General features: G+C 46.3%; 6 protein-coding genes across 11 annotated transcripts; 3 read left to right on the forward strand and 3 right to left on the reverse strand.

Moving 5' to 3' along the window:
- Positions 1–2,153: 2,153 nt before the first annotated feature.
- Positions 2,154–34,713, forward strand: RAB7A (RAB7A, member RAS oncogene family). Of its 3 annotated transcripts, XM_024104979.3 has the most exons (7): positions 2,284–2,444; positions 14,252–14,332; positions 26,808–26,868; positions 28,663–28,789; positions 31,765–31,983; positions 32,933–33,061; positions 33,404–34,713. In XM_024104979.3, the coding sequence occupies exons 3-7, from the start codon at positions 26,816–26,818 to the stop codon at positions 33,497–33,499; spliced, it is 624 nt and encodes a 207-aa protein (XP_023960747.1). In that variant the 5' UTR covers positions 2,284–2,444; positions 14,252–14,332; positions 26,808–26,815; the 3' UTR covers positions 33,500–34,713. The 3 variants fall into 3 exon arrangements, with proteins under 3 accessions (XP_008166229.1, XP_023960747.1, XP_065406993.1); XM_008168007.4 differs by lacking the exon at positions 14,252–14,332 and having other exon boundaries at positions 2,154–2,444; XM_065550921.1 differs by lacking the exons at positions 2,284–2,444; positions 14,252–14,332 and adding an exon at positions 7,221–7,324.
- Positions 34,714–48,687: 13,974 nt separating this feature from the next.
- Positions 48,688–50,414, forward strand: LOC101935791 (histone H1.10). Its single transcript, XM_005288380.4, has one exon. It carries the CDS (start codon positions 48,890–48,892, stop codon positions 49,541–49,543), a length of 654 nt encoding a protein of 217 aa, XP_005288437.1. The 5' UTR covers positions 48,688–48,889; the 3' UTR covers positions 49,544–50,414.
- A 2,448-nt stretch (positions 50,415–52,862) lies between these two features.
- On the reverse strand, positions 52,863–61,874 carry LOC101935518 (histone H2A type 2-B). Its single transcript, XM_065550924.1, has 2 exons — positions 61,718–61,874; positions 52,863–61,429 (listed from the first exon to the last, which is right to left on the reverse strand). Exon 2 carries the CDS (start codon positions 61,348–61,350, stop codon positions 60,970–60,972), a length of 381 nt encoding a protein of 126 aa, XP_065406996.1. The 5' UTR covers positions 61,351–61,429; positions 61,718–61,874; the 3' UTR covers positions 52,863–60,969.
- A 3,324-nt stretch (positions 61,875–65,198) lies between these two features.
- HMCES (5-hydroxymethylcytosine binding, ES cell specific) lies at positions 65,199–75,956 on the reverse strand. Of its 2 annotated transcripts, none has more exons than XM_008168005.3 (7): positions 75,797–75,956; positions 73,875–74,071; positions 71,754–71,897; positions 70,449–70,568; positions 69,352–69,512; positions 68,515–68,707; positions 65,199–67,086 (listed from the first exon to the last, which is right to left on the reverse strand). In XM_008168005.3, exons 2-7 carry the CDS (start codon positions 74,055–74,057, stop codon positions 66,883–66,885), a joined length of 1,005 nt encoding a protein of 334 aa, XP_008166227.1. In that variant the 5' UTR covers positions 74,058–74,071; positions 75,797–75,956; the 3' UTR covers positions 65,199–66,882. The 2 variants fall into 2 exon arrangements, with proteins under 2 accessions (XP_008166227.1, XP_008166228.1); XM_008168006.4 differs by having other exon boundaries at positions 75,735–75,933.
- A 1,182-nt stretch (positions 75,957–77,138) lies between these two features.
- On the reverse strand, positions 77,139–114,104 carry COPG1 (COPI coat complex subunit gamma 1). Of its 3 annotated transcripts, XM_065550922.1 has the most exons (25): positions 113,943–114,104; positions 112,763–112,844; positions 109,152–109,204; positions 108,179–108,259; positions 101,386–101,457; positions 99,612–99,691; positions 98,560–98,635; positions 98,260–98,352; positions 97,175–97,261; positions 96,853–97,010; positions 96,030–96,163; positions 95,025–95,092; positions 94,226–94,414; positions 93,646–93,741; positions 91,660–91,903; positions 90,140–90,215; positions 88,363–88,466; positions 87,665–87,790; positions 87,117–87,185; positions 86,247–86,389; positions 84,722–84,893; positions 83,184–83,281; positions 81,086–81,224; positions 79,158–79,256; positions 77,139–78,380 (listed from the first exon to the last, which is right to left on the reverse strand). In XM_065550922.1, the coding sequence occupies exons 2-25, from the start codon at positions 112,806–112,808 to the stop codon at positions 78,250–78,252; spliced, it is 2,634 nt and encodes an 877-aa protein (XP_065406994.1). In that variant the 5' UTR covers positions 112,809–112,844; positions 113,943–114,104; the 3' UTR covers positions 77,139–78,249. The 3 variants fall into 3 exon arrangements, with proteins under 3 accessions (XP_065406994.1, XP_005288432.1, XP_005288431.1); XM_005288375.4 differs by lacking the exon at positions 112,763–112,844 and having other exon boundaries at positions 113,943–114,081; XM_005288374.4 differs by lacking the exons at positions 112,763–112,844; positions 113,943–114,104 and adding an exon at positions 111,572–111,770.
- On the forward strand, positions 102,634–104,275 carry LOC135972556 (uncharacterized). The gene is made up of 2 exons (XM_065550923.1): positions 102,634–103,177; positions 103,773–104,275. Exons 1-2 carry the CDS (start codon positions 102,634–102,636, stop codon positions 104,273–104,275), a joined length of 1,047 nt encoding a protein of 348 aa, XP_065406995.1.
- Positions 114,105–117,750: the final 3,646 nt, after the last annotated feature.

Below are 117,750 nucleotides of genomic sequence, written 5' to 3' on the forward strand. Positions count from 1 at the left end.
GACTGGGTCCATTAAATCGAAATAAGATTAGATATAGATGGACTTTTCTGCTGATTCTTCTATTAAAACGTTGAATATGTTCTAATATGCTATGACATTCCAGGATGAATCCAGACCAGTGAGGGGCTATCACCATCTCCCCTGCAACCTGCAGTGCCTCACAATGCTTTACTGCTGTAGATCCCACCTGGATAGCTCATAAACAGCCTGCCAGCAGGCAGGTAACACCCTGAGTGTCTGTCTATAGCTGCAGCCTGTCAACACGTGTCAGTCACACTCTGGCTTCCACCAGTCTTGGTTACCACCTGCAGGATAACCCCAACACACACCCAGTCCTGGATTTTTCCCAAAAAACATATGTTCTGTACTGTCCAGACCTGTAATGGACAGATGATATATATTCTGTCTCTTGCCCCTCTATAGGGATCAAGATACAACTTGCTCCTTTTAAATGAACTTACCCACACCGTTCACAACACTGGGATTGTTTTGATTAAAGAATAAAATAAGTGTATTTAACAAAACAAGAAAAGCTTTTAAGGGAGTACAAGTAATGAGGCTTTGTTGTCAGAAATGGTTAAAAGAAAAATAAAGATAAAATACTTCCTATTACTGAACTTAACAAACTAGACTTGGGTCAGGGTGGAATTCTTACCACAAGGTTTTCAGTAGCATTCATGACCAAATTTTAGGTCTGGATCTACTCCCAAGGTCCAACGGCTGTTTCTTTTGTCGTCTTAGTTGCAAAAAGAGAAATGGAAAGGGAGAGATAACTCGGGGTTTTTTTGCCCCTCACTTTTATAGTTCAGTCACCCTTTGAAATGCATTTTCCTGAGAGTGACCCCCTAGATAGAATTCTTTTCAGCTGAGAATAAGGAGATATGGAGTCTGGTGGGAGAAGAGATGTTATGCTGTTGCTGTTCACCTCTGTTTGCTAAGCTGCAGATCTGTTTGTCTCTTGCCTTACCCCCCTTCAATGCCAAAGAATGGCCACTTGATAGGTGACTGCCCATAAGCTTTGATGACACCTGACTAGACAAACTTGTCCTTTGTCTTTGAGAAACAGGTTTACCTACTTCCCAGACTTGTCTGGTAAACACACTTCAGTTGCAATTTCATCTTATGTTCATAATTTTACATATAATGTTGTTACATACATTTTGCCATATTATTGACCAGCAAGTTATCGGTTTTCAAATGATACTTTACAAGGCATATTTTGTACAAAGATTAGTGTGCAGGGTATGAATACAGGGGTGCATTTCATCACACATGCGTTCATCCAAGAAAAAAATAGCACATTGTCTGGTTTACATAAATAGGATTGTATTGATAAATTTACTCTTATTTGCACTGATACAATAGAGAGAATGAACTATCTTGTATAGCAGGAAAAAGGAGGGGCCACGTTGAACCTATATAGAGAACTACATACAAATTATGAGAGATGGGATGTAATGAAAAGCAAGTGATCAAATTAATTAACACTGGTGTGGATTTATCTATTTAATCCATCATATCTGTCCTTATCCATCTTTTCTATCCCACTTATCTGCCTGGTCACTCATCTATCTATGGTAGGGTGACCAGACAGCCAGTGTGAAAAAATCAGGATTGGGGTGGTGGGTAATAGGAACCTATATAAGAAAAAGACCCAAACATCGAGACTGTCCCTATAAAATCAGGATATCTGGTCATCCTAACATGGTATTTCTAGTTAGCCCTTAACCATAATGACTAAAAGTGTGGCTACATGGGGAAATTCACCAGCGTGCTGGTACCCCCCCAAGTTATGACGTGCAACTCCCCCCGGACGGACACATTTCGGGGTACATCCACGTGGGCAGGGATACCACTATAGCTATGGTGGTGTGACTACACCCCTGTAGCCGAGCCCTCAATTTCCCCCAGGCCCTTGCAAAAGCTGCACTTTCTGCTCTTCCAGGAGGGCCAAATCCACTGCCGGCCCAAAAGGGACGAGGAACCCTGTGCCGTGCGGGGCTGCCCACAGCGGGCTGAGCCGTGCGGGCCACTGGGCCGGGACCATGCCCCTCGGGCGGGCTGCTCCAGGCCACCGTCGGAATGCACGTGCCTCACGCCGAGGGCCCAGGGCCCAGGCCCCAGGATGTGCACGTGACACAGCAACGGGGCGAGGGCGGGGCTGACTCGGACGATCCACACCAGGGCCTGGAATCCAAGATGGCCACCCAGGTGACGCCAAGGCGAGCGTGCTTGTACATGTGACGCGGGTCCAGCTGGAGACTGCCCCACGGCCTATCCCGTGCGTGCTGACGTCGCAGCGCCGGATGGTCCCGTGACCGGAAGCTGGCGAGGGAGAGGCGGAAGTGAAAGCGGGGAGGCTGTTTGGCCCCATTAAAGCGGAGCCGAAGGGAGCAGAGGAGGTAGCGAGGCTTGGAGCAGGTGTCGTGGGGATACTGAGCGCGGTGAGTGGCCGAGCTGGCGGGGTCGGCGCCGTGGGTCTCTCTTCTTTCCGGGGAGGGAGGTGGGCCTAGGGCCGTGGCCTACTCTCTGCTTCCTCTCTCTCCCCTTGGGGCTTTGTGGGGGGGATGGAGGCGGGGGGGGTTCTCCTCTTGGGAGCGGTCCACGGGGGGGGAGGCTCCCCGGCGGGGCGGCTGTGGCTGGGCAGAGGTAGCGGGCTGTCGCCGGGGTTTGTGTTGCGGGTAGTGTTTCGCTCGGGCCGGGAACGTAGGCCCGGCGCTGCGAGCGAAGGAGGTAGCGGAGCTCGCTCTCCCGAATCGGAGTGCGGGGGGGGCAGCTGCTTTCCCCCCCCCCCCCCACACACACACACACACACGCACAAATCTTCTGAGGCTGGGGGAAGGCAGACGGCTCCACCCTACCCTCTCTGAGGAGCGGGAGGCAGTAGGTCCCGATATCTAGGACTAAAGCGAGAGGAGGGGCTCTGGGAGGAGGCGGCAGCGGGGCTCCTCCCTTGTTGGAGTAGGAGGGGGAGCGGGCCTGTGAGGGGGCCTTCTCTTCCCAGCTGCAGGCACTAAGGGGGGAGTTGATGGACCCGGAAGCTTGTTCCTTTGTGTGTCGTGCTGTGCTAGAGAAAGGGACTCTTCCCTAATAGTGGGATTTGCATGATTGAGAGCTCATTGAGCTAGGCGTTGTGGGGCTGACAGAAGTGGAGTGTATAAGGACTGAGACAGGCTTAGGGATTTCTTTTTCTCTCAGCCCTCCTGTGTAACAATGAAGCTTTCTTAATGCTTCAGAATCATTAATAAGAGAACTGATTGTTTTGAATGTAAACCACCTGTGATCAATGTGGATGCTGTAGCTAAATTTAGTTCTTTTTGTTGGGGAAGAGGCTATCCCTTCAGCCTTTCTAGCTGTCTGTATTGTTCAGGTGCATTGTGGTCTACATGAAAATCAGTAAGAGCTGAAGTAGGATTGAGGATGACATTTATGATAGGAATGAGTTTCTTTTTTTCTTTTTTTTTTGTCACCCATAGCTACCATATTTTGTGCTCAGATTCCTGTGAAGACTCTGGATAAAGGAGGGGGGGCAGCTAGAGGCTAGGAATATCCCTAAGTGTTCTTCAGAAAGAAATACTATAATCATTTGCTTGAAATCTTACTCCATGTAATCAGTGGACATAATTATCTTACTAGCAGACTGCCCTTAATAAATTAATAACAGGACAACACAGGCAGCTGAAAAGACTGGCAGTTATTGTGCAAGTAACTTCTTTGCATGCGTAAGTACTGAGTCAATGATGGAAAGAATCTAACTAGATGTTAGAGTGCTGTAGGCTGTGATAGTATCTTATGGGGTAAATTAAGCATGATAGCAATATTTAACTTTTTCAAATGTATAGAAGCTAAGTTAATGAGGGACTTAAGTACTTGATATTCATATTTAACTACTAGTATAGATAATGTATTGGTTTACTTGTATCTTAAAACAAGTTCTGATCATACTTACTTTTGTTACAAGCTTTTTAGCTCCAGGCTAGTTAGTTGGGGGGTGTGGGGGTGTGTATGTATGTATTCTAAAAGTCTTTAAGTCTTAAAGAGTCTTGGTAAGACATAAACATGCTGACCTTTGTTTTAACTTTTTTCCCTTGCATAATTTTTCAAAAACTCTTCCTGGTAGAACTAAGCTGCTATAACATATAAGGGACTGTGTGCAAACACATAAACTGAAAACACAGGGTGGCATAAACTTCTCCCAAACACGAAGGACATTTACTTTTGTACAAGAATTATAAGGGCTAAAGACTTAAAGACTAAAATAGTTTTTGTCACTAGCAATGCTACTGCAATAACATGTTTAGTAGTGAACTGTTACCAGACACTACCCACCTCTTCTGTGCTATGCAAATTGCAAGTCAACATCTTGCACCTGATAAACATAGATGGGATAATAAAAATATGTACATAATCCAGCCCACTCTACTAGAGTATCTGAATTCATTTGTCAGGTTATGGCTTTAAATAACTAACTTAGAACTCTTGTTTACAGCCAAGACAGCTAGTATTTGATAAATGCTTTACATCTCAGCTTGGCCTCTGCACTTAATAAGCATGGCTGTCTGGAGTGTACTAAGTCTTGTTTATAATAATCTGTTGGAGTGAAGTTTGGTTAAATAGACGAGTATGTATTCACTGTTTAAATCAGTAGTTCTATGCCATGCCCTCATAGTCAGAAAGAACGCATATTCTGTCTTTTCCTTGTGACTTCAGCAGCTGACAAAACACATGACTTGTTATCCACAAACTAATACTTTGTCTCCATTTGATGGATCAAGTTCAGAATATGAAGTATCTTGTTTTCCAAGTGTAAGAATGTAAAATGCTTAGGCACTTAAAATGTAATCCCAAACTACATGTGCTGTTATATTCTAATGCGATTCCAGACTTCTATTGCAGAAAAGTACAAGATTGGGTTAAGCTATAAAGCCATACAACAGTCTTTGACTTTGTCAACAAGTAATCTACTGCAACTGCAGAATCTAATATATGAAGATCTTCAGAAATTGTAATCAATTTAGTAAGGTCAAGAAACACTTCTCAGACTCTTAAAGTACAGTATAACAAATTGTTCTTTGTAGAGTACTAATCTACAAAGATGTTAAGGCAGAACACTAGATATTGTGAAGCATGGCTTAAAACACTCAAACTCTAATGTAATTGGTCACACTGGAACAGCTCTGAAATAAAAATCTTAACTAGCTTCTCCATAGCTGTTTGTGTGGTGTGTAGTTTTCTTTTTTTGTTGTTGTTAAGTCAAAGTGGCTTCTAGCTTAATGCCTATTTGCTTTTGGACCACACTCAATGTCCAAGGACAAGATTGCCTTTGGACTCTGAACTTCAGTAGCAGGTTCTATTAAGAGTTTCATGCTGTAAGATTACATCTTCTGTGTGGGCATTTTATGTGACTTACCTGTCAGGAACAAATTTATGGGCAAAACTTGTCTTTGGGGAGAGCCCATTGTTGTGTGAAATTTTATAGATAGCTTTCAATTTCTAACTTGTATTAGACTCTATCTCTCTCCTAGGGAAGAGGAGAATGGCTCTTCCTAAAAAATTAACAGTTGCTGCAGAATATTTGCAAGTGTTCGTAATGTCATGCTGTGAAACTTTAGTGTCTTACCTTTGGACTGGTATAAAATGCCATTATGTAGGGTGTACACAACTGCCTACTTCACTGCTGTTAGAGGCAGTTGTGACAGACCCAAATTATTTTGATGTAGGTGGTCTACAAAGCCTGGTCTAAAACTAAAGATTAAGGAATAGGGCAAAGGATGCCACCATACTACTAAGGTGCATGAAGAAACTACTGATCCTCTAGAATGGTGGTGGATTGCTGTGTAGCAGGATGCCAAAAAACTTTGGGCTTTCTGACTATAGGCTACTCTATACAAAATGTGCACCAGTTTAGTTATTCCATTTTGGAATCCATTTTGTTTAAAATGGTGCTGTTTTTGTAGACAAACCTAGAGAAAACAGGACTAGTCTACGCTTAATTTTGAAGTCAACATAGCTATGCTGGTCATGATTGGGTTGGGGGTGAATATACCTCTGGCTGATAGAGCTATGCTGATGTAACCTCCAGGGTAGACCAGATAAGAATGCCTCCACTTGCCTAACTACTTTTGCTCAAGGATGGTGGTTTTACACCAACTGGGAGAAACCCCTTCAGTCAGCATAGATAAACTGTGTCTATATTATGGCAGTGTCGCTATGCTGGCGTAGACTCTGTGGTGCAGACATATCTTTATACTATAAACATACAATATAGACTCTTTTTCTAGCCAAGGCTGTCTACTTCAGGCTTTTCTGCGAAAACTTGGTGTCTTATCACTGGGTCACATTACCAGTGGTAGAATTGTCTTTCCTAGTGTCAAAAAAATCTCAGGGCTGTGACTTGCAGAAAGTAACACTCTTCCCACCACTCCCTAAAAAGCTTGCTTTCATTATGCAGCCAGAGTAGGAAACGTCAAGTGCCGCTTAAGTTCAGTATTCTGTACTGAGGAAAACATGGTGCAGACAAACGCAGGAGCAGTTGCAGTTTAGGTAAAAGACTCTGAATTGGCATGACAACATAGCAAGCATTTCAGTGGTAATATTAGTCTTCAAATGCTGACTTTACAGTTAAAAACTGTGCCCTATTCTAGCTGTCTGAAGGCAAAGTTTCACATATGAAGAATATGCTACTTCTGTTCAAACACAACATTGTATTGGTAATCACTGTTAACTATTAATATCAGCTTGCTTTTCATCTATGTGGTCTTCTAAAACAATGATCTCTTAGCAACCGCCTCTATCAAGGCTAAACTTAATTTTTCCCTCTCTAGAGAATAGAGCTCACAAATTTTAAATTAGCCTGGTCAAATTGAAGACCATGTCCCTGTCTGGTCCTGTTTACTGTGTAGTTAAAAGACATAGTTGATAAAATTACTGTCCTGCAGCTAAATACTGGAATAGGGCATCTTTAAACAGTTGGAAGCATGACTTATTAGAAGCACAGAAGATCAAGTAAATTTCTAAACTTTGTCTTGACTAGGTTTTCTTAGCCAATGTACAAGCACAGTAACCCAATGTTTCTTAGAAAATACAGACAGCATGGTTTTTGTCACATGTTGGATTTTCTTCCCTGATGTTCCCTAATTCATATGTCCTTGCTGATCTTGTGCTCCTTTCTTGAGCAAGCAGCTCTTAAGGTTCAGTTTGCTGTTACATTTTCTGCTCAGTACAGATCTGCCTCAGTGATGTCATTGTTGCTGTTTTAGCCCAGTGTTCCTGTGAGACTGCTCCATTGCTTCTACAGCCAGGAATGAGAAATTCCATGCATGAGGCAAGTTGTTTCTCAAACAGTGCTTTTGCTAATGCATACTTGCAGTGATGGTGAGGAAAGCAAGACTTGTCAAGGCCACAGATACCTCAGTTTATAGCTAATCTCATGACCTTGGGTTTTGTCCCTGGGGAACCTTTTCTTAGGCAGCACTAGCTATTCTCTTAGTATAATAAACTTCATATGTTCAGCTTTCAGTGAGACAAGGTTAAAGTAAATATTGTACAAAACTACAACATAAATCCCTCCTACAAACTATTTGGGGATGAGTCTGTTTTTTGCCTGTACACTTACAACAAAGGCTGTCTTTTACATCAATTACCTCTTTATGGCATCAGTTTGCCCCAAAGACAATGGTGTAAGCATCAAAGCAGTGGAGTTGCTGTCACACTGCAGCATTGTGAGTAGCTTAAAAAGTCCAATTTTTTAAGTAACAGACCTCACCACAGATAATGGAGGCACAGGGCCAGAAGATGAAACTGGCATACTACTAGCACTTCACTTTGCTCGTGCATGCTCACACATACTACCTATCTTCGGTCTCTTGGACTCCCTGATGCAATGTAGCCCTCCATGTAGCCTGTTAGTGGCGTCTGCCCATTATGGTATTGCTGTTTGACAGTTTTCAATTTCTTTTTGCAAATGTTTTTCAACCAGAGCTTAGTCAGCTCAGTGGCCTTAGAGCAGTGGTTTCCAAACTGGGGTTTGTGAAATGTTACAGAGGTTTTTTTTGGGGGGGGGGAAATTCCCTAATGGCAGACAGAGCTGTCCCTAGGGACTCCAGGCAGCATGGGGTCAACAGCCCGGAGCCCCTAGACTTCCAAGAGCTAAGCAGATTAAAGCAAGCATATCTAGCACACTGGGGAGACTTCACCTCCCTTTCCATTTCTTATAAGGAGTCTTGAAGGTTGATATTTTTTTTGCTGGTTTTTAAAATTAAATAGGCAGCTAGTGTTTTTAAAATTATTATAAAGAACAAGTTTAAGCTTTGTTGTAACGTGCGTTGTTTGCCTGGACTGCTCAAGACCTGAATGCTTGTGTAGGAGGAACTCTTTGAGTTGACTTCTTCTTCTTAAATACCTTCATGTTGTTTCACATCCCATACTCCTTGATGAAACATAGGACCCTTGTCTTATAACAGGCTTTTTCAAAGTGATACAAGCTACGAAAGTGAGATCTTGGAAGAGTGTTGCTGTTTTCCTAATGCAATAAAAATACTGTAATGATTGATTATACATAGTGTGTAATCATGTCACAAAAACAAATATTATATTTCCAAGATTTGCCTTTTATAATTTATACTTGGGTAAAGGAGAAAAGCCCTGGAAATATTCATTTTTAAGAGGGGGTTCACAAGACTTAACATTTTTTGTGAAAGGGGTTCACAGGTTGTTAAAGTTTGGGAACCACTGCCTTAGAGTATCCACAAGTCTCCATGCAGAAGATCCTTTGTGACTAATTCAACATTTTATGTAGCTACACTTCTAGCTTTCTCTAGGATTTGGATTGTACACCCCATACTTAAATTGGGTATTAGTAGTAATAGCTGAAATATTCCTCTTCTGATCTGAGATAGGCATACATGTTGGCTTTTTGTGGGGGGGTGGGTTTTTTCCCCCCACTACTGACAAATGGTGGCCATGTTTTCCTAGGAAAACATTACAAATTCCCAGTAGTACCAGATTTGAGTGAATAAACTTAAGAGGGGGCTGATTTGAGCCTGTAAATATAAGCCGCAAGAAACTAAACTGACCAACAATGAGGTTTAATTTGGTTAATTAAAATAGCATTCCTGGTATTCTGTAACAGACGCTTCATTAAACACTTTCTGCTGTATAACACAGACTATCTTATAAAATGTACTGCTTTAAAATTGTACTTGTGTTCTAGGTTTTAGACAGGTTGGTTTATTTGGCTTTGGAGTGGACCAGATGATACTATTTCTGTTATCTGTATTATCTATTGCACAAGTTCTTAGATACAGTTAAATAGGATAGGATATCTTTGTACTGTTTAAGAGTGACTTTTAAAGAAAAAATCAAATATGAAGAGGAAATGGGTAGCTGCTAGTTCTCATCTAAGAACAAGATGTCTTCTGTTATGGTTGGGTCTCAATCACTGTTTCATTTAGCTAAATAGAATGCTTGATTTAGGCTTTTTGCCACAAGTTGTCTTGTGTTGGCGCACACTACTATTGCACCTGAGCTAGTAGGGTGAGACTAGTAAAGCTGCATAGAATTGAACTGATGTACCAAGTAAATGACTCTGCAGCTAAAGATGTCTCTTCAGTAAGAAGTTACAATTGTCCTTGTTTTGAGCTGTTAATCTTGTGTCACAGGACCATTTCACATTAAGTTGTCTTGGCTTGCTCCAAACCTAAAAGCTTTCAGGAAAAATATTGACAAATAACCTTAACTGTCAACATAGCAACTGGTCCTGAAACAATGTTCTGCTCCATGAACTCTTCTGGTGCAGCTGCAGGTTCAGTCTTGTATAGCTGGCCTCCAGAGCCCTTGAAGGATGCAAGTTTACTCTTCTGGAATAAATAGTCTCCTAGTGTTCCTCTGTGGCTTCATACTGCAGTTACTCCCCTGGTTCAAGTGACCCAGAGCAGGACTTCCCTAGAACATGCACATAATGCAGCAAGGGCAGATAATTTAATATCAGGATGTGGTACCTCCGATTCTACCAGTCTGTGGAGTAAGACACCCAAGTAAAGGGAAAAGAACCACTACTTGTTTCCCAGACAAACTTCTTCCTCCTGTAAATAAGGGGTTAGAGAGAAGGGAGAAGAACTGTGAGTAACTTAAAGGTGATGAGGAGTCAGTGCCCTCACTTCTGTGTAGGTGTACTATGTTCATCACTGGATCTGAGCACCTTATTTGCTTTGGAAACAATGTTAAGATCTTCTTGATGTCTAGTTTCTACCATTAGAAACCTCAGTGTCTCATAATACTATTTTTAAGGCTTTCTTGGAAAACTCAGATGTATTTGTAGCTCTCTCTCTCTCAGCCCTCGAAGACTCATTGGATATGCCTTTGCTAACAATAGCTTGCTTAGCTCAAGGGCCTGAGTCAAACTGAAAGAAAATCACTTCTCCTTCTCCTTTCTCTTCACTTGCGCATACCCCCGCCCCAAGCCCTCAGTCAGGTTTCACTACTTTAGTTCTCCAGCCATCCATAGTTGGATTTTAGCCTTTAAGATGGGGTAGACAACCCATGCATGTCATTTGGTAGTCTTAAAACTGTGCCGGCTTGCCTATCTAGGGCCTCCTTTGTAGCATAGAGTTTAAATAGAAAATTCTTCTGTCATACAGTCTTAAGGTACTATGCAGTGTTAGAAACTCAGGAAATCTAGAGTCTAAACTTTAAAGAAATCCAATTCCTTTGCGATAGATAAGCACATGTTAAACATCTAAGCAACTTTAATTCTGTCTCTGGAGTCCGCCTTCAACTCCATAAAACTTTCCCACTGTTACTACCAGTTAATCTCTTCTAGTGGGGAAACTAGTGTTGATATGGCTAAAAATGACAGGCGGTGTTGAGCACTCTATTGGCTAACCCTACCTAAACAGACATGAGGGTTAAAACCTGGTGCATTCCTGCAGCCTTGTCTAATCTAGAAAGGGATAGGGGATATCCTATTTTCCATGGTAGTAATACCTACTGGTATAGGCAAGACCCTAGTGATGCTCTGAGGACAATTCTTATCCAGCTGGATAAGGGCTCAATCTCAGTCATTTTTAGTGTTTGGTCCTGATTCAGCCTTCCTTAGGGCTTGTCCATCTGAGCAAGTGATACTAGAATAAGCTAAGGTGTGAATTTAAACCGATATAGCTTTACCTGCATAATTCTCCTGTAAGCACTTATTCCTGTATGAGTGACTTTGTCTCTGGGGAATGGGCTTAAGCTGAACCAAAAAAGGCTACTCTTGTACTGGAATAAGTGCCCACGTGGGAGTTATGCTGGTAAATTTTCCTGCATAGAGCACACCATTAACAGTAAACTTGGCTCATTGCTTGGTCTCCCAAGATCCAGAAATGCATTCAAGAAACGCTTTTCTTTCACATCTTGTAAGACTTCTGGGAAGTTGTCACCTTAGGTACTAGGGTGAGGGGTTTTGTAGAATACCTGTTGAAGCAAAAAGCAGGTATTGGATGCATGGTGAATGGAAGATTTCACTGGTACCTGATCTCTTTAAGCCGGTGGTTCTCCAACTTTTGTACTAGTGACCCGTTTCAAATAGCAAGCCTCCGAGTGTGACACACACCCTTATAAATTAAAGACAAAAATATATTTAACACCATTATAAATGCTGTAGGCAAAGTGGGGTTTGGGATGGAGGCTGACAGCTCGCAAACCCCCATGTAATAACCTCATGACCCTCTGAGGGGTCTCAACCCCCAGTTTGAGAACCCCTCCTTTAACATTCTGTGGGGGGAGGAGGAGAAAATGCCACCTGCTGGTGGCACAGCAGAGTACTGGGCAAGAACACTGTTGGTGAGGATGACACCAACATTTAAACTGCTAGGAAGTTTTAGGGTTTTTTATTTTGGGGAACAAGGATACGGATGGACATTTATTCATTTTAAATAAATTAGCTCCCCACTAGTTGTTCAAGGTTCTGGAGAGTGGGGAAGATAACTTTCTCCCAGAAAGTGTTTAGGACTTCTTACTAGAGTTTATCCAGGAGAAGGAGCTAGCAAGGACTAGGAATAACATTGGGGGAGAAGGGGTGGAAACCCAGGACCTTTTCTTTCTAAGCAGCTAGGGGCTAGGCTTCTCATTGGGTGTTCCTCATAGGGTGGGGTATGGCAACCCTTATCTAATATTGGAGTAGTATGTGTAGCCTTGCTAAAATTGCTCATTCTGTGAATCCATTCTAAAATTGCAAGGACTTCCCCTCTCCCTGGTGGGAGAAGAATCTTACAAGGGTATGTCTATGCTGCAATTAAACCCACAGCACTGAGGCTTGGAGCCCAGATCAGCTGGCTTGGGCTAAGGCTGCAGGGCTAAAAATTGCAGTGTGAACATCTGGGCTCAGGCTGGAGCCAGGCTTGAGGCCCTTCCCCTTGTGGGGTCTTAAGGTCTGGGTTCCAGACCAAGTCCAAACCTCTACACTGCAATGTTTAGCCCTGGAAGTTTGAGTCAGCTGACTTGGGCAATGGGTCTCTTACTGCAGTGTAGAAGTACTCATCTTTTTGCCTCTGCCGTATTCCATCTCACTGACTGAGACCTTTGAAATCTTACTTGAAAACACCCTGTAAAAGTTGTGTTGATCTGATAGACATCCCTTGCTAATGCTGAAGAAAATCTTATATGGTGTTTGAAGAAAAAACAGAGTGATTTTATTGGTATTAAAAACAAACCTAAGGACAGCAGTTGTGAATTTTTTGGTTATCAGGCAAGGCTGACTTTTACTGCACTTGCTTCCATAGTGAGGGAGTTTTCAGGTGATTAAACATGCTGAGCCCACACATGATGCTGTAATCTCAGGCTGTGCAACAGAGTGAGCCAAGTACTGTTCCTATGGACACCAAAGGGAGGGAGCAATGGCAGTAGGGGAAAACACAAGGCCAGGAGGAAATCTGATTCAACCTGTACAGAAACAAATCTCCTGACAAAGGGACACCAACCTACATTATCCTGTAAACCAGCAAATTTGCCTGTTTTTAACTCAGCAGTTTTTTAAATCTAATGTCTCACTATTTCGTTTTTTGGGTTGGACAAATCTATCTAGACAATTTCACTTCCAGGTTCAATGTTGCAATGTTTACAATATCTCCAGTTGATTCTCTCCCCCCCCGCCCCGTCTTTCTGGATTGCAAACACTCTTATTGGACTTGAACCTTTAGGCTCAGTTTCAGATTTGATGTCCCTCAAACTGCCAAATGCTTAATTCAAGTTTTGACTTTTACACTTGTCCATAATCCATAAGGTTACGATTTTGTCAGTTGCTTTTAGTAAAAGTCAGACAGGTCAGTCAATAACCAAAGGCTTACAGAAGCCCATGATCTGTCTGACTTTATTACTAAAAATAATTGGGGGAGGGGGGGCATGGCTGATTTTGGGGGAATGACTAAAGCCCAAGCAGAAGGAGGGGGGGGAGTGAGAACATGAGCCCCATCAAGGGGGGTGGGGGGAGGGAGGGTGTTCCAGCACCTATGGCCCACTGTGGCTGGGCATGCAAAATGTCGTGGAGGTCTCTGAAAGACACAATCCATGACCTCTGACATAATCTTATCCGTAATCCACAATTTTAACAAACTTGTTGCTCTATGGTGCAGCTTTATATTTGACTCTAAAATAACTTAGCTGTGCACAAAAGTGTCTAATGTTGACTCCCACCCACATTTGGAGGGCAGCAGAAGGTATAATTGAGCCGTGGTATAATTTTGATTCTAAATCTTTCACAACTTTGAGACAGACTAATCACAGGTGCTGTGTCCTCAAGAATTCTGTAAACTTCAAATCCTGGGTGTCAGTTACAGGGTTAACTGCACCTCTGATTCCCTTCTGGTTTCTTCAAGTTCATCCCCCTTGGGCCTCACACGCTGAAGTCTCTCTTGATATGCAGTCACCTGACTTCAGCACCAGGCTGCTGCTGCAGTCCCCTCCTGTGCATCAATGATTTTTATCTTGGCAGGTCTGACTTGTGTTCAGGACCTAGGATTCTATTCCCCCGTTACAGTGGTGTGTAGTAACAAAACTGCTTCTAAATACTATGCGTTAAGAAGTCCAAGTATTTTGGAGAAAGTGGATCTTAAAGTAGCCCTGCATACAGGCAACTTGTCTACTTACTGCTTACCATCTCCTTGATGTTCGTCTGATAAGCAGTCAGTCTAAAGTCGGCTGTCTCTCTCTCGACAACCTATGGCATCTGCCGCCTCCTGAGATGGCTTTTTAACTGCTTTGTCCTCTTGATCTCTAGTCTCCCAGCCTGGCAAAGCAGCCTTGCAACTTCTGACTGGAGCTTGGAAGTAAGCCATTGTCCTGTAGTTTCCCCCAGTGTGTAAGTTGCTTTTCTATCACTATTGTGTTGTCGTGCTTGCTTTTTCCTATCAGTCCCCTGTCCCACCCCCTTAGGGTGACCAGATAGCAAGTGTGAAAAACCAGGACAGGGGGTGGGGTGTAATGGGAGCCAATATAAGAGACCTAAAAATTGGGACTGTCCCTATAAAATCGGGACATCTGGTCACCCTACACCCCCTTCCCCATTAAGCTAGTTTAATGTTTGTATGGGAAAGTCTAAATATGTAATTTTATGAATACTATTTCTATATTGGTATTAGATGGAACTGCTATGTATCTCTAACTTAATTGTATGCCAACATCAGTACTTGCTGTTTGGCATACACCAACTAACTATCAAAACAGAATAGCAAATCAAGTCTCTTCCTAGTAAAGCAGGAAATTTAAAGTTAAATGTGTTGAGTACTAGATAAGACTCTGCCTCAAGGAACTTACTAGATATTTGCAAGTAATTCTTTTGGGACCCTTGAAAAAGCTACTCTTTAGCATGCCTTATCCATGATGTACAGATAAACTGAGTCACAAGAAGTTGTCCAAAGTGAAAATCCTAGTCCTGGCTCCCATCCTGTCCTCTAACTACTGGACTCCATGTCTTCTTCAGCATATAACATCTTAAAGTAATGTTGTAGCCATGTTTGAAAACTTTTCCCTTCCACCCACAGAAGTATGAGTTCACCCACCTTGTCTAAGATGACATTCCTTTAAATGTCCACAAGAAACTGGCCACTGGATTGTCTTCAGGCATCATTTAAGACAATGTGGCTGAATCTTAAGTTACAATGGCTGCCTTGTTGCATCTTTTCTGAGTATTGGCTTCTGAAACCTGGTTGGTTGGAACCCTGCAGGATGTAGTACCCTCTGTAAAACAAAGCACTCCAGCAGCATGTCTTGCTAGCAGCATTTCAAAAGTTGACTGGAAACTGAGGCTCTAGCCCAGGGGTCCCCAATGCAGCACCCAGGGGTGCATCTGTGTGCCCACCTACTGGCCGCCAGACAAGCAGCCACCAAAATGCCACTGATAAGCGGCAAGGCCAAGAAGCGTTGCCACCGAAATGCTGCCAAATTTCGGCAGCGACGCCTCTTGATGCTGCCGCTTTTCAGCGGCTGCTTGTCCGGCGGCCTCAGGCCAGCACCCACCACATGGAAAAGGTTGGGGACCACTGCTCTAGATTAACTGAAAATTGCAGTAATTAGTTTTAACATTTCTCCTAAAACAAATCTTCTGATCACTTGTTGACCCATGAGGCACTAACTGGTCTCATGGTGCTAGCTGCTCATTTTCAGCTGTATCTATGGGTGTCTAATCTGCAAAGAGAATGGAAACAAGGAGCAGCCAGCCTATCTGTTCCTTAGGGTGGCTGCTACTTCTTCGTTTGGGACTGGAGCTGCCAGCTACCACTGTGGTGGGGGGGGGAGAGCACAGTAAAGGGAACAAAACAGGTGGGTAGTAATATGATTTGAGAGGGGAAGTAGTCTATGAAACACTGAATTAAAACGTTGCCCATATCAAATCTTAAACCCAACTTGGTGAAGCTTCTCAAATTATCAACTTTCTCAAAACCTGCTTGATTCATATTTTTGAGCTACTGCTCATCAAGAGGTCTATCTTTAGTATCCTCTTGCCAATTAGGATATCAAATTCTACAGAAACACCCAGTCCACTTAAAATACCATTAACACTTCCTGTAATTTGGGAGATTTAATTATTCTCATACATCTGACAGGAAGTTGCCATCTCCTGTTGCTACTATACAGATGCATCTGAATGTACAGGCACCATCTGAGGTGCTGGACAAGCATAGTGAGTTCCTCAAGGATGGTACTAGATACTTAAGTGTTTGGAGAAAAGCTTAAAGTGAGGTTGTTTTTGTGTAACTATAACACAGCACACATACAATTTGCCTGTAATAATTATTATATTTGAGTTTAAGGAGCATTTCATCATCCAAACAGTAGTTGTTAACTGACTTCAATGTAAATAACTCAGGAGCCTCCTAAAGAAATCTTCATATTTTGGCTTTAGTTACAGTAGTTGTGTAATTCTAATGGCATTGTTTCCCTTATGGAACAAATTAAGTCTAACTGTTGTAAATGATGCCTGAAGGGTACTTACAGATGAACAGAAGGCATTTTCTTAACATGCCAGCAAGAAGTATTCTGCTCTGTGGACCTCTGGACAATGTTCTCAAGGTAGTTTATAATCCATTTAAAAGTACTCTGTATGCACAGTGACTCAATAGGGTCAAGGAATGTTTGCCTGGCCAGAGCTCTCTAATATCTGAGTCATAACAGAATAAGCAAGGCTGTACCTAATGCTTAACTGTGACATGCCATTCTGGGTTGCCACTCAACTGCATCACTTACTGCATCAAATCATGTCACATGGATCTGCTCATTCAGTTAGGTTTCTTGTATTGGGCTCTCTACTTAATGGCATCAAAACTGGATTGGTTATAATGGATATCACATCCTGCCCAAAACCTCTAAATGCATGGGTCAGACTAGCTGTTAACAAAGCTGTTTTAACAAGCAGCCAGTTAATTAGTTCAATCACTCAATTTGCTTCATCTCTAAACCACCTCTGGATTAGGTCACACTAACTGCCTAATGTGGCTGCATCCTGCTGCAACAATGTGTGCTGTTCAAGATTGTCCTTTGACTGAACAGCTACCATCAACTGTAGTTCTGATATCCGGTGTCAAATGAGCATCTAAACTTCAAATGTAACTTTATTCACCAAAAGGTCACAATTTGCACTGGTGGTATATGTTGAACCTATGGTAGACTTTATTTCTGACAGCACAAGTCGGAATAGAAAAAGGCACTTCAGTTAACCCATCAAGTTGAAGTATTAAATTCCTGAGAAATTGCTTTCTCGGCTGCCCAGTTAGCAAAGTTATGCTGCTCTCTTGCGAAGTATTGTAAATAGACCTCTTTCATGGGAGGTGACCAGGCCTCCGGGTATCTTGCCACTTATAGGATGGAGTAATGGGAAATTCAGTCACATTGCAAGCTGGAAGAATGATTCAGGACCATAAGTGTCCACTTAGCTTAGTATACCTTTTATTCTGTATTATTTGTCAAAAAATCCACACATACTCTTTCCACTTTAATGTCTCTTAAACTACTTTCCCTATGCAGAATGTCTTGACTACTGAGTAATAGAAAGATCTAGAAGCAGACACCATCCTCTGAATGTTTAGCTCAACTTATGGGTAACTTAGCATGATAGGGAAATGTCTTAGTATTCCCTACACTAGCCCTGGAGTGGAAGAGTCACAGTATAAGCCTTGACTGTAAGCAGTTGCATGTGAGGTTTTGTTGCATCACTTACTGAAATACTATCTTCAAATAACCTGGCATGATTTTCAGTTACTCTGCTACTGGGACGCCTGCTTGGTCAAAGATCCCATAGTATTCCTCAGGCAGGATGAATACCTGTACCACTCTGTTTCCTACATTTTAAAGACCTAACAGAGCACTGATTAGTGTAATGGATACTACCTGTTTAGTTTCCTCTTCCTTAACTCCGTCCATCCTCTGCCTCACATGGAGGCACCAAAGAACACTTGTACTGTATTGTTCCATCTGCCCCACACATTCAGTGACGGTCCTTTTTCCTTTCTGCTGTTTAACACTTGCTCACCCACGATTTTGTGCATCATAGCCACTCACCTAGAACTTAAAATTTACCAGAAGATTCATAGTCAGATGGCTTAAACGCACTTTGCCACCACTGAAGATACAGGTGGGAAGCAACTGTCTTCCCTCTTTCTGTTGGCTGGCAAGGGGAGGAGGTAAGGGTTCAAATTGCTCTGGTTCTAACCCTTGTATGAATCTCTACTAGTAATACCCAAGGCTATCTTTTCCACACTCTGCAGAAGGGAAAACACTGTTCCACTTCCAACCTCAGAGCTTCCTAGCTATTGTCATGAATGTCCCTGCTACTCTGCCCTCCATTTTTGGGCTGTTCTTGGCAGTATTTTCAGTTTCTCCATGCTTCCACTGCTTGGAGTGGAAAACTGGTAACCTGGCAGCTTGGCAATGCTACAAGCAATCACTGAGACTCTCTTCAGACCTTAAGACAACAGCAATGCATTACTTACACAGGTCCCAATTGAAAGCTTAGACTTGGCAGGAGCTGATGGCTTTCTCAGGAGAGTGCTCTTTCCATGCCCTGAAAACTAACTTTTCAAGCCCCCTTCATGTTCTAGGGCCAAGGCTCCCAACCTTTCCAGACTACTGTACCTCTTTCAGGAGTCTGTCTTGCATACCCCAAGTTTCACCTCACTTAAAAACTAGTTGCTTACAAAAGTTACAGCACACTATTAATGAGAAATTGCTTTCTCATTTTTATCACAGAATCAACTTGAATATAAATTGTGTGTGTGCGCAAGTCAGTGTCTCAGGAAATTGTAGTTTCCACTGCCTTCACTAATGCTTTAAAACTAGGCAAATACCTAGATGAGTTGATGTACCATCTGGAAGACCCCTGCTTGCCCCCAAGTGTATGCATATCTCTGGGTAAGTACCACTGTTCTAGGAAACGGATTCCGCACAGTAGTACAAGGCAGAGTCATCAAACATCAGTGTGCACTACACCCATTAGACAGAGTACTGTAAAGGTAACAGATACAGATGTTTTGGGGGAACTGGCCTGTCATCTTGTGCATCAATCCAGTTGATTATCAAATAACTTAGCCTCAAACTTTCACTTAACATTCTTATGTGAGCATCTCTAGGGCATCCTTTTGTCTTGATGTAGAGATGCATGTTTAAACAGCTGTTCCTGTCCCCAGGGACAGGAAACAAAAGGGCACAATCACAATGGTATCATCTCATGCTGCCTCTTGACAATTGCAGAGGAATTTCTAATAAATTGCACTTTACATAAGCATTTATATTTTTCTCTAATGACCATTACACCATTCTGTAGTATACTGAGTGGAGTTGGGGGAACACAACTTCCTAGGTAACTTCTGACTCTTCTTGGGAATTATCCAACAGTTTTAGCTATGAAGCTTATCTGAAATCAGAACTAGTAAAGACACAGCTCTGCTCCTTGCCTGGCTAGGAGATTTGAGCTATGGGGTTTTATCTTTTGAGAATGTAGATATCTGAATTAGGCACATTTCAGTATGGCTTTTAGATTTAGCCTCCAAGGCTGCTGGATCAACCTGTGCACTTGGGAGGGAGAACTTCCTAAGTCATGAATACAGCAAAGGACTCTTCTTTAGAGACTACCTAGTTCCCCTAGCAATGATTAAGCCAGCAGAAAGGAATGCTGCTGACTGGTTTAGTGACTGACAGGAGTTTTCAGGTGGTCTCCAAGAATGGCTAGCTGGAGCCAGTAGTGCAAGAAATGTGAATATGCTCTCCTACAAGATAGTAACACTATCAGAGCTGAATGACTCTTATTAGAACAGGTTTCAGAGTAGCAGCCGTGTTAGTCTGTATCCGCAATAAGAACAAGAGTACTTGTGGCACCTTAGAGACTAACAAATTTATTAGAGCATAAGCTTTCGTGGACTACAGCCCACTTCTTCGGATGCATCCGAAGAAGTGGGCTGTAGTCCACGAAAGCTTATGCTCTAATAAATTTGTTAGTCTCTAAGGTGCCACAAGTACTCTTGTTCTTATTAGAACAAAGTCTAATTCCACACTAGGAGGGTCTACACACTTGGTATCCCAATTTTGTTTTATTTCAGCTCAACATTTCTAGTTTGATAGTTGTCAAAAGTTATCTAGACTGGGCAATTGGACTACTATTTATCCAATGTAAATCTCTTCTTTGGGCCTGCATAGCTATTCTGATAACTAACTTGCTTATCCAGGCCAGCACAGTCTTCTTAGAGAACAAGACTTGCAAACAAAGGAAGCTGCTTTGGAATAGCAATTGATAGTGTCCATTTATTCTTTTGCATTTATAGTAGAAATGGAAGAACTATCTGACATCAGGAATCATAACATTCAAAAAACCAGTAGGAGAACACTTCAACCTCTCTGGCCATTCAGTAACAGATTTAAAGGTGGCAATTTTGCAATAGAAAAGCTTCAGAAACAGACTCCAAAGAGAAACTGCCAAACACAAATTGATAGTATCTAATTTGCATATCAATTTAGGCTTAAATAGTGACTGGGAATGGCTGAGCCATTACACACATTGAATCTATTTCCCCCATATTAAGTATCCTCACAGCTTCTTGTCAAACTGTCTTCAATCGGCTATCTTGATTATCACTAAAGTTTTTTTTTCTCCTGCTGATAACAGTTCATCTTAATTAGCCTCTTAGAGTTGGTTGGGCAACTCCCACCTTTTCATAGTGTGTGTGTGTGTGTGTGTGTGTGTTTGCATAGAATGGAACATATAGTGAGGAGAGCTTCCAATGAAGTGGGCTGTAACCCCCAAAAGCTTATGCTCCAATTTTAGTCTCTAAGGTGCCACAAGTACTCCTGTTTTCATAAACCTACAGCAAACTGTCTTGTATGCTCTTGTTCTCTAAAGTAATAGGTTCCGGGAACCTATTACTACTGACTTGTTTGTGATTATGTAAACTTGGTAAAACTTGAACCAGTTCAGATTAGGTGTAACAGGTTTACTTCAGTAAAGGGACCAGGTCATACCATGCTTACCATTGCTTTGACTAAACTGACAAACATGGAGCACAGGCTGTGATATTCTGGAGAGGAAGAGAATCACTAAGGATTTGCCACTGTAGCTGAACTGGCACTCCCTCCTTGTGCAGATGCAGTTTATGCTGACTTTCGGTGGTGTAGATTACACCAGTTCCCTGAACAACAAAAGCTTATACCAGCAAGAGTGCTTATGCTAGTATAACTGCATCTCCATCGGGGCTCTTCCCAGCAGAGCTATATCAGTGAGGGGTGGCTCTTCACTAGTATGTGCACTTTCTCCTTCTCTTTCCCTCACCACACCACACATGCTAGACCAGCAAAACTAAGCCTAGACCAGGCCTCAACTAGAGCAGTTTTGCAAAACTACTCCATATGGGCATGCTCTTGACAATACCCTCAGGTTTTTGTCTTCCAAAATGCATGAACACTATCCATCTCTGAGCCTATGTCTATATATTGCCAATTGAACAACACCGCTTCTGTCTAAGAGGTATTAAACCTCTTCTCTTTCTCTTCCCCCCCCCCCCAAACATTTTGGCAACAAGTGCCACTGTGAACAGCGCATTGTTGGCAAACACCACTTGTTGGGTGTGGAAGCTTTTTGTCAGCAGGAGAGCAGACAGCAGCTACACTACCCGATTTTTAGCGGCACAGCTGTAGCAACACAGCTGTGTTGCTAAAAGCTGTGTAGTGTAGACATAGCTGGGGGCCAGGGAGGAGATACCACATTCTTCTCTCGCGCTGCTCCCCCCACCCCCCAACAAAGGGTGGGGGGGAGTGGCACTTTGCTGCTTGAAGTGCTTTAACAAAGCTTTGGTTCTGAGGCTGTCTTCACTAACCGCCTGAATTGGCATGTAGAAATCTATCTCAGGGATCAAATTATCGTGTCTCGTTGGGACGCAACAATCGATCCCCAAATCGACGCTTGTACTCCACCAGCGCAGATAGGAGTAAGCGCCATCGACGTAGGAGCTGCGGAGGTCGACTTTGCCGCCGTCCTCACAGCGGGGTAAGTCGGCTTGGATACGTCGAATTCAGCTCTGCTATTCGCATAGCTGAACTTGCGTATCTTAAATCGACCTCTTCCTCCCCTTCCCCCCCATACTGAGGACGTAGCCTTAGAGTAGATTCATGACTGACAGTGAATCTATTCAAATGCAAGTTTCACTAAAGGGGAGTTAGTTTAAGAAGCTGCACCTTCACAATCCTCCACCACTGATTTAAAAGAACGCAAATATCCTAAATCCTTTTATGTTGATACTAAAGACACAATATCAAACTTAGCCTTTATAAAATCTCTCAAACCTATTGGAAGAATGAATGTCCCATAGAAGGCTTTCCATAACACACACTACAGCACTGGTGTATGAGAACCTGCTTAAGTGTGCAACTCCTTCCATATGAGGATGTCTTGCCATGAGACTGAAACTCAGTAAATCACACAGGTATCCCCAAAGACAAGAGAACCACCTACTAAGGTGCAGAAAGGTGAAGTTTCTAGAAGTTATCCCCCTTTGGTCTTGGGCATAGACAGGTGCATGTTCCAAGTGACTTGTATTCCCATCAGGCTGTGGCCCAAGCAAGGGGAGAAACAGACTAAGGAAGAAAGCACAGTTGGAGGGGATGTCAGGCTCATCTGTACTCTTGTTTAAAATCTCCTGTTGTACAGGGCAGCTCCACCTCTCATTCTGTAGAGACTGCAAAGCAAATCTGGTGTAACCCAAATAAGTAACAGATGGCTGTACCTGCCATGAACAACAAATGGAGAACAGGAATTTTGATGTAATAAAGCCACACTTCCGTACCCTCTTCATGCTCTCCTGGCCTGCTTGTGGTGATGGCAGTAATGCACTGATCCAACACCAAACCTGGCCAGAAAGGCTTCAGTGCACAGGTCACTGACTACGTTTCAACTCAGATGGGTTCCGTATGGCTTAGCTATAGCTTTTAAAGCTGTCAGTTCATGCACAAGCAGCAGTGAATACAGTCTTCAAAGAATGGACACTGGCTTAATGTCCTGGTCAGAATGTAGTAGGACTGTCCATGCACAGGGTGCTCAGTAAATAAGACATGGTTCTTAAAGATGAGGCACATCTTAATTTCTTTCAAGCAAGAGGGATCTGTCAGCTGCAGAACTCAGTGCTCCAGATCTCTACACTCGCTGTTCCATAGCGCTTGCTACCTTCCTGGGCACTAGAGCCGTAATACTCAACAGTTACTTCAGATGGGCGTCGATGGAACAGAATATGCAACTAAACTTGGTACCCTATTTGGTCTATAGAATTCTAGATGGGTCAGTCCCTTAAAATGCCATAATTTCAGTTTGGCAGTTGCATCAAAGTGTTTTAATATCATCAGAACTTCACATTGACACTTTGAGCAGTACAGCCAGCCTCCTGAAAGGCTGTAATGCCAATGACTGGTACTTAATTTCTAAGAGTGAGGTGTCCGCCTAGCAATTCACATGTTGTCTAAAGTGATTCATAACCTCTTAATTTCCCTCTAATCTTCAGTATCAGAACTGCAGGGCTCCCAATGGAGCAGTAAGTCAAGTTGCTGTACAGCCAGAGTATATGTAACTTTCTAAGATACTGGGAGCTCCACAAACACCACTTCAATTTACTTGACACAATACATCTGAAGTGACAAACACTGCCTCTAAATGCCAGGAAAAAGTGTATTGGCAGCGGTACTGAACTCTTTCCGGTAGGAGTAAAACAGAAACTGTAGTAACTTGTTTACATGTAGAATTTACTTTCAGTTTTTTTGAAAACTCTTTACTTTTTCCTAGAGAAGTGACTCCTCAGTAATTGAGGGCACACCAGTAAGACTAATCTCTGTAAAGATTCATGATGTACAAAGTAAAGTGGTTTTATAAACTAAAGTTAGTCTAAACTGTGCCATACAATTAGTTGTCTGCAAGCTGCTACTTCAGGGTACCGTATCACCCTTCTGCGGTGAAGAAGGTAGGGTGGACTGTAAGGCTTGGAAAATCATAGTAGTAGCATGAGTGAAAGCTCAGATTTCACATGGCTGCCAACTACTGCAGTTTTTCCAACACAGGGAGGTGGAAGCCAGCATCCCAGCTTCCACCTTCTGGCTGTGGCTGCTTGAGGGGGCACAGCAGCTACTGAGCTGGTCCTATCCTTGAGGTGGAGCAATGCTGTTTATTCTCACAGCTCTCCCTTGGGGAAGGGATCAAGGCCTGGCCCACTCCATGTTCATCTCCAGCCCAGGCTGCTGCTGTTTGTCAAGCCAGCAGGGGGAGTGGGATGGGAATGGTGCACCCGTCCCAGCACCCATCAGACCCAAAGGAGGCACCACAGGAGCTGAGACTGAGCTCCATTGTTACTAGTCAGCACAATAGCAAGCACCACTACCATTTGTAACCTGAGTAGGTGTTATGGGGGTCCTTGCCCCTGTGATGGGATCAAAGTGGGGGGATGGATCCTGGTGGGGAAGTCTTAGCTCCTTGTCAGCTGTTGTAGCAGTGTCTTCCTGCGTGTGACCAGGGGTGGGAGGTAGCAACTCCTAACAGTCAGATTGTCAGGGCTGCTGGACAGTACTACATGGTGAGATGCCCCCTGGCCTGCTGTCCCTTTCTCCCCCAGGATTGGACTGGCCAACTACATGACTGGCCCACTTCTTCGCTTCTCCCCCTGCCCACAAGTAGCTGGGGCCTCAGTGGGGAGGTGGAATCAGTGATGCCTGCTTCAGTCTCCTTGCTGTTGGGAGGGAAAATGACAGTATTGGGGCTAACAATTTTCTTGCAGTCCATGAAATTTACTCTCACAGGCTTGATTATAAGGCATAAAAGTCTGTGTTTACATTGACACCACTCAGCAGTGCTATGAGAGTAAACCTCTGTGTACCCTTCTCTTGCTAAGAGTATTCAGCAGTTGACTGTGCTGGTCAATGGCAAATGGTATCAGTGAATGCTCTTCAAACTCTTCTTCCAAATAAGAAACTCTAAAAATCACTCCTGACACATTCCTATCAGTTGTCAGGAGTGAGTCCAAATCTCAGGTCCATCCCACTTCTGTCTGTCTCTAATGAATTATACCATGACGGTTTCCTACACTGAACTGTGTGATTACTTCTGATTGGATCAGAATCTGCTGTGACACTAGAATGATTAATTCAATGCAAGCAGTTAACCCCAACAGAGCCTCCTTGCCCTGAAAAGGGGGTAGTTGGATGGGGGAGAGAAGCTCTGTAAAACTGGATGAAACATGAAGATGAGTAACTTTTTTAAAATTTAGCTTAATATACTAGTGCATTCAACTGCAAAATACTCCTTTTCTCTCTAGAAAACAGATTGAGAAATGTGCAGGCCTCAGCAGAATGCTAAACTGGTGAATTATGGGGCACCCTCTGGCTTTATGGGACCAATAAACATGTGAGATTGTTCTGCAGCAGTCACTTGTTTTTATAAACACAAAGCAGTACTGAATCTACTTTAACTGGTTTAAGTGTTCCTAAAGGGTTTTACACTGGTTTAACCCAGACTTATTTATATTGTGCTAGTGCCTATGGGTCTTAGATGAGGGCTGGTGCTCCTTTGTACTAGGCCCTACTAAGTCTATAATCTAAGACAACAGATGGATGTAGACCGATAGGGAGCACAAGGAAACTATGGTATGTAGATAAGCTCAAAATGGCAACAGAGTATACCCCCATCTGTGCTGAGAGCAACATTAAAAATGCCATTAAGGGCCCTAAACTAAATCTAGTATAATCCCATCTATGCTGGCCAACCACGTGCTTTAGAAAGCAGTGGAGCTAGAGTAGTATCTAAACTTGGGTCCTCAAACTTCTAGCCTAGTGAAGAGGACCTCAGAAGCAGAAATTCTATCAACTGTTCAGCTCCAATCAGTTACTCCAAGTACACTATAGTGTCTTCAAAACCTCCTGATGCCACAGCTGACTCTTCTAAGAAGCTTACCGTGGGGGAAGTGCCTTTCAGAAAATTGACAGACCCTTAGCACCATTTTTGCTAAAACTTTTAAACATTTAAAATGAAATTGAGACTCCTTGCATGCAATGATTTTGGTTTTATTTGCATTGGAGTCTCATTGGGGTGAGGGGATGTTTTTTTGCTGAGCAGTCGAGAACCACTTTTTCTAGCCTTAGCATAGGCTGCTCTATAGAGTGCCATTACTCAGTGCCCCTGCACATATCATAGTGATCTAGACTCCAGTTGAAAACACGAGAAATGGTACTAGTAAAGCTCCCCATCCTGGTTCCCTTGCTATTGCATGTATCCTCTAACCTTACTCTAGAACACCTAATACTTCCCTCTTAGCATGACTTACCTAGCAATAGAACTCTACTCTGTACTGTCTGTGGCCTCACAAAGAGACTTAGAGGTGGGCTGCTTGTCCCTGCCAACTGGTGCCATTAGGCTACGCTAGTTAAGCTCAGCACTACCAGGTGAGTCAGTTTGGGCCAAACTGGACAGCCTTAAAATGTAGTGGGGGCTGTAGTTCAGTCTACAGTAGCAGACAATCTGCACCTCTATGCCATAAACTTGGTATAAATGGTGTGAGGCAATCAAAGCAGCATAAACCAATGAGCAACCACTAATTAGTAATTTGGTGAGCCAAGTACTAATTGTACTCTAAAGCTCCAGAAGTCTCTGGTTGCACTTAAAACTTTCAGGCATACAGGATGGCTTTCCCTCTAACATGTTTTAGCTAGGAGAGCCATAGGATTTCTATGAGCGGTTTCAATTCCATGTTAACTGCCTCACTTTTTGTGATAACTATGTGCAGTCACTTCCTCATCTGAGTGATGGAAACTCATCTCTTTCCTTTTAGTTTGAAAGATGACTTCTAGGAAGAAAGTGTTACTGAAAGTCATCATCCTTGGAGACTCTGGGTAAGTGGAGCCTTTATGAAATTAATGTAAATAACTTGTCCAGCTGAAGTGTCCCGTAATGTGGCTTGCAAATGCTTGTGTTCTGTCCTAGGTAGGGCCAGTGAAGTATTGGAGTGAGATGGATATTTGGGTTGTGGAAAGCAGCTGACTACTATGCTGCCTTTATGGCTTTAAGGACACTTGATTGCCCCTTGTTCCCAGTGTTTGCCCCCAATTCAGTACTTAAAAGTACTGGCAATCTACAGTAATGCCAAAATTTCTATGGTAACTCAACTTGGTAAAAATAATAATCTTCTAAATCTCCCAGGAATAAGACTTCAGATCTCATAAAGCTTTTACCTTCTCATTGGACAATGAGGAATGGGGTCCTAAAACAACTAATACGAAATATACTGTGCTAGCCACTCGGTTTGGCTTAAATGTTGTGATCTGGGAGTATTGAACAATACACTTCAGTGATACCTTGAGCAAAGGTGTAAAACTTCAGGTTCCTGTTAATCAGTGAAGCAGACACTTGCTTTTTGTTCCTGGATTTACTGCACAAACAGTAATTTGACCCTGAATCTCATCAGATAAACAAATCTGTCCCACCACCACATCCAGCAAGCTGCTGAACAGAGAACACTTGGCAATCTTGAGGGAGTGGATATAACCTGGTTATCTCTAGGAGAATCTCCACTCCCTAGGCTACTTCACTAAACAAGTATGTTAAGGTCTGATGTTACCACTGGACATGAAGGAGTTGCTTGGCTACTGTAGCAATATCATTGAAACTGCCTTATTCATAATGTTAGATTCCATTAGCTGTTTTCACTACCTGGGGCAAGGGTCACTTCATAACCTGAAGCAACTTGAGGTGAGCAGTATAGCTAATTTCTATGGGAAGCCAGTCCCTGCCCCTTGTCTGAAGGCCTAAAATCATGTTGGGGGTGGGGGGGAGGAGGAAGGGGGTCTCCTTTGCACTCGGTACTACCTCAACATCCTTTCTGAGGACTAGAATCTTCTGAAGCAGCATCTTCAAACTGGCACATACTTCCAGGCCAGGGGAGAGGTGCAACAAGCCTATGGTGGGGGAGGGGTGGCATGGGGCTGTCTGGGCCAGGGCAGCAGAGTGCACAGGAGTCCCCAGTGGTCAGGGATGGGGGAGAGCTGCCCTGCTCCAATTGCAGTCTGCTAGACTCCACTCCCTGTTGCTGCCCTAGCCCAGACACCTGACTGGCCACAGCTCTGAATATTTCCCTCCAGAGCTTGGCCCTATGCCAGGGGAGAGAGGGCAAAGAGCCCTGGTCTGCACCAAGTAGTTCTTTGGGGATGGGTGCCAGCCAAGCCCTGCTGCTGCTCTAGGCATGAGCTACCCACTCCCCCAGTGGGTCTTTCTGTCCCTGGGAAAGCCTTCCCCATAGAGGGAGGAGATGGTGCAGCAAAAGTTTTGGAAGTGTTGCTTTAGGACAGACGTTCCTAAAGTGCTTGCAATTACTCCCTTTCCTGGTCAGAACCAAATGGGCTGGTTGAGCTTACACAGCCCCCAAAACTAACTGTATTATGCAGCCTGAACATCTCTCTAGCTCAAGGAGCTTCATAGTCACTTCTCCTGTCTAGGATAATGCAAGTGTCTTCAAATGCCTGATCAGTGAGCTGGACATGTAGGTCAGCACACTTAAGAGTGAAAGTCTTGGTGCCTCCATGATATTAAATAAAGCAAAAACACTTGGACTGAATCTGCCATATATCAAAATGCTGTCTGCGGAAACTACTTCTTGATTAGTCTTGGCTTTTTTTTTCTCCTTCCTACAGGGTGGGGAAGACATCACTCATGAACCAGTATGTGAACAAGAAATTCAGTAACCAATACAAAGCAACAATAGGAGCAGACTTCCTGACAAAGGAGGTGATGGTGGATGATAGATTAGTCACAATGCAGGTAAGGGTAGTGACTGGGCTGCTAGCTCCTCATCTCTTGTTTACTTGCCTATTTTTAAGAGGCTTTCACAGCTCCTATATAGAGTGCTGAGGATTGTGCAGAAGTACACATTCATGCCAAATGTAGTCAGCTGAGGTCAGCATTTCTGTGCTCAACTTCATAGTAATGCAATTCCCTGCATGTTGGCTCAGGATTGGATTAACTGCAGGTGACCCGTAGCCATAATGATTTTACAAATATCTATGCTGGCTCCTTGGATCTTTTGCGTTTCTTAGCTAATCTTCACCATTTGGCCATCAGTTTCTAACCACCTCAGATATTAAATGCAGCTCCTCAGAGTTCCATTTAAGGGAAGGAGGGAGAAGCCTTTCTCAAGGGGCAAGAAATAGAGATCAGAGGAAGGCCTCAAGGTGAAGCCATCACATGGTGGGGAGTTCTGAGGTTTGACTGTAACCAGTCAAAACAGAAGGCCTTTTAGTGACCAAGCAGAGTACAAGGGTGTCATAAGGAAGACTGTATCCTGGACTAAGATCAAAGAACTTTAGTTCAGATACAGTCCCAACTTTCTTAAATGGGAAGTATCCTCGACTTATCCAGTTATCAAATGAATAAATCTTCCTCACATGGGAGGGAGGAGAAGGCAGAGTACTTTGAGCCAGGCACCCATGAAAGGCCCTTTACGGGAATTGCCCCTTTCTCTAGCAGACTGTACATAAGTCTAACCTTCTTTTGCTTGTAAGACTCTGTATTCAGTGGCCTAGACAGTAAGTTGGGGAGACTTGTTTACCAACCGTTCCAGCCAAAATAGCTTCCCATCCTGTGTGGAGGAGCAATGTAAACAGGACTCTCTATGCAGCCTAATAACACCGGATGTTCTAACACTACTTTCTTTGCGTATGGGACACTTATAGAGCTGTTGGGGTAGTATTCCCACTAGGTCCCAGGCTGGAACACTATTGGACTTGATTCCTTAAACACACTAATACATACGATAGCATGTCTAGACTTTTAATGTATGCATACCCTTAATGTTCTAGGCTAGAACACTACTGCCGTTAGAGTGGCTAACCATGGCCAGTTTGGATTGGAGATTGCTTTTTTTTTCATAACTTTTCCACTTCTCTCTTCCCTCCCCCTCCTTAACAGAATCTCTGTACCCCTCCTCTACTACTGCACAGCCAAGGCTTCCTCAGCAGCGGAGCTGGGGATTGAAGAGGAGCTGGGGCTACAGGGGGAGTGGAGCAGGATTGGGGGCAGAATGGGGCTGGAAGTGTGGTGCTCCCTCTCTGCCCCATGGGACCGGGCAAGGGGAGGAGCAAGGCTAGGGGCAAAGCAGGACTAGAAGCCTGGCACTCCCTCCCCACCCCCTGTGGAAGCTGGCCCAGGCCCTGCTCCCTTCCTCCCAAACATTCCTCTGCACCTCCCTAAGGAGGCTGACCCCCACCGTTTGTGGATCACTGCCCTAGGCCTCTGGCAGGGGGTGGAGGCTAAGAGGGAGTGTGCAGTAGATTCAAACCAATCAGTGATGGATGGACTATCTTCTAAAATAGAACACAACTGGCTTAACTCTTCCCATACCAAATGGCAATATTCCTGATGAGTGGGTAACAACTGCCAGGTCACTAGTCCAGTCTCTAGTACTGGTAATTAAACCGGATCCTCTGTAGGAAGAGTCAATAAATCCCCCATTGAAAGGTTATGAAATAGGCAGCTGAGGGAAGCTCTTCCCCCAACATCGTCAACTAATGGTTGGCTTACCCTCTGAAGCATGAAGACTTGTATCCCTCAACTTCTTATTCTGATGCTCTCATTAGCCAAAGTCAGTCTTCTCAAATCCTAATCTCTTCTTCAAATATAAAAAGCTATAGACAGGACATATCTACTGGAAACTCGTGTTCCATTGAAGTATTTCAGGGGGTAGCCCTCTAGTATGGATGCTCTGCTGTGGACAACCTGTCCACCCAACTTCAAATGGGCTAAAACACAACTGCCATCATACTTTACTTTTCCCAACTTTGCTGCAGATTTTGCTCTGTTCCTTAAATGGGAGTGAGACAAGGCAGGGAAGAGATTTCCCAGGACTCACTTTAACAGAACCTGCTGTTGAACTTCCAGCTTGCAATTGAACTCAAACCAGCTGCAGGCAGGAATTCTAAATAAGAACTTCTAGCTGTGTTGTGGAAACAAGATATGGATTGAGTCTGACTGGAAATCACTCTGGGAGCAGGGGAAGGAATTGCATGGTAGAATATTAGTGCATAGAATTCCTGACCAAGTCACATTGGCTTGTAGGGAAGCAACTAGCTTGTAGGGTTGTCTTAGCTTGTTTCTGCTGGTTGCTTGGATATTGGTGGGGTTGAGGTACCTGGTGAAACTTGTACAAGAGATACATGAACATATGAAAGCACTACTGAATTCTCAAATCTAACAACAAATTTGTCTGAAAAGCTCAAGGGGAAAACTTAGCTTCCAAATATGACTCAATGCTGCTCAGATCTAGACTCCCTGTGGCTGCCTACTCCTGTACCTCTTGTAACAGTGCAATACACTTTTTAGGATTTGATAGTTGAGAGATTATACATAAATTGGCTTTCAAAAGCAAAGTCACTTATTTTAAAAACCCCTTTTTAGAGCAGTTTATCAAGATTGAGACAGGATTCTGAAATTTGATACAATTCTGAAACTACAGTAGTCTTGCCTCATACAAGGAGCCAGAGGTCTTTAGAAAAGGCCCTTTTTGCTCAGCTTATAGTGACTTCTTGGACGCTATATATGTGCAGGAGATGTAAGGAAAAGTTCCTAATTTCTCTCAACACTGCTATGAGGCTGGTTGAGGACTGCAGAATTCCAAGGAGCATTCAATGAGCAAACATGCTAGATCCCTCCATTTGAACAATGGCACTAGAGCTGCCCCAAGACCCACATCTGGGCTAGTAAGTAACGTCTACTAACTTGTCCCTCTGCTTTTTCTGTAGATATGGGATACAGCAGGACAGGAACGGTTTCAGTCTCTGGGTGTGGCCTTCTACAGAGGAGCAGACTGCTGCGTGCTGGTATTCGATGTGACGGCTCCTAATACATTTAAAACCCTAGACAGCTGGAGGGACGAGTTTCTCATTCAGGCCAGTCCAAGAGATCCTGAGAACTTCCCTTTTGTTGTATTGGGCAACAAGATTGACCTAGAAAACAGACAAGTAAGTCACAGCCTTTCTTTAAAGCTACTGAATTGGAGAGCTTGTCAGGACAATTCTAAGCTGCTGCTTAGAAGTCTTTCCCAAAGCATCAGGGCGGCTTATAGAGTCACAGCTAACACTGTTTAACCTGGGTCCTTGGGAAGAGAGCTACCCATCTGGCCTCTACAGAGGCATACGTTCCCTTGGAGAGAAAGGGAATAATATATTAAAGGAAATATGAGGCAGTGGTTCAGGATGTGCAGCACAGATGCTAGTTCAGTCTTATTTAGCTGCTCCAAGCCATCTAAAAGATTGTCTTACTCCATGCAGTTCCTGGTCACCTCTGACTTGGAGAAAATGTTGCTGGTCTGTCTTGCATGCTGTGTGGAGGAGAGGGGTGTCCAACATACATAAAGAGGAGGCTTCCTCTCAGGAATCGGGGCAGGAGGGGATGGGTGAACATCCTTCAGAATACCCTCAAGCAAAGGTTTAATCTCTGCCCTAAAATCCCAGCCATTCTCAATGACTGACTGGGTTTGCTAAAGCAGTTCTCTCGCATGTTGTCCATGCAGTGAAAGTTAGGAAGTACATTGTAACATCCAGCATATACCTGACCCTTTGTATCCCCCAAGGGCTAGGGAGAGTTTGACCATGCAGGTGACTCCACAGTTCTTGGAACTGATACCAAAATGCTAGGCAGTGGAGTTTCTTTGTCTAGAATGCAGCTAGATTATCTAACACTTACTACAGCTATAGCAAAATCTTACTGCAATTAGGATTTAAACCATACCATGTTGGCCTTCTACCTAAGGCAGCAGCTTTGGCTGATCAAATTGGATGCTAGCTTTCTGTCCATAGGTGTGGTAGGTGTTTTCTTAATTTAAAAAAATCTCCACTTGGCAACCAACACTGGCACTGAGTGCCCTTTGCATAGATGAAGGTGGTGATTTCTTCCCTGTTCCTCATACAGGTTACCACAAAACGAGCACAGGCCTGGTGCTACAGCAAAAATAACATCCCTTACTTCGAAACCAGTGCCAAGGAGGCCATTAATGTGGAACAAGCTTTCCAGACGATTGCACGAAATGCACTTAAACAGGTATGATATGAAGAAATACCTAGTGCCCTCTAGTGGCTGTCCAGTCACAATGCTGCATGTAGAAGCTAAGCAATTGATTTTGCATTTAAGCTAATGCCACTAGCAGGAGACATGCTGAATTTGCCTTCCCTGAGTCAAGTGCTGACTTGGCATACTCCAAGTCTGGAAGACACCAAAGATAGCATTCCCTACTCCCTCTTCAGGCAATCCTCTTCCCAGCAGAAAGCCTCCTTCCCCAACAGCTGTCTGTAACACTCCACATTACCCCCTTCCCTTCAGTGGTGTGGACCTAGATGAGAATAAGGAGTAAAATCTATAACTGGTGACTTTCTTCTCTCTTAGGAAACGGAGGTGGAGCTTTACAACGAATTCCCTGAACCCATCAAACTAGACAAGAATGACCGAGCAAAGGCCACTGCAGAGTCCTGCAGCTGCTGAGATGGAGATGGAGGGGTTGAGCACAGTCCTTCACAAACAGATCACACTTAGGCCTTCAAACACAAAGCCCCTCTTCTGTGTAAAAACAAAAAATAAAACTCCCATCTCCAGCTGCCAAAATCCTCCCCATCTACCGTGAGCAACTGTAAGCCCATTACTCTACACAGAACTCCTCCATGTCCCTACATCCTTCCACATCACTTCATGGTAACAGGCCTTTCTCTTAGTTTAAAATGGAAATTCTTATGTATGTTTGGAACGTAAGCTAATTTCAGGTGTCCAATGGAAAGAAACTGTTTACAGGTAATCTGTGTAACAAGTGACATACATTTTTAACTGTCTTGTGTTCCCCTGTGAAGGCTGCAACTGGAAAGGCTGATTACCCATAGTTCATCGCAAGCTCAGCACTCAGTCCAATTAGGTTGAGTTTTGTATGTATCTCTGTTAATGCTTGTTACTTTTAACTAATCAGATCTTTTTACAGTATCCATGTATTATGTAATGCTTCTTTAGGAAAAATCTTATAGTACATGTTAATATATGCAACCAATTAAAAATGTATAAATTAGTGTAAAATTCTTGAATTACATGTTTAAGTACTGAAACACAGATTCACTAGAAAGTGAGGAGGACGCTGAAATGCAGTGTGCTAGCAATGAAGTCCAGATAGAGGCAGTATTCTGTACAGTAGAAGCAAGAATTATGTAAGCCTTTTTATTGACTTTGAGAGCTGAAAACTTCATCTCCTGGAAAATCTGTCTGGCTTCCTTGTAGTTAAATTTTCAGAGGATGATATGCATACTGGATTATTGGATTCAAAAAATTAAATGCAACTATCAAATGCTCACCTTGTTTGTTCACCTTCCCTGCCCACTTAACTTTTTTTAATGTTCTGTAAAGAATGCAAAAAGGAGTCTGAGGTGTTCCAGTCACTCCCACCTTTGAGGAAGGAGCTCATCTTTCCTTTTACTGGGTTGAGGTAGTCATAAATCTTTCCTCCCTTCTGGCTGACCACTAATCGGGGAATTTTTGGTATGGAAAAACTTGGTTGTCCCCTCCCTTTCCTCCTCTCTTCCCTAGTCCTTGTTCTTGCATTTGTAGCTTGCTTCAATGGAACACTTCTACCTGTTTTCCAGAGGTCTACATTCTAGTACGTAGGCTGAGCGGTTCTGTAAAGAGACAAACATGATGCCAATAAACTTAATGAGAACAAACTTCTTGGTGGTTTTCCTCCCTGTTTCTGATTATCTTCCCTATTACTACACTGTCCCCCATCCTCTGTAATGGGAATTCTTGGAACTTAAATTAAAGGGAGCCCTTCCTAAATGAAAGGCCTTGTCTGCCATGCTTTATATTAGATTTTTCTCTATAGAAAACAGCAGTGATCTCTGTAGCTTTAAACTTTTGAATAATGGAAATGAGCAAGCCTTTTAACTGCTTGATAAAACTCCTAGAAACAGTTTAAGTGGAGCTGTCTTCTAGAGACTCCAGCAGATGATGGAACAGGTTATGGGGAAGCTAGGGCTCTAATTGCATCATCTGCTGGTACAGCAAGTGGACAGTCAGCTTCATTGTACCCCTGATGTCTGATCCTCTTGGGGAGCCCTAGGCAGTTCCTGGAAGATCATGTTTGCATTAACATAATGCAATTGGCTGGTGTGCAATCCCTGCAGCGTAGTGGTGCTCTGCAGAACAAGTGGTGTCTAAATGCTACACCCAGGCACTCTTCTGTCTGCAGGAAGAAGTGGGCACTACACTTGAGTGCTGTGGAATCTCCTTGACACTCCCCTCTCCTGCCATCTTTGCATGAACTGTTAACCACAGTATTAGCCTACTGCTACACCAAGACAGATACACCAAGTCAAGGTCTTGGGAGGGGTGGGGGGAGAAGAGGCAGAGAAAAGTCAGTTGGAGCTGGGTTGTCCTTCCCTCAATATCTACAAGGCCTCAAATTCCAACACTAGCTTTTTACACTAAGAACCCACACTAGGGTTAAAGTGAATAGTCTAAGCTTTGGCAGCCAGTCACACTATTTAAGCTGCAGAGGCAGGACCATGGCTTAATACAGCAAGCAAATGTAGTGGGGTAGAACTTTTCTGAGGAGGGAAGGATATATCCCTTTTCCCCTGCTTTACAGATAGTCTGGACTGAGTAAAACTCAGTTTGTGTTGTGGGGAGGGAGACTAGTGCCAAGGCACTATCTTAGTTAATCATAAACAGACCAGAGCAGACCCCTGTCTCCTATGGCTATCAGCATTTAAAGCAAAGCTGCTGGTTGGAGCTTATTTCTAGTGTAGGAAGCCTCTTGCCTCTACAACCAACTCCTCTCCACAGTGAGGAGAGCATCCTCTTCTCCTCTCTGTCTCTTCCCCTCCCCCCCCCCCATTGGAGACAGGACTCCTTCAGAACTCTGTCTTCTTTCTGTGATGGCTCTATAGTGCTACAGGCCACTCCACAGTTCCTTTTAATCCATTAAAGCAGTACTTAAATCCCTGAGGGCTGTGCTGGTGCAGTGTGTTTGCTCCTGCTGCTCTTTCCCATAGTGGTGTGTGGTGCCATTGTAGCACTGTGAGCCCCTTATTTGGTAGAACAATGAGGAGTCCAGTTGCACCTTAGACTAACCGATTTATTTAGGTATAAGCTTTCATGGGTAAAAAAGCCACTTCAGAGGCATGGAGTGAAAATTACAGATGCAGGTGGAAATATACTGGCACATTTAGGAAGGCAGGTTAACAGCTACCCCTCTGATATTTTACTTGATATATGTAGCCAGTGCGGTCTACACTAAGGGCCATCTGTTCTTTCCCCTACACCAGGCACCTTTTGTGCTAAAGGCATAACATGGAATGCAAGATGGCTTGCAGAGCCTTCAGGTGGACTTAGACCAAGGTATCCTGGGCTCAGGATGTAACTTCTTGTTCCATAGCAGAGTCAAAAGGCATAAGAATGAAGTTTGAGACTCTCATCTCAGTACCTTATGGCCTGGCTGATGGCAGTAGCCCAGTGTTCCATAACAAAAACACGTGTTGCAAAGGCTTTAGACTGGTCTGATGGCTTTCAAAACACAGGCCCTTCCTGGGCAAGAGCTGCTGCTGTTAATAAGTCAAAGTAACTATTAAATAGTCCTTATGTCTGTCTGCCACATGTTCTTTTCTAAAATCTTCTCTAGTCTCAGGCATATTCTGCTGCTAGGCCCATCTCTCCAAATCCCACTTCAAGCCATCTCTTAATTTCTTTCCTCTCAGTACCACCTTTGCTTTAATTTAGTGTCTCCTCTTTACACTGCTTTGCGTAATCTAGACTCACAGTGGGTGCTAGGTAAATCAGCTCCTGTCTAGGCTAATTAATTTCTCTGCCCCAAAAAAGCAAGACTTTTTGCCCAATGAGTGGGAGTGTAACTGATGTGCTCAGTAAGTTATGTAGCCCAGCAAATAAAATGTTTTTGAATACTCATGGGGTTGCCGGCTGCCTGCAATACAGTGTTAGAGACTTACCGAGTCCATTGAAATGCAATTGCTGATCAGCAAAGGGAAGGTCACGTGCAGCCGTTCATGCCCACCAGTAGCAGAATTGCTGTTGGGCCATGACCTCCAACCCTGGGCTGGGCCTGGAGAAAAGGGCAACTTTGCTGTTTCAAATTTAAAACAACTCTAGGATGCAAGTGGTAAGGCTGGCTTGGAATGGGCAGCAGCACGTCCTTTCAGTTACTAATAGATTACACTGAAGTTAAAACTACCTCGATCAAGTTCTTTTTCAAATAACTCAGGAGCCCCCTTATGTGGGTCTCTCCTTAGTCTCAAATTATATTCTATTGTCTCATTTAAAGGCCAAGGGAATTTCAACCTCCCTGAACCTCATTGTACACTCTGGTTGGTCATAGATTTTAAGTCCAGAAGGCACCAAAGAGAGCTTTCAATAATGCTTCCCTGTTTGATTTATTATCTGTATTGTAACAGCATCTGCCAGCCTCTTAGGATCAGGGTTTCGTTGTGCTAGGTGCTGTACAAATATAGGAAGACTTAATCCCTGTCCTGAGCAGTATGGGAGCAAGCTCATTCAGCCCCTCTCATGCACTTGAATAGTATTTGATATTGCTTCTAGTCTAAAGAAACAAGCCTCTTCTGCAGTTCAGCTAGTGTGGAGAAAAGGGCAGCAACTGACACACCCAAACCACCACCTGCCTCTATTCTGTTTCCTGATGCCTCAGTCCCTAGTAAACCAAGTTCAGGTCTGCACTCAGGACACCTATTTCACCATGTGCAGTTTAACGTTTGATTTAGTACCTTGTTGTTTGGATGGGGATGCACTCTTAAATGTTGGATTATGGGTGGGGGAGTTGATCAATAGCCAGACCTCCCAGACCTGCTTCATTTGTGAGCAACTGGCGCAACAGTGACATACGTTAGGTGAAGTGAATGATTTATAGATCTGGAGCAAAAATCTCTACTTTATTTGCCCAATGCTGCTGAGATTTGCTGTTGGCCTTGAGTTAGAAACCAACACTGAAAAGAATCAGACTATGTGGAAAGCTCCAACGTCCAACAAATGTATGAGAGAATTTCTAGGGATCATCACCCATGTGTGTCAGCCTAGAAAGAAGGGATGCTTTTGAGTTTGGGGAGGGGGGCAAGTTTGGTTTGAGTACAGGTACACGTAATTAGGTTTTCTGAAGAAGAGGATTGGTGAGGAGGGAAATGATTCTGATCTCAGCTCTAATATGGGGAACAAAGTTACTAACTCTCCATTAAGCTGCTGTCCACACTAGGGTTGTCTCTGGGCTAGCCCCAGTGTTTTGTAAGAACAGCTGCTGTTAGCAGCCATCTAGCACTGTTTCTGTAGTATAGCTGTGTTGTGCTTTAAACCCCATTCAGGACACAAAGGTCAGTGAAGCTGTGCCTGCTAACTGTTACTAAGAGATTTTCAGCTCTAGTGTGAATCCTAAAGTGCCGATCTACAAACGGCCGACAAAATAGGATGTGGAACTGACTAGCAATACAGTTTTAATCCACAAAAACAACAAGGAGTCCGGTGGCACCTTAAAGACTAACAGATTTATTTGGGCATAAGCTTTTGTGGGTAAAAAACCCACTTCTTCAGATTCTTCTCCTTGTTGTTTTTGTGGATACAGACTAACACGGCTACCCCCTGATACGTGACACCATGCAAGGCACTGAGTTTTAATCCAGTTTGCCTGGCTGCTGAGGACAGGGCCTATAAGGGTATGTTTACACTGCAGCTGGAAGTGAGCCTCCCAGCCCATGTCAACAGGCTTGAGCTGGCACACTAATAATAGCCGTGTGTGGACATTGTAGCTCCAGCAGAGACTTGGGTTAGCCACCTGAGTTTCAACCGATGGGCTCAGGTGGGCCAGCAAACCTGAGCTGCTTCCTTCACCACAACATCCATCGTGCTCTTTCTAGTGTGATAACTCGAGCTGAGCTAGTGCAAGTCTGTGTACCTGGGCTCACTTCCCACTGCAGTGTAGGCCTAGCCTGAGGGTTTGTGTACGCCAGACTTTGTACTATTCACTGCCCATGAGTATGCCAGCTGGAGAATGTGACCAGCTGATGGGTTGAATGGGCTGCATTGGGTCCCTAGCTCTATGAGCATCCTTTGCTTATAAAAGAGCAACTCTGTAAATCTTACTGTGTTGGCGTTTGCTGCCAGGGCTGCCATTGTGATTTTCACGAAAGTCTTGCAATAGAGTTTTTCTTAAAGCCTTAGGTCCGGAGTGATGCAGTTAATGTGAGAATCTCTTACATTGAAACACCACGTTTCTAACCCTCGTGGTGGTGAGGGCAAGCCTGGAAATGTGGCTCAAGTGTAGCCCAGTGGCTGGGTGAGCTGGTGATGGCACTATGGGGGTAGGCATTCCTGCCCTTTCAGCACCCTCAGCCCACTGTGGTGAGCATCACACCCGTGGGAGTGCCGGTGTGTTTGCCACACTGGTGTTAAGGGAGGTTTTCAGTAGAGTTAAGCTAGCTCAGTTGAGCTAACTCTATTGGAAAACAAAAACACACAATTTTTTCCCTAGTCCAGACAGGGCTGTGGAAGGTGGTCATTAGACTGAGCTGGATAACAGGATCTAGCACCACACCTTTAAATCTGTGTGTGTGGCTGGGCAGTGGTGGTCCTTCACTATCGTATTGTGGTGTCTCCTAAGGTGGCTGAACACGCCCTGTCCTAGCCCTCTAAAGACACGAACACTGAGGCCAGGTCTACACTAACCCCCTAATTCGAACTAAGGTACGCAACTTCAGCTACGTGAATAACGTAGCTGAAGTTCGAAGTACCTTAGTTCGAACTTACCTCGGTCCACACGCGGCAGGCAGGCTCCCCCGTCGACTCCGCGGTACTCCTCTCGCCAAGCTGGAGTACCGCAGTCGACGGCGAGCACTTCCGGGTTCGACTTATCGCGTCCAGACAAGACGCGATAAGTCGAACCCAGAAGTTCGATCGCTCGCCGCCGAACCACCGGGTAAGTGTAGCCAAGGCCTAAGTCAGCTCTGGAGGAGGGAATTGCTGGTCGCTGTAGGGGTGGGAAGTGGGCCTAAGTGCTGCTCCTGGGCCCAAGGGGGAAAGGGTGGGCAGGAATTGCAGCTTGACCCTTTAACTATAAAACTCCACCGCACCCCCCAGGTGAATTCACTCCCCTGAGGGGATGAGGGCAGGGCTCCGGGCTGCTCTGGAGATAGATGGGTGACCCAATGCCGGATCATAGTCCTGGCATGGGCCCTGTCTGCCCTTCACAGCTCCAGAGAAGAGTCTCTCCAGCATCCCACTGCTCCCTCCCTGAGCCAGCTGGGTCCCTGCGTGGTGGAGGAGCAGGGTGCTCTGGTGCCATGGGAGTAGGCATTCCTGCCCTTTATGCACCCTCAGCCCACTGTGATGAGCTGACATGTTCCCATTGCTGCTGCTGCCGCTCCCCTCCGTTCTCTGCGCTGAGGCTTCCCAGCTCGCGCACCGCCTCATGCATAGTCATGAGTAAAGTGCCCTACCTCCATGGAGACGGTGACGTCACAATGCCTGGGGCCCCAGGTGGCCAATGCACAACATTCCAGCCTCATCGGGGGTTTCAGTGTCAGCGGAGGGACATGGGAACCAGGGCCGTCTCTAACTTTTTTGCCGCCCCAAGCAAAAAAAAAGAGTGCTGCCCTGCCGAAACACCCCCCGAGCGCCACCACGCCGAAACACCGCCCCCCCGTGCACCGCGCCGCTGAAACACTCCCCTGAGCGCCGAACCACCAAAACACCCCCCCAGTGCTGTGCCGTGCCGCCGAAACACCCCCCAAGCGCCGCCGAAACACCCCCCCAGCGCCTCGCCGCCGAAACACACCCCCGCCAGCGCCGCGCCACGCTGCCGAAACAAAAACAACCCATCCCCCTCAAGCACTGCCTTTGAGCAAAAACCCGAGCACCCCTTGCCACCCCAAGATTGGCTGCCCTTTACAAGGTGCCGCCCCAAGCACGTGCTTGGTCGGCTGGTGCCTGGAGCCGGCCCTGACAGGAACCCCCTGATGGGCCTGGGCACAGCCACAAGGCTATTCCCCAGCTCAGCACTGAGTGACTGACTCAGAGCAGCTGGGTATCTGGAGAAGGGAATGTTTCGGCTCTCCCAGGGCGGAAGGGAGACTCCTGCCTGAGACAAATAGCTTTTGCCGGTTATGTTAAGCTGTAGGGAGCGCACTAGATGATATTTATACCGGCTCAAAGGGATTTTCAAATGGCTATTTAAGTCTCTTGGCCTCCTGGGAGGTGGGTAGATATCATAGCCCCATTTTACAGATGGGGAACTTGAGGCACAGAGAAGTTAAGTGACTTGCCCACGCAGAGTTAGTCAACAGCAGAGCTCAGAAATACACTGAGCAGGCCTGCCTCCCAGGCCTCTGCTCTAACTAGACCATTGACATCTGATCATGGCTGCACCTTTTCCTCTGGGTGCTACCATTTGATACTTTGGGTGGGTGAAGCCCAAGAAATTCACAGTGAACTCAACTCGCACCCTGCATCACAACATCCATGGTGCAGGGATTGGAAGCTAGTGCTCCTGAACTCCATCACCTGAGTAACAGTAACAGGAAGGGGTCAGCCACCTGGTGAAGTAGCTGGCTCAAAAGAGCCCTTGGCTCTGGGAACCCGTTCCTAGAGTGCAGGGCTGAGAGAGATTCACATATTTCCATCCTTTGCACCAGGACTGCAGGCTTTTCTTGCAGGCAGCATCCTATTGCCCTGTCTGTGGGACTCAAACTCCATGCCTGGGTTCAGTCTGATGGAATCCAGTGTGACTCTTTCAGGCTGGGACTTTGATGTAAACCTTCCAGCCAGTCCCTCTCAATTAGCTTATCTCCTCTATCTTTTTCTTTGGCATGAAGCAGACGCTTGAGCTGCCGCCACACTGATATTGTTTAGGGTACTGTCCCACTAGCCAGCCAATTATTTGTATTCCGATAGTGCCTAGATGCCCCAGCTGAGATCAGGGCTCTATTGTGTTAGGCACTGCACACACACACACACACACAAATACAATCCCTGTCCCAAAGAGCTATCAGCAGACAAGCTGGAAAAAGGAAGGCTTATGCTTGCGCGGAAGGGGGGACTGAAGTATAGAGAAGTTAAGGTCCAGATCTACAAAATGACATACTTAGGCACCTAGCAAATCACTGGTACAACAATGGGATCCCCAAACCCTGAGTTAGGCACCTGGGCTCCCTATACAATGAAAGGGAAGAGACAAGCTGCTTAGAAGATGAGCCACACAACCAGCATGCTAGGTGGGGGCTGCCTAAATTAGCCACTGGGACATGCTGACAAGAGGGGTGTGTCCTAAACTCTGTCCCTCACAGAGTCTTCTCCTGCTCTTAAGTCAAGTCCAGGCTGAAGGAGGAGTCTGTTTTTGCTTGTGAATCACAGCCAGAACCGCTCTCCTGGCATGAGAGGGCTTCAGTACCTTAGCCATTTGTTGAGAGGCACCTCTCTCATTCATAGGTGCTGGACCTGGGGTGCTGGGGATACTGCTGCACCCGCTGGCTTGAAGTGGTTTCTATCATACACAGGGTTTACAGTTTGGTTCAATGGTTCTCAGCCAGGGCCAGCTCCCGGCACCAGCCGACCAAGCACATGCTTGGGGCGGCACCTTGTAAGGGGTGGCCAATCTTGGAGGGGCGGGGGGAGGCGCTCGGGGTGGTTGTTGTTGTTTGGTGGCGCGGCGCTGGGGGAGGGGAGGGTGTTTCGGTGGTGCGGCGCTCGGGGTGGTGTTTCGGCGGCTCGGCGCTCTTTTTTTTTTTTGCTTGGAGGCGGCAAAAAAGTTAGAGCCGGCCCTGTTCTCAGCACCCCTACTGTACATGTTATTCCAGCACCCTTGGTCTCGCTCCACACAAAGTCGCAGGGGGAGGAAGATCATTCTTATAACTTTTATCTCAGTGATTAGGGTACTCACATGCGATGTGGGAAACCCTCAGTTCAGATCCCCCTGCTGCCTGATGTGAATGGATCTCCCACCTCTCAGGTGAGTGCACTGGACTATGGAGGGATTCTCATGCTTTCTCTGGCGCAATTAATTTTTAATTATTAAATTAATTTATTTAATTAGAGTGGAACAACTTCAATTGTAGAGATAGAGGGAGACAAACATCAGACTATTCCATAGCCCAGGGGCTAGGGTACTCACCTGAAATCTGGCGTAGCCCCATTCAAATTTCTTCTCATCTGGCAGAGTGGGACTTGAACTGGGGGGGGGGGGGAGGGGGGAGTCTCTTACAAACTGGGTGAGTGCCCAAACCACTGGTGCACAAGTTATAAGGGAGGTCATTGCCTTGTCTCCCCACACTTATGGCTGTGTGGAGTGAGGTGGCCTCTTAGCATGCCTACTGGTGGCTCAGGCCCCACAAGCAAGTTAGGTGCACCTCTGACAGTCTTTCCTGGTTTGTGGCCGCTAGGTATCCAGATGCCTGGAGGGAGGCAGCAGCGCACATCCCCAGATGCAGCAAGATACCTGCCAAGAGACCATTTACAGTGGAAAGGTAGGTGCCTCTAGGGGTGGGTGTCGGCCATGTGGGGGTTTGTGGAGTGCAGTAGTGTCTAAAATGGGGACTTAGGCACCTATGTCTCTTTGTGGATCTGGACCTAAGTAACTTGCATTCAGCAGGTCGGTGGCAGAGTCAGGAACTGAACCCAGATCTGAGTCCCAGTCTAAAGCCTTAACTGCAAAACCATCATTCTTCTCTTGAGGCCATTGATCATTTATTATTGTTGATGCAACATGGACAGCGTAAGCGAGGTTCTGCTAATTTCAGTTCTGGCTCCCATCTCAGGTTACTAGTGCCCGTACAGAATGACTGCTTAGCAAAACATAGCAGTACTGGCTTGTCCCCTTTTTCTTCTCTGTCCCTACTGCTACTGCCATGAACAGTGGGCAGTGTTAGCAGAGACCAGCCTCTGGCAGTTTTACTTCCATGTCCTCTAACCGGCACAGGGTATAGCTAGATAACAGGATGATAAATGCTTTCAGCCAAGCCCTGTGGGCCACAGGTGCCTGGGGCTGGCTCTTCACTTGGATAACCCCATAATTAAGGACAAATCTAAATCTAAATCGACTTGCTAAGATTCCCCATAGTCAATTCCATTGTTATTGAGAGTCTGTGCTAACTGCTGTTTGGGAGCATTGAAGTGGGAGCTGGATTTACTGATTGATAAAGCATTTCTTTCCCACTTTCTAGCTGGGCTCAAAGGGTAGTTGAGGGGCCTGGTGTGGTGTGGCTTGGGAGCCGAGGTCTGGGTGTGTATACAGGATACAGCTGCGCTGCCTTCAGCTGATAATTGTGGTTTTGGCACATGCCCATTTTTAAGTGTCTCCATCTCTGCTGGGCTGTGGTGGAGGAGAGCTTATTAAATGCACAGTTTCCCCATACATGAAAGAAACGGATTGACAGCTCAGGAGGTTGAGTCAGCGGTAGCACTAGAATCTGGGAACGGACATTGCAGTGTCTTGGTACTTCACGACCCATTTTCCTGGTCTCTCTCTGAAAGAAGGGATCTTCATACATGCAAGGCATGGCGACAGAGATGCTGTCTGCTGTAGAACCCTGGTTTCTGCCACAGTCAGCGATAATGCACCCAATCCTGCAAGATGCATAACCCATTTATTTCAATGCAGGCAGGACTGGGGGACAGTGACTAATAAGAGCTGAGTGCTGTCACACAGGATGCATTTGAAAATAGCCATTACAAATGTCGGAACAATCGGATGTGATCTCCCCCGGGATTGTCAGGAGTTGAAGGTTGGGCCCTAGATCACGGGAAATGTCATTTCTCCCAGATTTGCAGTGAGGTCTGAGATTTGTTCTGTGATTGTAATGTAAGAACATTCTGACAAGCTATGTTAGTTATTGGAGCTGAGTTATTAGTAATACTTTGCTTTTCTTTAATGGCCCCGCCACTAGAAACTGTCAAAGTATGTCATGGATATGTAGTAATAATATTTAACTCCTACATAGCAGTTTTCAAGAGGCGATCTCCAAGTGCTTTACATCCTTATCCCTATTTTACAGATAGGGAAACTAAGGCAAAAGGAGGTGAAATGGCTTGACCAAGGTCACCCAACAAACCAGTGGCAGAGGTGTTCTGAATCGCAGCTCCATGTGCTAGCCACGCTGCCTCCCTTGTATGTATGACTTCAATCACCAATGAACTATTTTTAATCCTTAGTGTACAAACAGGGAAACTGAGGCATGGAGGGTAAGGATCAGATTTTCAGAGACGGTGAGCACCATAGCTAGATGGAGTCAATGGGAGCTGCAGCTTCTTAGATGCAAGTTGAGTACCTAGAAATCAAGGCACTCAAAGGCTGCTTTGAAATGTTGGCCTGTATGTGTTGACCCCGTAATTTTCAGAGGGATATGACTCAGCTAGATAAACTCTGTCAGGGATGGAACTTGATATACAAGAGCTTTATTGATGCTCACCAGTTCCCAGGGCTGCCACCAGGCTTAATTCATTAGTGTTTGTAAAGGAAGAGATCCTGCACTGATTGGCTAGAGATGTATTTAGCATTATTAGCCCAGTAACAGATTGCTTAGGGACATTTCCCACTAGCTTACTTTTGCCTTTTCTTCCCTGTATTTCTTCAGCCATGTCTGAGAGGGGGACCTAAGAAGACCTGGTGCCAAGGGGCACAGGCTGTGAGGTGGCCCTTCTCTAATGCCTCTGCCCAGAGGGCATACACATCTCCGACATAAAGGGGGGCGGGGGAGAAAGGGACCTCAGCTCTCACACAGAAACTCACAGGCTGTCCCCCACAAGCTCTGTCAGATTAAGCACAGATTACCCCTAAACTGTTGTGGGATGCAGGGCTCAACAAAACTTTGATTTATCCGGAGACGAGTAAGGGGAGGAGGTAGGGAGGCCAGCAAGGGCTGGGCCTGACTGCTCTCCTGCTTCACTTTGGGACACTACCATTCTGTGTATGATGGGGCATCAGCTGAGACCCAATGCATCATACAGTAGTGTGCTACATTCAGTCACAGAGAGAACAAAGGCAGGACGGCAGCACATACAGCAGACCAAGCCCTGAGATAGCTGAGTCCATCAGAGAATTATCATTTGCTATGGAAAGAGAGCGAGGGAAAGTGCAATGGGAACTACGGGAAAGAAGGGTGGGTGTAACGGAAAAGATGGAGGAGGGGGTGTTTCTGTGCACAGAGGGGAGTAGAGCAGAGGTGAGGCAGGTGGTGGGTGGCTGTCCCCCGACAGCAGAGAAGGGAGCAGAGATCGGTGGTGGGGCAGAGGGTGAGGGAAGGTGTGGGGGGTTAGATGGGAAGACGGTAGAAGGGAGTGGGGAAGGCGGTGGGACAGATGGGAATGGTTGGGGGGGCAAACATGACGGAGGTATAAGGGAGTGGGGGAGGCAGTGTGAGGAGCTGACAGGAAGGGGGGTTAAAGGAAGAGGATGTGGGGGCAGAGGGGCAAGGGAGTGGAGGAGATAGTGGCGCAGATGGAGGCGATGTGGGGGGCAGATGGGAAGGGAATGGAGGAGGCAGTGGGGCAGATGGGAAGTGGGGTGAAAGGGAGATGGGGTAGAAGAGAGTGGGGGAGGCAGTGGGGCAGACAGGAAGAGGGACTGGAATGTGAAAATGTGAAAAATCGGGACAGGGGGTTGGGGGTAATAGGAGCCTATATAAGAAAAAGACCCCAAAATTGGTACTGGCCCTATAAAATCGGGACGTCTGGTCACTGTGAGGGGGCAGACAGGAAGAGGGAGTGAAAAGGAGAGGGTGTCGGGGCAGATTGGGGGGGCAGCCGGGAATGAGACATGGGGGAGGCGGCAGTACAGGGGTAGACGGGAAGGGCGTGGGGCGGTACTGTGGGGGATAGACAGGAAGGTGGAAGGGAGTGGGGAGAGGGGCTGCAGGGATTCTCAGGATTTGTCCCGCCGCCGGAGTGAGTGGCGGACTTTGGGGGACGGGACGCTGCTCCTCTCATGTACAGGGGATCTGGGGGTGCAGCTGAGGAGCGAGGGAAGCAGGTTTCCCTTGGCCCCGAAGGGGGGGCTGACAGGACGGGCGTTCCGGCGGGCCTTCCCCCCAGTTTGGCGGCGGCCGAGGGGAATCGCCGCTTTCCCCACACACTGCTCTGTGCCGCTGCAAGTCCGCAGCGCCCCTCCCCCGCGCTGCCCCCGAACACGCACCGACGCCCACCTGTAGGGGCGGCGGGCGGGGAACCCAGCGGCAGCCTCCCACTGCGCTCCCCTCGTGGCATGGGGGCATCGCTCAGCGGCGCGCTCCGGTCACCGCATCGTCCCCTGCCCAGGTGGCTCGGGGGCGGGCTTGGGCGGCGGGGGCAGCCTGCAAAGAGCCGCCCGCCGCGCTGCAGACGCGCCCCTTTCTGCGGGGGAGGCGGCGGCCAGTGCCAGTGATGTTCTGCCCTCCCACGGCCCTAGCCCTCTACATCACCCCGGCCCTGCGCCCCCGCCCGGCCCTAGGCGGAGAGAGGCGGAGGTGCACCAGGGCCTGATGCCCCCGGCGGGGGACTGGCTCTGGCTGGAGACTCAGGGTCAGTGCCCCGCTCCCCAGCACAGAAGAGGAGGCGTGGCCCCCTCCCAAGGTGACCCAGGCAGCAGCGATCTGGCGAGGAGATTTGGATATATTTGGGGGGGGGGGGCGATCTTTCGTGCGGTATCCCCCTTGCCACTGCAGCGCCATAGGGGAGCCCGCAGCCACGCTCTGTGCCGGGAAGGGAGCTGGGGGGGGGGGCGGGGGGGGCGGACATGTACGTCGCACCTTCCAGTGGGCACGGGGCAGCAGTGCACAGATACCCGTGCGAGGGGCACGATGTGTGTATGGGGAGGGGTTAACCCCTCTTTCCTGAGCGACACGCCTGAGAGCTCCCCCTCTTTCCGCAAGCCCCCAACGATACAACCCCCTCGCTGTACACCCCCCCCCCGAGATTATCTGGGACGCAGCCCGCAGCCATGCACACGCACCCCACCCTATAGCGATGATCGAGGGCTCCTGTCCCCTCGAACCCCTGTATTTTAATATAGGTACAAGCAGCGCCTGGGGGGGGGGAGACGGAAATCTAACCACCCCAGACACAAACTGGGTGACTCCGCTCAACCGCCCGGTGGGGTCCTTCTAGCAGCGGGGTACCTGCCACGGAGACCCCGGCTTCGCAGAGCCTCGGCCCCTCCATATCGGGCGGGGACCCCCCTGGAAGCGTCTTGCTTGCTCCGTGCTGCTGCTGCCGACCACGTGAGGGCGTCCAGTGTGTTAGTTACAACAAATTATCCCCGGGACAGCAAAGCCGCCGGGGACCGCCGCCACCCGCAGAGGGGACCCAGCCCAAGAACCCCCTCTTTGCTGCCCGGCCTGTGGGATTGTGCGGCCAGATAAGTCCGCCTAGGAGGCCTAGACCCCCCTATTCGGGGCGCCCCCCTCCTCTGTCTCTCCCCAGCATAGGGTGTGCTCTTTAAATCGCTTCTCTGGGACCTTTCTCGGACCCAGAGAGCCCCAGCTGCAGGGTAGCGGGGTCAGGCACCGTCAGGAGCAGGGTTTTGTGGGGCCGTCTCAGCGCTGGGGTGTCGGACCAGGGAGCTAGGGCCCCGCAAAGGGGCTCCAAGAAGCACAAGTTGGAGCTGGCCCTGGCCCAGGCTGTTGTTGTTCTCAACGTGGTCCGCTCATTGTGCATATAAAGGGCTGCCTCGGAGCCCGCCCAGGCAGGCAGGCGGATTGCATCTCTGAGTGAGAGCGGAGCGAGCAGCCCCTGGTGCTTCCCCCCCTGAAGCCGGCGCCGGCGAGCAGACAGCCAGCTAGCTCGGGGCAGCCGCAAGTCCGTGTACCGATTTGCTGCGACATCGATCGGCTTCTTATCCCTGCAGTTTGCGCAGTCCCGGCCAGCATGTCGGTGGAGTTGGAAGAAGCCGACCTGCCTTTGACTGAAGCGGAGGAAGCGCCCCTAGCCCCGGAGAAGAAAGGTGGCGCCAAAAAAGCTAAGGGCGGGGGCTCGTCCCTGTCTCCCTCCAAAAAGAAGAAAAACAACAAGAAGAAGAACCAGCCGGGCAAGTACAGCCAGCTGGTGGTGGAGACGATCCGGAAGCTGGGCGAGCGCAACGGCTCCTCGCTAGCCAAGATCTACAATGAGGCCAAGAAGGTGTCGTGGTTCGACCAGCAGAACGGGCGGACCTACCTGAAATACTCCATCAAGGCGCTGGTGCAGAACGACACCCTGCTCCAGGTCAAGGGCACCGGCGCCAACGGCTCCTTCAAGCTCAACAGGAAGAAGCTGGAAGGGGGCAGCGAGGGGAGCGCTGGCAGCAGCGCCCCGAAGTCCCACAAGAAGGCTGCAGCCTCCACCTCCCGGAGGGCGGACAAGAAACCGGCCTCCAAGAGCAAGAAGCCCGAGAAGAAATCTCACAAGAAAGGCGCCAGCAGCGCAGCCGCCAGGAAAGACAAGGGCAAAGCCAAGAAGGCTACCAAGAAAGCCGCCTCCCCGGGGGGCAAAAAGGTCAAGAAGTCTGCAAAGCCCAAGGCGCTGAAGAGCAGGAAGGCATGAGGGAGGGGGCAGGGCGCCCCCATCGCCCCACCACGCTGGGGCGGGGAGAGAGAACATTTCCCCCCACCCTTCACCCCCTCTCCAGCTCCCCAGCCATCCGGGGCTTTGAGCCCTAAGACAGACTCTGCTCTGAGGACAGACCCAGGTTATCCGCGTTGTATTTGTATTGCTGGCCTCGCTCTGTAGCCGTCGCCGCGGGCAGGGAAACGGGGGTCAGGGCTGCCCCAGCCTCGCAGCCCATCACCCTTGTTTTCTTACTTGGCAGCGCCCAACCCCCACCCGCGAAGGTTTCTGTTCGCCCCCGCCGCAGCCCCATATTTACAGGGCTAGGTCCCGCCCCCCTTAGTTTCCATAGTAGCTATTTTTCATAAGCCTCTTCGCTTTTATGTTCCCTGCTCCACCCCCGGTAGGGAGCGATGCCACGTGGGTCCCACAGGTCCCGGCACTGGTGCATTGTAGCGGGGGATGGTGTTTTTTTGGCCTACTTTAGAATTTTTCGAACAGTGACCACGCCCTCTATTGGTTCTCGCCCTGGCGCCATGGAAACGGCCAGTTAGGCGCCAGTTCGTTCTAATGGCGCCTGGGTACCTCTTAAAGGGCACCTCCCCCCCGTTTGGTGAGCCGCAGCCTGGCATGCGGGCAGTGCCTGGGGTGCTGTGTGCGGGACCAAGCGTCGTTAGCAGCAGCGGGGCTGCCGCAGCCTTGCGAGTCTTGTACCCTGTTGCGGGGTGACGCTGGTTGTGCGCGTCCTGGGGAAGGTGGGGCGGCCCTGCCCGTGGCTGCCCTCCGCCCTCAGGCGCTTGTACCACGTGTTCAGGATTCAGAGTCAATGGCCTTTTTTTGTTGTTGGTCAATAAATTGTTTAAACCTTTGACTTGTTTTCTCCGTGTGTGCGGGGGTGGGATGGGCTGGGGGAGTGGATCGGCGCTTAGCGGGGGCGGGAATGTGCTCGGGAGTGGATGGGCGCTTAGCGGGGGTGTCGGTGAATGGGCTCGTAGAGTGGATCGGCGCTTAGCGTGGGGGGGATGGCGGTGAATGGGCTCGGGGACTGGACCGGCGCTTAGCGTGGGGGGGGATGGGCTCGGGGAGTGGAGACGGGCTTAGGGACTGGACCGGCGCTTAGCGGGGCGGGGGGAGATGGGCTCAGGACCGGCGCTTAGCGGGGGGATGGGCTCTGGGAAATTTGGCGGGGGCGGGTTGATGCGCTTGGCGCTGCAGCGGAGACGGTGGGTGAGGGGTGGGGAGAACCACCAGCCCCCCTCTCCGCGTCAGTCCGTCCCCCTGTCCCTGGGGGGGGGAAGGCGGGGCTGGGTCTGTGTGTGTCGCGGCTCAAATTCGACCTTTTCCCCCTTTCGTGCCCCCCTCTCCTTGGGTGCGAGCTTGTTCCCCCCACAGCTCATGCCTGAGTGTCCCGTCCCGGCTAGCTCGAGGCTGGTGTGAACCGGTTTAAACCTCTGCCCTGCCTGCGGGAGCCGGCGTGGCGGGGGCTGGCGCATCAACGCAGCTCAGGGCTAGAGAGCCAGAGGGGGCATTTCTTCCCCTGGGTCTGGTCCCGTCCGCTCCTCTCCCGCACAGGGCCAAGCCCCCTCCGCATTATGATAGAAACGGGTGACCCTGCTCTCGCCCCCTATCATGTCCAGCTGCTAGGCTGGGAGCAAGCTGTCTGGTGCCAGGGGCCTTTGGAGGGGCGGGGGGCAGCCCTTGTCAGAAACCCAGCTGGGCTGTGAGCACCTTGCAGTGGCTGTGGGCTCAGCTTTCCACCCACACCTCTGTCATTTGAGCTGTTTGCTCGTAGAGAGGGTAAAAGCAGGGCCCTGGCCTAGATTATGCTCTTCTAACTGTCCAGACGGGAGCAGGGGCAACAGCAGCACACCAGCCATGGGCCTACCTGTGCAATAATATAAACGTTTTAAAAGCAGCTGTCTCATACCTGATCCGAGAAGAAAAATAACACATACCCTTCTCCCCCCCCCCCAACTACTACTGCAGCTTTAGACCCCTCATCTACCCCCCAGCCTCATCTGCATTCTGTAAAGCAGCAGCAGTTCTCAAACTTTAACAACCCAATGACTCCCATTTTGAATTAAAATTTTTCACAGACCCTGCTACACATCTTCTCATTTTCCCTAGGGTTACAGTTGCCAACACTCCCCTGGTGCACGGGGAGGATCTCGACATCAGCCCCTACTGCCCGGAGGATACTGAGGCCAAACCAGATTTTAGTCTGCTAAAAATCCAGTGGCACAGCAGGGTTAAGACAGGCTCCCTGCCTGCCCTGGCCCCAAGCCGCTCCCAGAAGCGGCCAGTACATCTCTGCAGCCCTGGGGTGGGTAGGGGGCGGAGAAGGGGTCAGGAGTTCAATATGCAATGCCCTCACCCTGCGCATCAACTCCACGACTCCCATTGGCTGGGAACTGCAGCCAATGGGCGCTCTGAGGGTGGTGCCTGCTGGCAGAGGCAGCACACAGAGGCCCCTCCCCCCAGGGCAGGCAGGGAGCCTGCCTTAGCCCTGCTGCATCACCAACAAGGAGCCACCCAAGGTAAGCACTGTCCAGCCAGAGCCTGCCCCCCAATCCCCTACCCCAGCCATGAGTCCCCTCCCAGAGCTTGCCCCACACCCTCCTCCTGCATCAGGCTCAGCCCAGAGCCCCCTCCCATACGGCCCAGCCCACTGCCTGCACCTCCTCCCATACCCCTGCCTCAGCCGAGGGAGGGAGGCAGGGCACACGTGTTTGCCAGCTCTCTAAAGCGAACCCTTTGCCCCTTTTCTTTCTGCCCACTCCCTGAGTACGGTACACCCCATGCCTGCTCCTCCCCCTCCCTCCGGCACACAGCTCAACAACTGTTCCAAGGCTGCAGGAGGAGGGGGAGGAGTTGAGCAGCAATGCTAGAGGTCCCTGGCATGACTCTCAGACTGGAGTACCCTCACAGACTCTAGTTTGAGAACTGCTGCTATAAAGCCTCAGAAGGATGGCTGGGTCTGAGACAGAGCTGCTCTTTAGCATAGGTGCCTGTACAGTACCAAGCATTATGCCCTTACTTGCTCCACATTTATGTCAACTACAAGCTATTGAAAAGAGGTCCTAGGCCAATGGTTGGAAAGAGTGCACATGCTTCCAGCCCTTCACTCACTGTAAAGTAGGATGACACCACTGCTTGAAAGGGGATTAGGTCAAGTTTAATGACAGTTTAGAGTAGTTCGTGCAGCACTGCTGCCAGGTAGGACAGTGAGGAGAGACTATCCTCCCCCATTGCCAATCCCATCAGATTTCTTCTCTCCCCCCCACCCCCCCAAAAAAACAAAGTATACTACACATACTGTTGTTCACATTCACCTTTAATTCAATTAAAAAGAGATAAGCTGACTTGACTGCTGGATAATGCAGCAGCCCCACTACTGCCATCTTCAGCTTGCTCTACTGGGCATGCTTTCTTGGGGGGTGGTAGTTAGTAAATTGTATGCCCTCACATTCTAAGCACAGCTTTGTAGACCTGGGAATAATCTTTAAGAAACTAGGGCTTAGATTCACTCCCATGCTCCCTTCCCCCAACAGCATCATAGCCTGCCCCTGGGCTTAGCAAAGGTCACAGTAATAACTTATTGTAAAGAGTTCAGCTAGCAGTAAGGTGAGGACTGATGCCCTTTCCTCATTACTTTTAAGCAGGACTTTACAACTGTAACACAGCCGATATGGCAACATTTGGATTTGTCCTCTATACTACCTTACACACCCACCCACACTGAGCACAGTATTTGCCTACAACGCCCCATCAAACTGAGTGGAATTGATTGTAGCTCGACTTCACTCGCTGTAGAGTTTTGTCTAGGTTTTAAGCCTTTGCCCATGCATCTTACACTCCGCATTTTTGCACTTCACTGATTCGTGGTTCAGTGTAATAGACTCATCATTCCCCATAAAACATCAAGGACATCCAGGCAGAGTTTTCCTTAGTTTGGAGCCCAGGAATAACACAGAATGTTTTTTCTGTGCGTTGTTTTTTTGGAAAGGTACAGGCAGCATGACAGTTAGTCTACGGCTGCTCCTTTACAGCCAACACAACGCGTAAGGTTGCTAAAATGTGAAGTTTTCAGAGAGATGAGCCAATTGCTTCAACCTCACCCTTCAGGAGCAGAGCCAGAGCACCTAAAAAAGGGAAAGCTAGAGCATAAGCAGCAAGCTTTAAACATCTCCCTTCCTATACTATAACAAGGCAGAGGAATTGATGCACAGGAAGAACTGCACTCATCTCTGGCTAGAGCACGGCCTTCTCCTCCTATCTACTTGGGTTTTTAATCATGGCACCTGGCAAGATTTCATTCCAGCCCTTTTATCCCAGATCCTTTCTGAGCAGCAGTCTACAGAATCTGTAATAAAATGCAGAAAAAAAAAAAAAACCCAACGAGTGGGTGGGAGATATCTAGGATATAGAAAAGATGAGTGCAGTTCTCAAATCTTATGTCCAACTCATAAAATGGGGGATTACATGACCTCTGCCACATCAAGAGTATATTGCAACAAGCAACCACCTTGCATGCTGTAAGACGGACAGCTGTGGACTATTACAGTAGAATATACTTTTGTATCTAAAGTAGGCTCTAGTCAGGACAGATTCAGCTAGGAAAGGAGTGTGAGAAAGCAAAAATGAAGAGGCCTAGTAGTGTGTCTGGCAGAAGGAAAGTCTCTTACTCATTTGAAGTGCTATAGGTATCTATGGTCTCCTGAAAATAAGTGTTTTCTTTTGCTATAAGCTCCAGGCAAAGAGAGAACCCATAATCATTAGGTGAAGGGAAGTACAGTATTCGTGTCAGTAGTCAGAACTTGTTTGAGAGGAACAAGCTTTCAGGATCTAAGAGTCCTACTAGAATCTGGTTTAGGAAGGACTGTGGGATAAAAACTTCAGAGACCAGCTCCTGCAGCCAAATGTTCCTGGGAATTAGTAGCACACCCTTCTTTTGCTTATGAGTGATAAAGGCAGAATTTTCTCATTAGAAATTCATCTCCTTTCTAACCTAGAAGACTATAGTGACCAGAGGCCTAGCAACATTACAAGAGGGATTTTTAGGCAGGCCATTGAAAGTTCTGTGATTGGAGTTCGCTTTTTTATTTAAGCCTGTTTAACTCTTACGTTTTCTCCAAAGTGTTGATCAAATGTTAAAGATTGAACAACCCTATTCCTGGTCATGAAAGAGGTAGGGAGCTCACAATATCCATCCAAGATGTTTTTCCTCAAAACCAGGGGAACCAGATGAGATATTCCTGATATTTAAGGGCTAGTCTACAGGGGAAAGTTGCACCAGTTTAAACATTTTTAACCGGTGTAGTTAAGCCAATGCAAACCTCTACATGTTCACTTAGTTTGGTTTGAGAGTGGCTTATTGCACTTTAAACTTAACTCCGTTCCCAACAGACTTTTGCTAAAAATCAAAAGGAGCCACTCGTACACCAAAATAAGCATGGCCACAGAGGAGTTTGCACTGGTTTAAATTCACATATTGGTTATGCTGCTACAGCTTCCCCATATACACCTAGAAAACCACACAAAACCCCCCCAGCAATAATTTAAAAACAAGCCACTCCAACTGCCCTCCCAGCCCACCTGTCAGGCCTTTCCTGTATAATATATAGAAGCAAGAAGACCAAGAGGCAATACAAACCCAATTTAAAAAACAAAAATAAAACCTGTGTGATTCATCTTTAAGTGAACTTAGTCATCACTCTTTTCTGCCCAAAAGCCCGAGCCCTAGAAGGCAAGTGTGTCATAAAAAGGACTGGATGGCTTCCTGACTAGGCGCTCATCTCATCTCTACATCATTGCTTTAAATCTAGCCCAGGTTAGTAGTAGTTGTAGGGAAAAAAAAAAAAAAAAAAGTCATCTGATAGACTGATGAGCCCTTGGAAATAAGCTCAGATAGTCCAGTTCATAGTTTTATTATTTGCATTCCTGACTGGAACCCCACAGTTCTAGGCAATGTTTGTGTGTGTGTGTGTGCGCGTGTGCACACAGCCCTTGCTCCAAAGAACTTATAATCTAAAAAGACTTGAAGATCTGGGCAGCCAACAGAAAAGCAGAGCTCGCTGGACATAAAGCATGATTCCTTCCCAGTTTCTCCTTCACTTAACGACCCTGCCAGTTTCCCTAGTGTCATAATGAATAAGGGCCCCTGATTAAATGTATGCGGAAATCAGTAGAAACAACCCCCCCCCCCCCGGCACCAGCAAGCTTTGGGTAAAGCCCTAGGAGCTTACCTCACAAGAGCAATCCCCACACATTAGCAGTCTCAGCAGAGACTCCACTCCCCCCTCACCTGCAGCACTGGTTCCTGCAGGCAAGGGCAGGCCCATTGATAGGACAGCACGGAGAAGACAATTACTGCAGTTACACATGGAAACCCAAGTCATGGACCAGGACTCCATTGTGCTAGGCCCTGTACCAAGAGAACAAAGACTTTACTGTATAAAAACAAGAGACAGCAGTTGGAGACAGACAGGGAGCACAAAGAAACAATACAAAACTTGCACTGTCACTGTCCACGGTGTATACAATCTGTGGGCAGACAGGACTGCAGTCTACTACACTATCACAGCACAGAGGCCAAGTAAATGACTAGATGAAAATGGCCCTTTCTAACTCAGTGTAGCTACTCCCTTTACGTCAGAGCCCTCTGATTTACTGCCACAACTTGTGCTCCTTGTGGAACAACTATACAGAATGGGGAGGGGTGAATTCTATTCTATCAACAAAGCCATCAACTAAATTCGGATTACAGAATCTTTGTAATTGACATGCAGAACAACATAGCTTGATTTTCAAATCCCAGGTGGAGTTGCAGGGCTGGTGGATATAAACCTGCAATCACGGAGAAGCTAAAATACAAGAGATTTCCTAGGTTAAGTCAGTCACTTCAGTCCATTCTCCTAATGCAGTTTTCACTTTTATTACCCTCTGCCAAGGTTATTTGTGGCACTATAAAAGCAGGCCTGGGGTAGTTTCCTTAATCACTAGGGCACAAATCCTCAAAGGATTACAGTGGCAGTTGGGTTCCCGAACACAATGGGAGCTATGCATCTACATACCTTTGAGGAGCTCAACCAAGTAGTCAATAGAACACCAATTATTTGACTATGGTAAAATATGGTCAAGTATTCCAGCAAGAATGCCCTGATGTAGGTAGCAGCCTACCTTTTTGACTGTTTTGCATTTTTCTGAGTTAAAGTAACTCAGTTAACTTACTAGGCATAACTATTTAAGGATAAGTCTATCAGAGACCATAAAAATGTTAATCTTAGTTACGGTTTTAATAAATTAGTGCTTTCAAATATTTGATTTGCCCAATCCTAATCTGGGCCTAGACACCACAAGTTTTTGCAGAATTAAAAGGACACTATTAATTTGAAATCTAATGAGTTTTAGAAGAGTTAGAAGCAGTTTCAGTTGCCAGACCTGTCCAATTCTCTTCTGATAATTGGTGTTTTTCCTATTAATGGAACTTTTCTTCTCCCATGTTGCTATGCAAAATAGCTTCCTGCATGTATTTGTGGGTAACTGTGCATAAAATGCTGCCAAATGCACAAGGTAGACTAAAGGAAATTGAGGAAAACATTTTCTTCCCTCTTTGAGCAATAATAATAATAATAAAAAAAATCTCATGGCAGGCTACCAGTTGAAGTCACAATACTATTAAAATCTGACAGTTTAAAAAAAAAAATAGAAGTTTTTAAAGTGGGTTTGGAATCCAAAATTGCACAGTATTGTTATTTGACTAGTGCGGACTGGGATGGAGCTTAAATACGCACAAATAAAGTGTACCTACCTATGCTAAAGCCAAACCCCAGCTAATAAAAAAATAAATAAATCACCTGCTTTTATCAACTATAATAAATATATCTGTTAAGAACACATCAGCCTGCCTTCCACTGGATGCAGCGCACAAGAGAAACCAAAACTCTGGCTCTTTCAATTTAGGAAAAATAGGTGGCTAGTCAGGCACTTCTGACACTTACCTAGAATTTAACAGACAGAAGACCCAGTAGTGGGTAATGTTTTCATTATTGCCCCCCCTTCCTCCATTGCCAGGTTTCCAACCCCCATTCCTTCAATTGTTTGTCTCTCTCTCACACACACAGCATCCTGTCCTAAACTGTAAGCTCTTCACAACAGGGACAGCCTTGTGTGTTTGTCTAGTGCCCAGAGCAAAGGGGCCCCAATCCTTACTTAGTGGCATACAAATAATTAAGTTGCTCAATATCTTCTATTTACAGGTTCTTTAAAAAACAACCAGCATTTTCTTCCCCCCCCCCCCCCCCCAAGCTTGCCTGCATGCTCTCCAGGGGTGCTGGAACAGTTTGTTCAGTGGGGGTGCTGAGAGCCATTGAACCAAACTGTCAACCCGGCATATGATGGAAACCACTTCAAGCCAGGGGGTGCAGCACCTATGGTCCTCTCCCCTGCACCCTTCTCCATCCCACCCTGTTTTCTTTCAATTGGCTGCCCACCCATGGAAGAGAAAGTCAGGATTACAAGTTTTGCCTTTCCTGGCTTTGCAGAATGACATCCTAGATGTCTCCTGGCATATCTATTGTGAGCTCTCCACCTAAGTACAAGTGGAAAAGGGTATATGAAACTTAAGTCTGCACAGGAGCTGAACTGCTAGTGTAGAGTCTCAAGCTTCTTATCAGCCAGCTGAGTAAGTGTTCCAGTCCATCTCTGCTTTTCCTTGCAGGTCACACCTTCTGAGGGAGATTCAAAATTTCTTTGCATCTGCCTCACTGGCTGGGTCATCGAGTAACTCTACATTGCCAGCAGCGGGGAGAAAAATTTGGAGGATGACTATTATGTTTGTTCACACAGATAGGCGAGGGGGATCAATTTGGAGTGAAAAAATAAATATAACGCCCATGGCAACTGGGATTGCTGGTCTAAGTCAGTTATCTCCCCCCCATCCCTCCCAGGAAGACTGAATCCAAATACAAAGTTATTGACATAAAAATATAAGCCTGTTTCCTCAGATATGACTATTCCAATGCAAGCAAGAGTTAGGTGATGTGGTGATAACAGACAGCAAGTTTGACATACATTCAATACTGAACCAGTTTAATCAGATTTTGGGTTTGCATTGTTCTTTTTTCAGTATCACAAGTTCTGCATTTTCTAAGAAATACAAAACAATCTCCTTTGAGTTGTATAGAATGCTGGTCCTAGAGAAACAAAAGAACACAAGACACTAAGATACAGAGACATTTTACAATCTCCATTCTCTAAACAGTGGTTTGTATATAAAGAAAAATTCCTAATTGCCTCCCGCATCCACCCCAGTATGACGTGATGCTCAGTTTACAGAAGGAAAAACCCAAATGGGTCCCGTGCAACAGCAGTAAGATACAGCTGCCCAGAAACAAGACGGTTTCCCCCAGGCCTGCACTGAGGAGGGGTGAAACCACAGAATTCCCCAGATAGCCAGCGCCATATCAAGTTTACTTCTCCATTATTACTAATCAGTACTCTAGTAACATACCTTTTCCACATTCTACAATGGAGTGAAAAACCCCTTCATAAAATCACTTACAGGCATCCAAATTCATCTACTCTAGATAATAACATAATTGAATCAGAGCAAGTTACTTCATCTACAAAATTAAGAGCTGATTTGATAGGTGGAACACATGCTACTTACAGCACAGACACAGTTGTCCATTGCACTTTAAGAAGATTATGAAGTTCTACTGTCCAACAGCCTGGACACTGCTGCATGCACATGATTCTATCAACCTTCCACATAAACAAGCTGCCCTCACAATAAGGAACAAGGTTGCTCTTTATACCAATTTCTATAAGATCACAGCTACTATGTGTCACAGGGACTGCTAGGCTGACTTTCATGCTCATACATTATCCAAATAGCCATTTAATAACCACCACATTAACTATATATTTGCTTTATGTAAATTATAGGTTTTTTAAAAAAGAAACATTAATCCATTAAGGAGGATTACTATTAACAGATGTATAATTAGCACTTCATTTTAAGACCCAGAAGTAGTGAGGAACAAAAACACTGCATGTCATTATAAAGTGCAATTAGGGTACAAGTGCTAAGTTCTCAATAAAAGTAAGAGGTTCTGCAACATAAGGCTATTAATCTGACCAAAAAAAAAGGGAAAGAAACCAATGGCAGCTTCCATTCCCTACCAATGGTAAACTCATGACCTTGTAATGCTCTTTTAGAGTATTTTCAAGTGCACCCTTTCCCCCAAATCATACAGGACCCACACTAATGAGAAATAACTAAATCCTACTAGTCCACTGAGTGCATGAACTCAGCCAAACAGCTACAGTAAGGTGACTTTGCAAGAAGGGATTCAAAACGTAACAGGAGACCCAAGTTAGGGCTCTTTTACAGTTGATGACATCTTAGCTTATATACCACTGGACAAAACAAGACTTGGTAACTGAATGACTAGTTCCTCCCAGAAACAGATACTTCTTTTCCACATTTGGAAAGTCTTCTGGCCTCCCCTCCCCACCCTCCTTGTACTTACTAAGTCCATTTGTGATCACATTTATGGGGATGTGCAGCAACAGCAGGTAAAATTATCACCCTCCTGAACTTCCCTACCTCCTGCATGGAGCAAGGTGAGAAAGTAAAGTAGATCATTTGTGCAAAAGTTAAGCAATAGGGAGAGATCACCCTTCATGATTCTCCCACCCCCCAAATAATATCCAGGTACAATACAAAGGAAAGGCATGGTATCTTCAGTTACATCCACAAACACAACATAAATAAAAAGAGCATTGACTGAGCCAGTCTTTTCCTGCTCCAGGCTGGAGCTTTCACTGCGCAAAATATTTTCCCTTGCAGTTAGTTACACCCTCCGGGGGGCGGGGGGAGGAGGGGGAAAAGGGGGAGAGAGAAAAAAAAAAAAAAAGAGAACCAACCAATTCTTCCTTCTCCCAAACGCTTCTTCCAACCGAATGTGAGCAGGTCCAGAAAACCAAGCGACCGACCCTACAGATGCTGCTCTGAGAACAGAGTTGTTGACCAGCAACCCTGGAAGGATAGCTTTGCAGCCAAACAGTCCAGAAAGCAACCTAAGAGCACCAGGCAGGGTGCTGGTACCCGGGTAAGGGATTTTTATTATTTCAAATTCAGACTGCTTGCTTCCTTCCTTCCTTCCTTCCATGCCTCCCCCCTTGCTGGGGGCTGGAGAGGAAGGGAAAGAATCACAGGCTCATAATCATTCTGTAATAAGACCTACAACCTCCCCTGCTGCAGGACTGCAAAGCTAGCACATGGGGGTCAGGAGGGCAGCAATGGAGGGAACGTGGGGGCGGAGTGGGCACACGGAGAGGATACAAGGGGAACGCCAATGTTGGCTACACCGCATCGCGGACCGATTGACCTCCTGGGAATGCGGATGGCTCGGGGCTCATTTCTTGGAGCTCTGGGTTTTCTTGGGCAGCAGCACGGCCTGGATGTTGGGCAAGACGCCGCCCTGGGCGATGGTCACCCCGCCCAGCAGCTTGTTGAGCTCCTCGTCGTTGCGGATGGCGAGCTGCAGGTGCCGGGGGATGATCCGCGTCTTCTTGTTGTCCCGAGCGGCGTTACCGGCCAGCTCCAGGATTTCCGCCGACAGGTACTCGAGCACGGCGGCCAGGTAGACGGGTGCCCCGGCCCCGACCCGCTCCGCGTAGTTGCCCTTCCGTAGGAGCCGGTGCACGCGGCCCACCGGGAACTGCAGGCCGGCCCGGGAGGAGCGAGACTTGGCTTTGGCTCGCGCTTTGCCGCCGGATTTCCCTCGGCCGGACATGGCGGGGGTGACGCGGGGAGTAGGGGCCGATGCCGGCAGCTGCCGGCCGGGAGGAGAGGCGCTGAGCCGGTCCCGGGGCCTAGGGAGGGGGACACAACACCGTTATAACGCGCAGCGGGCAGCCCGAGGGGCACAACCCGCTCCTAGGGACCGCGCCGGGAGCCGCCCGCCAGGGCTACAACGTGCCCGCGGGCTGCAGCGCCGAGAGGCCCGGCGAGGCCGGTGACCTGCACCCAGCCCAGCGGGTTACATGCCCTCGCCTGCAGCCTCCAGCGAGCCACACTCGAGGCGCCCCGTGCAGTGATGCACATGCAATTAAAATAAACCCTCCAGGGACTAAAACCCAAGGCACAGCCCTGGCCCTCACCACCGCACTGAGCCCGATCCGCCCTGCCAGACGCCCGCAGCTGCAATGACAATAATACTCGCAGCCGCTAGCGGATATAAATCAAAGCCCAGGCCGCCGGCCGCTTCCCATTGGCGGCAGTGCGAGCCGACCAAGCTTCCATTGGCGGGTATTCCGATCCCTGATTTGCATAGGGCTCGCAACGCCCTATGCTCGGCTTCGGATGGGGCTGGAGTGGCAGTCGAGACGCTGGCTGGGCCGCCTGCAAAGGGAGCTGGTGGTGAAGCATATTAATGTGCAGCAACAGCAGCTGTAACGAGACGGGATCTTTGGCTGCCTCACAAAGCGATGCACTAGGGAAAGGAGATTTCTTCCCCTGCTTCGGCTATAGTGATTCAAGTAGTCACGCTAGGCTTCTTTGGCGTCTGATCTGCTTCATATCAGGCTCGGAGAAAACCCTCTACACTTGAGTTCACCTTTCAGTCCCGCTGTAAACACCAGTCCCTTGCACTGCACTGTGCCCCAATAGCTCTGTGGCTGACGGCTGCGCCTCTATCTTTTGGTGTACAATATTCTCCTCTCTTCTTGCCCATATATGGGCCAAGTCACTTTGGTATTGGATGGGGGGGGGGGGGGGGGGGGAGTCGTCACAGGCAAGAAAAATATACCCCCCCCTATTGTTATGAACAATGTGGGCAGGTAGATTTTGTGCCAAGGCAAATGACTACTGCTCCTGTCTTTCAGAACAGGGCACCCTAGCTGTGTAAACAGGGAACTAAGAAGGAGGAAGCCTCCAATTCTAATTGCAAATCTAATACTGCCTCACTCTAGCCTTTGGCACCACTTTACCTCTCTCAAGCATCAGCTTCCACAGCTTTAAGACTTTCCCCAGGGCTGCTATGAAGTATTTATGTACATAAGGACCACATATAGATGTGGACCACTTAAACTTGAATAAATGTTTATAAAACATTTGGAAGGGCTGTATCAGTGTTAAATGCTCCAGTAGGAATAAACATCAGACACAAACCTGGCTGTATGATCCAGACTCTGCCCCTCCTGTTCAACTGTGCTATTTTGAGCCATCATGAATTTTGGGTAGCTCCAAACTCCAGGTATTGCTCACGAGCAATACAAGTGCTAACGTGGGTTGAAGCACACCCAATGGAAGGGGGAGCAACTGGCCATCAGGCTCCTATATTAAAGTAAAAAGAGGAATGTGTAGATTATCAGTTTTAACAGCTGTAAGTACCACCACTATTGGTACCTGCCCTGGTCATGCTGGGAAGATGGAGAGCTTCTGTCTGCAAAGCAGCAGGACTCTGAAATTAAGAGAGTTTTTTTAAAGGTGTGCCAACATAATGACACTGTAGACCACAAACAGAAGGGCAGCCAGTAGATCACTCTCTCCCTACTTGAGCAAGCTGTATTTCCCCTAGGGGAGTGCCACGGAAGAGCAAGCAGTCTCTCACCTTCTCAAATATTCTCAGTAAAATGAAGGACAATCAGCAAAATACAGAGGATCCCGCTCTCTTGTTGTAGATCCCAATTTTGGTAGGGCAGATCTGCTATCCAATAATCCTTAGGTTGTGTTTACATTAGCCCTTTTTCAGCAAATAAATCCCACCATTTCTAATATTGGAGTAATTCCATCACTGGGAGCCCTAGTGTACAGCAGCTGCATCATCATATAAATCTACATGACACAGTGGTTAAAACCCTAGTTGCTGCTGCTTCCACCAACTTTTTCTATATTAAGGCTTCCATTTTGCTACCACCAGTGAGGGAATGTGAAACTTTTCAGAAAAAAGGCTAATGTAGACCTGGCCACATTGTCCGTCTTTGATCAAACCGATAATGCCAATAGCTGCCCTTCTAGAAAAAGGCCTATTGTCTCACTGTGCAAACACCTAAAGAAAATCTCATTTAATTTCAGTCTCCTGCTACCTTAACAGGATGGGCTTTTTCCTTTCCCAAAACTAATAAACTTCCCTGGCTATTGGCAATGGGTTTGCAGGCCCCTGGTTTTAGTGCTAGGTTTTATACTCACATGTAAAAGAAAAATTCCTCATTCCTGAGAGATCAACACTAAAAAAACCCAATACATTTGTTTTCTAAGGTTACTGACACAGTTGTTGGCATAACTGGAAGTGGGGAAATTAGGCCCTGCAGAACTGGCATTTGGCTTTCAACAGAAGGGCTTCATTTGAAGCAAGTATCTGAGCTTCAGGATGAGATTATGGCACCAAGTATGTTCATTTAAAAAAAAATTAAGAGTTTCTGAATGGAGACACATTTGATTTGGAAATAGATGTAAGTTTAAAGGTGTTATTTAGAGATAACAGTATATAAATATAAATATAGTTATTTAGTGATAACATTTCCAGGGCTTTCTACCTGCAAAATGCTCTACACATAATCAGCCCTTATGAGTGTTAGGGGAAGGATTATTCCCCATTTTACAGATGGGAAAATTGAGGCAGAGAGGGATTATGAGTGGTCCAAGGCAATAAAGGAGTGAGTATTAGGAGGAGGATTAGAATTCAGGTATTCACCTCATGCCTCCCTCCATTAGTAGCAGCAGGGAGTTTTAAAACAATTATTAAATGCACACTTGTGACTTTTTGTAGTCTGTTCTCTAATGGTTGCTGTTTACAGCCAATGCACTGAAGAAGGACAGCAAAATCATTCTGTCTAGAGAAGAAATTACTTGGCAGAGGAAGAAATCTATTTCTCACTTTCTGCATGTTGCTTGCTGAAGCACATAGATGGTGTTGAGGCAACAGATTTGTGGTCCCTGAAACAAGCCCTCTGATTCTTCCAGTCTGGAATGGGACTGAAATTAGATAATAAATTATTTTGTCTTGAGAGATTAATGATGGCAATGATAGGGAAATAGACTGCAAACCTGTTTCTGGCTAGTTTACATTAAGCATAGACAAGGGGAAACACTAAATCCACCCAAACTACTGATCAGCTAGCAGGAGACATTCCCTAGCTCCTCAAAGGTGTCAGAAATGGGGCTCAATGGAGCATTTCCCAATGAATGTAATGTAACGGGTTACCGTAAGATTCTCATATATCTTGGATACAGTTTGATACTTTTAAAATAACTCACTTCCTTGCAGCCTGGATTTGGTTCTCCCTGTTTTAATGGTACTGTATCTCACCACACTCCTATTCGAAACTCCAAGGGCTGCTGCTCAACTGCCCATCCCCCAAGACTCTCCACAGCGGCTAAGAAGCATCTGTGGAGCTCCCTTAGAACAAAGCAATTCTGAGTGGAGCCATCAATCTGCCTTCTGAGAATATTTTAATTTGTAAATAAACTCTTACCTCTTCAGGAACTTTATCCAGCCAAAAGTCTTACAGCTCACTATACTCTGTGAAGTCGCTCTTTTCCCCAGGGTGAGGAAGACACATTATTCACATTGCTTGTGGAGTGGATGAGTATAGATTGATAACAAGTACAGAGAGACAGACTCACACAAGGACACATCACAACAAGCCAACTGATCGCTTTTTATTTTCTACAAACTACTACTTCAAATACAAACAAGTGATGCTCTCCAGAGAGCTCCCACATGCTAAGGGCTTTGCTCTAACATTTGACTCTCACTGTTTGTTCAAGTCCCAGCCCAAAGACAAAAAATATATACTTTAGTGACAATCCAGTGATCTACCTACTCAAAAGAGTGATTGTTCCCTCTCTGGATCAAGAATTCAGAAAATACTCTCTAAATCTTAAAATCCTATTAATAAAAAGATTGCACAAACATTATGGCCAAGACAAGTTTTCCCACACAACTCCCCACAAAAAACAATAAAGCTAGGAGTTATGGCTGCCACAGGAGACAGATTAAACCCAGTAATTCCCAGGAACCTGCTCTCTAAGGTCATGCTAACACATTAAAGCTTGTTTTTCAGTGATACTGAGTACCTGCATCTTCTATTGACTTCATTTGGAGCTGTGGGCACTCAGTACTTCTGAACATCAGGACTTTTTTCTCTAAATTTACCAGTGTTGCTACTGTCAGCGTGAGGTCTGGTGTAGACAATATGCTGCCATTTTACCATTGTGTCATGGTTAAAATATTGATTCATGCCTACATTATAATTTCCACTGCTACCACCAGTGGTAGCAACAGTGGGAAATTTGAGGGGATATTTCTAGAGTCTTCCATATTAATACCACTGGAGAATGGTTTTCAAAGCAGACCTTGACAATAGCGCACAGACTCCTTAAAGGCAGGTCAGCCTGTCAGAAATGGGACAATGAGCATGGAAAAGGATTTAAAGGTAAGGCCACTTTTTACTTTCACCAGCAAAACTGACTTAACAAGGCATTTCTCTCTTATTTACACACACACACACACACACACACACACACACACACACACACACCCCTCCCCATTTCCACAGTAGAATGCTTCCTCAGTTTTAAAAGGCACCTGTACCCATGGCACTTGCTTCCAGGATGCTGAACATTCTCCTTTCCACATATGACATCAGGATCCCACTGTTCTGGAACCCGTATGCAGAGGCCCATACATGTTGCTGAGCTGACACAAAGCAAGGCAGTGTTAGCCCAGAATTTCCTGGCCTTGGAAAATGGGGCTCTGTCTCTGATTTAAATACCAGTTTAACATAGGTTCTTTTGTTCATTTTTTCAGCTGCAGAAGTTCTCAAGCATCAAAACATCAAAAGTCCAAAATAATCTGTATAGAACAGACACTATATAGGAGAATTAACACAAAGGAGAACCAGCTTAATACCACTGCAGGAAAGAATTCCATGCAGTTTTTCTGTTCCTCATCCAATGGGAAGAGCATGGATTGGGTTTTAGTGCCTCTCACACATGTATCTGATTCATAAATGTTCCCAAGGCAAGTCAGTGCCAACCACTAGGCTGCAGTGAAAAAGTTGATGGGAGGTGAGCATTGCACATTAAATCTATGTCCCTGCTAATGGAAGACAAGAAAGAAAGTTTTAAAAAACAAACACTGCTCTCCTGAATCAGTAAATCATCAGCACAAGAAGGGCAACAAGCTACAAAATCACATCAGTGCTAGAGATCATGTTTAAACGCTCAATGCAACAAAGTCACAGAAGTCTCACTACCAGTCTGCAGGATCTAACAAGCTAACACGCTGCATCTGCTTAGGAACTCAGAACTGAAAGTCAGTTCATTGAGTTTTGGGCTTCTTTGCACAAGGATCCCCTTCTTCCTTCTTCAGCCACTGGTGCATTAAGCCTGCACTGGTTCTCTTGGGTGCAGTGATTTGGATGAACTGGCTGGACCATCTGGGCAAATCATCTTCCTCTTTCTTGGGAGACTTGTTTTTCACCCAGTCCAACATCATTTTGCTGCTAGTGCTGACTTTGGTTTCCTGGGAGGACAAATTACAATAAGAAAAACAAGAACCGCAGAAATAGCTGGTCATATATTCAAGGCACATCGGAAAATGCCCACATGGGTACCAAGTCAATGAGCTGGGTCCAGTTTCAGAATGGGGAAGGTGCAGCAGCAGCATCACTCCCTACAGTTACACAGCCTTGCAGAAGGTCCCCATGGAAGTCCCAGTCAGATTAATCCTAAATGCCATTCAGGAAAGAATATACCATATTAAGCAGAGTGATCCTGAGACTTTACAACATGATTTATTTCTGGAAGAGCAGGAAAAGGAATGGGAATCCTTGAGGGGCCTTCACTGCAGTGACCCTCTCTCCAACTGGGGATGGATGGCTGCCTTTGGGAACATAAAAACAGCCATACTGGGTCAGACCAAAGGTCCATCTAGCCCAATATCCTGTCTTCCGACAGTGGCCAATGCCAGGTGCCCCAGAGGGAATGAACAGAACAGGTAATCACCAAGTGATCCATCCTGTCACCCATTCCCAGCTTCTAACGAACAGAGGCTAAGGACACCATCCCTATCCATCCTGGCTAATAGCCATTGATGGACCTATCCCCCATGAACTTATCTAGTTTTTTTTTTAACCCTGTTATAGACTTGGCCTTCACAACATCCTCTGACAAGGAGTTCCACAGGTTGACTGTGTGTTGTGTGGAAAAAATACTTCCTTTTGTTTGTTCTAAACTGCTGCCTGTTAATTTCATTTGGTGACCCCTAGTTCTTGTGTTATGAGAAGGAGTAAATAACACTCCCTGATTTGGGAGTTTCTCAGAGCCATCCTGAATCAGTTAGAAGGGGTAGCTCAAGCATCTTATATGGCATAATCTACCTCTCATCCTCAGGCGCTGAGTGAGCTGCCAGCCCCTAATGAACAGCTAACAAAACATGTGATTTATTCTCTTATATTCTATGGAGTGGCCTCCCCCCATTTGTTAAACTTTTGAGTATCTTGTTTTTATTGCATTTGTAGCCCATTTCACAACTTTGATGCATCATTTATCCAGTCATATAAGATGATAAATTTGCATGCCTAGGATCTGCAATCTGTATTTATATTTTACTTCAAACATTCTATTTTTCCTTTTATCGTTATTAACAAAAACAGCACCCCCCGAGCCTGCTGCCCCCTAAGCCCAGCACCCCAGGCGGTCACCTGAGTCACCTGCCCCTAAATCTGGCCCTCCATTTTCTCCTCTGCAAAAGGCACTTCCAGCCTGAACAATCTATGCATCTATGAAAATGGGTATAAATTATCTACCTCACAGGCAGGATTAATTCATTAATGTTTGGAAAGAGCAGCGGAACCCCCAGTTAGACAGAGGACAAAGTACAATTCTATTTATTATTATTAAACAGTATTATCGTAGGGAAGTCTGATTTGTGTCAACCATCAGATCTCACCGTCTTTGGTCCCAACCCAATGGGAACGAGGCATTCTGGTGTATTGTTTCTGGAGTTGTTTACTATAGTGGAAACCGGGTGGAAAGCAATGTTCTCTGTGGAGTGGATGAGCCTAAGGGCTTCCTGTGTTGATACCTCTGTAAAGTCCAACCATTTCCTGATGGCCTCATCCCCATCCAGGATAGCTGGCATCCTAAACATGGGAGGAGATGCAGAAATCTTAAGACCACATACAGAGACACAACTTATCCGCCATGTCGCAGGACTGAGTGATTTGGGTGAAAGCCAAACAAAGATCCAGAATTAACATAATCCAGATTCCAGCTATCTGGGGATTAACTGTGTTGGCAATAACTATTATCATGTTAAGAAATGGCTAGAAGGCACACAGACCTCATTTCTGAAGCCGTGGGGAAAGAACTAAGCAATACAATGTTTTTCTGTGAGGCAAACAGTGTGCTAACTTCACCAAAGCAGCCTGCTTCCCCAGAGGAGGCAAAGGGTCTGTCAATCACTAGGCAGCCCTATGAGCAATTTAATTCTTATTGCTACCAGCAAGGGGCCAAACACAGTGATTTATGGCAAGAGCAAGATTCAGTGACCTGAAACAAGTCAGTAATGTTCTAATGTACTTCTCTAAGGGGATCAGGTAGACAAAGCATGGAAGAATTTCTGGCCTGTGTGTTCTTGGCCACCAAGGCTATGTATGTAGGGGAATACAGTCACACTACCTGCTCCACACAGCACAGAAGTAAAGGGAAGGTTTTCTGCCACACACTCCCCACTAATCTCTGCCATCCTGAACTCTACCAGCCACAGCCAGTCATTCTCACTTGCCTGTTATGGATATCACTTAAGCCTTTAGAAGCATCTACTGTGATGATGGTGTAGGTGTACAATGCATCCCCTCCATCAGGGGGCTCCCAGCAATCAAAAATCCCAGCCATGGTGAGTAACCTCCAGCCTTTCCACTCTTCATCATCATCTTTCCCATCTGCCTGGAAAAGAAAGATACAGAATGATCACAATCTTTCCTAACCTCCTTCCTATGCTAGGTAATTTCAATACAAAGATATTTAAAGGCTATCTGATACCTCACAGAAAACACTGAAAACCAGTGTAGTTCAGCTACCCATGCCTCATTTGCTATTTTAATTAATATTCTCTATTTCTAGGGATGTTTACCCAAAAACTTTATTAGGAGCGTCATCTTACATTGATACTTTTCCCCCCTCAAAGTCAATATCCTCCACCTGTGCATTGTAAACTGTTACGTTGAAAATTATTGTGAGGTCACAGGAGAGAAAGGATAAGCAACAGTAGCAGATAAGATATTTCATATAACAGATTACATTTCCATGAAAAAATAAATAACAAGGGGAGAAAGCACAACAGGCCGAGAAGAGTGTCTGAGATTATTCAGAACTCTGTTCAGTGAAATTTTAGCAAGGGCCATTGACTTCAATGGGAGCACTTTGTGCTCAGCACTTCTCAGGATCAAGCCCTATATTAGAACAGTGATGGGAAGCACACTGTAGATCCAAAGGCCATGCACAGACTGCAGCTTTGGGTGTACAAACACACATTACAGCAACAGTTCCAAACACAAGAGAAGTTAATCTTTCTGCATTTCAGGACTTCAATATATAGGGGATGACTACGTGACTGCGGGACATCTTCCATCACCGCCAAAGCCCTCTTTCCACCTGCCTGGAAGTTAGGCCTCACCACACATTCAAGCTGCACTGTCTCCAATATCCTATGCCTGAACCTCAATCACGAACACAGCTGGAGTGAGCAGGAATTTACAAAATAAATAGTTTTTCTTCAGGAGAAGTGACAACTAATTAATATTTCTAAAGCCTTTTCCAACCAAAAAGTGCTATATTGCACTGCTGAGTATTAGAACAACATTGTTGCTGAGAATCCAGTACCATTTCTTGCTTGGGCTGTGGGAAGTAAATGAAATAGGGCTGCTTCTTTCCATTGTGCTGCTGCCATTCATAGAATCCATCTGCCAGCACTACACAGCGCCTGCCCTTTATCAGAGGTCCCTTTGGGAAGAGAAGATTTGACCATGTCACAAATCAAAGAAGATGGCAGCTTGGGAGGTATTAAAATAAAAGAAACATGTTTGTTGGGGTGGGAGAAGGAGGGGAGGACAAGGCCATGGCTGAAGTATAGGGAACACATTTCTTTATAACCCTTTTCGTATTCTATAACTGATCCTAAAAAGCATAGACATAAAAGCTGTAGATCCACACTGGGGTTCTGCTCACATAAAACTATGCTCTGCTATCAGGGTTTATGCCACCACTAAAGGCTCTTGAGGAAGTTAGAGCCTTATTATGTAGTTAATTACTGTATATGTGTCTTATACATAGTAATCTAGTAGTGTCCCCTAACCACCTAAGAATTAAAATGCATTAATACATGGTGGTGGCAGCATGAATACTCCACACTAGCACAAGATGGAAATCTAGTCATTCTATTCCGACTCATTTAGGAAGTTTAATTTAGTTTAAAATATGTCACTGTAGTAATGGGCACTCCGTCTACTCCCTTTTATTAATATCAATGGGAGATAGGCACCTAAGTCCCCACCCCACACCAAAATTAAGTTGTAGGTGTTCTGCAAGTAATACTCAGGGTAATTCTGAAAGTCTCTATTTCACTGAAGGTTATGAGCAGTAAGACAAAATAATCCTTCATGTTCTCACCTTCCGTCATTTAGAGCACGACAGAACCCCCTTTTATAGACTCCCACCAAACAATACACCCACCTTCCGGCTGAGGGGGGCCAGGATAAGTCTACCTATGGAGCTCTTTGTGCTGCTGCTCAATTGGCTTAACAGACAAGCTTTTTATTAATTTCAAGTAGTATTTTATTCCCATTCCCAAAGCTTTCTTTTTATAGAACCAATGCCTTTGTTTTCTCCAGTCTGAACTGTACTTGAACCAAACAGTGGGTTATCTGAAAGCCACCTGGTCAAATACAGCATACGAAAAGCTATCGTTTGTTGGGTTCTTCTATTTCAATGAAATAGAGATGCTAGGTTTTACAATGTGTCATTCAGAAGGATTTATTTTCTGTGCAACAGGGTGGTGGTGTCCAATTCTTGTTAGGAAGAGGTTTAGATCTCTAGTTTACAAGTCTTTAGTAGCACTGCTAGGAGCTGATGATTATAAAATCTTCCTTCTCTCAAGACTCATTAAATGCAGTAATATTGTAAACTTACCTTGTAGGAGAGTTTCTCCATCATGGTATCGCTGCGACAGTTGGATGTTTTATACTGCATTTTGGAAGGGTCAGCTTCTCTAAACCAGGCTGGGACCAGCCCCCAGCGCATAGCAGCGATGACACGCTCAGAAGAGTCAGCATCCTGTCACAGAAAATAGAAAAGCACCTCATGCCAGTACATGCAAGACAGGAGCAGACAGCAAATTACAAAGTAATCAGCGCATATTGTAGCTCTCTGCCTTCTCCATTATATAGTGGAGACTACAAACAGATCCCAGCAAACTCACTCACTACAACTAGTGGCAGAGAGCCTAACAAGAAAAGAGGAGCTTACAGATAACTTATTAAAGTAACATCTTATATTTTACGAAGAAAGGTTACTTTCTGACAAGAAAGAAACTTTTGGTTGCTGTTCTGCTAGTTACTTTTCTTTGCAATTCTATCACTTCTGTTTTGTATGGGTGTGAGAATATACTCTGTGCTGATACGTGACTGCAACCGAAAAATGATTCAAAAGTAATCAGTAATTATTACTCCTCTGAGAAAGTCATTGAAAATATGCAAGGGATTAATTTTCAGACCCAGCAATATGCAATAAGGCTATTTTAAAAAAAATATATAAACCCCACTGGTTATAAGGAACATTCACTATATAATACAATATTTGCGTATAATAGTAAATTTGCAATTTGTATTTAACTAGTACTATTCAGGGATCTTCTACTCTAAGCATAGTATACATTCTGTCCTACTAAAAAAAGTCCCAACAACATAGTCATCTTAGGGCCTTCCCCAATGCAGTGAATAATTATAAAAGGACACTGTTAGGTTCCTTATATTTTTTTATTTAAAAACAATCTTACAAACGTTACAAACAATAACTTTGTTTTAATAATCTGAGCATTTTTAAAGTCTAACTTACTTCCACTGTTCACATTTTTGCATTTTTTCTCAGCTTTGACAATGGAAACAGACTGTGGGTTTCACTTCTGCTTCTAGTCAAATTCACTTTCTGATTCTCAGGTGCTAGCCAAAAGCTGCAATGTTTGGGTGGCTAATACCACAGGGAAATGGTTTGTTAAAAAAAGTTCCCAATGAACAAAACTACACAGAAACATTTCTATTGGCCTTCAGTTTTGTAAAACCTTTCAAGCCTACAAGCAGAACAGAAAGCAGCAAAGAAAAGCACAAATCCAATTGTTTCTGCATCAACAATTGTAAATACAGTGTGTCACACTGTCCCCAAATAGTGAATAAGCATGGAAAGTAGTTTAATAAAGATGACTGGATGATCAGATGTTTGCCTGTGTTAATAGTTAGGTTGCTGGTATGCTTGAGACCACTACCTATCATACTGACCAATACCATCTCATTGTTTCCTTGTACTCCTCCGTCAGTCTGCCTACATCCATCTGTTGTCTCTGATCTTACACATTGATTGTAAGCTCATTGAGACAGGGACAATCTTTTTTGTTCTATGTTTGTATAGCGCCTAGAATAATGGGGTCCTGGTCCGTAAATGGGGCTCCTAAGCACTACAATAATACAAATAATAAATAGATATGTTTCAAGCACCATCTTTTTCTTCTTTGTGATCTCATCAGCTATTGCAGGAGAATTGTGGAATTTTGAGTATAGTATTTAAGCAGAAAGGTAAAGGAGGAAGTAGTTTTCAAATGCTGTGCAGCTGTATTGATGATAAAGTGTTAATATTTTTAAATTTCACCTTTAAACATTTCTGGTTCTACAAATCTAAGCAGTTGTAACAAATAACTAATTCCTGACATTTCAGCAGAACTTAAAACACCTTTTTACTGTAGAAGTGGGAACACATACGGAACTATTAATATGGCAAGCACGTGTACTGAAAAGCCTGAAATGTCAGTATGAATTCCTGCAAAGCACATACTAGCAGTAGGAGTCTGGAGATACAGAACTAAAACTAAACTACTAAGTCTTGAAGAGGCTGCAAACTGTGATGCTCCAAAATATAAAGACGTTTATACCAAATTGGTCAAGTACAGTTGTGAAATATACAGTTACCCCCCTTCAAACTACTAGTCATTGTATACGATGCACCATAATGCATGCTGAGTAATTTGTTCTGCTTGAAGGTTACCTTCTCGAAGTGTCGTCGGGAAACCAGCACAGGGCTGTTGGACTGGGGACTCTTGTTGTAGGAGGGGCTGTATTTATCAGCATCTCTCCATTCAGGTTGTCTTGTTCTACCATGGTTATCACGGTACATACAGGCCCGGCGGATGCGATCTGCTCCCAGAGCGCAGGCCGTGCGCCCACACATTCTTCACAAGTTTCCTAAAGGAAGAAGACATTATATGCTGTGGAACAATGGCCTCAAATCTGACTTCAGGTGACAAAGCATGATCACATTTCTCCTTCACACTGGATACAAAAGGAGCAATTTACTATACATGCATGTCTTCCCCTAGGACTCAGCCTCTTGTCCACTCTATGGCAAGGTGTCAGGGGTTTATTATTTACAGAGCCCAAAAGTTTGCTGGATATTGTAAAAAAAGGCCCTAAGACTTTAATAATCTAAGGAAGCATACAATGAACAGATGAGAGAACAAGTGGCGAGTGACTGAAGTGTCATATTTAATACACACCACATAGTTCCATGGGCTTTTTAATACTTGATGCCCCCAAACCTTTTCCTCCATCTATGATGTTAACACTTCTTTCAGTGGGATGACTAAGGATTGCAGTTGAGTAACACTCAGTGGAGCAGGGGAGGCTGGGAGGCCACATGCTCAAAGCTATCTTTAATTGTTACATGATGCTCAGAAGGAATAGGTGCCTTGGGAAAAAAATAAGATGGATTGGTGTTGCTGCCCACTATATCCACTGAAACAGACCCCCGGACACAGGCTGGGGGAGCCCTTTGTTCCCCTGTATTTACTTTAACCATACATTTAAATCTACAGGAATCAGAAGTCAGGGGAGGCCCCGAGCAGCACAGCTCTGGGAAAGGGAGAGTGGGAACTGCTACTCTGGATCACTGGTTGTTGGACTGAGGTCTTTCACTATGAGAGTGATTTGAGGGCCTGCCTGGTGGAGTATGGAAAAGGGGGTCCCCTGCCCAGACAGAGAGGGGGTTGGGGATTCCTGCTCAGGGGACTGAGAGGGGCTGTTGGTGGGGGGAGGGGGAATTGTAGGGGGTTCCAGGCAGGGAAGGGGGCTGCAGGGCTCCTTGCCAGAGAGCTGTGGGGGTTCCTGGTGGGGGAGAAAGGGGCTGGGAGAGCTCCCTGCCAGGGGAGAAGGGTGCAGGGCTCCCCGCCCTGGGACTGAGGGGGTCTCCGGTGGGGAGCAGAGGGCTGTGGGGGGGGGGTTTCCTGCCCAGGGACTGAGGGGGTTTCCAGTGGGGGGCAGAGGGCTGGGGGGGGGGGGGGTGTGGAGGTTCCTGCCCAGGGACTGAGGGAGTTTCCGGTGGGAGGCTGCTGGGGGGTGGGTGTCTTCCTGCCCAGGGACTGAGGGGGTCTCCGGTGGGGGGCAGAGGGTTGTGGGGGGGGGGGGGGGGGGGGGAGTTCCAGCCCAGGGACTGAGGGGGTCTCCGGTGGGGGGCAGAGGGCTGGGGGGGGGGGGGGAGTTCCAGCCCAGGGACTGAGGGGGTCTCCGGTGGGGGGCAGAGGGTTGTGTGGGGGGGGGTTCCTGCCCAGGGACTGAGGGGGTCTCCGCTGGGGGGGGTCCTGCCCAGGGACTGAGGGGGTCTCCGCTGGGGGGGGTCCTGCCCAGGGACTGAGGGGGTCTCCGGTGGGGGGCAGAGGGTTGTGGGGGGGGGGAGTTCCAGCCCAGGGACTGAGGGGGTCTCCGGTGGGGGGCAGAGGGTTGTGGGGGGGGGTTCCTGCCCAGGGACTGAGGGGGTCTCCGCTGGGGGGGGTCCTGCCCAGGGACTGCGGGAAGCTGCAGGGGGGCTGTCCGGGGGTACGCTGGCCCCATGGAGGATTTCTATTGGGCTCGCCTCGATCTCCCACAGGCCGCTCCTCCGCCGCCCAGCCCAGCGTAGGTCCCGATCCCGCTCACCCGGCCGTTACCGACACCTCAGCCCGCCCGCTGCTGCCGCCAACAGCCCGGCGGGGGCGGGTCCGAGTCCGAGCCGCCGCCTGTGAGTGGGCGACGATGGGCACGTGACGGGGGTGCTGCCGCGCCCCGCAAGGCTCTGCCCATGGCACGCGGCCTGCCCCGCGGCCTGGCGAGGGAGGGGGGCGCGCGCGCCTCTGGTCCCGGCTGGCTCCGCTCCCCAGGGGGTGAGCGCGGGGGTAGCCCCGCTTCTCCCTGCCCCGTGCGCAGCCCCAGCTGACCCGCTGCGGGAGAGCCGGGCTCCACGCGGGGCCCCACGCTGGGCTGGGCTATGTAAGGGCTGGGTAGGGGAGGGGGGGGTAATAGGAGCCTATATAAGAGGAAGAGACCCAATTATCGGGACTGCCCCTATAAAATCGGAAATCTGGTCACCCTAGGGCTGGGGGAAGGGCCATGTTTGGGAGCTGTCCAGGGTGGGGAGGGAAGGGGAGCTTGTGCCTCGATCTGCCTTCTCTCTCTCTCGAGCTGTAGGCCCCCAGCTTTGCTCCGCTGTGGGGCTCTGGGCACAGCCCAGATGCACCCGACAGCCACGAACCTGCCCCCAGTAGCGCTCTGTACAAGCACCTTGTAACCCCTCAGTCAGGCCTAGGTGGTGAGGCCATTTCATCAACCGCATCGGAGCGCGGGGGCCAGCTTGAGCTGGTGGAATGAGCGTTCCTGGCTCCCCGCCCTTCGGTCAGCTACACATCTCTGGCAAAGGCCTTCCCGAGCCCTCCCTTCTGTGCCTGCAGGATGCGCGGACAGCTGCCCACTCAGCCTTGTGTTTTGCTGCAATTCCCGTAGTGCTGCTGCAAATGCAGCGAAAGGGGAAATAGGACCATTCTAGTCAGAGGAGAGACAGAGTTCATTCTCCTAGCGGACAGACAGCTGCAGAAGCCTCAGGCTAGCAGCGAGGGTTGCACAGGTGCACGTGTTTCCCTATAGTGGCCAAAGCCTCAGGACCAGGAGAGACAAGGTTTGCTTAAAAACAAAAGGAAGAAAACTGAAGTGGGAGGCTCATGCGAAAGGTGATGAGTAAGGAGAACTCCTTGAGTATTAGTACGGGATATAGTGAGCCTCCCCTCCCCCCGTAGGGTGGTGAGAGAGGTGAACAGAAGAGGCAATGACAAAAAACTGGTGCTACCCTAGATAATCCCTCTGTTTAAAGCATGCAAGACAGTCATTGTCTATGACAATATCCCAACCAGTCGCACATGCCTTGTCAGTCTTGCAGGAATGAGTTGGTGCAATGCCTTTGGCTACACCTTTAGGCCAATAATAAATAATTACTTAAATTCCATCAGGATCTTTTAATATTTTGTTTAATGTTACATTATATGGTGACATTTTGCATAAAAAAAATACAGGCAGAGTAGAACAAAGATCAATTACAGGTGCTAGAAACAGACATCTCTCCTGTTTACCCCTTATCTGGCATAACTGAAACTCACAAGTTAACCAAAATGATGGCTCCAGAGAGGAATGACAACAGCTCTGGTTGATATATTACACACGGTCTGATGTTACACATCACCACATTGCTTCTTTCATACTCAAAAATCTAACTGGTCACTTTTCCTCAGGATACTACACACACAAAAATCACATAATCCTCTACCACTTATACAGTAGGCTTTCAGTGTTGGATCTAACAACAACTGAGAAACCAGTTACTGATAACTAGGGGAATGTGAACAGCCAAACCAATTATACACAGGCAGTGTGTTAATTGATTTGCACTTTACAGAGACTATTTCCTTCTGACAGGGTTGTGCAAAGCTTGAGCTAGGCACTTATTTCCTACTCTTTGACTGAATATAATTGCAAGACAGCCAATCCCAACCCACTGTGTTGAGGGATAAGTACCCTGGGAGAAGATCAGCCTGTCATTTTCCATGAAGATGGTAGTGGAAGGCAGCCAAGTTCTATACCTGCAGGAGAGGGAATTTTATTATTTTATTTATTTACCATGTCCTGTTTTTAAGGGTCTTTTAAAGACATAAAAATACTAGCAAAATTAGTGATAATTAAAAGCACACTAATTTCAGATTCCAAGTGACCACTTAATGGGTTTGATAGTGTTACCATAATATGAATGGTTAAATAAGGCTTCATTGGAAACACAGGACCCCCAGACTGCAGAGTTCAGCAACTTGGTATTAAACGGGCTGATTCTTCAGAGGGGTTTATAGACTTAAGTGAAACTGAATGCTTCCTAAAACCTCCTGTCAGGGCATAAAAACACCACAATTTTATTTAGAAAAACCCAAATAACTGTCCTATTTTTTACTAATGATAAAAAGCTGCTGTAGTGAACGTGATTCCAATTCAGTGTCCAGAACAGAGGGGAACCAAGAAAACCAAGAACATTCTCCCTTTATGGGCCTTATGTCAGAGTGCAGTCTCAGAAAGACAGTTTAGCCAACCGAGGCCATGATTATGTCCACAGGAAGCTCTTCTCCACTGCGGGCTGTGACCTGCATTGTTACAGTGTCTGTCAGGACGAGACGAGAACGCACCAAGAGGTCATGGCCACCCCGAAACACACCTGGAACAGAGAAGAGAAGAGGGAAGAGAATAAAGTGCTTGAATGCCACTAGCTCATCCATCAAATTCAAAGGATACTCATGTGGCTGGAGCAAGGTCCCCTCTCCAAAGAGCATCAGCTGAACATAGTCCAAAAAAATCACCAATGCAGCTGGATAGTTATAAACCCCACCGTAGCACATTAAGGTACCCAGATGAGTTAGTCACGAGTATAAATCTTTCAAAACCCCACTGACACACAAATTAAATTTATATTTTAGACTCAAATGGGGAGAAGATCAAGAGATTTCTGATATCACCATCAGTTGCTCATCCAGTGTGCAACTTAGTTTAACATCTAGAATTACATTCAGTTGTTGCTCAAGTCCTCCTTGCATCTCCCATAGGATTCCTCAGTTCACCTCATTCTGGAAATCCAGGGACTCCCACAAAGGTTGGGGTAACAGCTCCCTGAAGATCATGCAGGGCAGTTCTGAACTCAATTCAAACCATCCCAAGGGACTGGGCTTGTCCCCAATCCCTATCCCCAAGTAATTCTTCTGATCCCAACATTATCAGCTGCCCTGAATTTGAAGGGACGGGGAGCACAACAGGAACAGGCGAATGAATGTTATCTGGGGCTGTGGCAACTGAGCGATAGGCTGTGCACTAGCTGGGCTAACATCCTGAGCACTATTGTTCAGCCTCAAAACAGACAAATCCCTGCGTATCCCCAGAGTCGCTAAGAGTGTCACATAAGGTGGGGCAGAGATCCCAACAGAGAATCCCAACAGTTTACCTGCCAGGTACAATGTGTGAGAGTTTTTGTTGTCTGGCACTTTATCCGATCGCTCACACGGCTGCATCCCCAGGAACTTCACAATATTACTGACTGCCTCTGTTAAAAGAAATAGCAGAGGGTCAGTTTCATGGGTTTATTTAACATCATTATTTTAACAGTGTTCAAAGGTACAGTAAGGCCCTCCTCCCAGTACAGAGAAGAGATATGGTCTCTGCCCCACCGGGCTCTTCACGGCAGAGAGTGCCTCCATATGTGTTCGTACAGGGCCCAGCTCAGTGGGGCCCGGATTCTGAGAGAGATCTTTGGACACTAATGCAAAACAAATCATAAATAATAATTCTGTACATGACACAGCAAGGGTGCATGGTAACATGAAGGTGAGCAGAAAGGAGGACATGGACAGCATCAAGATGACTCCACAGTAATTCAGCAAGGCTAGTGCACAGCAGTGGAGATAAATGTGGATACAATGACCTTCTTTCAGGCCTTGCAGGACACATGGGTCTTCAGGAGGGATTTAAAATAGGAGAGGGTTGTGGCTTTGAGTACCAGCTCAGGGAGGGTATTCCAGGCAGGGCCGGCTCCAAGCACCAGCGTAGCAAGCAGGTGCCTGGGGCGGCCAACGAAGAGGGGAGTGGCATGTCCGGCCGTTCGGCGGCAATTCAGCGGCGGGGCCGACACTCCCTCTCGGAGCGAAGGACCTGCCGCCAAATTGCCGCCGTAGAAAGAAGCAGTGGTAGAGCTGCCGCCGATTGCGCCTTTTTTTTTTTTGTGGTGCTTGGGGCGGCAAAAATGCTAGAGCCGGCCCTGATTCCAGGCATGAGGTGACATGGAAGACAGCACAGAAATAGCCAAAGAAAAGAAACAAGGGGCAGCAAACTAAGGACTAATCCCCATCAGGCAGTGACTCTTAAAGGGAGCAACACAAAACTGCATGATGAGGGCCCAATATAAAAGTACCCCCAGAAGCTGGCACCCTAACAGACTTCACAGGGCTTTGGAAGAGGCACAGATAGAGTCTTTAAAATTAATAAACTGAGTGTGAGGATGAGAACAAGAGGGGTCATTTAAGGATCCCTCCTCCCCAGCTTCATATTACCTCTATGGTTTACTCCTCCTTCCTGCCCTTGGGCCCTAAGGCGCAGCCTATCTCCTCCTGTGCAAGGACAGCTAGAGTTAAGGCTGAACCATGTTCCAGCTTCTTGAAAAGGGTGTTGCTCAAGACCATTGCAAGGTGCTCCCTTCCTCACCATATGGCATTCCCAGTCCCCAAAGGCTCAGGATACTCAGAATTTAGGATGTGTTTCCATCACAACAATGACCAAACCAACATGGTTTCTTTTGAAATTAAAAGTCACGAAAGGCCAATACCGTGCACAACAGGACAAATCCAATTCTACGCCAGAGATGAATTTGGCCCGTCACAAGCTCACTCAGAAAGAGGTTTGTATTGGACCTTAGACCTGAACTGTGACTCCAATTTCAGAGTGTAGAACTAGAGGCCCAAAGGAGCCTCAGCAGACCATAGGGAGCCACTGCTCTAAGGATATATCTACATTGCAGCTGGGAGGTGTGATTCCCTGCATGGGCAGCCAGACTTTCGCTAGCTCAGCTCAAGCTAGTGCGCAAAAACTAGTAGTATGGATGTTGCAACAGTGGCCATGGCTTGGGCTAGCCTCCCAAGCTCAGACCCAGGGGGGCCTGGACTTGGGCAGCTAGCTCAAGCCACCACTAGTGCTGCAACATCCACGCTGCTAGTTTTAGCATGCTAACTTGAGCTGAGCTAGTGCGAGTCTGTCTACCTGTGCTGGGAATCACACCTCCCTGCTGCAGTGCAGACATATTCTAAAAGGCCAGAGTTCAGACTCTGCCTCTTGCAAGCAGGGAAATGCTGGGAGTTCTGTGGGGGTCAGAGACTTCCTTACCTTCCAATGTTTTAATGGTGGATAAAGTGAAGGTCTCTTCCTTTTCAAACTCATCACCCACCTCGTCCCAGGCTGCTCCAAAGTTTGGCTTCAGAACCCTCTGGATGTGATCAGCTACTGTTACCTCAATGTCTTCAAGCTGACAGGGAAAGAAAGTTTTACATAAATAAGATAGTTCTTGTTGGGGAAAGCTATAGACTTGGCTCACTGCAATTAAGTAAAGATGGTGACATTTACTTTTGATCATGGATTTTCTCAGAATTAGCTTCCTGTCTCCCTTCTGATTTATTTGAGCAATGATATTTTGGTACAATCTGTTTTGATTGGGTATTGGAGTTGGAAGAGCCTTCAGCTCTTCCATGCCCAGAGTTTTATGACGGTATTTCCCATTCCGAGCACAGCTCTCAACCTGCCAAAGATCAAAATGTCTGAGAAAGATCCAAAAGAGGGGACAACACAAAAATAAATTTTAACAAAATAGAGGCAGGGGCTTGGACTAATGCAAGATTTGTATTTCTGGAATACTGAGAAACTTCTCTATATTCTGCATCCCAGCTCATCATTTCTGAGATCAATAATGTACAGTGAGAACCCCAGGTCCAAGGAGGATTGACATCGGAGTCCATAATGGAGAAGGGTACATGACTACATTTGAGACCTTCTCAGGAAGTATCATATCTGATACCATCCACCACTGAATGTTCGGTGAGCTGAGCTGTTGTTGTGGCCATATTTATGGGAGGTGGAACTTGCCTCCCTGGATAAGCCCATCTCTCCAGTGCATATACACCTGGAAACACTTCTCTGAAGGGGCATGATCAAAATCTCCTCATCATTCTAGTTTAATTAATGGATGGACTATGGTTGTTATTTAAAATTGCTCAAGTGCCATAGCAGAGAGGGAGGAGTGTCTCGTATAACCTGGCACGGAGGAGGGTTTAGCTGCGCAGTGTCTTTTGGAAAATCCCCTCTATTCCCTCTGCTTGGACAAAGCTCCACCGGCTCTTACTACAGCTCATGCTGACTTACTGCCAAGTTGTTTCTACAGTCAGATACTCATGAGTGTCTGGTGAGAAAGGGGCAGGAAATACAGGAGTCAATAGAACAGGTTAAGGTTCAGACAGATCATATCGTCTACTCCAAAAGGGAAACAAAGCCACCCTGTGTGAAGCGCCCAAAGCTATTGGCTAAGCTCAAGGTAACTTTTCACTCCCAATGAGCAAGAGAGACCTCAGCATGAAGATTGGTTTTGTGCTCAAAAGCTCTGTCTGGATATAGCAATGGCCTCAGACAGAAGCCCTTACACAGAACCCTAATACAGCCCTTGTCTCACTGCCAAGGGGAAGGAGCCAAGGTTCCCTTCCAGGCTCAAGAGCCAGGAATGGAATTTTCCTGGTACCAGAGTCAGACTCTGGCCTATAAAGTGAAACTCATTCAGTGCAAGAGCTGACCAAACAGCCTCCATTCACTAAAGCAGCTACTGCGTTGGTGGAGCCCACTGTCCTGAGCACCGACAGGTTATTTTTAAAGTAAAAGCACTTGTTCAAGAACAGAAGGAGCTTTATTTACCCTCCAACAGAGAGTTCTAATTCACAGGAGGGCTGCCCATGCTGCCCAAGGTGTGGATAGGAACCATGCCAGCTTTTCCACACAGCTTTGCCAACACCTTTCATTCCTGACGCGTGACACAGCATGCTAACCCAGGGCAACCCAATCTGAGGGAGACACCACAGCCTCCATAAAGACAGATGTCCAGTGTAGCCAGGTATGTGCATGAAGAGTACTCACAGGAAGGTACTCCAGGTTAGGTAGAGTAAGCCACCTGTACATGCTGAGATTTCACAGCTTCTGATGCTCAGAGCTGCATTAAATGTGTGTCTTGGCCCAAAATCAGAAGACGAGCTGCAGAGACTGGGGAAATTCAGGACAAGGAACTTGTGTCTCTCCATGGGAGGAACCCCACACCCCTCTTCACAGAAAGTGCCCAAAACTTCTGTGGCCAGATTACATTTCAGAGGAACAGGCTATTGGTGCACAGAAAATACAAGGGAAACAAAAGCCCCTGGACCCTCTGAAGCTCCAGTTATCAGATCCTTACCACATACTCATCCTCATAGCCCTCATCGTCCGCTTCACCAGTGTTTAGGTCACAATCCTTGACGGTGAATTTCATCATGCAGCTGAATGTACAGGCCACTGGGGAGGGAGGTGGCAAAGGAAAGGCTCATGTTACCATCTGACATGCATTTATCTTCATGGGCGGGACCGTGGTACAGCGTTCAAAATAGGGGACTGGAAGAGTCCTGGGTTCTATCCTCAGTTCTGCCACTGACTTGCTGTGTGAACTTGGACAAGTCACTTCCCCTCTCTGTGCTTCAGTCTCCCAAATGTGAAATGTGTACATTCTATTTATTTAGATTTAGTAAATGATTAAAGATACAGGGGGTTGTGAGAATTGTTTGTAAAACACTGAGATCCTTAGATTAAGTTATATTATTCTTCATGGGAGGATCAAATAATTTTAGGAATGCTCATTAAATAAGCCTCTCTGCCCCTGCGAGATACTCAAGATATTATCTAGGAGTCACTTCACCTACCACTGAAATGTTGTCACCTCTGCATTGCAACACAGCAGCTGATTAATACTTCATTACAAATGAAGACAGGCAGTGATGAACCATCCCAGATGAAACAGAAACTACGCAGTGAACAATAAAAGAGATATAGCAGTCATCAGTTGTGTTACTACAAAGAAAACCAAATGAGACTGAAGCGTGGAGAAAGGCCATTTCACTTGCGGATTGGTGAGGGCATAAGTGAGCCGGAGACTCAGCTGTACCCAGTCTAGTAGGCATTCCAACTTCTATCCACTTACTGTAGGTACTTACGTGGCTCCCATTCCCACAGTGTCTGAGTGCACTACAAACATCTCATAACATCCCCGGGAGACAGAGCAGTATTATTATCCCAGTTTCACACATGGAGAACTGAAGCACAGAGAGACTAAGTGATATCGGTGGCAGAGCAGGGAACTAAATCCCAGTCTTCTGAGTCCCAGGCTACTGCCCTCACCACCAGACCATCCTTCCTTTATTTACAAGTTGCCTGAGAAATCTCAGCTTTCAGTCATAAAATCCATTAAGGGTACTGGTAAGGGTACTTCCAGTGCAACGGGTGTCCCAGGCCTATGCTGCAGGGGAAAGACGACTACTTTTAAGAGGTAAGATTAGGCAAGGAAGGAATTTAGGCTCTGTTAGTGTGGGACCCTCCAAATGTAGCTCCCAGGCCCACCCCACAGACCTCATCAGTAGCCAGCATCACATTAACTGTTAAATTCACGCCAAGCAGTCTTCCTAGTGTCTGAAAAGAAGGGAGACAAAGGGCTGTGCACAGCCTCACTCTGAAATGCTCTGAAGCAAGTTAACCTAGGAGAAGAAGTGGGAAGAATTCTTCCAGGAGGGGAGCCTTGAGAGGCTATATTGTACAGAGTAGCGAAGAGAAACTGTACTCGGTGCTGTTGGATGGTGTGTTCACTTACCAGCGATAGTAAATGGCTTGTACATGGGGCAGAGGGTGTAGGGAATACAGTTTGGGTTATTTGAAGGGAATGGCAATTTACGAGGACAAACTGCTTACCTGCTGTGGGGTCCTCTTCAGGCAGTGCCACCAGCGTGTAGCAGATACCAGGCTGGTTATACAGTAGGCTTTTGGCAGGTATGTAGCTAATGACCTCATACCCCTCTGTCGGCTCCATCTGTACCGTGACGTTCTCCAGGATCTGATCATTCAGTGTATTTGTACAATCAAACTATGCAGGGAAGGAAAGGGAAGCAACAGCTTGAAGCCATTAATGATGGACATAATGGGAGATAGTGTTTCAGGCAGAGGACTTGCTCAGTGTGATTTTTAACGCTGACCCCTTTTTGCAATATCTGCTACCTAAATACAAACTCTGTTCTACTGGATATCGACTTGTGTAGTCAAAGGTTTAGTTAGAGACATGTACCACAGAGAAGCTGGCATTTCTACTTTTTCAGCTGAGAAGTTAAAAACCCCAATTAATGCAGAGACCTCTGTAAATATTTAATAGGAAAAGAAATTTAAAATAAATAAAGACACAATGGCGCAGTGGCTCGATCTTAGCCTTCTGCCTGAGAGAAATCAGAGGGTAGTTGTTCTCTTTCAGTGCAATATTGTGTCTTAGTGCTTTGTGCAGGGCAGTTTTAAATGTCTCCAGAAAGACAGCTTTCCATCACTTCCCCAGGGAAAGTATTCTACGATCTTCACTATAAGGAAGGCTAGACTGACATATATATATAGCCTACATTTTCCTTCCTCAATTTCATACAAGTGCAGTTGAGTTGGAGGTGGCCCTTCTAATGGCTAGAGCAGAGGAGGGGGAATCAGGACACCTGGCTTCTATTTAGGCTCTGCCACTGACTCATTATATGACCTCAGGCAAGTCACTTCATCTCTCTGTTCATCTGGGTGTAAAATGGATGTAGATAATGCATGTGTGTCTCTGTAAAGAATTTTGAGAGCCTCTGTAAAAGGAGTTAGGTAAGCATAAAATAGTCATACTCTTCATAAACTAACTAGCTGCAAAACTCCTCGTGCCCTGGGCCATTTGCAGTCTCAGATGCCCAGGTGAAAAGTTGCACATGCATCAGAAAGAATGTCTCAGACATAGCACGAGCATGCTGGGGGCATAGCTAAGCAATAAAGAGGGAATATAAATATCATTCATGGCTTAAATGAGTCTAAGTCTTCTCTCCTCTTGGCCTGTCTTTCTATTGTAACCTTCTCACACTGTCAAATTAAGGAAGCTCCATCCTTTCTTGACCCTGACTCTGAGGCCTCTGGTTGAGGAACCTTTCCCTCCCACCCCATAAACAAAGTAGCCCTCCGCTACTCACATACACACTATGAATGAGAACAGCACCTAGTGACTGTGTACATGCTTTAGATGTACAATAGGCACACACGCTTAGGTTAAATTCAGATTACTTGGGCCCAGAGTATGGAAGAAGCGGTCTCAATACCATTCACCTCTGCTACATATTGTGAACTAAACAAGACACACCACTGGGAAGAAACAGCCCAGTGGGTAATTAACAATTAGGAGATTATTTTTACAACCCTGTAGCAGCAGCCTACGCACCTGGAACACCATGTGGTTGACAAATGTGTGCTTGGTGCAACGGATCACGTATTCAGTCTCAGATTCTGTAAGAGCCACAGGCTCTGGAGAGGACTTGAAGAGTGGGCCCAGCCCTCGGAACTCTGGGATAGCTGCCAGTTGCTCTAAAACAGAGTTAACAGAAAGAACCCAAATATCATATGAGTGAAAGTGCCCAGAACAGAGAGAGATTTCAAAGCTCAATTAACTCCTATTCATCTCTGTAATAAATCACTGATCCAACACTGTGCACAGAGATAGAGTCAGGGTGAATGTGACCACACTGACAGGAGCAATGAAGGGCCCCAAACCTGGTCCCACGGTGTGCATGAGCAGGGGGAACATGAAAGAAAGAAAAACACCACACACATACAGGAATTAGGGGCTTAGATCAGCCAATCTCCTGGGCCTGGTATTGATCGGTTATTGAGTGCACACATTCACCATTCCTGCTGCATTTATAACCTGCAAAATCAGAAGCATTGTTGGCCCTTCAAGTTTGGAATCCCCTCCAGATGAGGAATATAGGAATTGCCATATTGGTTATGTCTAATGGCGCATCTAGTCCCTGTATTCTATCAGTGGCTAGTATCGGAAATTTCAGCAGATATGCAAGAAACACTGCTGTGGGCACTTGTGAGATAACCTGCCCCCAGGAGAAGTTCCCCTAACCATTACTCCACTAGTTAGAAGTTGGCTTGAAGCACAACGGTCTATTTCCCTTTCATGAGGGTCAACTCAGATGGTGAAAGGCTACAGGATTTAGGCAGGCCCAACAAATCACATGACCGCTACATCCACACCTCTTCCGCCTACACAGGGTTAATGAGAGATGCCCCACATTCTGCTTACCTTGGAATATTTCTTGCCTTGTCGCTGCCACTTTCTCTGGCTGTTTGACCACAGTGATAGGAATACTTTCTGCAGGGGCAGAAGCAAAACGGGACAGAGAAATTAATTAAGAAGATCACTAGCTCACATACATAAAACCTCTTGATAGGGACTCCTTCAGAAATGAAGGAAGCCCATTTTTTGTCTTGCTACAGACTCCATTACTCTCACCCAAGTAATGCATCCTATTGTACTCAAAATCCTAACCTTTACTTTCAAAATAGCTTTGGAACAACAGCAGCTACAGTGAGGATTATGAGCGATTATTATTATTAGCAGGAGGTTTACAACAGAATCCTAATCTGGGAGCAACTGAATTTACCAGCATGGACTTTACAGAAAATAAACACCCCCAAATTCAAACAAGATGGATCTTAACAATTCATAGCATCACACAAACTGGAGATAAAGATGCTTATGAGGTCCCATCCAGCCCATCTCCTGAGGGGATGTTGGAAGCAATCAGCTTTAATACTGGAGAGGAGTGCCCCCTGTTATTCCATGGGTACCTGATCTTTGTTCTGTGATGGGAGCAGTTGCCAAAGGAACAGATTTCAGGTCAAAGGGTTTCTCAGAGGGTTCCAGGGTATACTGCTGCAGCGCCCTCTCCAGGCCAGGGATGGATACTGTCAAGCCTGAGGAAAGAAGGGAGATCACTGAAGTCAGAGCAAACACCAACTCTGTGAGCCATTGAGTCAGAGTCCAACTAAAATCTCCATCTCTGCTCTTCTTAATTGGCTAGTGCAGTAGAAAGCATATGTACCCAGTGTTCATGCACTGGACACACTGAATCCAGTATTTCTGAAAATACTATGATGACATTTATACAAATGATTATCATTCCCAGAGCAAACCTGTAGGCTGCAAACATCTGGAATGCATTTGACAATTCTATTGTAACCACATTCCTCGGGGCCTGAATCTGGGTCTCTGATGCACAGCCATCACTGCACTACAGCCTGAGAAGTCAACCATCCTACTGCATACATATGAGCAGATTTGGAAAGGATAGCAGAAATGCATGTGTCCTTCACATCAAGAGGTAACCTACCAAATGTCTTTACCTGCCCTTACCATTCATGCAATTACAGGCCAATTGACAGGTTTGTGACAGTCTGAAGGATGTTCAAGCTCCCTGGAACCAGTCTGTTCCCTAGGGACCCTGGGTAAAAAAATGCATCTTTATTCTGAAAAGCCTCCACATTACCATTCAGGATGTAGCCAGCATTGAGAGCTTTCTGCTTCTGCTCCAGAACATTTAGGTAGAACGTGGCTCTGTCTCTCACTTCATTATCATCATCCATCACGCACCTGAAGGCAAGACAAAACCCAGCTGTGAGCATTGTGAATGTATGCAGATGACTGATCTAACTTGGTGGTGGCCTAAAGAAACTGAAAATATGCGCTGTAGAATAGGGCGAGTTGAGGCACTGATGATCATACTAATACGGCAATAAATAAATCAATAGTTCACTTCCTTCCGACAGCCATCCTGGGCAAAAAAACTTCAAAAACAGACTCCAATGAGAAATTGCAGAATTGGAATTAATTTGCAAACTGGACACCATTAAATTAGGCTTGAATAAAGACTGGGAATGGATGGGTCATTACACAAAGTAAAAGCTATTTCCCCATGCTAATTTTTTCCCCTACTGTTATTCACACCTTCTTGTCAACTGTTGGAAATGGGCCATCCTGATTATCACTACAAAAGTTTTTTTTCTCCTGCTGATAATAGCCCACCTTAATTGATTAGTCTTGTTATAGTTAGTATGGCAATACCCATTTTTTTATGTTCTCTGTGTATATATATCTTCCTACTGTATTCTCCACTGCATGCAATGAAGTGGGTTTTAGCCCACGAAAGCTTATGCTCAAATAAATTTGTTAGTCTCTAAGGTGCCACAAGTACTCCTCGTTTTTTTTTTTTGCTGATACAGAGTAACACGGCTACCACTCTGAAACCAGCAATATTACAATCTGTCATGGGAGGCAGTGTTCTACATAACCAATAGTGGCTCTAGGACTGTCATAAACATACAGCTAAGGGTAGCATCAAATCCCTCCTTTACCTGTAAGGGGTTAAGAAGCTCAAATAACCTGGTTGGCACTTGACCAAAAGGACCAATAAGAAAATAAGATAAACAAAACCTCCGCCCCTGAGATTTGAAAGTGTTCTCTCTTAGGACAAAGAGAGAGACCAAGCCGGTAATCCAGCTCCTACTGAAATGATACATCTAAAATTACAGAAATTGTAAGTAATAGCAAGGAAATGTGTTAGATTATCTTTTGTTTTAGCGTGTGAATTTTCCCTATGCTAAGAGGGAGGTTTATTCCTGTTTTGTAACTTTGAAGTTGAGCCTAGAGGGGAATCCTCTGTGTTTTAAATCTTTTTATTAGCCTGTAAAATTACCTTCCATCCTGATTTTACAGAGGTGCTTCTTTTACTTTTTTCTTTATAATAAAGTTCTTCTTTTAAGAACCTGATTGGTTTTTAGTGTCCTAAAAACCCCACGGTCTGGTCTGTGCTCACCTTGTTAACCTATTGGTTGGTATCTTATTCTCAAGCTTCCCCAGGAAAGGGGATGAAGGGGCTTGGGGGATATTTTGGGGAGGATAAGGCTCCAAGTGGCCCCTCCCTGAATGTTTGTTTAAATCACTTGGTGGCAGCAATACCGTCCAAGGACAAGGAAAGGAATTTGTGCCTTGGGGAAGTTTTTAACCTAAACTGGTGGAATATAAGATTAGGGGGTCTTTCATGCGGGTCCCCACATCTGTACCCCAGAGTTCAGAATGGGGAGGGAACCCTGACAAGGACTCTGCACCCAAAATATTGTGCAAGTCCAGAGGTCTCATTATATTCTACCAAGTGGGTCAGGAGCGCCAATATGTCAAGAAAATCCCAGGTTTGTCCAAACATTTAAAGTTCTTAGGAAAAATCTCTGAAATGTCTGCTGGGACAGAGGGCACACTATGTAGCTCACCTTTTCAATAACACTAAGATGCTGGGTAACACATCCTCGTTCTGGGCTCCAAATTTAGCCAGAGCACTTACTGCACCTGTAGCAACAGCAAGGAAAACAGGATCAGCTGGCAAAGTTAGCAACTGAAAGTTCCCTCTGTTTTGTGATCTTACTTTAATGCAACCGTTTTAGAGACAAAAGACAAAACTAACAGCAAAAAAATGTTTTTTAAGTTAATCAGAAGCAGGAAGCCTGCCAAACAATCAGACGATACAAATTACTCAAGTTAGTTAAGTCCAAAGCAGACTGTGAGGTTACAAAGGGATCTCACAAAACTGGGTGAGGGCAACAAAATGGCAGATGAAATTCAATGGTGATAAATGCAAAGTAATGCACATTGGAAATCATAATGCCAACTATACATACAAAATTATGGGATCTAAATTAGCTGTTATCACTCAGGAAAGATCTTCGAGTCATCATGGATAGGTCTCTGGAAACATCTGCTCAGCCTGTAGCAGCCGTCAAAAAAGCTAATGTTATTATCTATCCCTTTCCTAATGGCTCATAAGAGAAAATATCATAATGCCACTATATAAATCCATGCTACGCCCATACTTGGAATACTGCGTGCAGTTCTGGTCTATCCACCTAAAAAAAGATACATTCGAATTGAAAAAAGTATAGAGAAGGGCAACAAAAATGACTCTGTGAGGAGAGATCAAAAAGACCAAGACTGTTCAGCTTGTAAAAGAGATAACTGAGGAGGGACATGATAGAGGTCTATAAAATCATGAATGGTGTGGTGAAAGTGAATAGGGAAGTGTTATTTACCCCTTTATGTAACACAAGAACCTGTGGTCACCCAATGAAATTAACATGCAGCAGGTTTAACAAACATAAGGAAGTACTTTGTCACACAATGCACAAACAACCTGTTACCAGGGGATGTTGTATAAGCCAAAAGTAGAACAGGGTTAAAAAAAGAATTAGATAAGTTCATGGAGGATAGGTCTATCAATGATTATTAGCCAAGATGCTCAGGGACGCAACCCCATGCTCTGGGTTTCCCTAAGCCCCTAACTACTAGAATCTGGGACTGGGATGGATCACTCGATAAACTGCCCTGTTCTATTCACTGAAGCATCTGGCATCAGCCACTGTCGGAAGACAGGATACTGAGCTAGATGGACCATTGGTCTGATCCACTGTGGCCATTATTATGTAGAACACAGAGCCAGGCATAATGCAGCAAAGTGCTGGCAAATCTTCCTCCATCCATCTCAACCAAAACATCAAAACCTCCCACTGTGTATTCCTCTACATGGAGACCAGCACTCCTGCTAAGGGATGTTGGAGTTTTCTTACTATGGACAAAGGATTGTTAGGGACTAAGCCGAGTGCCAAATCGTATTTGAACTCATACCACAGAAGGTAAAAAGCAAGTGGATTAGCCCACTGAGAAACCCTTTACTTGAAGTTCAGTCACAGAAATTTACTCAACCTTGAAGGACATGCATCTTTCTAGGCCTGCACCTTACCTGCACGGACCTCCTCATGCTCCAAGACAACCCTGTTGTAGATGAAGCGAATGTATTTTGAAGGGTTATTGGTCTTGGGCCCTTCCTGCCCCAGCAGGTGGAGGATACGGGTGGCCAGAACAGTGAACTCGCAGTCCTCAATGAACTCGCACAGGTGAGACAGGCCAGTCTCTTTGCTCTCAGAGTTTTCCTCAATGATGCTGATGATGCAGTCCACGATGGCTCGCTTGTATTCAAAACCACCCTATGCAGCAAAGGCCAGTGAGAAAATTCAAAGGAGGCCAGAAGTTCTAACTGGGAATGTTAACCAGCCAGGGAGGGATTTAGTTAAAAGAGACATCTGCAACTGCTGACTTTTAACCTGTGTTTGGGTAGCAACACTGCCCTACTCTGTCAGGTCTGCTCAGCTACTTCTGTATGTGTTCTGCACCTCAAAAAAATTGCACTGACAGAACCATACTGGGTCCAGCTCTTATAAACATGACAGGAATTGGAAGCACATCACAACCCTTAGTTTTTCAATGGGACTTTGGAGTTACTTCTCTGCTTACTTAGGACCTGCTAATATTCAAGGTCTCTGTGCAGCTCACTCCAAACAGAGAACAATTACAAACACACCAATTAAAAAGCAAGCCTTAAAGAAGGGGCTGCAGCTGAAGGATTTACATCTCTTTTAAGAAAGGCCCCATTTTGAGCCACTCTGCTGGTAGAAACATTACATAAAACAACCATATGGGTGGGGGGAGGGGGAATAATCCCTCTTCCCACACCAGACATCCAAGTATGAATCACAAAAGCAATACATTAGGTATCAAATCAACCATGCAGGGCCAATCAAATACAATACATTAGAGTGGGAAGATGAAAGATCAGTATCTCCCCTGGCATACCCTGCAACTGGCTACTAAATACACATAAGATTACCTTCAGATGTTACTTACTCGTGTTCATTCTGAACAATGGGGGATTAAACAGAGTGATGTCCTCTTATAATTTACGTGCACAATTGTGGGTGCTCTGAATATATTAGGAGCTACATTGGATGAAAGAGCCATAAAATTGAGTGGTCTGAACTCTGAAACCATATTTCAAAATTATACCAACCACGCAGGCAGAATCTGCAAAAATGGAATATTCTATTTTCAAAGTACAAGATAAGAGGTCTTGGTATGATCCAAAATGGGAAGTTTTAATAGGCAGAACATGATGTCATAACTGACAATGTTAATGCCAGCTGGGTAGCAGGCATATGTGGAGTCCTGAGTGCTATAGGAGATTATTTAGAAAGGGTTTCAGAAAATCTCAAACAGTGCCTTTATGAAATTCTGTATCTGAAGGCACACAGAGAATGGCTTCAGGTACGATCCCTCATTGCAACAGCAGGGGGAGCAGAACTAAAATAGTTTTAGGTCATCTGATAATGGATTTTTGACACAAGACAAGGCTTTTTAGAATTTAATGTCAAAATACAATGGGCAGCAACAGAAGCTGGTTCAATGTTATGCAGACACGTATTGCCAGTGGATCTCCTGTTACGTGCATTTGCTTTGAAAGTTAATAAAGCCCAGCAGCAGAATCCCACTCATGCTGCAAATCAGATTATGGAAACACATTGATAAATAGTTTTTTGATGTCACTTTGGAGACAATTGTCACATATCAAGCTTGTCATTTCTACTAACCATGCTTACATTGGGATTGCAAGCTTTTCACCTGCTGGATACCTCAGTGATTTGAGCATTGGCCTGCTAAACCCAGGGTTGTGAGTTCAATCCTTGAGGGGGCCATTTAGGGGCAAAAATCTGTCTGGGGATTGGTCCTGCTTTGAGCAGGGGGTTGGACTAGATGACCTTCTGAGGTCTTTTCCAACCCTGATAGTCTATGATTCACTTGCTATACAGCACTTAACACTACAGGGCCTCGTTCTTACTGCAATACAAATAAATAATAATAATAATAATACAAAGTATCTGGCCAGTAGCCTTACCTCTTCCCGGAGCATAGTGAAGAGGAAATTCATGAGGACTGCATGCTTACGTGGGTACTTCTGACACAAGGCACTGATAGCCTGCACCACCACGACCTGACCAGGTTTAGAAACAGTGCATTTAACAAGGAGAATTCTGTCTAATTTCAATTTGTTTTTTCCTCCCCTCTACATGAATTTTAAGCTAGACTGAGAAGCCCAGGAGACCATAGCTCTCCCTTCATCTACAAGATGGGTAGCATGCACTGGAGAAGCAGCCATAGGGATGAGAGGGGACTCCTCTCTCCAGGCACTAGTTAGTCCCTGCAGAGGCTGGTAATGGGGCCCATTGGAATAGGGATTTCATTACTATGGGTAGTCTCCAGTACAGAGCCTACTAATGGTGGCAAGTTAGAGAGACTGTGGGATACTTTGGGGATAGGTCAATACCATCATCCCCTTGCACTCATGTCTCCAGCAGATTTGAAGACCAGTCTCTGGAAGTGAAAGTGGTGTAACCTGACCGAGACTTCAGAAGGCAAGTGTACACAGAGAAAGACAAAGGCCCAGTACAGTTCTCACCAGGGGACACCTTCCATACCTTGAACTCATCTGAGATTTCCGACATGAAGGAGGAGATCTGCTTCATGAGCCGGTCAATACTGCTCTCACTGCCAGTTTTCAGCAGCGTGGTGATAGCTAGCGTAGCAATGCTGCGGTTGGAATCGGTCACTAGGTTCTCCAGGTCCAGGTTACAGGCAGTCACAGCAGATGGGTGCTTCATGGCAACCTAGTGAGGAGAAACAATGGAATTCACTGAATACATGGAAAGGGCCCAGCTGACAGAACCAAATGCTATACAGACCCTATACAGCACTCAAGCCTGTCTACCAAACCAAATAACAGGTTCTAAGAGGCCATCCCAGATAACTTTACCCTCAGGTGAGTTATCAGCTTTGTTCTCCCAAAGAAATATACCCCCTTCTGAAAGACAGACATTGGTAACATGGCCTTTAAATGCTGTGTGTCCGTTTTCCCACCCTCTATTTATTAAGGCTCAGACCCTATCCATTGCCACACAGGAAGCCAGAAGTCCCTGCAGGAGGTCTGAACTTCAGTTCTCCATGGACCTCAGCTCTACAGTGTCTTTGGAGCCAGGCTCAGATCAGACACTACACAGACTCTGTAGCTCTTCCCTTTGGAATTGAAGGGAGCAAAGTAAAGGCTATTAAAGGTGTGTGGGACAGGGAGGAAGGAGGGGAAGAGTGATAGAAATCAAATCTTTACATAGCCTGGCTCCCTTTTTCTTCTCTGGACCCTGGACCTGGGGGGGGGGGGGGTCTGGAACTCACCATCCAGGGGAGGCGAAAGCTATTCCAACTCCTAGAACACAATCTTACCTTGTTGAGGGTGCGGACAGCTGCATATCTAAGAGCTGCTTTCGGGGAGCTGCAGAACAACTGTAACACTGAAACAGCATCAAATGCAGACATTTAGAAATCGATGAACCAGGAGTGCCCCACATCCCACACAAAAGATTCTGATTCACTGTAAGAGCAACGGTGAGCAGGGAATAATTGGAAGCTCTCTGGATTTACTCTCTCAGAATCATAGGGACCCATGGAAGGTTAGCTAGTCCGGTGGTTTTCAACAAGTGGTCCGCGGACACCTGGGGGCCCACAGACAATGCCTAAGGGGTCTGCGAAAGGTTGTCGTTACCATAGAACAGTGGTTTTCAACATGTGGTCCATGGACTATATCTAAGATTTCCAAAGGGGACCACGTTTCCATTTGAAATTGAAAACCACTGAGCGAGTCCATCTCCCTCCTTTCCCTAACATCACTAAAAGGTGCTCATCAAGCCATGATTCAGAAATTTCTATCTCCATCCCCTAGTTGATCTTCCCATTGAACCTTTATTTCGACTGCTACTTAAACCCATTTTTTCTTGTTACAATTTAAATCCCATTCTATTCCATGTGATGTTGGCCAACAGAGAGCATTGTTATTGCAGATGGAGGTCTCCTACACACACCTTCCCCAGAGCCCAAATGCAACACCTCAGTGAGCATCTGAACTCCATGGGGCTGGGAAGCTAGAGCCCCCTGGTTGCTTCAGAATCCAGGTCTCTCACAGAGCTGCTGGCAGGTCACAAGGCAAAAGGATTTTTGTTGTTGTTGCTAATTAAAATGAGACTGCATCGTAGAGACACAGACCCTAGAACAATCCACACTAAATGCAGCAGAGAAATACCTTCTAGCACGAGCAAAGACATATATAGGCAATAATGACATCTCAACAAGCTTCAGTACTGATAAAGGCCTTACATCGCAGGGTAGTCAGCAAATGCAATTATCATAGGCCCACAATCCCCCAGTTACACCCTTAAATAGCACTAGATTTACCAGACACGGCAGGTGCCAGCTCTTTGGCAGTGCAGCTAGGCAGGTTAACAATGGCAGAAGCAGCTTCATAGACCACCATCTCGTGTTTGTTTCTTAAGCAGTTCTCAATGAAATCAAACAAGGGGCTGTCATGGCTAGGAGACAAAGTCAAGAAATTAAAAGGAGCCTTAGGCACTAGGAGGACAGACTGGGCTGGCAGAGAAGGAATGGCTCTCAGAGCTACTGGAAGTTGCATTTTATGAAAAAGAAATATGATTGTAATCAGTTTGGGTTCAGTTAAGGCTTTGTGGTTGTCACTATGCTTCACTAATTTGCATTGCAGGGATAGAACTGAGACCCTCCTATTCCAAAAGCATAAACCCCTCCCTGATGAACTAAAGGGGAATTTCCATTAGCTGTTAGACATATAGGGCTCATGACAATCAATAGTGCAGTTCTGGTGCTATCCAGCAGAGGGCAATGATACATACACACCAACCACTTAATTACAATAGGCTATGGAAAATCAAATGAAAGATTTCAATGAAGTGTGAGAACCATACACAAGGGGACAGCATAAACATGGAAGCAAAGTGCCAGATCCTAACACCTGGATTAGACTCACATAGATTGTCCAGTTACAAAATAAAAGTGACAGGGAATCACCTCCCACTCCCTTTTCTGTGCTATGTTTTAACTATTAATAAAAGGAAAGGGGTTGCATCATGTTGCATGTTATTTCTTAAAGGTTTAAACAAAACCAGATAACAGGACAAGCCTGTAAGAGGAGATTCCTCAGATCCCACTTTGTAAGTCTTTCAATGTGGCAAAATAACTTCCTCACCTTCCAGCCTCTTCCTCCAGCAATTTGCTGGCCACTCGGATCATCATGCAGTAGGCAAAGGGCGACTTCAGGCCATGACGCATGAACTTGCTGAGCATCTTGTTGACTGCCAGACGGTCATTCTTACGCACGTGGTAGAGTAAGCCGAGGGCATGATACTGCACAGATTAGCAAAGGAGAAAAGAAAGGGATTCACAAACCACATGCTATGTTATTTATGCATTTACTCATCTATGGCCCAGAGATGTACAACTGAGCTTAGAGAATACCAAAACCCCTGATCTGCTCTTTGATCTGCTGCAAGCGCCTGAGGGTTTCTTACCTGCACCATGATATTGTCACTGGAAGCTGCCTCCTGCGCTTCGTTCACCCAGCGTTTTACCACATCAAAGCTGGTCTTCAGCAGGTGCTGTGGGCACAGAATAACTCATAAGAAAAGAGCCCATCAAGGTCCAGAATAAACTAATATGAATCAGTGAATCACAAAAACAGCAACAACCCCCATCTTCTCCAACTTGAGTTCTGAAGAGAATGATATAGACCTACTTCATAGGGGTGTTGTGAGCACTATTCATCAACATTAGTACATGGAGGACAAAGGGAGAATCTTGATAATGATGGATTTATATTCCAGTAATGCCCTGAGGCCCCAATCAGGATTGAAGCCTCACTGTGCTGGGTGACCAACACCCCCCACCAAATAAAACCTCAGTCCCTGCCCAGAAGAGCTTGCCATCTAATTCCAACATTGACTCAGTTAAGCAATTTCAAATCTACTTTTACAGAAAAACAAATCACCAGACCTGAAGTGATTTCTGCTTTCCCCTGGCTCCAGTCTCACAGCTCTCATTAATGAGAGGAAGAATTATACACACCACAATGGAGGAGAAGCCCTGTGTCTGATATCATGACACCTCCACAACGCACCATGTAAACTTCCTGCCAGAGTGACCACAAGTGGGAGATTTCCTGGCGGCCAGGCTGTTCCCGCACAAATGCTATTTCTCATCGGGTTCTGATCCAAGTCCAGTTTTAAATCCAAGACCAAATTCTGCAGACTGACATTCAGGGTAAATGCTGTCCATGGGAGATGTGAGCATTACAAAGGAACATGGGTCAAAATGCTAGTCCAGTATGAGTAGGCCCTGTAAGCTTCCTCCTCCTATCATGCCTATTTCCCAAATGGACCCATGCAGACCCACAGAGGATGTGACTCAGTGTTGTCAAGTGTGTCCTAGTCAAACATATTTCATACTTAAAGAAAAATTTTCTCTACTGAAAAGACAGCTCCTATTTTAACATGTGAAAATACTGGAGACTGGAGAACGTGCTGCTCAGCTCCCAACACAGACATTTGTTTCCTGGTTTAACTGGCCCTCACACAAATCCCTGCAGGTGCATACGTACCAATGATGACACCAGGGCAGAGCTGGACACACTGGGCACCTTGTCCACAATCGCCTGCTTCATGTAGCGCTCAATGGCCTGCAGCATAGTACTCTGCAGAGAGGGAAAATGAGAACCAACTACTTTGAGGAGTTACAAGGAAAGCTGACAAGACTGCAGGGAGGGTGGGGGGGGGAGAGAAAAAGGAAAAGCAAGGCCAGATATGGGATGCAAGGGCAGAGTTGGGAGGAGCAGGCAGACAGGACCAAGAAGATAAGGGCCCAGCAACACGCAATCGCCTGAGTAGCAGGTGGCACTTACATCAGTGATTTGGCAGAGTGCTCTCACAGCAGGGCCTCGGTAATTGTCGTCCTTCCCAGTCATGTCTTTGGTTAAACTGTATAAATGCAAAGGAAGTTTTTTAGTATTGTGTATTTTACCCACTAGTGCTATAAAAAGCATACCAACACATGGGCACTGGATTTCACAGCCAAAATCCACAATAAGAGGGTAAGAGGATACGACAATGCTGCCTTCAGCCTAGTCCTGCTCCAATTGGGAAAGTTTGGTCACAAGAGGAATGACAGGAGCCCTTATGCCATTCAGATCACCTCAAGAGACCAAAACACCAATGCAGCTCCTTAAAGGATAGAGTAATGTCTGGATTCCTTCCTGAACATCCTGCCCTTACCCAAGGCAATGGATTGTGTTTGATGCAATTCTACGTGTGGGGCAAGGGACTGACAGTCCCTATATGTGGGGGCTGATTTCTAAATGCTATATGGGGGGGATGTACCTTTGCAACTCCCCATCAACTCTATCATTGCCGTCTCCCACTGCAGCAGCCTCCTTTTAGGTCAGGACTTCCCATTGGGAAATCAGTGGTTCAGAGATGATGTGTCAGAGAAGGCTTGGGCTCAAGTAGTGGGGTACGTTAAGCAGCGCCCAATGAGGTTAGAACAGAAGTCACATGACCAAATCCCTGCCTACCTATTTGACAATGTATCCCCCAGAGAACACTTCAAGATCCTGAGAAATGTCAAAGTGCTCAGACAGAAAAGCAAGAGTTAAAAAATAGCCCTTTACAAAAGAAGGTGATCAGATACCATAGTGTGGGCACAGCATGGGAACCAACAGAGACAAACCAAACACACAAGGGCCTGGCATATAGTATTTGCTGCACTGTCAGTTCACATATATTGTTGGGATTTCAGTGCCTATCTTTCAATGGCCCCCTTTAAACAAGAGCATTTCCTCAGCTTCATACCTCCCTGCAGGGATCACAGCTATCTCGATGGCCTGGCCGGAGAAGACTTGTTGCAAGGAACATGCAAATAGCAGTGAAAGGAAGGGGGCACCCCAGCAGGACTCACCTACTGGTCACAATGATGACATCCTCAGAGAGGGAGGACATCTCTTTGATGGTCAGGTAACACATCCTGCGAAGAGTCGGCTGGCAGAGAAAACAGGCAACACAAGCATTAGCTGGCAGCACACCAACCCTGGCAGGGTGGCCAGAGTTGCCACTTCATGATTTATTATTGAAAATCTGATATTTGTCATTTTCCTTTAAATCCCAGCTCCTGGAGCCAAGTGACTATGTGAGAATCTCAGCTTTCATTTAAAAAATAAAAATAAAAGGAAGGGTGAAATCCTGCCCCCATTGAAGTCAATGGAAATTTTGACATTGACTTAAATGGGGGCAGGATTTCATCCTGTGCTTTGTGGTGCTCACAGTTACAGAGAAAAGCTTGAAAGTGTGACCAGAGGGAACTCTCAAGGCTCAGACACCAGAAGGCCAATAACAAGAACCAGACTTTCTTTTTTTTTTTTTTTAAATGATCATATTTTTAAGCCAATTTCATGATTTTGAGTCCTGACTCATGATTTTGAACACATGGGGCTGGCAATACTGGGTACTCCGCTGCTCATTATACCCTGTAGGGAGGCATCAACAGAGTGTTTGCTGCTGGACTGCCCGGAACTGCAGCACCACTTGTCTAGTTGGTTACTGAAGTGGTGCTAGTTCTTTGCCTCCTTCAGGTACTGCTATGGGCAGGGAGGAAGGTCACTTTATCATGGGGCACACAGCAAGGCAGACCATCATCTATTACATATGTGTACAGTGCTTAGCACAATGGGGCCCAAGCTGGTCATAACTTTTAAGGACTCCCACAGTATAAATGTTAAATAGTAAAGGCACTTAAAATGGAAGAGCCCAGATGGATGGTGAAGCCTGATGAGTGTCTCTTATCAGATGGTTTGGTTATGCAGATAGCACACATTTGGAAGAGCTGGGAATGAAGGGATGGTGAAGAAAGCCATTTGCACACGGTGACTCTCTGAATACTTTATGTGATACCACTAGCAATTAAAAAGTTCATTTGCTTTTTATTTTTGAATGGGAAGGTTCCCAGCCAGGAAATGGAGTCACCCTTTCCCTTCAATATATTTGTCTGTAGGTTGTATTAGCATTAGCTAAAGTGCTATCTACCTTGATATGCAGCTTCAGAACCTTTGTGCAGGTTCTCGCCCTCTGTAGGAATCTCCCAAAGAAGTGCTTCTCTACCCACAGACTTTGTGGAAATCAAAGCACACTATGGAACTTTTAATGTGCAGTAGCAGGGTCCACAGAGCAGTGTGTGTGTGGCAAGCTAAATAATAATAATATATGGAGATATACCTATCTCATAGAACTGGAAGGGACCCTGAAAGGTCATCGAGTCCAGCCCTCTGCCTTCACTAGCAGGACCAAGTACTGATTTTGCCCCAGATCCTCAAGGATTGAACTCACAACCCTGGGTTTAGCAGCCCAATGCTCAAACCACTGAGCGATCCCTCCCCCCATAAGCTAGTGTGCTCTAGATTCACACCCCATCTTGCCACATACAAAGTCTTCATGTAGACAAGCCCCAAGTCACCAAAGAGCAACAGGGAAAAATGAGGCACTACTAAGATGTCAGTAACTAGAAACAGATGCACTTCATAACAATCATGTGCATGTGGGGGGTATGGATCAAGTGATTTTACCCAGGGGAGAGCAGCTTGTCACATAAAGAAATAGCTCAGGGCTGAATGTGAGGCTCTCACCAGCATCACATCCTGCTAGACAGATGTACACACAAAATGCATAAGTATAGGACTTACATCATTGGACTGGAACAGCTTGGTCATGGCAAAGAAGGATTCCGTAGCTTCCATCACACCCAGGTGCTCCCCCTAGAACGGGCAAAATAGGGACAGAAATTCTTATTTACAAAAAAGCAGTTTTTGTACAGGTTAAAAGTTCCAGGACAACAGATTATTTATCCAAAAAACAGGTACAGTTTGGGTTATGACAAGGTGAGTTCCCCCCAAGTTTGCCTCAACATTGGCAGGGAGGAACCACCTCCAATGCCCATCGATAGGGCCCTACCAAATTCACAGCCGTGAAAAATGCATCGTGGACCATGAAATCTGGTCTTTTGTGTGCTTTTACCCTATAATATACAGATTTCATAAGGGAAACCAGCATTTCTCAAACTGGGGTCCCAACCCAAAAAAGCATGGGGGGGATTCGCATGGTTATTGTGGGGAGTCGCGGTATTGCCACCCTTCCTTCTGTGCTGCCTTCAGAGCTGGATGGCCGGAGAGCGGTGGCTGCTGGCCAGACGCTCAGCTCATGACATTTACGATTTAAAAAATCCTATGACTCTGAAATTGGCCAAAATGGACCGTGAATTTGGTAGGGCCCTACCCATCGACACTAGAAATTGGCCTGCGTGGCCCCCTGATATGGCGCTGAAGGTAGTTTAATTGCTGGCGTAGATGGAAGAAAACCTTACTCAGCACTGTTACAGAAGCATTACAACATTTGTCAGCAACAAGCCAATGTCCTGAAGGATGAGAGAGGAGTTCAGACTACATAGCCCATTCAACACTCCATCTCAGCTGAGATGGCTAATAAGGGGCCAGTTAGGTCCAGATTTTTAAAAGTAGTTAGGTACCTAAAGATGCAGATTAGACACTGAGGCCTGGTCTACACTACGGGTTTAGGTCGACTTTAGCGGCGTTAAACCGAATTAAGCCTGGACACGTCCACACAACGAAGCCCTTTCTTTCGACTTAAAGGGTCCTTTAAACCGGTTTCTTTACACCACCTCTGACGAGGGGATTAGCGATAAAACCGGTCTTTGCGGGTCGGAATTGGGGTAGTGTGGACGGAATTCGACGTTATTGGCCTCCGGGAGCTATCCCACAGTGCTTCATTGTGACCGCTCTGGACAGCACTCTCAACTCAGATGCACTGACCAGGTAGACAGGAAAAGACCCGCGAAGGTTTGAATTTCATTTCCTGTTTGCCCAGCGTGGAGAGCACAGGTGACCCCGCAGAGCTCATCAGCACAGGTAACCGTGATGGAGTCCTCCCAGGATCGCAAAAGAGCTCCAGCATGGACCGAACGGGAGGTACGAGATCTGCTCGCCATATGGGGAGATGAAGCAGTGATAGCTGAACTCCGTAGCAGTAAAAGAAATGGAAAAGTATTAGAAAAGATCTCCAAGGCCATGAAGGACCGAGGCCATAACAGGGACACACAGCAGTGCCGCGTGAAAATTAAGGAGCTACGGCAAGCTTACCACAAAGCCAGAGAAGCAAACGGAAGGTCCGGGGCAGAGCCGCAAACTTGCCGCTACTACGCGGAGCTGCATGCGATCCTAGGGGGTGCAGCCACCACTACCCCAACCGTGTGCTATGACTCTCTCACTGGAGAAACACACAGGGAAGACGGTTCGGGGAACGAGGAGGATGATGACGATGGAGGTACTGTAGGTAGCTCACAGCAGCAAGGAAGCGGAGAAACCGGTTTCCCCAACAGCCAGGATATGTTTGTGACCCTGGACCTGGAACCAGTAACCCCCGAACTCACCCAAGACCCTCAGGGCACACAGGAGACCTCTGGTGAGTGTAACTTTGTAACTATTTGTAAACATTACAAAAAAAAAGCAAGCGTGTTTAATGATTACTTTGCCCTGGCAATCGCGGCCAGTACATCTACTGGAAAAGTCTGTTAACGTGTATGGGGATGGAGCGGAAATCCTCCAGGGACATCTCCAGAAAGCTCTCCTGGTTGAAATGGGGTGATTTTATTAAGGGGACATTCAGAGGCGCCCGTTCCTGCTCTTCTGACCAGAAATGTTCCCCGCTGTTAACCACGCGGTGGGGGGAGGGGTGAAGTGATCATCCCAGAGAATCGTGTGTGTGTGTGGGGCGGGGGGGTTTACTTGTGTTTGTGCCGCATGTTAACCGGGAAACCGCAGCCACTCCTTTTACATTGAAACCCCATTTTAAATGGACAACCCAATTCATCCTTGATATGGGAAATGCGCTGCTGTTTGCAACCTTTCCCGCATGTTAAGAAGGTTAAAAAAGCCAAAACACTGTGGCCTACGATGGCTGCCTGCAAGCCGAAATATGCGACCTTGTAATGAAAGAGTGTACCCATTGTTCTCTAAAATGTGTCTTTTTTAACCACCTCTCCCTTCTCCTCCGCCAGCTGCAAATGTTTCTCCTTCGCAGAGGCTCGTGAACATTAGAAAGAGAAAACGTAGGACGAGGGACGAGATGTTCACGGAGCTGCAGATGTCCGCCCAGGCTGATAGAGCACAGCAGAATGCGTGGAGGCAGTCAATGACGGAGATGAGAAAAGCCCAATATGAACGAGAGGAGAGGTGGCGGGCTGAATCGCGGGAAGAACAGAGCAAGTGGCGGGCTGAAGACGATAGGTGGCGTCAGCTTGCAGACAGACGGCAAGAGGCAATGCTCCGTCTGCTGGAGCATCAAACTGATATGCTCGAGCGTATGGTTGAGTTGCAGGAAAGGCAGCAGGAGCAGAGACCGCCGCTACAGCCCCTGTGTAACCAACAGCCCTCCTCCCCAAGTTCCATAGCCTCCTCACCCAGACGCCCAAGAACACGGTGGGGGGGCCTCCGTCCACCCAGTCACTCCACCCCAGATGATCGCCCAAGCATCAGAAGGCTGGCCTTCAATAAGAGTTAAAGTTTTAAAATGCAGTGTGTCCTTTTCCATCCCTCCTCCCCCACCCATCCCAGGCTACCTTGGCAATTATCCCCCTACCTCTGTAAGGAACTAATAAAGAATGCATGAATGTTAAAAAAAAATGACTTTATTGCCTCTGCAAGCGGGAGGGGAGGGTGGGGTGGGGTGGTTGGTTTACAGGGAAGTAGAGTGAACCGGGTCGGTGGGGGGGGTTTGGAGGGTTCATCAAGGAGAAACAAACAGAAGTTTCACACAGTAGCCTGGCCAGTCACAAAACTCGTTTTCAAAGCTTCTCTGATGCGCACCGCGCCCTGCTGTGCTCCTCTAACCGCCCTGGTGTCTGGCTGCGCGTAATCAGCGGCCAGGCGAGTTGCCTCAACCTCCCACCCCGCCATAAAGGTCTCCCCCTTACTCTCACAGATATTGTGGAGCGCACAGCAAGTAGCAATAACAATGGGGATATTCTTTTCGCTGAGGTCTGAGCGAGTCAGTAAGCTGCGCCAGCGCGCTTTTAAACGTCCAAATGCACATTCCACCACCATTCGGCACTTGCTCAGCCTGTAGTTGAACAGGTCCTGACTCCTGTCCAGGCTGCCTGTGTACGGCTTCATGAGCCATGGCATTAAGGGGTAGGCTGGGTCCCCAAGGATCACGATAGGCATTTCAACATCCCCAATGGTCACTTTCTGGTCCGGGAAGAAAGTCCCTTCCTCCAGCTTTCGAAACAGAGCAGAGTTCCTGAAGACGCGAGCATCATGTACCTTTCCCGGCCATCCCACGTTGATGTTGGTGAAACGTCCCTTGTGATCCACCAGGGCTTGCAGCAGCATTGAAAAGTACCCCTTGCGGTTTATGTAGTCGGTGGCTTGGTGCTCCGGTGACAAGATAGGGATATGGGTTCCGTCTATGGCCCCGCCACAGTTTGGGAATCCCATTTCAGCAAAACCATCCACTATTGACTGCACGTTGCCCAGAGTCACTACCCTTGCTATCACCAGGTCTTTCATTGCCCTGGCAAATTGGATCACAGCAGCCCCCACTGTAGATTTGCCCACTCCAAATTGATTCCCGACTGACCGGTAGCTGTCTGGCGTTGCAAGCTTCCACAGGGCTATCGCCACTCGCTTCTCAACTGTGAGGGCTGCTCTCATCTTGGTATCCTGGCGTTTCAGGGCAGGGGACAGCAAGTCACAAAGTTCCATGAAAGTGCCCTTACGCATGCGAAAGTTTCGCAGCCACTGGGAATCGTCCCATACCTGCAGCACGATGCGGTCCCACCAGTCTGTGCTTGTTTCCCGGGCCCAGAATCGGCGTTCCACGGCATCAACCTGCCCCAGTGACACCATGATTTCCACATTGCTGGTGCCTGTGCCTTGTGAGAGGTCTATGTCCATGTCAATTTCCTCATCACTCTCGTCGCCGCGCTGCAATCGCCTCCTCGCCTGGTCCGGGTTTCGCCTTGGCATGTCCTGGCTCTGCATATACTCCAGGACAATGCGCGTGGTGTTCATAGTGCTCATAATTGCCGCGGTGATCTGAGCGGGCTCCATGATCCCAGTGCTAGCTATGGCGCCTGGTCAGAAAAAAGGCGCGAAAGTAGTATCTGATGGACCAGGAGAAGGAGGGAGGGCGGGAGGGAGGGAGGGCCGAGTGACGACATGGCGTACAGGTACAGGAACAGGGAGAAACACAAACAACTGTCACACAGAATGGTCCCCCCAAAGATTAAAATGAAAACCCTGGGCTTAGCAGGCCATTGATTTCACGGAGGAAGGGGAAGCATATGAATACAGAACAAATCTATTTTTTACATCTTAAGGTGGCAGCCGACGGTGCAGCATGAGTGACAGCCATACCAGTACGACGATGACGGATACCAATCATAAAATACCATCATCTGCCAAAAGGCAAGGGGCTGCTGCTGTGTAGCAATGCAGCCCCACGTCTGCCAGCCCCACGTCCGCCAGCACCCAGCATCGCCCTCGGCCTCTTCTGGGTGCTTAGCAGACAATACTGGGCAATTGGCAGAAAATAGTATATTACGACTGGTAGCCATCATCATCGAAACAGTAGCATGTCTGCCCAGGTGGCCATGATTGACAGCCACACCAATACGATGACGACGGATACCAGTCATAATATACCATCGCCTGGCAAGGGGCTGGTGCAATGCAGCCCTACGGCTGCCAGCCCCATGGCTATCACTCATGCTACACCGTCTACCGCCAAAAGGCAGTTAGCAGCTGCTGCTGTGTAGCAATGCAGTCCCACGTCTGCCAGCACCCAGAGGACATATGGTGACGGTGAGCTCAGCTGAGCTGAGCGGGCTCCATGCTTGCCGTGATATGTTGTCTGCACAGGTAACCCAGGTAAAAAGGCGCGAATCTATTGTCTGCGTTGCTGTGACGAGGGGGGAGGGGCCTGACGACATGTACCCAGAACCGCCCGCGACACTGTTTTGCATCATCCGGGCATTGGGATCTCAACCCAGAATTCAAAGAAAAGGCGCGAACCGCTTCTCGGCTCTCTGAGCTGTGGCGCAAACGTAGTATCTGACGGACTAGGGGAAGGAGGGAGGGGGGCCGAGTGACGACATGGCGTACAGGCACAGGGAATTAAAATCAAGAACGGTGGCTGTGCATCAGGGAGAAACACAAACAACTGTCACACAGAATGTTCCCCCCAAAGATTAAACTGAAAACCCTGGGCTTAGCAGGCCGTTGATTTGACGGAGGGAGGGGGAAGCAAATGAATACAGAGCAAATCTATTTTTTACATCTTAAGACGACGGTGCAGCGTGACTGATAGCCCTCGGCATCTTTCTGGGTGCTTGGCAGCAAATACGGGGCGGCGTATGACGATGGTCTTCAGGCCTATTGCACAATCGGCTGCTCGGGGAAGACTCTGCTAATGTGCGATGACCCGACTTGTAATAGGACGGCTAATAGTCGTAATACACCATTTACTGCCAAAAGGCAAGCCCCACGGCTGCCAGCACCCAGATCGCCGATGAAGGCTACCAGTCTACTGCACCGTCTACCGCCAAAAGGCAGTTAGCAGCTGCTGCTGTGCAGCAATGCAGTCCCACGTCTGCCGACACCCAGAGGACATATGGTGACGGTGAGCTCAGCTGAGCGGGCTCCATGTTGTCTGCACAGGTAACTCAGGTAACCCAGGTAAAGAGGCGCGAATCTATTGTCTGCCGTTGCTGTGACGGGGGAGGGAGGGGCCTGACGACATGTACCCAGAACCGCCCGCGACACTGTTTTGCATCATCCGGGCATTGGGATCTCAACCCAGAATTCAAAGGGGCGGCGGAGACTGCGGGAACTGTGGGATAGCTGTGGGATAGCTACCCATAGTGCAATGCTCTGGAAGTCGACGCTAGCCTTGTACTGTGGACGCGGTCCGCCGACTAGAGCACCTAGAGCATTTTATTGTGTGGACACACACAATCGGCTGTATACAACCGATTTCAATAAAACCGGCTTCTATAAATTCGAACTAATTTCGTAGTGTAGACGTACCCTGAGTGGGATTTATAAAATACCACTAGGCGCCTACCTGCTTCTTTAGGTGCCTAAATACCTTTATAAATCTGGTTCTTAGTAACCACTGCTATGTGAATACCTGATCACTAGGAATTGGATTTAGAACCAAGGTGGTCATCAAACAGCTGTAAGACAATAACTTCCAGTTGCTACCAATCTGTGCATTTTGTTTTTTAAATTGCCCATTCTATCACTCCAGAACTCTTTGGGCCTGGAGAAAGTGGTAACTTACTGGAACAGCTGTTTAAGTAACATTTCATAAGGCACTAGCTAAAATTAGCAGGCCAAACTAGTTTATAAAAGAAAAACGTTTAAAATCTAAAGAACTCCTAGCTCATGTTCTCTCCATTACCTGGTTTATGAGGTACAGAATCTTGGTGAGGATGTGAGCACATTTCCGAGGGTTTATTGGCGTCTCATTAAATACCCGAGCCTAGAAACAAACAAAAGCATGAAGAAGAGCCCAGAAGATAGATAAACTGTCACAGAGACTAACACATTGTGTGAACTGAGCCACTGATGCAAGTTACAGACTGGATATTTTAGGATTCTCTCGATGACTTCAGATCAGACTTTCTCAGTTTGAGACAAAAGAGATGCCCGCACCTTCTCAACAACTATCTCTACTAATTCACCATGGGATCTGAAAGCCACACTGTGATAAAGGTTCTATAGGCCAAATTTCAATCTCAGCTACACTCATGCAACCCCACTGTAAGAGGAACAATTCTGGTGACGATGCACAAACCAGAATAGAATCTAACTCCCTCTCTCAGAGCGGAGCTGTTTCTGCAGGGCTAACAAGAGCAAACAGTACTAAAAATGTTATTTCTGTCACTGAAATGAACAGATATAACTCTGAATTTCAAGGAGCAGGTCTGCGGACAAAAAAAAAGGCCTTTTTAAAAACAAAAAGTCATTTTTCAGAACAGACCCACCCTTTAAAGGCAAAGATTGTCCAATAGACAACCACATCCTGTTTTTTAATTTCCCTATCCTACTAGAATTTTAGGGCACCCAAGGCAGATTCCCCCCTAGTAAGAAGAGTTGGGAAAAACAGAAAATCTATTCTTCCTACAGACAAAAATACATCCATTTACTCACATTTACAGTTTACTAACTCTTTTCATTGTTATACAAACAGGATCCAATTGTGCCCCCTCCAAAAAAAATCAATGGGAACTTCCCCTTTGCTATTTATTTAAATACCAGCAGGATTGGGACAAAAGTGTAGTTAATTTCTAAAGATCTCTAACTTCCTGCCCCAGAGAGTAGACTATACCACTGAGGATGTCCATAAAAGACATAGGATTTTTACAATTTACCTCTTGCAACACTGCACTCTTCTCCAGGTGCTGGAATGGATTGGAACCTCCACCTATAAAATAAGAGAATTAACAACGGTGATCCCAGGAATTGTGCTGTGTGAAAAGATACTAGAAAACCTCCCTTTTGATCATACCTTTTACGCCTACATCTTAAAATAGCTTAAACATGAACTCACTTTTCAGAGAATTTTCCAAAAACATCAAGTGATTGTTGTTGTTTTTCTTGGCATTACTAATTAATCAACCTATCCCCTCCTCATTGGGGGTGTCCAATAGGTTCTCCCCACCTTGCAGCAATTATCCATCAGTTAAGGAAAACTGTACGAGACTTTCTTCAGAGCTAATCAATGTTACTCCTAGATGGACCAGAGGAGGTTGCTGAATATAAAGAGCTTCCACTTTCATTCTCCAGGTCTGAGAGCACTGCCAGCTATGGGAGCAAATGATCAGGCCCAGAAATTAAACCCAGTGTAGCAACTGCCATAGAAAACACTAAACACCAGACTGTGCGAATCTGGACTACTTTATACTTTGCATTATAAAAACAATCAGAGAATTCATCAGTAAACTATATTTTTTGATATGCAGCTAATTACAAAAGCCAAAAGCGGACTGGAGAGCCTGGAAAAGGTGCATTTAATCATTCCATTTAGTAGACTGCATGCTACTTTCTGATGAAAAACAGGAAAAAATGGGTCTGGAATGAGCAGAAGGCAAGAACTACAATTATGATTAGTATCTAGTCCTCTTTAAGTGTTTATTAGTGAGCTGCAGCCTTTCATAAACTGATAGCTCTTGATAAGCAAATTTAATTAGTGCCTAACCTCAGTGTGGCCCACAGGCTATATACAGCCCATGGAACTCCACACTGAGGCCTATGGCCGGGTCATGTTTAATACAGAGATGCTGCCTGGAAAGAGTAGAGCTCCTGACATGCAATGATCTAGACTTGAAACATCACATGCTGGGCTCAATAGTCTTTGTAAGAATCATCCCTAAAGACAAGGTTCCTGTGGTGTTTGCCTGCAGCAGGGGCTCCAAAATGCTCAAAGTAACATAAAATGCATTAGTATAGGGATGATTCTTACAATTACTGGTCCCAGTTTGTGATGCTTCAAGTCCAGATCATAATGGAGCATTGCATTCTGCTGATTCTTAGGGAAGTAAGATGCAGCCATTAGGCTCAGAATAAGTTACAAAGGCAGTACCTGGCTGGGCAAAGCTTGGACGCTTACATGTTGGAGTGGGAAAATAAGAATGAGAAGTGAGTAGGTTAGCATAAAATCCCAGTGTGTGCATGTGCACATGTGCCAAAGAGGGATTTGAAAAAGCAAATCCTAGTAATTTTACTGGCAACTACGTACAACTAACTCTGCATCCTGACAGCCACTCTGACCTCCATTTGTGATTCTAAAATCTGCCATTAACAGCAACAATCACCATCAATTATTTCACCCTTCTCTAGCACCTTCCATCGAAGCAGCTCAAAGCACTTTACATATTTTGATCTAAACAATTATCCCTATTTTAGAGATGGCGAAAACTGAGGCACAGAGAAGTTAAGGGCTACACTTTCAAACATGGTCTCTGTTTTTGGGTGACCAACTTGATATGCTTTGGGTCTGATTTTCAGATGTGCTCTAAACTGACTTCAATTTGTGTTGGGGATGCTCAGAACCGTTACATGTCTAAAGTTGGGCCCCCAAAATTAGAGTCCACTTTTGAAAATATGTCCTTAAGTCACTTGACCCAGACCACATAAGAAGTCTGCTTTATAAACTTGCAATTGGAACATCAGAAATATCAGCCATCTATTTTTAAAAGCTATCCACATATATGCCAGGTAGGCCAGTGACTGATTTGAGGGACAAAGAGCCAGGAGACAGGGCAGGGAGAGAAGAGGAGGCAGAGCATGAGGGGACGGAGTAGTTAGGGTTTCTCTAGATGTCATTTCAGGTGCATCCCCTTTAATCACCTGCCCCTCGCTGTGCACCTGGCTTTGGGACATCTCTGCAGTTCAACGGGTAAATAAGGACTTCTATAAATCAGTGGGGCGCTAGGTGAGGTGAGCAGCCCAGGAAATAAAGGACCCCGCAACTTCAAGTGGCTGGGTCTGCAAAGTTGGCGTGGGCAGCCAGAGCCCTGGGGAGCGCTGTGGGCAGAGTTAAGGAGATCGCCTGGAAAGGTCACTAACCGGGGGCACCTCACAAGCCGAGCCGGGAAGGGGCCGAGACCCGGGGCAAAGGGCTGAACGGACACGGCAAGGCAGCGCCCACCCCTGGAGCCGCGAGGCCGGGCCCGGAGACCAGCTCAGGAGACCCCAGGCAGCGGCTGGGGGAGGCGGGCAGCGCTGACGGGGACAGACAGAGGGTCCCACGTCGGCACATTCCCCCGGGACGGGCCCGTCACACACTCACCGGCCTCCTCATCCTTCTTATCAAACTTCTTCAGCATCCTGCCCCGGGCTGGGGGCGCGGGGCCTGGGGCGCGCGGGGCGGGGGGGTCTCTAGCCCAGCACCTCCACTTCCGGCTGCGGCGCCGCTTCCTGCCAGCCTGTCACTGGGACAGCTCAGCCGGACAGCGCCGCGCACGCGCGTTCAGGCCTGGCGGCTGGTCGGGCTGACGTGGCTGCCTGGCCCAACGCCCGACAAGGGGAGGAGGCGTTGGCGCTGGGGGGGGCAGTGACTGAGGGGGGCCCAGAGCCTGGGGGCGGGGCAGTGACTGAGGGGGGCCCAGAGCCTGGGGGCAGTGATTGGGGCGGGGCAGTGACTGGGGGCCCCAGAGCCTGGGGGCAGTGACGGGGGCGGGGCAGTGACTGAGGGGGGTACAGAGCCTGGGGGCAGTGACGGGGGCGGGGCAGTGACTGAGGGGGGTACAGAGCCTGGGGGCAGTGACGGGGGCGGGGCAGTGACTGAGGGGGGCCCAGAGCCTGGGGGCAGTGACGGGGGCGGGGCAGTGACTGTGTGGGCCCAGAGCCTGGGGGCAGTGACGGGGGCGGGGCAGTGACTGTGTGGGCCCAGAGCCTGGGGGCAGTGATTGGGGCGGGGCAGTGACTGAGGGAGGCCCAGAGCCTGGGGGCAGTGACGGGGGCGGGGCAGTGACTGGGGGGCCCAGAGCCTGGGGGCAGTGACGGTGGGCGGGGCAGTGACTGAGGGGGGTACAGAGCCTGAGGACAGTGACGGTGGGCGGGGCAGTGACTGAGGGGGGCCCAGAACCTGAGGACAGTGACGGTGGGCGGGGCAGTGACTGAGGGGGGTACAGAGCCTGGGGGCAGTGACGGGGGCGGGACAGTGACTGAGGGGGGCCCAGAGCCTGGGGGCAGTGATGGGGGCGGGGCAGTGACTGAGGGGGGTACAGCGCCTGTGAGGCAGTGACTGAAGCGGGCACATAGCCTGTGGGGCAATGACCTGAGTAGTTAAAAGTTTCTCTGGACGTAGGTTATTTCAGATGCTGTATTTGTTAATCTCCTGCCCCTCTGCAGCGGGTTTGGGAGACAGGAATACTATTTCCTGGGGAAGCTCAGTGCTATTAGAGGGAGAATAACTCCTGCCAAATGTGGGACCTGGCAACATATAATTGATAGGGTCGGGCCAAGGCATCTCCTTTACCTACTGCACCGTGGTCCTGCCCCACCAGTTTCCTGGGGCCTTCCATTGGCAGCAGGGCTTAAAAGTGGGTGACATTTCCAGCCTATAGTGAAGGATGTGAGAGACCTGTAAGGTTTATTGAACCTAGGATTTGGTTTAACGTTTCACAAAAGTCTTTTCTGCCCATATCTGAACCCATCTACTGCCCACCCCCCAAAATAGCAGTAATGCATCCCACAGGTGACTTTGCTCCTCTTATCTACCTCTTGAATAGCTCTAACAGTCTTCTAGATTGTGTCAGGATTGTTTCAGGCAAGCAAGGAATAACTAGTAATATCTCACAGTTGGTTTATATTGCTCCTTTCCCCCCAAAGCAGATACTAGGTTATATACTGGGATACATGACAGCTGTTGAGAGCATAGTAACACTACACAATTTAGGAATATGAGAAAACATACTATATCCTATGTAAACTACAGGGGAAATTAAGGAAAGCAGAATGGAATTAATCAAGTCCAATTTGGCCAAGACACTGGGGTTAGCAGACTGGCTCTTGTAAAAAAACACCATGGGATTGCTAATGACCAAATGAAATCATGACAATTTTGACATCTCATTCTAACAGATCTCATCTCCAGCCACACAGCACAGCACCCCCTATCATCACGATGGCACATTTGTTCAGTACTGACTCAGGGAGAAGGGCATTACTTACCGAACCACTGAAACTCTACACTACCTTTTACAAGTGAGCCATCAAGGACTAGTTCTGATCCAGCCCAGCCCTACTTAACTTGTGAGATTCAAGATTTGACTGGTCACAGCACCAGCTGGTATGGCTGTAAATCAGACAGTGCTGGGTGGGATCATTTAGTCCTTTTAACAAATGGGGTGGTCAGCCACCCTGTACTGACACTGAGCTGTGGATTGCATCATCATCTTCCGTAGTTATCCCAACTTGGATTCAAAGTGCTTGCAAAAAGAAACCTGGTATGTTATGAATCTATCCACAGATCTTATTATTGTCAAAGTTAGTGGTGTTTTACCTAAAGTTGCCTGCTAATAGCATACTGTTTTGTTCACCTGCCTGATCCCCTAAATCAAGAAGTGCATAGGCGGTCTGTTCAAGGGAATGTAGCCTGACACGGTAGCTCTGCTTTAATGCCTGCTGGGAAAATATGTAATAAGAAATGTACTTACTGTAGAGTAAGTAGTCCTCAGAGAACATGGTAATGTCTGGGATAAACTCCAGCTAGTTTGAGGGCAGCTTCTCATTCTGGTCTGTCCTTTACTTGTTCTGCGTAAATGGCTTGTGTACTTTGTACCAGTGTGTCAGCCCCAGCTCTTTGCTGTTATCTCAAAACCTCACTGAAGGAGTTGGAGTCAGGGTCCAACAGGGAAAGCTGACACTTCACACATACACACAGTTACATTCATGACTTGTAAAAGCCAGCAATTCTGCTAGATCTCTTGCTGGTGAGGGGACCCAGACAAAATACCAGAGGCAGAGAGTCAGATCCATTGCTGATGAAAACTGGTGTAACTTCATTTCTTTCAATGGACCAGTGTTTTGTTGTCTCATTTTTTAGATGATTCCTCTCTTTTCATTACCCTGCCTTTCATTTTTATTTCCCTACACTGACCCCTGAATCTGGTAAAGGAAGGCTGGGCACAGCTGCTTCTAGAGCCCATCAGTGTTGTGCCTGGGTCAGCCAGAGAGCAGTGGTTTATCCATCTGGAAAGAAAACAAACTCCATGGGATACTTAGCAACTCCTAGCCCTCTTCCTCTCTCATCTCACCCCTGGTCCATCAGTAAAACACCAAGGCCCATTTCCCTTTCCAGGTGGTTGACTTCAGGGGTGAGCTTGGGGCAACTTCATTTTCTTAGGGTCCTGTACGTGGTAAGGAGTTCCATGTTTGTAGGATTTGACTTGCTTGTACTGACTATAGAAATGCATGACCCCTTGGGGTGTAAGGGTCTTCCGGCCTATTAAAGATGTAGTGAGATATAGAGGGACAGGATAGTCCAAAATGTTGTAAAGAAATGAGATTGGATTTGAAAATGCCACTTTTTATTTTACATGTCACATGTCTTTCTGTACATTCTCTGCAGAATTGTTAAAGGTGGTAAATAAAGCTTTATTTAAAGAAAAAAATTGTCTTTAACAGAGACACAAATAGAGAGGGAAATACATTCAAGAAGTTTCATTTCAAATTTCTTGAATATGTTATCTTTAAAACTTATCAGCAGTTTGCTGTATTGTCTAGAAAAGCCCAGATGTAGTTGAGTCACATGAAACTACGCTACACCTGCAGCTTAAGGGTTCACTGTAAAGAGAAAAAAGTGATGGGCCTGTTTCTGATATAACACTGATGTAAATCAGGAGTGACTCCTCTGAAGTTAATGGCGACACACTGATATAAAAACACGAGAAAAATCAGGCCCCATCTATTTAAAAACAAACACTTTCCCCCCCCCCCATGGTCCTAGTAACACCAAAGATTATTAAACCAAATAATTCCATTGTTTCTGTTCACTGACTTTTAGCCTTTCACTCAGATTGGCACAGTAAAACTCACCCGGGCAGTTTCACTTTCTGGTTCTCCAAACTCCTGCACTAGCCTGGATGGCTTGAGTTTGTGTTTCCAAAACTACAGGGGAGAATGTTTACATATAAAAATAACTTGTTCTCATTGAAATGAAGAGATCAGGAAATTTCTGTCTGAAATTCATAATTTTTTTGGTAGGGGGACCAAACTACCTGCCAGTGATCTTTCTACACATGAAACTATTGTTATGTTGACTACAAGGGACAGAGGGGTGCTATTTATTTAATGTTACCTCTTTGCCTGTTCTGCATCGTCCAATAACACTTATGCATTCCACATGTGTCATGTTCTGACAGAAGCCAAGATAATCACACAGAAGAAACACCTGCAGGAGGTCTTGGATTTGAAAAATGCTCTGTAAAACACTAACAACAGCTACTCCAGAGACCCAGTTCCTCACTTTTTTATTTCTAGCTTTTTCTTAGGCCTCCATCATTGTAGCATCTGAACACATCAAACATTAATAATGTTATCCTCGCGACACCCCTATGAGGTAGGGAAGTATTATTATTGAAATTGAGACACAAAGAAATGGATTAAGGGTCTTTTCCAAGGTTGCTATGGAGGGAGTCTGTAGAACAGCTGGGAATAGATGCAAGGTCTCCTGAATTCCAGTGCAGAGCCTCAATAACAAGACCATTCTTCCTCTGGATACAGATAACTTAGATGCCAGCTCGCTCAACTCAACAAAACGCCATCACTAAATTAATAACAAATAAGTCAAATTCTGAGACCCTTACACAGGTTTTACTGGGTTTTCCTGAACAAGGACTGAATAAAAGCCTCAGTAGTTTGCACATTAATAATACGCAATTACAAACTGGGTTTCATCCATATATCAGCGGAGCACTTTATAAAAGTGGGTCAGCATCATTATCCCCATATTACAGATGTGGAACTGAGGCAGAGAAGGGACGTGACTTGACCAATGTCACATAGTGAGTTAATGGCAATTGCTTGCATGGACAAGTAAAATTAGGAAAGTATTTATGTATTTTTATAGTCCTGCTTGTGGCTTCAGTTCTTGAAAGTGACTCCCATTTCCTTGCATCTTCCTCTTCCTCCTCCTTTTATATAGTAGTGGCTGCTAGTAGAGGTAACTAAGCTGTGAAACAAAGAGCCTGGACATCTGTAAAAGCGGCTGAACATAAAGAGGTGGAGCTGGCTCCATATGGATAGCCAGCTTTCTGTGGACCACAGACCACAACTGGAGAATCCATGCACTAGACCACATCGGTGCTACAGAGATTTCCGAATTCAGCGGAATCTGACTGCTGTAGCTTTTCTGAATTGGAATGAGATTTATTTTCTGCGTCCAATTTGTGCCATGAGCTCTGCATTGGCTGCTGCTTTGGCCCGCATCTGCTTAGCTTTGGCCAGATCTATCAGGATTTTCAGGATATGGGTGGGGACATCAAGTGATAGGGAGAACTTGGTCCCAGGGCTGCTCTTTTTGACGATCATGTCTTTCTTGTGGCTGAGTGAAGGCAGCAAGGAAAGCATCCTCTTGGCTGACTCCTCCAGTAATGCCAAACGTGTTTCCTTGTGGCTAGACCCTGCCTCGTCACCACTACTATAGCGACTTACATTTACAGCTGAGAGGTTCAGGATCTTGCTGTTTTCCCTGGTTTCTCTGCTCACTGGGTTGTCTCTCTTCTCAGGGCCGGTTTGATGAAAGTTTGCTTCAGCATCATAGATATTCTGAAGCATCTCACTCCCCATTTTCTTAGAGGCTCTTGCTGGACCCCAGGACAGAATCAGGAAGCTCAGTAACACTAAGATTCTGTGGCAGGGCATCTTCTAGGAAATCTGCAAATGAACATGCAGTGCACTTTCAGTAATGAGCAGGGGCCATTCCATGGAAAATCAACAGGCTGTGTACAGAAAGAAAGGGTCTTTACACGTTATAGCCGCAAATCCTTGTCCTGTATCAGCCATGTAACATTCTGCAAAAGGAGGATTTTCTTTTAACTGACATTAACTTGTGTTGCTGCCAGCTACACCCAAGATGTTTAGCAGCAGAGCAATCACATTCTACCTGCATGCAGCTGGCAGGTGCACACTGTCTGGATGTGCCTCACAGATGCCTACTTATCAGAGGGGTAGCCGTGTTAGTCTGAATCTGTAAAAAGCAACAGAGGGTCCTGTGGCACCTTTAAGACTAACAGAAGTATTGGGAGCATAAGCTTTCGTGGGTAAGCTTGCATCTGAAGAAGTGAGGTTCTTACCCACAAAAGCTTATGCTCCCAATACTTCTGTTAGTCTTAAAGGTGCCACAGGACCCTCTGTTGCTTTTTACAGATGCCTACTTGTTAGTGGTGAGTGACGTGATTTGTGTGTATTTTGTATATCACTTTGTAAAGTGCATTGGGACCTCAGGAATAAAGGCACTATAGC

This window comes from Chrysemys picta, chromosome 7 (genome assembly GCF_011386835.1).
Source record: "Chrysemys picta bellii isolate R12L10 chromosome 7, ASM1138683v2, whole genome shotgun sequence".
Taxonomy (NCBI): domain Eukaryota; kingdom Metazoa; phylum Chordata; order Testudines; family Emydidae; genus Chrysemys; species Chrysemys picta.

What these genes read in the sequence shown, in the direction of transcription:
- RAB7A (XM_008168007.4), top strand. Translation starts at nt 26,816, where the DNA reads ATGACTTCTAGGAAGAAAGTGTTACTGAAAGTCATCATCCTTGGAGAC. An exon ending in TTGACCTAGAAAACAGACAA is followed by an intron (nt 31,984 to 32,932) that starts GTAAGTCACAGC and finishes TTCCTCATACAG; the next exon opens with GTTACCACAAAACGAGCACA. An exon ending in CACGAAATGCACTTAAACAG is followed by an intron (nt 33,062 to 33,403) that starts GTATGATATGAA and finishes CTTCTCTCTTAG; the next exon opens with GAAACGGAGGTGGAGCTTTA.
- LOC101935791 (XM_005288380.4), top strand. Translation starts at nt 48,890, where the DNA reads ATGTCGGTGGAGTTGGAAGAAGCCGACCTGCCTTTGACTGAAGCGGAG.
- LOC101935518 (XM_065550924.1), bottom strand. Translation starts at nt 61,350, where the DNA reads ATGTCCGGCCGAGGGAAATCCGGCGGCAAAGCGCGAGCCAAAGCCAAG.
- HMCES (XM_008168005.3), bottom strand. Translation starts at nt 74,057, where the DNA reads ATGTGTGGGCGCACGGCCTGCGCTCTGGGAGCAGATCGCATCCGCCGG. An exon ending in CCCGACGACACTTCGAGAAG is followed by an intron (nt 71,898 to 73,874) that starts GTAACCTTCAAG and finishes TTTCTGTGACAG; the next exon opens with GATGCTGACTCTTCTGAGCG. An exon ending in CACAGCCCAAGCAAGAAATG is followed by an intron (nt 69,513 to 70,448) that starts GTACTGGATTCT and finishes TTTCTTTTCCAG; the next exon opens with GCAGATGGGAAAGATGATGA.
- LOC135972556 (XM_065550923.1), top strand. Translation starts at nt 102,634, where the DNA reads ATGGAGTCCTCCCAGGATCGCAAAAGAGCTCCAGCATGGACCGAACGG. An exon ending in GGGCACACAGGAGACCTCTG is followed by an intron (nt 103,178 to 103,772) that starts GTGAGTGTAACT and finishes CTCCTCCGCCAG; the next exon opens with CTGCAAATGTTTCTCCTTCG.
- COPG1 (XM_065550922.1), bottom strand. Translation starts at nt 112,808, where the DNA reads ATGGAAGGCCCCAGGAAACTGGTGGGGCAGGACCACGGTGCAGTAG. An exon ending in TCACTATGCTCCGGGAAGAG is followed by an intron (nt 91,904 to 93,645) that starts GTAAGGCTACTG and finishes TTTGCTGCATAG; the next exon opens with GGTGGTTTTGAATACAAGCG. An exon ending in TCAACCACATGGTGTTCCAG is followed by an intron (nt 84,894 to 86,246) that starts GTGCGTAGGCTG and finishes TTCCCTGCATAG; the next exon opens with TTTGATTGTACAAATACACT.